The following is a 115,031-nucleotide window of genomic DNA, read 5'->3' on the forward strand; positions in this document are numbered from 1 at the left end:
GCTGCAAAAGGTCACTTGTAAGGTGTCATTACAAAACTTATAATCTACTGAGTATGATCATCCAATTTGTATAAATGTATCATTCTTGTATCTGAAACTAGAAATATGAAATATAACTCCGAGGTCCTATTGTAATTATGCAAAGTGTGGGACATTAATGGTGGCTTCGAATCTTAATGGTTCCCATTAAACAGGACAATTGGTTGTAAATGGCTCTGTTTACTTGTAAGTCTTCCTGTATACATGTGTGCTGGCAAGTGGGTAATGAAGTCTTACAGTGACATGTGATCATGTCACCTGAACTGGAATCCATCTTTAACCTGGTGCTTTTCCATTTAGAAGGAGGGGTGGGAACCAAGAGAGGGACAAAGGATTCCCGTCTTGTGCAAAAGATATATAAGGGGGTGGAACAGAACAAAGGGGGCTGCAGTCATGAGAAATCCCCTAGCTACCACCTGAGCTGGAACAAGGACTGTACCAGGGGAAAGGATTGGGCCCAGACTAGAAAGGAGTCTAGTCTGTGAAATAAACTTATTGGAACATCTCTGAGGGTGAGGTTTCATCTGTAATTAGTTTACTGTATTAGGTTTAGACTTGCGTGTTTTTGTTTTATTTTGCTTGGTAATTTACTTTGTTTTGTCTGTTATTACTTGGAACCACTTAAATTCTACTTTTTATACTTAATAAAATCACTTTTTGCGTATTAATTAACCCAGAGCAAGTATTAATACCTGGGGGAGCAAACAGCTGTGCATATCTCTCTATCAGTGTTATAGAGGGCGAACGATTTATGAGTTTACCCTGTATAAGCTTTATACAGAGTAAAATGGATTTATTTGGGGTTTGGACCCCATTGGAACTGGGTATCTGGGTGCTGGAAACAGGAGCACTTCTTAAGCTGTTTTCAGTTAAGCCAGCAGCTTTTGGGGGACATGGTTCTGTGTTTGCAGCAGGCTAGCGTGTCTGGCTTAACAAGACAGGGTACTGAAGTCCCAAGCTGCCAGGGAAAATGGGCTCAGAGGTAGTCTCAGCACATCGGGTGGCAGTCCCAAGGGGTCTCTGTGACCCAACTCGTCACAGGTGTAGTCAGCCCAGCAGTGGCAGATAGCAGGGTTAGGTAACAGCGTAACCGGTACAGTCGCTGATGGGTATAGTCAGGCTAATGAAGTAAACGCTCTAGCCGAGGGATTGGCTCCTATGCTACGTGACTGTACAGTACCTAGTGCAATGGAGGCCTTAATCCTTGTGTGGGGCTCCTAGATGCGGCTATAATAATGATCAATGAAAGCGGCTGTGCTGCACGAGGATCTGATAGGGCTTGGTTTGATATTCACTATCTTGGGCACTAGAGGGCACCAGAACCATTAATTCTACTGAAACTATGCACAAGATTAAGGCAGGGGTGGGTAAACTTTTTGGGCCAAGGGCCACATCTGGCTGGGGAAATTGTATGCAGGGCTGGGGCAGGGGGTTGGGGTGCGGGAGGGAGTGCAGGATGTGGGAGGGGGTGCGGTGTGCAGGAAGGGGCTCAGGGCAAGGGATTGGGGCAGAGGAGGAGTGCGGGGTGCAGGAGGGGGCTCAGGGCAGGGGGTTGGGCTGCAGGAGGGGTGCGGAGTGCAGGAGGGGGCTCAGGGCAGGGGGTTGGGGGGTGGGGTGCAGGAGGGGTTTGGGCTCTGGCCTGGCGCCACTTACCTAAAGCGGCTCCGGGGTGGCAGCGGCGCACACCAGGGCCAGGGCAGGCTCCCTGCACGCCTGCCCTGGCCCTGGCCCCGGCCCCACGCCGCTCCAGGAAGCGCTGCAGCCTCTGGAGGAGGAGTGGGGGGCAGAGGGCTCCGCATGCGCTGCCCTTGCCGCGCCTCCAGGTACCTCCCCCGAAGCTCCCATTGGCCACGGTTTCCCATTCCCGGCCAATGGGAGCTGCGGGGGGCGGTGCCTGGAGGCAAGGACAACGCACAGAGCCCTCTGCCCCGCCACCCGGGGGCCACAGGGACATGGAGCGGGCCGCTTCTGAGAGCGGCGCGGGGCCCACGGCGCCATGGGGGGCAATCCCGCAGGCCGGTTCCAAAACCCTGACAGGCCGGATGCGGCCCGCAGGCCGTAGTTTGCCCACCCCGATTTATACCTACCCTTTGTTTCCTATTTTTTAACCAATTACCGATCCATGAGAGCACCTTCCCTCTTATCCCGTGGCAGCTTACTTTCCGTAAGAGCCTTTGGTGAGGGACCTTTTCAAAGGCTTTCTGAAAATCTAAGTACACTATATCCACAGGATCCCGTTGGGCAACATGCTTGTTGACCCCCTCAAAGAATTCTAGTAGATTGGTGAGGCATGATTTCCCTTTACTAAAACCATGTTGACTCTTCCTCAACAAATTATGTTCATCTATATGTCTGACAATATTGTTCTTTATTATAGTTTCAACCAGTTTGCCCGGTACTGAAGTCAGGCTTACAGGCCTGTAATTGCCAGGATCACCTCTGGAACCCTTTTTAAAAATTGGCCTCACATTAGCTATCCTATGAATGAAATACTTCAGATACTAAGGGTTGTGTGTTGGGTAACCAGCCATTTCCAGAACAAAACACTATGCAGATAGTTGGCAGTGTCTGATTTTTGCAAGCTAGGTGCCCATGAGAAGTATGCATTTACTCTCAGGCACGTTTTACTACCTTGGGTATCATGTTACACTGGGCTGCTCCGGCTCATAGGTTAAGCACTTCATAGGCTATTTAGTCTAAGTAGAAGAAAAGAAATCCAAAGCAGCACACGCCCACAGATATCTGGTGTTGACATTTTCCCTGCCAAACTAGCTGTTTAGAGCTTTTTAAATTTAAAGGGAGGCAACCTCTATCATGGTGCTGAATTTGGGAAGTTGCATTTATTACCATCACTACAAACAAGTGTCACAAAGATCATTAAATAGCAACAAAGAAAAATGCCGGCTAGATAAGGTTATTGAACGATTGCACATGTTTTTCCACTACACCCTTCACTCCTGAGGAGAGAGAAATCATAAAAGCAGAAGATGTTTAAAGACGGTGCGAATCCTAGTTCCTCATGACAGAATGTTGCACCTTTCACTGCTTCTCATCTGGGGTAAATAAAATAAATAAATAAATAAAATAAATTAATGGAGATATCCTATCTCCTAGAACTGGAAGGGACCTTGAAAGGTCACTGAGTCCAGCCCCCTGCCTTCACTAGCAGGACCAAGTACTGATTTTGCCCCAGATCCCTAAAGTGGCCCCCTCAAGGATTGAACTCACAACCCTAGGTTTAGCAGGCCAATGCTCAAACCACTGAGCTATCCCTCCCCCCTGCTAACAGGGAGTTTTGCAAGGGAGTTCTCCAGGTGAAGGAGGAGCAAATACAGGACCCTTGGGGTAAGTGACTGTCTGTAGTGTGTGTTTGTTTGTGTTTGGGGGTTACTTGCTGTGTGCTGAGCTTGTGTTTGTCAGTCTGTTTGTTTGGTTGTTTGAAGGACCGTGTGCTGTGGCTGGCAGTTGGAAGCTGTGAGCTTCAAAGGAAGGTCTGAAGGCTAGAAGCCTCTGGTAATTGGCTGAGCCTTAATCAGTGGGCGGGGCATTCACCCAGGCCAGGGCTTTATAAAGATTTTCTTCAGAGGTGTGCAGTGCTCAGGGTGCAAGGCTCAGTCTATCATTATCACAGCTTTATTGCAAAGAGCCAGCATCCGATAAGGGCTGCTCCACGGTAATCTATGAAGCTTCTACTGGCTTTTTCAGTTTCACTTTCCAGGCTCAGTAACAGCTTCCAACAGACAAGCCAGAGACGGAAGGATGTAAAGGGAGGGGGGCACCCGAACCTAAGAGAAGTGGCGAGGTGCTGACAAAGGGATCAAGAGCTTTCCTTTGCTAGGTCACCCATTCAAATGCAGCCCTGGCCTGCCACCAGTATTGACTGAAAGTTTAGAAAAACTGGATGAGCACAAATCCATGGGGCCGGATGCGCTGCATCCGAGGGTGCTAAAGGAGTTGGCGGATGTGATTGCGGAGCCATTGGCAATCATCTTTGAAAACTCATGGCGATCGGGGGAGGTCCCGGATGACTGGAAAAAGGCTAATGTAGTGCCCATCTTTAAAAAAGGGAAGAAGGAGGATCTGGGGAACTACAGGCCAGTCAGCCTCACCTCAGTCCCTGGAAAAATCATGGAGCAGGTCCTCAAGGAATCAATTATGAAACACTTAGAGGAGAGGAAAGTGATCAGGAACAGTCAGCATGGATTCACCAAGAGCAAGTCACGCCTGACTAACCTAATTGCCTTCTATGAGGAGATAACTGGCTCTGTGGATGAGGGGAAAGCAGTGGATGTGTTATTCCTTGACTTTAGCAAAGCTTTTGATACGGTCTCCCACAGTATTCTTGCCGCCAAGTTAAAGAAGTATGGGCTGGATGAATGGACTGTAAGGTGGATAGAAAGCTGGCTAGATCGTCAGGCTCAACGGGTAGTGATCAATGGCTCCATGTCTAGTTGGCAGCCGGTTTCAAGCGGAGTGCCCCAAGGGTCGGTCCTGGGGCCGGTTTTGTTTAATATCTTTATTAATGATCTGGAGGATGGTGTGGACTGCACTCTCAGCAAGTTTGCAGATGACACTAAACTGGGAGGCGTGGTAGATACGCTGGAGGGTAGGGATCGGATACAGAGGGACCTAGACAAATTGGAGGATTGGGCCAAAAGAAACCTGATGAGGTTCAACAAGGACAAGTGCAGAGTCCTGCACTTAGGACGGAAGAATCCTATGCACTGCTACAGACTAGGGACCGAATGGCTAGGCAGCAGTTCTGTAGAAAAGGACCTAGGGGTCACAGTGGATGAGAAGCTGGATATGAGTTAACAGTGTGCCCTTGTTGCCAAGAAGGCTAACGGCATTTTGGGCTGTATAAGTAGGGGCATTGCCAGCAGATCGAGGGATGTGATCGTTCCCCTTTATACGACATTGGTGAGGCCTCATCTGGAGTACTGTGTCCAGTTTTGGGCCCCACACTACAAGAAGGATGTGGAAATATTGGAAAGAGCCCAGTGGAGGGTAACAAAAATGATTAGGGGTCTGGAGCACATGACTTATGAGGAGAGGCTGAGGGAACTGGGATTGTTTAGTCTCCAGAAGAGAAGAATGAGGGGGGGATTTGATAGCTGCTTTCAACTACCTGAGGGGGGGGTTCCAAAGAGGATGGAGCTTGGCTGTTCTCAGTGGTGGCAGATGACCGAACAAGGAGCAATGGTCTCAAGTTGCAGTGGGGGAGGTCTAGGTTGGATATTAGGAAACACTATTTCACTAGGAGGGTGGTGAAGCACTGGAATGCTTTACCTAGGGAGGTGGTGGAATCTCCTTCCTTGGAGGTTTTTAAGGCCCGGCTTGACAAAGCCCTGACTGGGATGATTTAGTTGGGAATTGGTCCTGCTTTGAGCAGGGGGTTGGACTAGATGACCTCCTGAGGTCCCTTCCAACCCTGATATTCTATGATTCTAAAGTGGGATGGACCATCTTTGTGTTCAGTGTTTGTGTGTCTCGCCCAATGGGGTCCTGCACCATGACTAGGGCATACACCAGTCTGCATTAGAGATTCCATTGAGAAAGCAGCTATAATCCACAGCACAAAAGCCATCTTCACCCCTAGCCTTGCTGACCATCTGTCAGTAGAGTGACTGGGTCAAAACAACTGAAGTCCCTTGTGACACCTAGACATGCCCCTTCCAGGTCAGATTTATGGTGCATTAGCAGGGGCAGAGTGCACAAGTTGCTTGCCCAGCCACTCTCCATGCTGTACCCATTCTAGGGCTAGGAGCCTTCAGCCTCCAAGGTTGTTCCAGCCTGGTACCATGTGGGTTGTCGAGCATTCTGAAGTTACTGGATGCTTTGGTAATGGAAGGATGGGCTGAGTGTATTCCCCTGTACCAGAAGAGGACCCAGACTTCCCAGAGCACCCTTCCCTTTGGAATTCAGATTAAAATTCTCCCTAATATTTTACTGGGCTCGGGAAATGGACATTAACTGCAGGCCCATGCAGCCGTCAAGGGAAGGTAGGTGTATCTGTGGTGCACCAACACGGTACACGCCACGTTGCGAATACCACAGAGTGGGACCACGTCTTGTCCCCGCAGCAGAGATGACTAGACAATAATTCAGACACAAGGCACTACCGGGGCACATGACTTACAAGGAGAGGCTGAGGGAACTGGGGTTATTTAATCTGCAGAAGAGAAGAGTGAGGGGGGATTTGATAGCAGCCTTCAACTACCTGAAGGGGGGTTCCAAAGAGGATGGAGCACGGCTGTTCTCAGGGGTGGCAGATGACAGAACAAGGAGCAATGGTCTCAAGTTGCAGTGGGAGAGGTCTAGGTTGGATATTAGGAAACACTATTTCACTAGGAGGGTGGTGAAGCACTGGAATGGGTTGCCTAGGGAGGTGGTGGAATCTCCATCCTTAGAGGTTTTTAAGGCCCCGCTTGACAAAGCCCTGGCTGGGATGATTTAGTTGGGGATTGGTCCTGCTTTGAACAGGGGATTGGACTAGATGACCTCCTGCGGTCTCTTCCAACCCTAATCTTCTATGATTCTCTGATTCTATGGGGCCAGCAGGCGGATGCAGCACACAGCAGGGCAGGAGCCCCTTACACAGATGAATCCACCACATGCTGAAAAGCTTGTAACGCAGATGGGCTTCCCAGAGGCCATGTGTTTTGAGGATTTCTCCATTTAACATATGCAGAGGGTGTCTGGAAAGGCTGCTGCTAGTAGCAAGTGTTAAGACACAATCACATCCTCAATAGACCCCAGGCACCCCAGGTTAGCCTTTATGCTCCCCTGCCCCCCTTAACTTCCTGAACATAGAAAGGACAGCAACCTGTCCACAGCGAGGATGGCCCACCAGGTAAGGAGATTGAGTTGTGCTGATGCACACTCCAGAGTAGACAGCCTGCAGTGGACCGGACAGAAATGAAGTGGCTGAGAAGAGTTAGCGCAGGGGTGGGCAAACTTTTTGGGCTGAGGGCCACATCTGGGTGGGGAAATTGTATGCAGGGCTGGGGCAGGGGGTTGGGGTGTGGGAGGGAGTGTGGGGTGTGGGAGGGGGTGCAGTGTGCTTGGGGTGGCCCTTGCCCTGAGCCCCTTCCTGCACACTGCACCCCCTCCTACACTCCCTCCTGCACCCCAACCCCCTGCCCCGGCCCTGCATACAGCTGCTCATTCAAGTTCTCTGTCGATTGTGTTTGGGCCTCTGCATTCTACACACACCCCTACCCAAAACAACACTCAGTAAATCTCCAGGGCGGGCTCATATATACCCTTTGTTTTAGGTAGGGGCCTGTCCTTACACTTGTGTTACTTGAAGGGTGCATTCATACCTCCCAATTTCAAGGAAGTTTTAGCTCCACCTAGAACAAGGTTGCTCAACTTGCTCATAAAAACATGAAGGCCCCTTGACCTTGGAAGGGGCGTCTCCACTTGGTCCATTCACCAACCAGCCACACTGCACAGCTCAGCTTTGTGGATTGGGGATGGGGGGCTGGCCTAGTGAGGGGATTGGGGGTTATAAGCTGGGTAGGGGGGTGGAAAGTTTCGCTGACACAGCCTAGTCATTGCTGTGATCTCCCTCCAGCGGGTTTGGCAAGATTCCATCTACTCGTTAGTGCTGGGGAGCCTGGAGCATGCAGCTGGGGCTGGAGATGCGGCTGCCGCACCGGGACCTAGCGCCCTGGTGTCCCCCTGTCCCATCGGCTCTAAATCTCCCGCTCCCTCCCACCAACCCAATGGCCATCAATAATTGATAGCCCGATTCTGTCAGCTTCCTCCCCAGCTGTAACGTGAGCCGGCGTTGGCTGTCGCAGCCCCTGTGCTGGGACACCTGAGCTGGGGTGAAGTCATTGGGACGGGGGGAGCTGGACTGGGCGGGGGTCTGATCGAAGGAAGATGTGTTGCTTGCCAATGTAATCCCGCAGACTGCATATAAAGAAACGGCGAGGGCCGAGCGTGGCGTCTCGGCCAGGGGAGAGCTGCCCACAGAGACTGCACAGGGCCCTGGAGGCATAGAGCCATTGCAGAAGAATGGCCACCTTTGTTCCGGTAAGAAACCCAGCTACAGCCTAGGGAGGATCAGCTCCACGGCTCAGCCCCCAGCAGTGGGATGGGTCCCAGCTGCCAGGCACAGGAGGCTACGGCACTGCGGGTATAGGGCTAGTCTCCCTTCTCCTGGCTCTCTGCTGTCTCCAGAGGGCACCTGAGAACAGGGATGGGGGTGGTTCTGATTGCTGTCTCCTAGCTGGCATGTGTTACGCCAGTAGACTTAAAAGGGAGTGACTGGGACGTGCCTCCACTACACCCTGATGAGAAGGATCTTTCCAGAAAACGGCAGCATTTTCCCTTTGTGTCAATGCAACACAAGCTGCAGGGTGACTATGACTCAGGCCCAATACAGCATGGGTAAAGCAGGCAAGTAGGAGCCAGAACGCCTGGGTCCCACTCCCATCTCTGCCCAACTTATGATGCAACCTGCACTGCTCTCGGCCTCAGGCCTGGCTGGAAAATGGAGCTAATGCAATGGAGAGAGGTGTGGCATTGAGCTGGGGGCTCCAAAGGGAGTTACGCACCAACTTCCATTGAATTCCACTGGGCTTTGGGCACCTCCCTCACTCCAGCCACTTTGGAAGCCCCCAGCTGTCACTTGTGAATGGCTGAGAAGCCCTTGACCAGAAGGTGCCATAGGAGGGGACTGGGTTATTCCAGACCAAAAGGAGTCGCTGGTTAGAGCCAGACCCGTGGGCCTGCTGTGAGCATAAAGCCACCTCGGGGGAATGGGGCACACCATTCCAATTGATGTTAACAAGAACCGGACGTCCAAAGCCCCTCGGTGGGTTGGGAATCGCAGCCTTTCTTCCTCCCCTCCCTTGGATAGAGGCCACACCCTTTGAACACCTGATTCATCTATGAGTGCTGTTATTGAAGTAACCCACCTTTCTGCGTCTCAACACTGAGATGGTCATGCCCAGCCCCACCTGCCTTCCAGACTCCACTGCCCAGCACTGAATATACTTCCGAGCATAAGTTAGGCCTGTAGAGGTAAAGGACTAGCCCCTGGGCTGGGCAGCTTCTGCACAACTGGAGCAGAGGCGTGGGGCTGGCTGAAGGGTTTTGTGACCGAAGAAAGGGTGGCAGGGGGAGGGCTGAGCAGATTGGCGCTGGGAAAGTCCCTCCATGTGGGCTATAGGCTCCCTTTCCTTTGTCAGCCTGTGCACCCTTTGTTTTTCCTTTCATGCCTTCAATAAGATTCAGGTGCAAGGAGCATATCAGGCCAGAAGAGAAAGGGGTAGGCTGCAGAAGAGGGAACTGTCACTAGCCCTGTCTCATCTTCCCACACTGTCCAGGAGGAGGACTTTCTGCATCCTTACTTGGGGCTCGAGCAGTCAGTTTGAGACTAGTAACGCCCCCTGGGAGCAGGGATTGATCCTGGGACCTCTTTCTTTAAGAATCATAGAATCACAGGACTGGAAGGAACCTCGAGAGGTCATCTAGTCCAGTCCCCTACACTCATGGCAGGACTAAGTATTATCTAGACCATCCCTGGCAGGTGTTTGTCCAACCTGTTCTTAAAAATCTCCAATGATGGAGATTCCACAACCTCCCCAGGCAATTTATTCCAGTGCTTAACCACCCTGACAGTTAGGAAGTTTTTCCTAATGTCCAGTCTAAACCGTCCTTGCTACAATTTAAGCCCATTGCTTCTTGTCCTATCCTCAGAGGTTAAGAAGAACAAATTTTCTCCCTCCTCCTTGTAACAACCTTTTATCTACTTGAAAACTGTTATCATGTCCCCCTTCAGTCTTCTCTTCTCCAGACTAAACAAACCTACTTTTTTCAATCTTCCCTCATAGGTCATGTTTTCTAGACCTTTAATCATTTTTGTTGCTCTTCTCTGGACTTTCCCCAATTTGTCCACATCTTTTCTGAAATGTGGCGCCCAGAACTGGACACAATACTCCAGTTGAGGCCTAATCAGCATGGAGTACAGCGGAAGAATTACTTTTCATGTCTTGCTTACAACACTCCTGCTAATACATCCCAGAACGATGTTTGCTTTTTTTGCAACAGCGTTCCACTGTTGACTCATATTTAGCTTGTGATCCACTATGACCCCCAGATCCCTTTCCACAGTACTCCTTCCTAGACAGTCACTTCCATTTTGTATGTGTGCAATTGATTGTTCCTTCCTAAGTGGAGTACTTTGCATTTCTCCTTATTGAATTTCATCCTATTTACTTCAGGCCATTTCTCCAGTTTGTCCAGATCATTTTGAATTTTAATCCTATCTTCCAAAGCACTTGCAACCCCGCCCAGCTTGGTATCGTCCGCAAACGTTATAAGTGTACTCTATGCCATTATCTAAATTATTAATGAAGATACTGAACAGAACTGGATCCAGAACTGATCCCTGCAGGACCACACTCATTATGCCCTTCCAGCATGACTCTGAGCCACTCTCTGGGAACGATTTTCCAACCAGTTATGCACCCACCTTATAGTAGCTCCATCTAGGTTGCATTTCCCTAGTTTGTTTATGAGAAGGTCATGCGGGACGGTATCAAAAGCTTTACTTAAGTCAAGATATACCACTTCCCCCCTGTCCACAAGGTTGGTTTGACAAGATTTGTTCTTGACAAATCCATGCTGACTATTACTTATCACCTTATTATCTTCTAAATGTTTGCAAATTGATTGCTTAGTGATTTGCTCCATTATCTTTCTGGGTACAGAAGTTAAGCTGACTGGTCTCTAATTCCCCAGGTTGTCCTTATTTCCCTTTTTATAGTTGGCACTATAATTGCCCTTTTCCAGTCTTCTGGAATCTCTCCCGTCTTTCATGGCTTTTCAAAGATAATCGCTAATGGCTCAGATATCTCCTCAGTCAGCTCCTTCAGTATTCTAGGATGTATTTCATCAGGCCCTGGTTACTTGAAGACATCTAACTTGTCTAAGTAATTTTTAACTTGTTCTTTCCCTATTTTAGCCTCTGATCCTACCTCATTTTCACTGGCATTCACTATGTTAGACGTCCAATCACCACCAACCTTCGTGGTGAAAACCGAAACACTGAAGTCATTAAGCACCTCTGCCATTTCCACATTTTCTGTAATTGTTTCCCCCCCCTCATTGAGTAATGGGCCTAATCTGTCCTTGGTCTTCCTCTTGCTTCTAATGTATTTGTAGAATGTTTTCTTGTTACCCTTCATGTCTCTAGCTAGTTTGATCTTGTTTTGTGCGTTGGCCTTTCTAATTTTGTCCCAACATACTTGTGTTATTTGTTTATATTCATCCTTTGTAATTTGACCTAATTTCCACTTTTTGTAGGACTTTTTTTTGATTTTTAGATCATTGAAGATCTCCTGATTAAGCCAGGGTTGTCTCTTGCCAGACTTCCTATTTTTCCTATGCAGTGAGATAGTTTGCTCTTGTGCCCTTAATAATGTCTCTTTGAAAAACTGCCAATTGTTTTTCAATTGTTTTTCCCCTTAGACTTGCTTCTCATGGGATCTTACCTACCAACTCCCTGAGCTTGCTAAAGTCTGCCGTCTTGAAATCCATTGTCTTTATTGTGCTGTTCTCCCGCCTACCATTTCTTAGAATCATGAACTCTACCATTTTATGACCACTTTCACCCAAGTTGCCTTCCACTTTCAAATTCTCAATCAGTTCCTCCCTATTTGTCAAAATCAAATCTAAAACAGCCTCCCCCCAGTAGCTTTCTCCACCTTCTGAAATAGAAAATGGTCTCCAATACATTCCCAGGACTTGTTGGATAATCTATGCCCTGCTGTGTTATTTTCCCAACAGATCTCTGGGGTGTTGAATTCCCCCATCACCAGCAAGTCCTGTGCTTTGGATGATTTTGTTAGGTGTTTAAAAAAAGCCTCATCCACCTCTTCTTCCAGGTTAGGTGGTCTGTAGCAGACCTCTACCATGACATCACCCTTACTTTTTACCCCTTTTATCCTTACCCAGAGACTTTCAACAAGTCTGTCTCCTATTTCCATCTCAACCTCAGTCCAAGTGTATACATTTTTAATATATAAGGCAACACCTCCTCCTCTTTTTCCCTGCCTGTCCTTCCTGAGCAAGCTGTACCCTTCTATACCAATATTCCAGTCATGCGTATTATCCCACCAACTCTCTGTGATGCCAACTATGTCATAGTTGTGTTATTTACTAGCATTTTGAGTTCTTCCTGCTTATTCCCCATACTTCTTGCATTAGTGTACAGACATTTAAGATACTGATTTGATTCCCTCCCCACCAGTTCTGTCTTGTCTCTCACTTATCCCTGCTATAACAGCCCATGCTCCCCCCACATTCCGACCCTTCTCCCAGATGATGAGCCTCCCCCACCAGAGCTAGATCACCATGCTCATGGATTCTGAAACCACTGGGTGGTTCAGGGTATGTCTACACTGCATGGGTGAGTCACATGATCTTGGGCCATGTCCCTGGTACTCAGCTATTGTAGGCACGTCAAGCTCAGCATCGTATCAGGCAGTGGTGATTAAACCCTGCTCCCAGCACGGTTTGATCCTGGTTGGCTGGCAGCACTCTGAATACAGCTTGCCATGGGCTATGCCGCCCACTCAGCACACGTCAGCTCCCTCGAGCACGCACAATCCTGTTCAGACACAGTAACGTTCTGTGACAGAGACATGGCTGCCATGGGCTTGGGGCTGAGGCCTGCCCCCTGCTGGGCCTGTCTGTCAATTACAGCTTGCTCCTTGGCCTGGGGAAAAAGACCCATGGGCAACCTGGAGAACCTTCGGATCTCCCTTTTCACCCCTTCTTCCTGCAAAGAGAAAAACCAGGCACTAGCTGAATGGGGCAGCAGATCCCACTGTGCCCAGAGTGCAAGCTAGGGTGGGTTGATTTAAATCACCAAGCAGAAAGCCTCGATTTAAATCGTCCATTTTAATCAACTTTTCCATTTGCACTTCAGTTATTTTCTACAGAAAGGTGCATTCTCATTGATTGATATAGCCATTAAAACAACTTGATTTACAACTAAGATTTGGTACATCTTTTGGCTAGCTAGGAGGGTGCACTATAACTGTACACATTTATTTAAGCAATTATATAGCTTAATATTTTCTGATTTTCATTAACTGAACATTCTTGGTATGCTAGGAAATGACAAATGAGATATTCCTTATTTACTCACTAACGAACGTTTTGCTCATGATTTGTGTGAAGCTGCATTAGAATGGTAACTGGAATTTAATTAAATACACAAAACAGCATATACGATATGTTTTTATTAAACAAAACAACCTAAAATGTTGGGGATACGTACACTTCTCTGACAAAACACGTTTCACGTTTACAACTAAATAATTTATTAAACAGAGGGTTTAACTGTAGTCAGAGATTTAAACTGATTATTTCAGGTCAGCCTGGGAACATTTTTAGATATGCCTAAGTGAAAGTGACTGGAGCTTAAATTCCTACCTGCCTAAGTCTCTTGAAAATGAGACAATAATCTCCTACATTACTCAGGCTGTCCTTCAAACTTTTAAAACTAGTAGATCTCATCCCTTCCCTCTTTGTTTTTATTCCATGACTGGAAGAGAAAGACGAGATCCCCAACTTTTTCAACTGCCAACCAATTTCTCAGCTTTAACCGAATTAGTTCAAATGAAGAAAATATTCTTTCTGTGCCTGCAGAAGAAGCTACTGCTGTCAAAAGATGGTTTAGCCCTTCAACAAGCTCTGGCTCCAGCTAGTGCCTTCCACCACTGACTTTCTTTAGAACATCACCAGCCTGCCAGAAGCTGGGAGTGGATGACAGCAGATGGCTCACTCAATAATTGCCCTGTTCTGTACATTCCCTCTGAAGCATCTGGCACCAGCCACTGTCACAAGACAGGATACTGGGCTAGATGGACCATTGGTCTGACTCAGTATGGCCCTGCCTATGTTCTTATCAGCAAACATGTACTACTTGACTGATCCTTCCCCACCCTGAAATTTATTGATGGCCTGATTGACAGGTGATTATTAGATGTCCATTTCATAGCAGCATCTTCTTCAGCAGTTAGGCATCTAGAATATTGGCAAGAAAATGAGGTGGAGAAAGTGCTTGATCCATCTGCTTCTTTACTGCCTGCAATTTGACTTTGTTGGTGGGTCTTTCTTTCTTCAAGTTCTCCTGAAGCACCTTCCGAATTTCAAGGGCATAAGCCAAGCAGCAGTGGTCCGTCTGCAGTTTGTCCGAGGCTATGGAACTAGGGCTCAAGATATTTAGCATGTCGTCTACATTTCTCTTTAGTCCGATGTGGTCTATTTTGGCTGCGATTGTTTCATTGTTTCTTCAAAAATTGTCATCAGCATAGGCCAATTCTTAATAAACAGCTCCGAAGATGCCATCGTTCATCATGGGGGAGAATTGGTTTGGACCATCCAGCTCTCTTCAGGGAAGCTGAAGCAAAGTGGTTGTTAGATGGATTTTGCAATTTCAACAACATTTTCCTTTATTCTTGGAGTTGTACTTAAGTCTTGGGCTAAAACATATGTCAAATGAGCCCAGCGCCCATATGTTATAAGTTTCAGATGCCCTTCATTATCTTCTTCTAGATTTCTTCTCATCTTTGTTCCATTTGCTGTACTGTGACAAAGTTACACATCTGACACTTGAATTTTTGTTCATACCCTATTAGAGTTTTTACTGCTACTTCTTTTAAGTATTCTGCTATATGGGCATTTCCTGATATATCAATTGTTTTTGTAAGATACAACCCCATCTTCTGTTGTCACACCAGCACATATTACTGGATCACTGTGTACATTGCTCCACCCATCAAGACTCAAAATTAATGAATTTTCTGTCAATGTTTTTTGCACACTGTTTAATTTCCTTCTCATATATTGTACCAGCAACCTCCCAGCAATGTCTGCTCTGCTGGGTGGAGTGTAGTCTGGTTATAATGAGAACCATGTCCATGAAATGTTTGCTCTGAACAAGACAAAAGGGAGAATTAGTTGTTTAAATGAACCGAGCAATCTTTTCATCTGTGAGTCTAGCTGGAATTGGTTGGTTCGGATTACAAACTCATCCCTGGTTTTATTGGACGATGAAGAAAGTCTTTTTATTATCCAGGTAATTTACCATCTGACGTATGTTTAGTTGCAGCACTGCGGGTGGGACCAGCCCATCACTCTGAAGTTGTAGGAATTGCAGATGATGGATGTTCATGGATCCTTATGTCTAAGCTGGCCACTGAAACAAAATAGTAAAAAAAGTCATTCTCTCACTGAGTATTACTCAGTGCGCTGCTTGAAAATAATGAGATTATAAGACTGATGAGAGATCCCTTCTATTCTTCCACTGTTTAAATGATATAATTTATTCTAAACCCAGTTTTAGAGGAAAATAATTAATACATCATAAGGGTTATCTACAACTATTTAAAACCTTTTCGCTAGCAATATACCAAACAGCTTGACTTTTTTTAAATGTTAAAATTCATAAATGCCTAATAAAGCTTTACTTTTAAATTGGAAATCTACATGTAGGAGATCTGATTATATTAAGCAATAAAAAATAATTTCAGAAGTCCAGCAGGAAGAGTAAAAAATGTAATGGATAAATACAGGAACTCCTCACTTAACGTTGTAGTTATGTTCCTGAAAAATGCGACTTTAAGTGAAACGATGTTAAGCGAATCCAATTTCCCCATAAGAATTAATGTAAATGAGGGGGTTAGGTTCCAGGGAAATTTTTTCACCAGACAAAAGACTATATAATGAACACACACACACACACACACACACACACACACACACACACACACACACACACACACACACACACACACAGAGTAATGATGATTCTGAAGCTTGGTTGAGGTGGAGGAGACAGAGGGTGGGATATTTCCCAGGGAATGCCTTACTGCTAAATGATGAACTAGCAATCAGCTGAGCCCTCAAGGGTTAACTCTCACAACACTCTGCAAGGCAGCAGGAAAGGAGGGAGGGCAGACAGAGACACACTCCCTGTGTGTGAGAGAAAAAATGCGCATTTCCCCTTTAAGTAGCTGACCCCAGGCTTAAGTACACTGCCTTGTTAATTAAATCAGCTTGCTGAGACCTGAGATCGCAGCTACTGCCTAGAAGCCCCCTTCCTCCATCGTGTGTCCCCCCTGCTCTATGGAAGATAGGGGTAGGCGGGGTGCAGGAGCAGGGGGGAGACACCCTGACAGTAGCCCCCTTTTCCCCCCTCCCCCCGCACAGCAAGCAGGAGTCTCTGGGAGCAGCTCCAAGGCAGAGGGCAGGAGCAGCACATGGCAGTGGGGGGAGGGACAGCTGCTGCACAGGGAACTTAGGGGAGTGGGGAGCTGATAGGGGGGCTGCTGGTCCACCCTGGTTCCAACCACCCACCAGCTAGCTGCAACGGGCTGCTCTTCCTGCAAGCAGTGGACAAAACAGGTGGCTGCCAAACGACGTTAGAAGGGAGCATTTCACAGCTTTAAACAAGCATGTTCCCTAATTGATCAGCAACTTAACATTGAAACAACGTTAACTGGGATGACTTTAAGTGAGGAGTTCCTGTACTCCCACAGCAAACTAGCCTGCCAATTATATTTTGTACACAAAAGGTTCAAAATTCATGAGCAATCCTCCCAAACCACAAATTGACGCCAATCAGCGACGTGATCATTTACTCGCATGGAAAGCCATGGTGGGCCGTCTGTAAGAATAGTGCCAAAATAAGATTATTAACAAACTGAGCCAGATTATTCAGACATGCCCACATCACCATCTGTGAAGTCATTGCCTTCGGAGGTGCATTGTTCAGAATGTTGTTTCATTCTGGCCACCAGGCCTTGGAACTCTTGGATGCCCTGTTTGCATTGGCCATGTGTTCCTTTTCGACCCAGGTGTACTGGCATTTCTTGAAAATATTCCTAACAAGGGTCTTTTTTATGACCTGCAGCCATGGCAGGGTTTTTCTGCCCAGTCCCAGGTGATGAAATCAATACTAGAGGCTGAGCTCTGAAGAATGTTGTTCCTTCTTCCCAGTCTCCTGCTTTGACTCCAGTGTAGTGCCTTTCTCCCTGCACACGCTGCTCCATCTCCCTTGTTACATAACTCCCCTCCCCCTCCTCTGATGACGGGCAGCGCGAAGGCTGCGGGTTGCACTACAGAGCTGTGCACAGCAACCCTGACCAGGGGGTGGAGAGGGAATGGCAGCCCCAGGTGCCAACAGCAGGGCCAGCCACCCCAAGCAGGAGACCACTGGGAACAATTCCCTTGGGGCCGGTAACGGCCCAGGATGCAGCACACGGCTGCTTGGTGTTAATGCTTTTCATTCAACTTGCTCAAGCCTGAACCGATGTTCCAGCAGCTGGAAGGGGCTGTTCACACAGCTTCTCACCTGGCAAGCCACGCCCTGGCCGATCGGCCTAGGTATAACCCGAGGTACGAACGCTGGGCTATATCCCACCTGGCGCTCCCACTAGCTCAACTCCACCTGCACTGGTGCAAGCTTGGCCTCTGAAGGAGCATTCACTGGGGCCAACGACCACCCTTGCAAACTGGGGAGTCTGGCTGCTTGCGCCTGCAATGGGCGATTTCCCTGGATTTCCCAAACAGCGGCACGTTCCCTGCCCCCTGTGCCTTGCACCACAGGAAGGCAAACCACAGCCCAGACACCCATGAGCTAAATCAACTTCCCCCCCATGGCATCATCCCCACTTCATGGCTGGGGGAACCAAAGCATAGAGCAGGGACATACCCCGAGGTCCCCAAGGGGAAATACAACCCCAGGAGCCTGACCCCAGTGCTCAGGGCATCCTCCACAGAGCGCTGGGGGGATGGAGTTGGGAGTGTCTTGGCCTGGCCACACTGCACCATGGCACAGTGCTGCTGCTTGCCCCAGCGCTGGCAGATGCAGCCCCGCTAGCATAGCTGGCCGCAGGCTGGCACAGACCCCAAGTGGCATAGCTGGCAGCAGGCTGGCACGGACCCCAGGTGGCATAGCTGGCAGCAGGCTGGCGCTGATCCCAGGTCTCTCCTCCTCTTGCCTGCAGTATGCCTCCTGCTCTGGGAACAAGCAAGCAGTGCAGCTGCTGGGAAGGAACAGCTACTTCTCTCTCTTTGCCAACCCCCCGTGTTTGATCAGCCAGCGCCAGCGGCTGGCATGCCCGGCCCCGGAGATGACCCTGCGCCAGATCAGCCAGCTCATCCGGGTCTTGAGGCAGCTGAGACTGCGGGACGCTAAAGAGGCCCAGCTCCCCCCCACTCCGAGGTAAGCAGGAAGGGTGATTGGGGGGCACTGTGGATCCTGGCAGCAGCAAGTTCTCCGCCCCTGCATGGCAGGCGAAGGGGCCAGTTAACAGCCCTCGCTCTGCACTAGCCGAGCCAGGACAGCAGGGAGTGATGTGGTGCAAATACCTTTGGGGCACAGCATTGGGGGTGCCATGGATTGTGCATTCGGGCGGGATTCTGCTCTGACTCAGAGTGTGCAGCGGCAGTCGCTGCATGGACCCTGGGGGGTTGACACCAGAACAGCTGTGAGCAGGCTGCAGCCCAGGCCTTTCCCCTGACTGGAGCCAAACCCCAACTAGGCAGGGTACCTGGAGTGGGACAGATGGGTGCCCACAAGAGCACCCCTCTGGGGCTCTCCCAGCTGCTCTGGAGCCTTGCCCTGGAGCCAGCCCCGCCTGGCAGGACCCTTAGTGAGCTGGCCGGCGCATTTTGGGGCACCTCTTCTAGCCCAGCAGGCGGGCAAAGGGGATTGTGAGAGTGCAGGAGAGACACCACAAGGGGGCAAGTGTGGAGAGGCTGGGTAGCAGCAGGCTGGCAGCACAGGAGTCTGCCCCAGAGGGGATGGCGTACGTTTGACCCTACTGTCCTCTCCCCCTCTCAGCAGAAGCCGCTCCGCCAGCGTCTCCACGGCATCCCAGCAGTCCCGGGGCTGGGCTAACCCCTGCCTGTGTTGCTTCCAGAGACGGCGCAGCTGCAGCCCACCCTGCGTGGGCTGAGGGGAAGGAGCCAGTCGACAGGACAACCTGAATGTCTCTGCACTGGCCTGGAGGAGAGGAACCCCTGTCCCGCAGAACCCCCAGCACTCCCATAGTCCCATTCCTGGGGCTGCAGCCTCGCAGTGTTGCCAATCCAGATCAGGGACTGGGGGGATCTGGCCTCTAGCTGGCTGCAATGACCCTCCCCAGGGGCTGGGCCAGTTCTAGATGGGGGTGACCCAGCCCCCCAGACACAGGGGTTGGCGTAGCCATGTCCCCCTTGGGAGCCTGGCAGCAGCAGAGCAATGACATGCCCAGCAAGGGCCCCACTTAGCTATAGACATGGGGCTCTCCAGCTGGCCCAGCCACAGGGTGTGTCCTTCCTTGGGCCAATCACCCTGCCCCACGGCCACTCTCTGGCAGAATGGGGTCTCCACAGGCATCGCCCGCCCCCACTGCCATGCTGGCACAGGGACATCCCTCTGAAAATGGAATTCCCCCCCGATCCCCACCCTGGGGGAGGTTCTTGATTTGGCATCACCGGCTGGTGCTGGGCAGGCATTGCTGAGTCACCCCCATCACCTGCAGCCTGGGAGCCCCATGCCCGTAGCTTTGTCACCAGAGCACAATTCCCCCAGTGTGGCTGGATTCTGGCCTTGGGTTAGCAGGAGTCCTCCCCCCGGAGCCATCTCAGCTTCCCTACGCTGACCCATGGCCCTGCCCTGCCTGTGGCTGCTGCACTCAAGGGCTGGGCTCCGGTGATTTATAAAACAAGGCCTTGCATTCCTGCCGTGAGGCAGGGTCTCTTCTCCGAGAGCCCAAGGGCGGCCAGTGCAGAAGGAGCGCAGGGCAAACTGATGCTGCTGCTCCCTCCCACTGATTACCCCTGCAAATAAAGGGGACACTGCTACGCTGTGGGCGTGGCCTGTGCTTACCGCGGAGCGGACGTTCACCTGGTGCGGGCACGGTGCAGCAGCTAAACTGCATGGATAGGACACAGGCGGGAGGCAGAGGAGTGCTGAACACTCGTTAGCTGGTGACCCTGTCTAACCAGCGGCCTAATTACACTGACCTAGTGCAGGGAGAAGGGCTAGTTTCTACCAATGCCCACAGCTCCGCAAGTGCTCCCCTAATTCACCCCCCGTACTCCTCTGCAATCCCCAGCCCTGATCTCCCCCCAGCTCTGCCAATGCCCCCTGCTCCTGCCCTGCAGTCCCCTAGCTATTCCAACCCTGTTCCCCACCCCCAGCTCTGCCCTCTGCTCCCCCTGAGGAGCCATTCCATCCCTGTTCTCCCCCTACACTGCTCACCAGTGACCGCTGCTCCTGCCCTGCAGGCTCCTTGGTTATCCCAGCCCAGCCATTCCCCCTCAGGCCTGCCCTACAAAGCCCTGGCTCCCCAGCAGCAGGATGACACCGCACAGTGGCCTAGGGAGATGCTCACACGAGGGCTGGCAGAGACGTGCCCGTTCAGTTGCTGCAGCGGGTAACTCACTGCATGTCCCAGCTTTTCGCTCACTTCACTACTCTCACAGCGACCAAACTCGGCTGCCCTCTTGGTTACTGCAAAGGAAGGTGCACGTGCCGAGTTTGATTTGTGCCCACTGGACCCAGGACCCGTGCACACACACTGACCATGCACTCCGAGTGAACAAACTCTGGCCCAGATCCCTGGCTCTGTCACTGACTGCAATCTTGGGCAAGCCACCCAGGCAGAGATTTTCAAAAAAGCCTAAGGGAATTAGGTGCCCAACTCCCTTGGACTCCTTTGAAAATCTCAGCCTTACTCATACCATGCCTCAGTTTCCCCATGTGTAAATATGGAACAAAATTGAAAGACTTGTGAGGGGGTGCAAAGGCAAATTCGTGAAGGTCATAAAGAGCTTTGAGATCAGCAGCCAGATGGGGCAGAGCCGGGCCATGGGCGGAGTGACGTAGGAACAGCTGGCAGTCGTATGTGAACAAGCGACTGAGGAGGCTGGGTGGGAAAATCCCTGGTACCCAGCGAACATGTGGGGGCAGGAGTGGGAAGGCCAATAGGCTGCATGAAGAGTCTTGTAAATAACATGGTCACGATGAGAGCCTGATGGTACCAACCCAGTTTCCCTTTCCCCCGCCAGCTGTCTGCCTCTGGCGTACTCTTCCACCAGGGCCTGCCTCTGGCGTTGGGGCCCTGACCTCACAGAGAAGAGCTGCTAACTAAACCAAGCTCTGGCAGAGCCTGGCGTAAAGCTCCCAGGGGGGCAGGTCCTGCAGGGTGGATGTGGCGCTGGAGCTATTTGAACAGGGTGCTCTCCACAGCTGTTAATCAAACACTGACCTCCCACACGTGGCATGGCTGCCCCCCCAGGCAGGCATGTACACATTGGGATTCCCCATAGGAGGAGGTGCCAGCATAAGCCACACTATGGGATGGCAGGAGAAAAGGACAAGGCCCAAAGGCTCAGGGGCCAAAGGGAAGTGGACACAGAACCCTGGAGATTCATGTGCTCAGGGCTGAGGTGACTGCCAGATGTAGGATCAGGAAGAGAATTCCTACCCCCCCCCCCCAACTCCCTGCCACCTTCCTTTGTGGGGTTCCAGGACCACCCCCCAGGATCAGGCAGGTGTGGGATCCTACCCGGACAAGTACAGCTATCCTCAGCTGCTGGCAGGTCCCTAGAACGATGCTATATGGGAGATCACAGTTCTGGGTGCCCCAAGGACACCAACCCAGCCCTCTGGCCAGGGCTCCAGCTGGATTCTGGCCATGCTGTTCCTTGGCCAGGTAGAGGGGTCACTGCCGCATCGCTCTTTGGGGGCGGGGCTCGGTACATTGCAAGTTGCTGCAGGCCCAGCCGAACAGACTGGGAGCCCAACACTTTGAATCAAAGAGCACAGCAGGATTCAAACTGCCCTGGATCCCCTCAATCAGTGCTATGCCCCAGAGTCCCTTGGAGGGTCCCCTGCAGTGTGCCAGACTCCCCCCCTCCCAGGAGCCCCACTCTTCCTCCGCCTCCTAGCCTGAGCCTCTGGCCCTCCTGCTTCATACCCCGAGCTCTGCCCTACGAGTCAGGCCCCGAGCAGAGACACGTTTGCTGTTCAGGAACTGACACAGCCAGAAAAGTATTTGCAGTGACCCCAAACACAGCAGGGGACACAGGCCGGGAAGACCTTGGGCTAGCACAGTCCATTAGGGCCAAGCCAGCACAGTGGGATTGCAGCTTCGGCTCTGTTGCTCTGAGCTGGAAGGAGTCTCAGGAGAGAGAGAGAGAGCTTCCGCCAGAAGTCCTTCGTTCTTGAGCTGCTCTCTGCTCAACCTCAGTCGTTGTTTCCAAGGTGTCAATGGTTTGGGGCATTGGGGCTTTCTATTGTCTCTTCAGGGGTCTGCATAGATACAGCAAGTTTCTGACAGTTCCTTACTGGTCCTATTGGCTGCGGCCCAGACAGCAAGGGAACACCCACCCCTCATGTCCTGTGCTGCCCCAAGAGCAGACTCAATACCTTTCCCTCCACTAGGCAGCCATGCAAAGTGCAGAGGGAAACTGAGGCACACACCAGCATCATAAAAATATTACAGTGGATTCCCACTTGGTTCCGGGGCATATCCAGCTCCAGGGAGAAGGACTGAAAAAACCCAAGGATTACACAAGGGCTCTAAAGCGCCCTGCTGCAGGGCCCAAGCCAAACTCTGGCCATTGAGGGGCAGGTCATCCTGGAACTGGTCCTGTGGGGTTCTTGTACCTCCCTCTGAAGCAGCTGGAGCTGGCCACTGGGCTAGCTGGGCCTTGGGTCGGACTTTGGCTAGTACGCACTCTGCACCTGACATAGCCGGAAAGCTTTCATTCTGGGCAGAGGCAAGGCTGAGCCCTGGGCTCCCCTCCCGGGAGAGGCTGGTTTCTAAGGCAGTAACTTGACCTCGGGCTCATGAGGTTTATGCTGGTACCCAGTCTGCACAGAAGAGCTCAGGGTATTGGCATGTACCATGGATGCACTAACACTATCTAGAAATTCCTTGTCCTTGTGCCCCTCAGCAAAGCCCCCAGAAGAACATACACCCCATGCCCGCACAGACACACAGGGAATGCCCTGTGCTGGCTAGTGTCCGCTGCTGTAAAGCCACAGGGCCAAGCAGGCAAGGTGGTTCGGAGAGACGGGTGAGTGACTGCTAGGGACTGGACTGGGCCCGAATCTCACCTGCACTCGTGGTCCAAGATACATGGGGATCAGAGTCTGCAGCTCATGTATTAACCCCCTGGGCCACTCTGTGCCCTTCAGAAGGAATGCAACAGTCATCTCCAACAGAAACTAACGAGGTTTATTAGCATTACTGGATGCTGCTGGCCACAGTCCCAGATGCCTTTTAATGGGACAGTAATTCCAATGAGTCAGCTTCCCTTCAGTGCAGACCCCGCATAGCATGGGCCAGCTTACCTGGAAAGAGTCCATTTGTCAACCCTGCTTCTGCACCCAGCCCCAGTGAGCAACAGGTACTTGGTGCCTCGCGCCCAGGCCAGGGGGAACTGTCCTCTCAAGCCAACGCTGCAGCTAACGTTGCAGAAGGATCTTGTATTTCGGAGGCTCGCATCCTGCTCTCTGCTCTCTTGAGAGGGTGTGCGTTGGGCTCTGTTACTGAATCTCCCTGCTGTGTGCGCCTGCAGACAACGACAGCCCAAATGAGAAACAGCCTGTCTGCACAGCACCCTGCAGGAATCTCAGAGCACGGGCGGCTGCCACGCGTGCCCAGGAAGCATGGGATCTTAACAAGCCAAAGTGAGGAGGGCATTACAAGGTGAAGGGGCAAGTGACAAAACCCCACAGGTAGGTGTAAAAAAAGGTGACCTTAACAGAGGGCTAGTTGCTGGGGAGGAAGGAGAATGGAAAATTGCAATGGGGCTCAGGCAGTTTCACCAGCATGTTGTCTAACCCTGGGCACTGTCTACACTACAGCTTCCATTGTTGCCCAGCAATTCCTCTGGTGGAGCTGTACCGGTACAGAAAAGGTCCCACAAACTGCCCTAGTGTAGACAAAACCAAAGTAAGAGCCGTGTGGAGCCTGAGCCCTACAATCTGGAAGGCTCTATTCCAAGCACCTAATCTAGGGGCTCCCATGCTAGGTCTCTCATAGAATACCAGGCTTGGAAGGGACCTCAGGAGGTCATCTAGTCCAACCCCCTGCTCAAAGCAGGACCAATTCCCAGACAGATTTTTGCCCCAGATCCCTAAATGGCCCCCTCAAGGATTGAACTCACAACCCTGGGTTTAGCAGCCAATGCTCAAACCACTGAGCTATCCCTCCCACTAATACCCAGTTTCTTCTCTTTGCTACCAAAAATAGTCTCGCTTCCCCATAAACCCCCAACAGAAAAAACTCTGAGCAGCTGGGACCAGCCTCTCCAGGACATAGGAACATCAAGGACCCATATGAACCAGTCACCTTGGTGCCCACATGATCTTACTGCCTTCACCTTCAGCCTCCCAGCACCCCGCATCATCACCACCTGCTGCTCCTGTCCTATCTCAGATAGCTCCGCGGGTCAGGGATCTGCTCCAGGCAGGGCCATTTATGGCACGAGATTAGGAACAAGCAGTGCAGTCATCCCCCGCAGCTCCCTCAAGCACCTGGACTGCTGACCATGCTGTACAACACTGAGCTCCTCCCAACGACTCCCCAAGCCAAAGCAAGAGCATCCTACTGAAGGCCAGCAGGGCGGCCAGCGTCCCACGCACGGCCCGCTAGGAAGGGTCCTTTGAAACAACAAGCCAGGTGGATACAGACTGATGATTTTTCTGATTTTCGGGGGATTTTTTTATGTTATTTAAGTACGTTTTTTTCTTTTTAAAAATAAACCTGTTTCAAATGAAATCTGAATTTAATATAAAACATGTTAAAGCCTAAACTTATTACAACCCTGAAAAACATTTAAATAAAAAAGAAATATGCTGAATCCACGAGCCTCTCTCAAAAACACGGGAGTTAAAGGCTGCTTTTCTGAATAAAGAACAAATCCAGGGTGGTGATGGGGGAAACTGGAGGCCAGCGGTGTTTGTGGGTTTCATTAAATTCCAGTTGCCATCCTAATGCAGCTTGACACAATCTATGACCAAACAGCTGATTATCTAGTAAATAAGCAGTATCTCATTCACCATTTTCTAATGTGCTAAAGATGTACAATAAGAATATGAAAATATTAATCTAGATCATTGCTTAAATAAATGTGTATAGTTATACTGAGCCCTCCTAGGTAGCAAAAAAATGTACCAAAGCCAGTGCAAAGCTCTAGTTAATTGTAAAATCCAGACGTTGTAATGGTTATGTCAACCAATGAGAAAGCACCTCTCTTTAGAAAATAACTGAAGTACAAATAGAAAAGCTGATTAACATCAGTGATTTAAATGGCCTTGATTTCCAGTCAATCCACCCCGCAACAAGTGCTCTAGGCCCAGATCCAATTCAGCTGCTCTTCTCCAGAGTACAAGGGGCTCTGTGGCACAGGCAAGGCTCAGGCTCAAGTCACTGGAGTTCATGAAAGATGCAGGAGGCGGGTATGTAGCTGCATGCTCCTGTGACATAGTTACAGGGCAGGCCAGTAACCGGAGACCATCAGCGTGACTCCGGTTACAGATCTTTTCGAAGGCACTACAGAACAGCCTAAGCCACGGCCTCACTGCTCAGCCCTGCTCTTCCACCTGAGCTGCTGGGACGGGGCTTAAATTTGGTTGCATCGATTGTGGGGTGAAACTTCATCAAGTGCCCCAATCACTGAGGTGCTGACAGTTGCTGGAATTGATGACAGAGGCCTTGTGCTTGGGCAACAATCAGTCACCTCTCCAATGAAGGGGAAATGTACTCTCCATCTACCACACCCAGGGCGGGGACGACGAGAAGGGGATTGCAATCTAGTGGACACAGACTTCTGCCCATTTGCCCCTAGCTTGACCCCTTCTGTCCCATCCCCTCCAACCCATCCCTGTCCTCATCCTGTATCTTCCCCACCCCGGCTCCTTGTTCCAGTCCCAATCCCCACTCCTCAAGCTTCTCATCCCAGTCCCAGTCTCCCTATCTGATCTCAGTCTCCCTCCCGCCACTGGCTCCCTGTCCCAGTCCCCCCACTCCTAGCTCCTCATCCAATCTGTCTCCTCCCCGCTGGCCTCCAGTTTCCCCCACGCCAATGTTCCCCATCCTCATCCAATCTCAGTGTCCTCATATACTCAACTCCTTCTTCCGGTCTCTATTATCCAGTGCCAGATCTCTCCCTGCACCTGCATACTCCTCAGATCTGCCTCCCCTCCTCTCACCTCACAGGCTCCCAATCTCCTTGCCCAGCCAGTCCCAGTCTTCCCCAGCCCAACTCCCGGTTTCCCTGTTCTACCCAGGCCTCCAGTCTCAGTCCCCCCTCAGGCTCTTTGTCCCAATTTACTCCACTGTCTTCTCGATCCAATTCCTGACCTCTCTGCATTAGGTTCAGGCAGCTTCCTCCTCCATGCTGCCTGGTTCCTTCCGGGGGAGCGCTGAAAGCAAAGGGGAGCATGGAGCACAGAAGGGAGACAGGCTCCTTGCTCTCAGTTCTTGTGCCCAGACCTGGACCAAACACGGCCTACAGCAGCCAGGAACCACAATGGAGGGAAAGTCCTGCTCAGCGTGGATGGCCTCTTCAGAGATTTTAGCTGTTAAGAACTAGCAAATCTCTAACTTGTGCAAATTGCAATTGTTTCAGTTTTATAACTTGGCCAGATTTGGATGGATTTTCATGGGGATGGCAAGAGGCACATCCCAGACACAAAGGTCACCCTCCTGCCGAATGCGAAGTCCCTGCTCCAGAGCATGGAGGCACGAGAGCATCTGAAAGAAAAGGTCACCAAAATAGGGAAAACAACCTATCCCCCCTAGTCTTGCTCTCCGAAATGGTCAAAATGTTTTGGCTGACATTTTCCAAAAGAATTCTGCCGGAGGCAGACACCCAGCATGGAAAATTCCAGCTCAAATTATAGTTTGGCAAAGTTATAAGCAACCGGGATGGGTCTTCTCCTGGAAAGTGTCAGGCCACTGTAACAGGTGAGGCTACCAGCCCTGCCTGTAACAAACAGTCTGGAGAAGGTAGTTCAGGAATGTCTGTTCTCCCTGTCTCATAAAACAAGGCCCAGGGGACAGTGGATTAAATTAAAAGGCAACAAAATTCAGAATGGAGAAAAGGAAATATTATTTCACACAAGCACACATAGTTGGATGGTGAAACTGAATTGTGAGCATGAAATCAGCAAGATTCCGAAAGGGAATGGCTATTTATAGGGATAACAAGACCAGCCAGAGTGATCATACGTATGCTAACAAAGGTGGGAAAGGATGTTAAGCTTCATGCTTCAGGGCTTAATCCAACCTCCCTAGAGAGAGCAGGATGAGACCTAATGTGGGGGCAGATTATCCCACATCTGCTACTGCTGGGTTCTTACACCTTCCTCTGAAACACCAGCCTCTCTTGGAGACAGGACACTGCACTAAATATCTGGCCCTTGGCTCTGATCCAGTCTGGCAGTTCCTGTGTTCCGCCTGCAGCTGCATTGGCTCCGCAGCGCTAAAACAGATGGGGCCAGGTGTGTGGAGTCTCTGTTATGGGAATACGCAGGAATATAATCCCTCTCCCCACACAGGCTCAGTGGGGCTAGCCGGAGTCAGCACTGCCAGCCTGGGCACAGACATTGGCAGGGCAGGAGAAGTGAGGCATTCATTAATGATCTGGAAGATGGCATGGACTGCACCCTCAGAAAGTTTGCAGATGACACTGAACTGGGAGGAGTGGTAGAAACACTGGAGGGTAGGGATAGGATACAGAGGGACCTAGACAAATTGAGGACTGGGCCAAAAGAAATCTGATGAGGTTCAACAAGGACAAGTGCAGAGTCCTGCACTTAGGACGGAAGAATCCCATGCACTGCTACAGACTAGGGACCGAATGGCTAGGCAGCAGTTCTGTAGAAAAGGACCTAGGGGTTATAGTGGACGAGAAGCTGGATATGAGTCAACAGTGTGTCCTTGTTGCCAAGAAGGCTAACAGCATTTTGGGCTGTATAAGTAGTGGCACTGCCAGCAGATCAAGGGACGTGATCATTCCCCTCTATTCGGCATTGGTGAGGCCTCATCTGGAGCAGTGTGTCCAGTTTTGGGCCCCACACTACCAGAAGGATGTGGAAAAATTGGAAAGAGTCCAGCGGAGGGCAACAAAAATGATTAGGGGGCTGGAGCACATGACTTATGAGGAGAGGCCGAGGGAACTAGGATTGTTTAGTCTGCAGAAGAGAAGAATGAGGGGGGATTTGATAGTTGCTTTCAACTACCTGAAAGGGGGTTCCAAAGAGGATGGACCTAGACTGTTCTCAGTGGTGCCAGATGACAGAACAAGGAGTAATGGTCTCAAGTTGCAGTGGGGGACATTTAGGTTGGATATTAGGAAAAACTTTTTCACTAGGAGGGTGGTGAAGCACTGGAATGGGTTACCTAGGGAGGTGGTGGAATCTCCATCCTTAAAGGTTTTTAAGGTCAGGCTTGACAAAGCCCTGGCTGGGATGATTTAGCTGGGGATTGGTCCTGCTTTGAGCAGGGGGTTGGACTAGATGACCTCCTGAGGTCCCTTCCAACCCTGATATTCTATGATTCTACCAGAATTACTTTTCGGCGCACAGCCAGGAGACAGACACTGGCTGAGTCTCCCTTTGCCTGAGTGGAAGGGCTCCGTCAGCGCCCCTTCCCTCTCCATAGACATGGCAGGGATCTCTTTCGGTCCCCAGGCTCCTCTAGGATTTCACTGCAGCCTCTGAAACAATTGGAGAGGCACAGCCAGCGGCCTCTCTCTGAGCTGTGGCTATCTGAGCTGCCATCCTCAGTTACAGCAGCACGTCGGTGACAACAACACTGCCAGATGACAGCAGCGTTAGAGGACTAGGAGATAAACTCAGCTGGCTCTCCCTTCTAGCTGGGCATACAGCCCCCGTGCTCTGAGCCTGGCTAGGCAGCAGTGGCCCCAAAGAACCAGCACTGTCATTTCTGGAACATTTCCCTAGAGATCCCAAGCATGCCCTCCAAGAGGCCGTTAGCAGCACCTCATTGATTCCCTCTCACCAGGAGCTGGGTGACTCAGCATGAGGCCAAGGGACGGCCCTGACTGCAGACATCAGTGGCCAAGTCAGGGAGCCAACAGACTGGATCTGCAGGCGCTGAGACAGCCAGTTCTCCTCTGGGAGCCTTAACGCCGCAATCTGAGTGCCCTGGTGATGCCACGAGGCAGAAGTGGCAAACCCGAGCCAGGGCACAATCCCACCCTGGGCTCCCTGGGTGCAGAGTGCTGCCTTCTCAGAGTGTTCTCCCCGCCAGCTACCACACAGCTGCGGTTAGCAAGCTTCCTGCATTTCCTTAGCAGGCCTCTTGTCCCTCACTCTGCCTCGATACATTCCTGAGCGAGAGCTAAGCAGGAAATTATCTCCTGTCTCCAGGACTCCCTGACAAGCTGGTCCCCCGCAGGGATGGACATGCTGCAGCTGAGCCCAAGGAAAGCCTAGCCAGCAAGTCAGCGACCCATACTGGGACTGGCATGAAAGAACTTGCTGCATGGCTACCAGCTGGTGGGTCCTGTGCTCACCATGGACAGAGCTATGTTTGAAAACATAGATGAACCTCACCAGACCAGCCTTGACCCCCTCTAGACAAGCCTGAACTGGGCGGCCAATGCACAGTGACGTGTTCGAAGCAACCTTTACTAGAGGGCGGGGAGAGCCTGACCTTAGGCATGGCCCCAGTCCCCCGAGCCTGCCAGCTGGGGTCACAACCAGTCTAGTAGGGCGCCATTTGGGAGGGAGGGGGTCTCAAACACAGCTCCATCTACAGCATCTTAATGTAGCTGGGTCTGCTCAGAGGACACCTTTAAGTGAAGCAGAGTGGCTGAGTGCTCACCAATAGCCACTAGCCAGATGGGGCCCAGAGTGGATGGTCTCTATAAGGAAGCTCCGCTGAGGAGCAGCTTGCCCTCTGGATAACAGCAGGAGGCTTCTAAACCATCATCCACCAGACTAAGATGTTGTTCCAGGGCCCCACAAGCAGGAGTTCTCTCCACTTTTCCACACACACTTAACCCTGAAGGAGTCATGAGCCCTGGTATTACAAGGTCAATGGCACGCAAAAGGTCTGCTTCTGACATCAGCAGTAGCTTCAACACTCCCTTGGATGTGGTTGGGCCCTGGTGGGCACCAGGCGTCCCACTGCAGATGGAATCTCTCCGCGGCAGCAGGCAGAATTCCAGCCGCTGCTACGATGCTGTTTATTGAGGGGCTAATGCCAAGGCTCCGCAGGTGCACGGAGCAGGAAGCCCAGAGAATGGCTAGGAAGTAGCATAGAGAACAAAGCAGCATGCGCAGAGCATTGACCCAAGTGGAGAAGGCTCTAGGTCTGAGCTGCAGCTTTTATTCTGGGTGAAGATGGGAGGGGAGTGCTGGGATGTCCCATGCCCTGGGAACAGAGCCATTGGCTGTTCACTGTCTATGCAATGCAGCTAGGTCTGCATTACTGTGTGAGCGAGGACGGCGCAGCCTGCCCCGGGGAGGGAGAAGGAGCATGCTTAGTTTTCTAGGGAAGCTGCTTCTGCAGCTTAGGAATTAGTGATGGGCGATCAGACCCAAGGCTCAGTCCTTTCAAGGCAGGCAGCATCTCACCTGAGCTGTGCCACTGGGGGGACATCTGGTTTCTTCGCCCTGCTGGAGGGAATGACATGCATTCTGGCTTGGTGGCGCTGCAAGTGATGCTTGTGGCGGAAGGCGTAGCCACAGGAGGGGCATTCAAACTGGCCTGGAGTGACGTGGGCTTGCAGATGCGCTCTCAGCAGCACCTCACTCTGCAGGCAAAAGGCAGATGTGATGCATTAGGACAAAAGCAGCCGCAGCAGCCATCGCTTCTTAGCTCCCGAGTAAAGAGGAGCTGTGTCCTCACTCCGAACGGCAGGGGCAGGGCGCCAGCACCTGGGCTGATCAATAGGGGACGGACACTGCCTTCAAACTGAAGAGACCCAGGGGTCTCTCCTTGGGCAGGACAAGGTGATGGATTTGGAGCTTTTCACCTCCAGGTGGCTAGTGTGAATCCAGCTAAGACGAGCCACCACTGTCCTCTTAGCGGCTGGTGGCCTGTGTGAACTGAGTGCTGGGCCCACACGACCCAAACCAGCACCCAATAGGCTGGGCAGCCCAGATACAGAGGCCTAGGACAGACGGAGCTGAACTTCCATCTGTCCACTAAAAGCCGTAACTCTACATCAGAGCTGGAGCACGGTGGCGGGGGAAGAGCAATCCTGGGGAGGTTGGCACTGCTACGGGCCATGCCATCCCTGTTCTATAGGCAGAGGGCTTCAGTCTCCAGAGATGCTAGGAGGCGAGGCCCCAAATATCCCAGGATAATTCCCTATTGCCGTGAGAAAGGGGCTCTTTCCTTGCCATTAGTTGGACTAGGAGCTGCTGGCTGTGTCAGGCTGCATTTATCTGGTTACTAGCCTGCACCCCCAAAGACCCAGGAGTTTGGCTTGCACTGCCCAGGTTGTCCGAGGCTCTGAATGTGAGGCAGCTGGGATGCAGCCAGCGCTCAGCCTGCCGGGGAGTCCCTTACCTCTGCTGCCCTCGGTCTTCACCAGAGAAGAAGTAGGATTAGCATGGTCCCAGCTAGAGCGAAAACCATCCTAACTGCAAATACCCTCGAACTCATTCAACAACAGCTCCTTTCAGGGCTGCAAGCGTTTACCCAACACCTACTAGCTGGAGGTGCGCAGAGAGGAGGGCTGGGTAACGTGCTGAGGAGAAGCCCAGGCCCCCCACTCCCCCAAACCATAGCTGCAGGAAAGGCAGAGGGAGCTAGAATTTCTAGCAGGGTGTTGGACATCCATATCCGCCAAACCAGAATCTCTCCCTCCATCATCAGCTGCTGGGAGAAGGACGGAGCTTCCTGTCTTGTCTACCCCAATCCAGAGTCTCCTGGCTGCCACTGAAGGGGAGTTCCAAGCCCTGCCTGTTTGAGCCTCCGCTCCCCGCAGCCTGTCTCTCTCTCTCTCGGAAGCCACGTCCTTTGGAGCAGGACAGGTGAGTGCCTGGATTGGCAGTGGCTGTGAGAACCGCGGGGTGCACCACCCACTTCTGCTACCCCAGAGCACCTGGGTGTGCAGCTTTAGCTTTCTGCCTGAGCCAGGCCAAGTGTTCCCAGCCCAGTGCTGGTTCTGAAGGGCTAAGATGCTCTACAGCAGCTCCATCCTTCAGCCCTTTGCTCCTGCCCTCCCAGAACGGGGTACTGTCAGCTCTGGGAGGGAAGGGAGGAAGGAGACAGTGACCCACACCATCCAGCCCTCTACTGGATGCAGGGGGTATGAGCAGTGCTCCGCAAGGTGCTTAGTTCTGGGCTTTGTCCGGAGCCTGCTTCTGTGACACAGAGGGATGGGGATAAGCACAGAGGGAGCTCACTATGCCAGGTGGATGAGATCAGGGAGCTCCCAGGCAAGAGTGATAGTGCCCCATGAGGCACAAATGGGTGAAAGTAGGTGAGAAATGCAGCCTGTCTGGGCCACAAGCCATCCACGTTGCCAGCAATGGTCCCAGAACACCTCAGCTAGCAGGAAAGCGCCTCAGAGTGGGCAGCTGTGGACCTGGGGAGACCTCAAGATGCAGCAGGGTTGGAGATTCCCCTCCCAACCCCCGTGGATATAAAGGAGGTTTGGAGTGGCCATCAGCAATGGAAAAGTGAGACCATATGGCCTCGGGCCTCCACTCGCTGCCTGGAGCTTCCCTGCTGTTCCCCAAATGGCTGCAAGGGAGCAGCAACACCCCTCCCCCCCCCGTCACAGGGACTGGGTGGGGATCTACGCCCTTACCTTAAACCTCCAGCCACAGTGTGGGAAGCTGCAGCCGTAGGGCCGCTCCGCATCATGCACCCTCATGTGTTTGTTGAGTGTGGACCGGTCCGGGTAGGCACAGTGGCAGACCCCGCAGGTCACCGTCCCCTGGCGGTGCTCCTGCCGGTGCAGCCATGCCACCGCGCTGACCACCGACTGGAAGCTGCACTGCTGGCACTGGTGGTGTCGCCGATGGGAGGCTGCCCACTGCCTGCCACAGAAGGGGCTGCAGCTGGCTTGGTGGGTGCTGGTGTGAAGCTGGAGTATGTGCTTTCTAGTAAAGCCCTTCTTGCAAACTGGGCAAACAAACTTCTTCCCATGGGGTCTTTCCAGAGGCCTCCCAGATTCGTGCTTCTGGGAGCCACTTCTGCGCCCCACGGATTTCACATACACCTCGTATTCAGCCACACTCATGACTCTCTCCAACCCCTGCAACGCCACCTGGGGCAGCGGCAGGCCTTCAGTGCCAGGATGCATGGCATGCACGTGGCCAACAAGCCCCTCCTTGGAGTAATACTTCTGGGCACAGTGCAGGCACTTTAAGACCATCCGGCCATAATCAAACGCTCTCCCCTTGACAGTCTCTGTGGTCAGGATGAAATGAACGTCCATGCCCGGATCAGCTGGCTCGGTGTCTGGGATCTCAGGGCCTGGCACCGTTTCAGGGCCAGCAGGCAAGGCTGGGCTGGCAGAGGTGCTGCCCCATGTGCTGGGGTCCCACGTCTGCAGCTGGTGAAGGGTTCGATAGTGGTAGAGCAGGACGGTGTGGGAGGAGAAGGCTCTCGCACACAGCTCACAGCTGTAGACAATGCCACCCTGCACATCTGGGGGAGAGGGGAGAGAGTCAGACACACTAAAGGGGAAGCACTAAGCAGGCTCATGGGGGTGTCTGAATAGAGGGTGTCTCAGCCCCAGGGCAGCCAAGGCTTCAGCAGGGATTTGCCCGCCTATGGCTAACCTACGCATGCGGAAAAGGCAATTTGGACTCCAGGGGATCAATTGTGCAGGGGTTCCCAAGCTGGGCTGGTTACGAAGCGGCTACTTGGATGATGCAGCAGAGGCGGCAGCCCAGCGAGGACTCAGCTGGTGTCACGGGAACACACGGCCCAAGGAGAGTCAGGGAAGGGTTGGAAAATGGAGGGTTATGGGCAATGTTCCTTCTGTGCTTCCCCTGCTCAGAGGCAGGTACTGCACCTGCTCTGTTCACGGCAGCCAAGTGCTGCCATCTAATCCGCCCTCGTTAGCCTTTGCAGTCAAGGTCATGAACTATTTCACTCTGAATCAATTTAAGAGGCAGGCACTTTCCACTTTAGTGATCAATGGCTCCATGTCTAGTTGGCAGCCGGTATCAAGCGGAGTGCCCCAAGGTTCAGTCCTGGGGCCGGTTTTGTTCAATATCTTTATTAATGATCTGGAGGATGGCGTGGACTGCACCCTCAGCAAGTTTGCAGATGACACTAAACTGGGAGGCGTGGTAGATACGCTGGAGGGTAGGGATAGGATACAGAGGGACCTAGACAAATTAGAGGATTGGGCCAAAAGAAATCTGATGAGGTTCAACAAGGACAAGTGCAGAGTCCTGCACTTAGGACGGAAGAATCCCATGCACTGCTACAGACTAGGGACCAAATGGCTAGGCAGCAGTTCTGCATAAAAGGACCTAGGGGTTACAGTGGACGAGAAGCTGGATATGAGTCAACAGTGTGCCCTTGTTGCCAAGAAGGCTAACGGCATTTTGGGCTGTATAAGTAGTGGCATTGCCAGCAGATCGAGGGACGTGATCATTCCCCTCTATTCCGCATTGGTGAGGCCTCATCTGGAGCAGTGTGTCCAGTTTTGGGCCCCACACTACCAGAAGGATGTGGAAAAACTGGAAAGAGTCCAGCGGAGGGCAACAAAAATGATTAGGGGGCTGGAGCACATGACTTATGAGGATAGGCCGAGGGAACTAGGATTGTGTAGTCTGCAGAAGAGAAGAATGAGGGGGGATCTGATAGCTGCTTTCAACTACCTGAAAGGGGGTTCCAAAGAGGATGGATCTAGACTGTTCTCAGTAGTAGCAGATGACAGAACAAGGAGTAATGGTCTCAAGTTGCAGTGGGGGAGGTTTAGGTTGGATATTAGGAAAAACTTTTTCACTAGGAGGGTGGTGAAGCACTGGAATGGGTTACCCAGGGAGGTGGTGGAATCTCCTTCCTTAGATGTTTTTAAGGGTTGGGGGGAGGGATAGCTCAGTGGTTTGAGCATTGGCCTGCTAAACCCAGGGTTGTGAGTTCAATCCTTGAGGAGGCCATTTAGTGATCTGGGGCAAAAATCTGTCTGGGGATTGGTCCTGCTTTGAGCAGGGGGTTGGACTAGATGACCTCCTGAGGTCTCTTCCAACCCTGATATTCTATGATTCCAGGGGAGAGGAGTATGCAGGAACCCAGGGGGGGTTGAACTAACACCCCCTGACTGTGCAGCAGCCCCTCCCCCAGCAGTAGAGCCCAGTCTTCATTACTAGCGATGCAGCATGAGAAGAAAAAAGCCCAGAGTGACTCTCAGCTCTGGGACTGAGCATGCAGGGCTGATAGTGCATGTGCTCTGAACTGAGTGAACAACATCTGGCTCCACACTACAGAGTGGGAAGACATAAGACTTAACTAACGACATAAGCATCTACACTGAAATTTCATTCCCGACGATGTAACTCCCCCGCTACACTGACTTAGTAACTCCCCCTCCACTAGAGGTGTAGAGTCAATGTTGATGTAGTTAGGTCAGTGCAGACATTGCGTTGCTTTCATCGACTGTTGCTGACTTTCAGAAGCCATCCCACACTGCCATCCCACACTGCCCCACACTGACAGTACAATTGGTACAAGCATGCCTGGTGGGGACGCGCACTGCTAACACCAGGAGCAAAGCAGAGACACACACAAGCCATGTAATAACTGTGGCGGCAGTATGCTGATGTAAGTTAAATTAGATCAACTCAGTTTCAGTGTAGACGTGCCTGACTTACGGTGGGTCTTGTGCAGAATGAAGGGCTTTATCTCTGAGAACTGGCGCAGACATGTCCCGCACACCAAGATATCATGCTCCAAGCTCCTGCCCAGGCCTGCACATGAGAGGAGGCAAAGCAGAAGGACCCTTACATCTGGGCAGGGAAACTGCTAGAGAGAGCCTGCTCCTGCAATAGCCATGTTACTTGGAAGAGACTGCCAGACATGGATGGGTAACAGAGGTTTCCCTGCCTCCTCCCCATGGCTGTGAGGAGCCACTAGTAGCTATAAAGCACTAGATGCATTCCTAAGCAGTACTGCCCTCCACTGCCCCAAGAACCAACAGGGCTGGAAAATAAAAGTCCCAGGCTTTTCCCCCCTGTGCTGCAACTGACTTCTTTGTACACGGAAAGTTACCAATACCAGTTACGGGTCCCCTCAGCCAGACCACTGATTTTTCACTGGCCCTTTGGTCTCTCCTGTGATCTCAAATGCTCTCCCTGCAGCAATGAGAAGGAAGAAGCCACCTGATTGGAACATAGAGTCAGGATCCAAGCCCTGAGGTGGGGGAGGGAGGGAACCAGTACAGAACGGTCTGTAGCCATCCCCCTGAATGTGGATTAGAACCCAGGATTCCTGAGTCTCAACATTCTTCTACTGTCAGCTGAACGAGGCAGGGGTTCTAGGGAAAAGCTAGCATGTGATCATGTCATTAAAGACCACATCTTAACTCATGCACACAAGGAGGCTGAACTAAGTTTGCACAGGCAACCTGAATTCTGGCATATCCAGATTTCTAAGTGCTTGACTCTGCAACCTTAATGAACTCTTAAGGGGGGCGGGGGGAGGGGATTAAATGTATTCTGTTTACAGTAACAGTGCTCTTTTGGTGACAGAATGTCGGTGCATGGAAGAGAGGACCTCATGGATGAATATTACTCTGGGTGCTGGCTCATTGCAATACTGGCATTCTATACCCTAAGTCAGGGGTGGGCAAACTACAGCCCGGGGGCCGCATCCGGCCCTTCAGATGTTTTAATCAGCCCCTCGAGCTCCTGCCGGTGAGCGGAGTCCGGGCTTGCCCCGCTCCGCGCATGCCGTGGCTCCACGCAGCTCCCACTGGCCGGCAACCATGGCCAATAGAAGCTGCAGGGGTGGCGCCTATGGACGGGGCAGCACACAGCGCCTCCTGGCTGCGCCTCCACGTAAGAGCCGGAGGTGGGACATGCCACTGCTTCTGGGAGCTGCTTGAGGTAAGCACCGCCCGGAGCCTGCACCTCTGACACCTTCCTGTGCCCCAACCCCCTGCCCCAGCCCTGATCCCTGTCCCGCCCTCCGAACCCCTTGGTCCCAGCCTCCTCCTACACCCCAGAGCCTGCACCCCCAGCTGGAGCCCTCATCCCCCCACCTGCACCCCACCCCCCTGCCCCAGCCCAGAGCCCCCTCCCACACCCCGAACTCCTCTTTTCTGACCCCACCCCAGAGCCCACCCCCCAATTTCGTGAGTATTCATGGCCTAACATATAATTTCCATACCCAGATGTGGCCCTCGGGCCAAAAAGTTTGCCCACCCCTGCCCTAAGTGTACAGAACTCAGCCTGGCAATTGCCTCTCCTGCTGGGCTAGGTATTGGGAATGCCACCCCTGCAACAGCTGGTGACGTGCCGCAACTTACCGCTCCGCTGAGCCTGCTTGGACATCACCAATTATCCTTCTTCAGGCAAATCCCGGTGCTGCTACTCATCAAAGCCTGCGGCGTAAAAAGCACAAAATGAGGCCCAACTTTAAAGGCACATATCATCATAGGAGACAGTTTGATAAATAGGACTCATGTAGGTAAACAGCAGCACCAGTCAAAGTACAGGGTAGGTACTGTGCATGTGTCCCCCACACAGCTGGACTAATACACTGCAATTCTGATCTGCAGTGTCCTCTGCAATTTTATTCCTGGGTCTCCACCCACAGCTATACTAAGAACACCTCAGTTCTGATCTAGAGCAAACCTCCATCAAAAAAATGGACCCCACTCGAGTCTAGAGAAGAATAAATCATTCACATTTCCTTTTTAAAAAGTCAACTTTGCATTAAGCAAGGCTAAGACCACAATAAAGAAAGCCACAGCTCATGCTTCAGGGCAGAAGACTGTTGCCCACGGGCATCGGGAAGCAATTCCACCCAACATACAGAATTGCACAGCTAGCCAGTATGGGTTCCTTTCATCCTTCCTTTGAAACATCATGCAGCAGCCAAGGCAGGATGCTGACTGGATGGACCCGAGGTCTGATTCAGTACAGCAACAACTTTGGATTTGTACAGTGCTCATGCTCAGAGCCCCCAGAGCACCTTGATAAAAGTCAAACTAAATTGCTGGAAAGGCAAGCTGGCCCATTACTCAGTGGATCCAGGAACTGCTGCGAGGTACACCTCTATCTCAATACAACGTTGTCCTCAGGAGCCAAAAAATCTTACCGCGTTATAGGTGAAACTGTGTTATATTGACCTTGCTTTGATCCACCGGAGTGTGCAGCCCCGCCCCCCCGGAGCACTGCTTTACTGCGTTATATCTGAATTTGTGTTATATCGGGTCACATTATATTGAGGTAGCAGTGTATGTATTGATGGATCTTTCATTTTGTACAGTGCTAAGTTATTGTGGTGATGGGTATTTTAGTACACCCTGACCCAACAGCCTTAACTAATAATCCCCCTTCTCCTGCCCACACACAAACTAACACAGAAATAAAAGCGGCTTCAACTTGGCCTGGAGGACTGCTAAAACTAGGGGAGAGCACTCGGGTTTATGACAGTGAAGGCCCTGTCTTGTTGAGATTATAGTCTGGGATGGGCAGAAGTTCCACCCACACTGATCTCAAGTGCTGACTGGAGATAGGACCAGACTTCCTAAGAGACTGGCTGCTGTCCTAACCTATCAACAGTAAAGCTCTGAAGATTGCTAGTGTAAATATCCCTATCTGAAGCCAATGCAGACTGCAGGATGTGGGATTCACCAACCCCTCCATTTTTAGAGTTACCATGGCAAGGTCTACACCCAGAAGGAAGGGTCACGGCCACAGAGTTTTTCAGGAATGAAAAAAAACCTCTTTTGACCACCACTGGGACACATCTACATTCAGCTCCTGGAGAAAAGTGATCACCCTTATCAGCTCCTAGCTATGACCACATCCACCTAAATCGCTCAGAGCAAAATCAACAAGGGAAAAGCCACCAACCAGGTGAGATCCTCCAGGCATGAGACAAATGCTGTGTAGAAACGTGACAAGCTAAGTAGTTTTCTGACCCACTAGCTGTTTACCAGAAGCCTCTTTTCCAAGAGCACCAACCTGGACTGTCTCTGAACACAATGCTCTGCTGACATCTTGTGGCACTCAGCTTTATACTGTGCTTAGGAGTCTAGCCTGGAACACCCAATTCTCCTAAACTTTCTTTTTATGTTGTAGGTCTAGGGATCAGCCTCTTTGGGTTAAAGAAGGGGGCTTGACTTTTCAGCTGGAGAGCTCAAAACAGTTGATAAAGGTGGATACACAGCTGCATTTTTATACAGGGAAACTGAGGCACAGAAAGGCAAACAGAGGACCAGATAGTTTAGGGGGGGGGGAAGGAAGCTGTGGAACTACCAACCACATGATTTGACTCAGGCCTGGAGAGCTTAACAGGAGGAGGATGAGCTGTGATTAACCTGTAGAACTACCCCACCACATGATTTGACCCAGGAGCCCAGTGAGGGGTTGAGAGCTGGGTAATCATTTGAACGACCACACGTTTTGACCCAGGGGCATGGAGAATTTAGCAGAGGAGAATGGGGAGTGGTTAACCTGTGGAACTACCTGCCACATGATTTGACCAAGGGACCAACCCCCTAGGTTGGTAGGTCTGTTTACATAGGCCCTACCTAAATACCCTGTTTATACAGCAACGAAAGAAACAAGGGGCTGTAACACTAGGAGGGGTGTATTCAAGGGCAACCCCAAGAGGGCACTGAGAATTCAGTGGGATGCTGCATCTGGCGCTGAGTATTTATTTGAGAAGCAAAAACAACTATTCTAATAAAACTTCTGTGCCATTTCCTGCTTAAAAAAAAAAAAAAAAAAAGTCACACAGAAAGTCAGTGACAGAATAAGGAAGAAATCACAGACACGTGACTCTGTCCTGTCCTGCATCCTTAAAAACAGCAGAGCGGGAAATTATTTCAGCTGAGCAGCTGCCCTGACTTCCAAGAGAGCTGTGGGTGCACAGCACCCAGAGATCCCAGCAGCCGTGGTTTCAGGACAGGTAATACTGGTAGCATCCCGACAAAGTGTGGCCCAGATTCACGAAAGCACTGTAATGAACAACCTACTGAAGTCAGCGAGACTTCGCGGGGGGGCTCACAGGAACCAGAACAGCCCCCCCCTAGTCCTCACGTACAGCCAGTACAGGCCGGGAGGTGCCCCGAGGCGGAGTTACCAGGACCGGGACCCGTCCATTCTGCAGTAGCTGATGTTTGGTTACAGGCGGACAGGGCGGCAGATCTCAGCCGCCCCCGAACGCCGGCCAGGGCCGTACCGGGCTCAGACAGCCCTGCTTGGAGAGAACGGTTCTCGCTGCCCCGGCGCGGCCCATCGCGCCCTGACTCGCTGTCGCCAGCTCAGGAGGCTGCGCTGTTCCTTAGAGCCCCGGCGGCTCCTGGAGTCCGGCCCCTGGGGGAGCCGCTCACTCAGGCCGCGCTGAAAGAACGAGACCGGGACGTTTCCAGCCAGTCTGGCTATTGAGGTGAAGGCGGGGCGGGGCGAGGCGGTGGGGAAGGGGACAAGGAAGGGCGGCCGAGCACACAGCAGAGGAGAGGGCGCGGCGCAGCGCGGCGTGCTCCCTCTGACGGGCCCGGGCCCAACCGCTCTCCCTGGGTAGCCCGCGGCCACCTACCGCCTACGCCGGCCGAGCGCTCTTTATCCCCTCCATGCTAGTCAACCTGGAGAGCAGGCACTTCCGGTTCACACAGAGCTTCTTCCGGGTCATGTCTGAGCCGGGATCCGCCCGAAACGGGCCGGGGGCGAAGGGCTGCCCGGCGCATGCGCTGCGGACCGCGCGGCCGGGGTTTGCGCACAAGAGCATCCCTCGGGCCGGGTAGGGAAGGCTGTGCCTCCCCAAACAGCCTGGCCCCAACTTCCCGCCCTCAGAATCCCCGAGCCATCCCACCCCCCCCCGCTCCTTGTCCCCTAACTGCCCCCTCCTGGGATCCCACCCCCCATCCAACCCCCGCTGCTCCGTCCCCTGACTGCCCCGACCCCTATCCACAGACCCCCCCCCCGAATCCCACACCTATCCAACCCCCATGCTCCCCATCCCCTGACCGCCCCCCCATCCAACCACTCCCTGTCCCCTGACTGCCCCCAGAACCTCCTGCCCCTTATCCAACCCCCTGCCCCCTTACCATGCCGCTCAGAGTGGCAGGAGCTCGCAGCTGCGCGGCCCGGGCAGAGCCAGCCATGCTGCCCAGAGCACTGGTGGCGCGTTTCACTGAGGCTGCGGGGGAGAGGGAAGAGCAGTGGAGGCTAGCCTCCCCGGCCGGGAGCTCAGCAGCCGGGCAGGACGGTCCCGCGGGCCGCATGTGGCCCGTAGTTTGCTCACCTCTGGCCTAGGGCTAAAAGAAGCAACACTTCACTGCCTCCTTAGAAAGTCAGCTAGCAGGGCCTGGAGCCTGCCATGCACATCTGAACCTGATACAAGGGAGCAGTCCCTGGACCCTGGCCCGGCAGCGAGGACCAGAGGATACAGATAGATACATCGAAACAAAACAATGGGGAAATGAATTTACTAGCTCCCAACTTTTAAAAAAATAATTTAATCTGTACTGAAAATACATGATCAGTTTCCTCCATTCCAAGATTTCCAAGGCCTGATTTCAGACACAAGGTGTTTCAGAGAGGCAGAAACATGTTCCTACCCGCCCTGTGGGTGCAGAAGGAATCCTGTGCCACGATCAAGGCTGGGTCTAGGCATGTCAGACTGACACAGAAAGCTAAGCATCAGATTCAGGCTGCATACCTGATTTACATGACTGCACAGACATTGACAGCATCTGCACCAGGAAGGCATCAGCTAGGGACCTCCTCATTTGCACAGGAAGCTGATAAGTTTATATGTGAAAATGCATATGCAGTTGAGAAAAAAAATCAGGCCTTGAGTGTCTCATCTCTGCACATCTCACAATTTCATAGGAGACACACAACCCCCACTCCACAAAATCACTGCCATGCTGCTCTCTGCAAGCCTAGTCTCTCAACCAAGTTAACTGACCTATTCACACAGTGAACCCACCCATCACAGCAGATCCCAGACCGCCAGTGGCAGAAACATCATTCCATGGAGACTGAGAGTTGATCCAAGACCCAGATAAGCAGCAGTCCTTTGTCCAGTCAACAGGCTGTGTCACTGACAAGGGGTTAAAGTGAATCGTTCCACCCAGTCAGAACAAAAAAAAAAAAAAAGCCCCTCCCCCCCCCCGAGTAATATGTTTTAAATCTCTAGAAAGAAACAAGTGATTCTAGTGCACTGGGCTGGGGGAGGGGGCTTTTTATACCATCTACAGTTATTGACCAACTGAATAGGAAACTAGGAAATGATCTTTTAAAAGGTAGCTTGATCCTTTTGTTTTGTGTGATTAACAGAATTTTATTAGACCAAGAAATGGCAGTTCAGAAAAACATTTAAAAAAATCTCCCCTGGCTCCAAAGGCCCATTGTCTATTTGCTCTTCGAAGACTGAGTTAAGCTTGGAACTCCTCTCCTGTCTGGAAACTAATTTCACCTTAACTTAACTAAGAGGATTGTCTTTGTCATGTGACTTGATCTCTTGACCGGTCGTCTTCCTGCCAGGAGGCCCTTGGAAAAACACTCCAAAGGAACTTTCACACATTCCTTTCAGCCTCATGGAGACGAGCCACCAGTCATGTATCCTTTATAGCAGAGCCTGATTTTCCCAGAACGGCATCCATTACCAGCAATGGCACAGAGAGTTTGGCCACTTCTACCTGGAGCCACCTGGGAAGCTGTTGGAAGACTGGAAGCATTTGGTAATACCAGTGCAATGCACAGCAAGTAAACCCTGCTTCAGGCGCCGTAGGCATCCTCTGTAGATACTGTGGAGAGAAGCTGACTGACCGTGGTTTAGGAATAAGTATTGAAGTATTAGATCCCGTACTAGGGATGCTCTCTGCTCTCGCTGACTGTGCTCAGAATGTGCTCTCAAGCAGGCAGTGGCACCCGCAGCCGGTGGGGCACACTTCCTGGGTGCGAAACCACTCCATCATGTGACTGGTGTGTCCTCCATGTCCGCAGGTCAGACAGAAATTGGAGGAGCCTCGCACTGCCACGTGGCAGATGGCACACTGGAAAGTGAAGCCCTTGCAGATGGTGCACTGGGTGCCCCGCACCTCGCTGCGGCAGTGACTGCAGTACACCCCAAACTCTGGCAGTGGGGGAGAGGGAAAAGAAATGGAGAGCAAAACAGTTACTGCAGGCTCCTATAGTCCTGGAGACCGCAGTTCTCTATTCATCCCCAGGGCAGGTATAGCAGAGTCTCCCCCCTCTCCCCCGAGCTCTGCTGACCTGCCTCAGACCTGACCTAGGGAGCCCACCTCCCTGAGTAAGAGCAGAGTTCTTCTCATGGGCCTGTTACATTCCTTTGCTCCTCTCCTGAGGCTATCCAGTTAGGCTGAGACATCAAAGCATGAGGTGCTGGACTGAGACCAATTAACACAACCCGTCTGAACAGCATCAGGAGAAGGGAACAGCTTTTAGCCATGACTAACCTGGGCTGGACAGAGGTGCTATGGAGGTGAACTCCTCCAGCTGCCCTTTTCTCTCTCTCTACATTTCGGTAGAGTTTTGTCTTTAGCATCCATCTCCTCCGTGAGAAACAAACAGGCACAAGCCAAGCCCAGCATGTCAACGGGAGCAAAGATGACCTCTAGTGTGAGGCTGCTGTTTACCTGGAGAAGAGCAGCCACGATCCAGGCTGCTCTGCTCTTCCAGACCAACAACACCTTGACGGGGCAAAGTGAGCTTCCTCACAGCTGCTGCTAATGCTGCTTCCCTGTTCGACATTACGCCCACCCAGAAGTGCAGTGTGCCTTCCTCTTGCTAGGCCTGCTGGAGAACTGCAATGGGCAGCCACAGGGCTTGGGGGAATGTCTTGCCCACCCATTTTCTGTCTGGGTTTCCTAAAGCCAGAAACCAGGTTTTTGTAATTCTACCCACTAGACATTGTGAGAACCTCTCAATCCATGGTCAGTGATTGGGTTGGCTCCCCATACTACCCCAGAGGAGGAATAGCCTCCAGCACTGTCAAGAGGCCATCACTACACAGTGGTAAACACACTTCCAGCTAGTAATGTCCCTCCGTCCCACATACAAAGTCACTTGGCCAAGATCTAAAGATCTCATCTCCACTCTGAACTGCCAACAGGGGGCTGAGTACTTACCAAGCAATTTGCTGCCACAGCCAGTCTCTTGATTGGCTGAATGGATACATCTTAGATCATCATGTCTGCTGAATATTTATCCCCAAACCCTTCAGGCAGGGGTAGCTGGAAGAGGCAGAATTACACACTCACCGATTCCCTTGTGCGGGTCGGGAGGACAGGAAACGAACTTCAGAACCTCAGCCCGTTTCTCTCGCAGACCCCAGCGATAAAGGATTTCCCCGTAGCATTTCTTGAAGTCATCAAACTGCTGAGTGTTGGCAGGGTCCAGGAGCCTGGAGGAGGGACCCACACAGCCAGTCACTTGATCTGTTCACTCACCGCAGCTCTGGCTGCAATTCTTAACCCAGCCAGCAGCAATGCCATGCGTCCGACGAAGTGGGCAGTCACCCACGAAAGCTTATGCTCCAATACATCTGTTAGTCTTAAAGGTGCCACAGGACCCTCGGTTGCTTTTTACAGATCCAGACTAACACGGCTACCCCTCTGATTCTTAGGTAGCTACAGGAGCAACATATTATTTTCCCAGTCTCTCAGACAAAGTGTTATAATTTTTGAATGGCAATGTCACAGTGAGCCTGAGTGGACCACATCTGTCATCAGAACTAGGGTGTGTGGGGGAGGGTCAGGTTCTCTTCCGGGGCCCTCACTGCAGCTGATTTATGGAAAGATTTCACAGGCAGTCAGCCAATCACTGAGCAGAATTGGTTTGTGTGATTAATGTGCACAAGCCTTGTCAAGTAGTGTCAGGCTAAGCAGTGTTAGGCCTAAAACTTCCGGAAGTTGTAAGAAGCGAGTACAGTAGAATCCTGCAAGCATAAGCATAATCTATCTAGGAAGCTTCATAGACTGAAAAGGAAACTTTGTAAATATAGATACAGGCTTGTGGTTACTATGCTCTGTAACCAGACACCTCTTTAAGCTGATTCGAGCATTTTTGAGTCTAGCAAATTGACCACAATTAACCGCATAGAGAAGAGATGAGCTGGGCACAGGTGCACAGTTCATTAGTTCAAAACAACCGCAAATGCCACCCTGGAATATTTGGCCACCTTGATTAGTTGACTTGTTTTGAAGCACGGCCAGCAAATACCGTATAAATAAGATGCAGAGGCGCATGTGTGTGTGTTTTGACCTAAAAGAAATCGCTCTTTGTCAGGCTCACATGCACCCCCTGAACCAAAGGGACTTGCGCTTCACTGACTATCTGTGCCTGGCCAGCGCAGGAAATGGTCAACTGAAGGTAATGTATCATCTTTGGACGAAGGCAGGGTAAGATTTTAAAAAGGTCTGGTTATGCTCGACCTGGTTAATCTTAAGTCTGTATTAATACTATAGGTTAAGTCTAAGTTGTTTAAAAATAGTAATAGTCAATAGTTAATCAATATATAGTAACTGTATATGTTTTGTGCCTTTCTGGAAACAGGTACAGCATTGGTAAAGTTAGTAGGTTATAAATCAGGGGGTCTCAAACTCAGATGACCCCGAGGGCCGCATGAGGACTAGTGCATTGGCCCGAGGGCCGCATCACTGAACCCCCCCCTGCTGCCTCTGGCCCAGCCCCCACTCCACCCCTTCCAATTAGGCCCCGCCCCTGCCCCACCTCTTCCCACCCCTTCCCTGCCCCATTCCAATCCCTTCCCTGAAGTCCCCACCCCAACGCTGCCCCCAGGGGGTGCAGAAAGGGTGCAGGGTGCAGCGGGGGCTGAGGGCAGGGAGTTGGGGTGCAGGGTGCTCAGGGCAGGGAGTTGGTGCGGCAGGGGGTCGGGGTGCAGGGTGCAGCAGGTGGCTCAGGGCAGGGAGTGCAGGAGGGGTGCGGGATGCGGCAGGGGGCTCAGGGCAGGGAGTTGGGTGCAGGAGGGTGCTCCAGGCTAGGATCAAGGGGTTTGGAGAGTGGGAGGGGGATCAGGACTGGGGCAGGGAGTTGGGGGTGCAGGATGTGGCAGGGGGCTCAGGGCTGGGAGTTGGGGTGTGGGATGTGGCAGGGGGCTCAGGGCAGGGAGTTGGGGTGCAGGCGGGGTGTGGAATGTTGCAGGGGGCTCAGGTCAGGGAGTTGGGGGTGCAGGAGGGGTTCAGGGTGTGAGCTCCAGCCTGGTGCCGCTTACCTACAGTGGCTCCGGGGTGGCAGCGGCGCTCACTGGGGCCAGGGCAGGCTCCCTGCCTACCTTGGCCCCGGCTCCATGCTGCTCCGTTCCAGGAAGCAGCTGGAACCATGTCCCTGCAGCCCCTGGGGGAGGGGGAGTGGCTCAGGCTTCCCTGCTTGTGCGGCAGCCGCTCTTCTAGGTACCTCCCACGAAGCTCCCATTGGCCGTGGTTCCCTGTTTCCGGCCAATGGGAGCTGTGGGGGGCGGTGCCTGGCAGGAGGCAATGCCGGAGCCCTCTGCCTCCTTCCCCCCTCCCCCCCGGCCCGAAGGGGCGTGCTGCCGGCTGCTTCAGAGAGCAGCGCGGCGCTTGCAGCATCAGGAGGCAATCCCACGGGTAGGCAGAGGGGGGGGGGCGCGGGGAGCTTGGCGGGCCACACACAAGAGCCCTGCGGGCCGCATGCGCGGGCCGCGTGTTTGAGACCCCCTGTTATAAATCATAGTAGTTTTGCAAGTCGCTGTGCCTGTCTCCAGTATAAGTTACCATCAAGTTTATCATAAAAGTCAGTAAAAGTTTATAAGTTGTTAAATAAGTTAATAGGTAGGTTAAAATTAGTAAACTATAGTTGATTAATGTATCGGTATTGCATATGAATTTGTGTTGGTTGGGGATGGTTACAGTACACGTAAAGTCATTAGGCACATTCTGTCTCTGTTGCCTTTATAGTCATAAGTCATTAAAAACCTTTCTTGAGGAATAATTAGTTGTTTAGTTTCTCTTTTGCGGACACTACTCAATCTCATTACATCTGTGTTGGGTGGTGGGAAGTAGCGATCACCCAGAGCCCCAGTAGGGCCCTGACGTGAGCCCCCCTAAGCCTCTGATGTGTGCCTCCTCCTTCCATTAATCTCCACAGTTTGGAGCATTAAGCTTTCAGGGCCACTAACTGAGTGAAAGTTTGGGCTAAGGGCTTGCCTACTCTCCCTTGATTAGCTGTAACGCCACCACGGAACAGCTAGCTAGACAGCCTTCCAGCTGATTCTGAGAACTGCCCAGAAACTGCACAAACGGGAGTTGCTGAGTGCTACCTTTTGTTCTTGTCATGTTGATCTCTCTCGCGCTCCCGGTGGTCAGCGTACGTCAGGTTTCCGTAGCGGAGGTCGTCAGGCGAAGACTCGCACCAGGGGGTGAATGCGTGCTCTGTCTCTTTGCTTGCTGCAAAAGTCAAAAGATGGTTAGTGTGCCCCGAGATGCAGTGACGAGTGGGCTATGAATGGGGCAATGTGATGTGCGAAAGGTTCAGGGAGGAGATGTGAAAGTTAGATGGAAGCATGTGAGGCTATGTGCTCTCCCCCCCGCCCCTTCCACCCTTGAATGTGTTAGTATTGTCTTCTACACAAGTAGTTCTCAACCAGGGGTCCAGGGTGCCCCTGGGGGGCCATGAGCAAGTTTCAGGGGTCCACCAAGCAGGACCAGTGTTAGACTCACTGGGGCCCAGGGCAGAAAACTGAAGCCCCACTGCATGGGGCTGAAGTCCAGGGCCCTGAGCCCCGCCACCTGGGGCTGAAGCAGAAGCCTGAGCAACTTAGCTTCACGGTGCCCCCTGTGATGTGGGACCCCGGGCAATTGCCCTGCTTGCTACCCCTTAACACCAGCCCTGGCTTTTATATGCAGAAAACCAGTTGTTGTGGCACAGGTGGGCCGTGAAGTTTTATAGCATGTTGGGAGGGGCCTCAGAAAAAAAAAAAAGTCTGAGAATCCCTGGTCTACACCATTACAAAGACTCCTACATCGTAGGGAGCCAAGAGCCAACCCCTTCATTTGCCATCAGCCTCTTGAGATCGTCCCTCCAGCTCCCCAGCAGAGGGGCCAGGCAATGACTGCATGGGGAGAAGGCTCCCAGGACGCAGAAAATCTGGATTCAGAAGGCTGCACCTGGTCTTCCGCCCCATATGAAAACACGCAGATTGCTCCACAGGAGACTTGCACAGCTCGGTGCTGGTAGGAAAGTTAGCGTCAGTACAGTTCCATTCCCAGTGGCTGGGAGCGTGCTGGTGTCAGGGCTTCCACACCTTGGGCTGGGGGAGGGGAGGATTCTTGTTCCTCTGTGAGGATGCTGGTATGAAAAGGGGCCTCACAGGGGAAATCTTTCAGAGAAGTGCATGACCCCTGGGTGCAGGGAGAAGAGTGGCAACCAACATTAGTGGGGTTGTCCTTGCTTCTGCTCCCTTCCCTGTTCCAAAGATAGCTGCAAACTGCACTGAGTGATTACAGGTTTGCTGTTGCTTGGGCCCAATATTGTGCTCAGCCAGGTAGGCCACTGTGAGACAAACATCATGCAAATGGCATTACACTGGACCCTGGGGACACAAGACAGCCCTGAATTCCGACTTTTCTGAAAAGCATTAACTTGGTGGGAAATGCCTGTAGGATCCCAAGTATTTGGGTCACTTGTAAGAGCTGCCACTGACACTCCAGCCTTCCCAACTGCCACTATTCTAGCTAGACCATCACAAAGTAAAGGAGTGAGCGCCTCTCCCGCAACTCTGGAGTAGAGAGAAAACAGGAAGTCCCTGGTCAAAGCCCCTCCAGCAAATATCTGAAGTGTCCTAACTCGCAATGGCTGCGGTGCACAGAATGACTGGCCTCAAACTGGACAAGTGCTCTGGCAGCAATGATCCTACATCACCCCACGTGACCAGCACAGCAACAAGACAGTGTCACCTGGAGCGTCTGCCAAGCCAGGAGAGGAGCAAAATATCACCGGCCACAGCCACCTACTTATCTTGGGACACAAATACCCGGGGAAATAGAAGGGATGGGACGGGCATTTGGAATCAAGTCCTTGAAAGCTGAATGGGGTTTGGGGAAAGCTTGCTCTATTAGACGAAGCAAGCTGCCTCGGTTCCCTGTAGTCCAAGATCAGAGAGACATGTTGTCTAGTAACAGGGTCATCCTGAGTGGTCTGTCCCACCACCCATCTGCCATGGGGAGAGAGACTGCCATAGACACAGCTGGTTTTGGCTCCGGTGTGAGCTCCCACCCAGCGGGCTGACAGTGAACTGGAGTCCTTGTGCACATCAGGGTGAAGTTTGCAGGGAGACTCATTCCACCAGTGAAGAAACATCAACATTAAACCATTAACAAGGGCAGATGGCACATGGCTCATTTCCAGCCATGGTACCTGACCCACCAACAAACCATGGAAATTTGCTCTTTGCTTCTCAGCTCCACAACCACTTACAATTCTTTACCACCATCACCACCACAGATAGCCATTTAATGCCGAGGGGGCTTATGCGAATAAAGTCATTTCCTCTATCTGTCCATTCCGCTGCCTCTCCATACCTATGTTCCAGCCTCCAGCGTTGAGTCCAGGGTCTGACATGCTGGAACAGGAGCCTGAAGACGTAAAGCTAGGCTGTTGGGTGGAAACAAGAGGGAGTTGTGTCACACACGAACCAAAGCTATTCCAGACTTTCAAGAAAAGCAGTTGGAAAGAAATGACTGTGCATACGTATCGGCTGTGGGAGAGCACGTTGGAGGAGCGCTGAGGGAAGGGTCCCGAGGAACTCACGCACCCCTGCAGCCTGGACTGCGCCTCAAACACACTGCAGAGCATGGCCAGGGTCTGAACATCATGGAGCTGACAGTAGTGAGCCAGCCTGAGGGAGGAGGAAAAGGGAGAGAGCAGGAGCTGAGGCAGAGTTCACCAGCCAAAGGGAACACTCACAGCAGGCCAGGGGTTGGGGGACCCTATGGAACTAACTATGCCCTGCTGCTCAGAGGATGTGTGGGTTCTGGGGGGATAGACTCTCCTTTTCATTACTTTACAAATAAATAGATAAAAGAGCTTCCAGTTGGATAGACAATCAAGGCCTCAAGACAATCAAGAGATGGTGCCTCTCTGCATGGGGGTATCTAATCCCTTACTGCGGGGTGTTTAAGGACCCCATCCACACTGGGAATGCCCAAGGATCCTGGGGTCTGCACAGCTCCAAAGAGCAGTTCTGCAGGAGCAAGGTTAAATTGAGCCATGAGACTCGCTGTCTGATCATTTTGGTGAAGATACTCAGACTTCTCAGGCTCCTGGGGCCATTCCCAGCCCAGATCCCAACCCCAGCTTATAGGCCAGAGCAATGGGGATTAGACCAAAGTTTGATTCCTAAAGAGATTTAGTTGATAGGGAGGGTTGGGGATGGATTTAATATAGAGCAGCCTGCAACACTGGCAGGAGATGGGGCTTTCTGGAAATAGAAGACCCAAAGTGTGCACTCTGCACTCTACATGCAGGAGAATTAATGGGTGATGAATGCGGGTTTGAGGTGAATTTTATCTATTTTGACATGCGGAGATTGTGCCATGTCCTACGAATACACTGGTACCCAAGACAGAGATAACAGATTTGGCCACTGTCAAGAGGCCAAATGAGGTGAATTAGTAGGGATAACTATTCATGGCAAGGCAAACAGTGAACCAAGATCTCTGCTTATTATAGTTTGACTGATGTAGTTATCTTCCACTTCCTTTCTCCCTCCTCCTGTTTGCCTCATCCACCTGTTGTGTCAGGTGATAACGTAGACTGCAAGCTCTTTTGGGGCAGGGACTATCTTTTGACTGTGTATCTGTACCGTGCCTAGCACAGCAGGGCCCTGCTTTCTGATCGGCATCCACAGGTTTTGCTGCAATACAAAGAACAGACGCTTCCTCCTCGCCAAACATAAGAGCAGCCCCACCAAAGGGAGTTCTCTTCACCGTCTTGGTGAAGGGCAGGCATAGGTTGGAGACTGGCACTGATTAGAGGATGGCTATAGGAATGGACTGTCCCTCTTTCCCATCCCTGCCTCACACCAGGGCAGAACTAGGGCAGAGTCCATGTAGCAGGTTTGGCAGAGCTGTCAGCAAAGCAACTCAAAGCAGGTTCTAAGCTTCGGAACAGATTAGCATTGGCTATCAACTCTTCCTATCCGAACAGATTCAGATCAATGTCAAGAGGTAGGTAATGTGTTGTGCAAGAGGGCTGAGTGTGAATCAGGCCTTAATGGAGGTAGCTACCAGAAGACTCTCTGGATGACAGGAAATAGTTTGCACTTGGAGCAACAGCAGGGAATTTGATTGTTAAACTGGCAGCCAAATCAAGACAGGCGAGGGAAAGAATCCTGGATAAAAGCGGCAGTTCCCTCTTACATCAGGCCTCCTCCATGCTAGTCAATCCAGATGTCTTGGAGCACCACATACTGTACCATAAACATCACATCAGAGCAGGAGAAGCTAATCTTAGCTCAGCCAAAGGGCAGGGGGTCACTTGACGAGTGCCAGGGCTGCCTCCTATTTGCAATAAACAGATTTGTGGCTTCCCTCTTTTGTCCTATGAACGTGCATCTCATGATGGAGCTGGACAGTCTCCCCCCATATTAAAGGTGAGGGCAGTCACACGAAGTGCTAGAGAACTCCACGACCAGAGGCTATGCACTGATTATCCCTGCATAAGCCTTTAGGCAGGATCTTCTAGCTCAAAGTCGCTGGGCTTAGCAAGCAGCTCCTCTCATCTAAGTCTGAAACAAGACCCTACAACTTGCAGCTGTGAACAGCTCTGCTCCAGAGACTACCCCTGCTCCTGCTTTGAGCTTTTGGAGACCTACAGGGACTCCAGGAGCTGACGTCCAAATGGATGTTGGGCCCAGGGTGTCTCCAAATCCGGGTCAGACTTCGGTCCAAGACAGAGATCCGTGGCTACCGTAGCCAGTGACCACACCTGGACAGACACAAGAGAAACAGCATGAAAGACAACTAGAAACAGAAATTCACCTGCACTGAGGGCTCTGACCCCGCATTGCAATCACGCATGCAAGGTTCAATAATGGCAGAATTCTTTCAGGTATAGGTACAGCTGATTTTCTAGAGGCCCCAGAATCAGCCAAGCCCTGATGGTTTTGGAGTTGGGCTCCATAATAATGGAGAATCAATCAGTCATATCAACCAACTAGCTACCTCTTAGCTGCAGGAAAGCAGTGTTAGCTGTTGGGGAGGGATCCCCACGGACAGACCAGACCTGGGGTCCATCTAGTGTATTAGCCTGTCTGTGACAGCGGCCAGCACCAAATGCTTCAGTGCAATATGCAAGAAGCTCCCTAGGGGACAATTATGGAATAAATGGCTGATAGAAGGCGTTTCTTCTTAACCCCCCCTCATTTTGAGGTTGGCTTATCCCAGGAAGTGGGAGGTTTTCTTTATCAGTAAGTGTCTAATCTGATTTTTAAAATCTGATGACACTCTTGACCTCTGTGACACTGTGTCAATGAGTTCCACAGGTGAACTATAACATATACACACACATGACCTTTGATCGGTTTTAAATTTGCTGCCTTTCAGTTTTATTGAATGCTTCTTGTTCTTTTATTATGCATGAGGAGCACCTGATTTACCATCTGTATACCTACCCCATTCATTATTTTGTATACCTCTATCACATCCCCTCTGGTTCGTCTCCCTTCTAAACTAAACAGTCCCAGACTTTTTCAGTCTCTCTCCACATAGACACCTCTCTAGGACGCAATCACTCTTATCACCAGTCTTTAACCCCTCACTAGGTTTTCTGCTATATCCTTGTGAGGTGGGGTGACCAGAACTGCACACAGTATTCTAGCTGAGGGTGAACCACTGATTACAGAATGTCACAGAAAAGGAGGAGGGCAGGGAGGGAGGTGTTAGAAAGGCAGCGGCAGCTAAGATACAGGACATGAGAGCTGAGAACACAGAGTGCAAAGAAACACAGACAGTGAATTTCAGGAACGTGGCAGCACTGTGGGACCAGGAGAGATTGGAAAGGAGGGGAACTGAAGTACAGAAGCAAAGCATGCCCTGAGCGAAGCAGCAGACCACAGGGGCCAGGGGAAAGCTGGGTAATTTGTACAAAGCAGGCTCATAAGGGGACATTGAGAAATTGTCATGCTGCAGCTCAGGGCTCCAGGTTTCAGCTGAGGAGCAGGACATTTCTGTAATGTTGCAGTGCAGGTGGAGGAATGAAATGGGAAAGTGGTGTAAACACTGCAGCAATCAGCTGGTAAACCCTTCTAGGAATTAGCCTTTCCTATGACGTGCTATTGGATCCTTTTAATATTTACATAAAGTGAATCAGAAAGTGTTTGTGGTTTATATTTAAGGAACACCATTTAGGTTTTTAAAACTTTTTTTTTAAAAAAGCTGAAAATTAATTGAAACATTTGTATGAACTTAAAGAGAATCAAATGAAATAATGTAGCTGTTTAAAGGTATAACATTTTGCTGCAGGGTTTGCAACACAAACTTCAGACCATCCTGCTAAAGTAGGAGAATCAGAAAATAACAGAGTACAAACAAAATGAAACGGAAACTAGTCTGTTTTCACTGCCCCAGTGGAATCCAATGCAATGTAAGCAGCATGATGGAGAAAAGGAAAATGTCTCAATACCCAAAACAGTATTAGATTGTAAGGTCTTTGGGGCACAGGCTGTCCGCCTTTTGTATTCGGTTCCAGCACAGAACAGCCATAATCGTCCCTATTATTACGAACCCCACAGGTAGAAGAAAGAGAGAGTTCCTCTTGCCAAAATGATTACAGTGGCTGCAGTGATTTTGATGCATGCCCATTCCAGTCACTGACAAAGTAGCATGCCCTGTGTCTAGCTTGGCCTATGAGAAATTCTCAGAGCACTTAGTCATCTCAGCTGGTTTGGAAAAGGGTATGAAACAAACCATTTGCTGGTCTGGCCAGGGATTTCTCAATGAGAGGTTACAAAGTGTCAGTGCTTCTGCCCCAGTTACCAGGGCGGACTCGTTGTAACCCTTCCAGATGGTCTCTGGAGTGACTGCTGCACCCCAGTGACCCAGCCATGCCCTTGAAATCCAGGATCATGGCATGAGAATGACAAGGCAAGAGTAATGTGTTCGCTAAGGCGTCCCATTCAGCTGCTGTGCTCTAGATAAAGGGCAAGCCCAATACCTGGACGAGATCCCTACGTCCAACTGCCAGGGCTGAGGAGGCATTCTTCTGGCAGGTCTCCTGAATGTTACTGACGTTCAGACTGAAAAAGAAAGAGAGGGCTCATCTCTGACACGCTAATTTACCAAGGGAGGGTTGGTTATGGTTCACACCACTGGACAGAACTCCCTAATCACACTGCAGGGTCAGACCGATCAGCATTTCCTCCGTAGTCATTAAGAGACACCTGACTGCATACCATCCAGCTGCCCTACCAGACAGTCCACTGCATAATGTCCCATTCCAATCCAACAGCGAATAGCAGGATCTGCTCTGACAGTCATCTTGAGATGGTCCACCACCAAAGAGTTATTACCATGGTGACATACTGGTGCAATGTGAAGCTGAGATTTGTTCTTGTACCCAGAAGCTGATAGCCATCTGGGGCTGCCCCATTTACAAATTATTGTTACCATTCAGTCTACCAGTTAGTTAATTTTATAGCCAGCACTAGACTTTGAGGGAGAGCCAGGTGTGATATTGGGCGGGATGACATGCCACCACTGACTAGCCTCCAACAGCATTGAGGGATTGGGGGGGCAGTATGTGGACCTCACAGTTACTTGGCAGATCTCCCACTCACTGGCGGCAACATAGCTCCCCCAAACACCCCCATGATTTTCTCCTTCATCTGCTTCCATTCCTATCAGGGAGTATTGGGAAAAAGGCTGCATAAGACCTTACAAATAAATGCCCCCCCCACCCCCCTTAAGACCACCTGCAAACATGAAACAATTGGCCAATGGCTGGGTTATTTTTACTTCTTTATGATGGATAGAAAAGGCAGGGAAGGGATTTTGTGGCTTTTTTCCTTTTTAAAAACCCATGACATTCACGGACTGTCTTGCCTCAAAGGCCCTCTGCTGACGAGAACACCAGTGGAATGACAATAGCACTAGAATGGAAATGAAAGTTGAGCAATTGAAAGAAGAGCTTTCCCATCTGTTTTTTTGTTTGCTTTAGAACTTCAATGACTAATTAGCACATTGGAGAAAAGTTGTCTTTAATAAAGCTTCAGCACCTCCATCCTTTTGATTAAGAGGAAAGCACTCACAATACAGATGCACAATACAGATGCACAGCCCTGAAATTAATACGTGCACACACACACACACACACACACACACACACAAAGTTGAAAAAACCTTTTTGAGAGCAAGAAAGAGGAAGAGTGTGTTTGAGTGTATATGCACGCATAGATAGAGACTTCCAGGCCTCATCATCCATCGTAATGAAACAAAAAGGGGCAAAAGCCCATTCCAAAACCAACCCTTTGGCGTTCTCCTTTAACATGCACCCCTGTGAAAAGGGCCCATGCTCACAATGTTTGTTTCAAATGATGAAGTCCTCCAACAGCTATATATACAATCTTCAGCTGCTAGGGCTGGAGCTGGTGTGTAGACCTACAATCAAATATGTTCCTACGTATTTCCTTCACCACACATCCCTTCCAGAGGTTTTTGGGAAAGAAGCCATCTCTCCTAGGTAGACAGGGACACCATGGGAATGATGCAAGAGGTGAAGAATGGGTGCTCAGTGGAACAAGATGTTGATTGATTTTGACACTGCAGAGCACAGCAGTGGCATTGAGGGTCGCCTTAGTTTGCGGCTAGAGTTAGGCAGGGCCAGCTCCAGGTTTTTTGCCGCCCCAAGCAAAAAAAGCCAGAGTGTCGCCGCCAAAGCAAAAACCGCAGTGCCGCCCCTTGAAAAGAGCCACCCCAAGCACATGCTTGGGATGCTGGTGCCTAGAGCCGGCCTTGGAGATAAGGCTGTGTACTCACATGTACTGCTCCCCTAGCGATTTGTGCACAGGAAGCAGGCAGGAGATATCCTGTATGATGACTTTGCCAGCAGCTTTAATAGGTCGGTTGTTGGCATCTGTCCCCTCACGCTTGCTTTTCCATCTCCTTGATTTCTGCAGAATAGATGGCAACAAGTTACTGAGGGAGGAAGACAGCAGCTGTTATCAGGGCAGGAACAATGCATGAGCATCAGGAGTAATGCAAGCATCACCCACCCACCCTCCAAAGGTGTTACCCCCGAAGAACATTAATGACGACATGCCCAGGAGAACAAGTGTCTCTGTCTCTAGGAAGTGAAAAGCAGGCAAGTCAGCAAGCTCAAGGGCAAACACACACGCTTGAGAGGGATTTTACAAATTATAGGGGGGTAGGCAGTAAAAACAAATCAATACCCAGCAAGCCAATAATATGCAGAAAGGCTGACAGAAGGACCAGAAAAATATCTTTATTGGTTCTGGGTCTGACCCCACTGCACACAGGACTACCACTGACTTCAGCAAGAGCTCTGAGCAGAGGTGTGTGGGAGGAGGTCCTGTATTTGCTGCTAGCTTCAGACCGGAGTCACAGGGAGAAGTTGACATGCCCATGTTGTCTCTTCCAACTAGTTCTAATGGGTCCTTTGTGTGTCACTGTCTAGGACCAGGGTGGGACTGAATTGGATTCCAGTGCCTCCTTGTCTACAGCATTTGCCAATGCTTCTGTTTGAGAACAAGAAGAGCTGGCTGCCTGATGGCAACACTCAATCAAAGGAGCCCGGGAATTTCCTACAGCAGTAGGCAGTTGCCACTCTAACCAGCTAATTTCCAGCTGTACCCAAACCACTGCTGTGGGAGGCTGGTGAGGAGACAGAGCGAGGAAGCCAAGCATTCCCCCCAAATGGCCATAGAGTTTTCACCTTTATGCCAAGATGCATAAAACTACTTAGGCCACCCACATCAATTATTTTAGATGGCCAGTTTCCTGGCCTCTTCCAGCTCCTCAGCTTGTTAGCCCACCACTTGAGGGAGGGGAGTGAGTGCATGCAGTGGCCCAACCAGCCTAAGGGACTGGAACAATGTCTTGCAGGAGGCACTGGCTGCTACACAGGGCTAAGGTGAACAAAGTACATCCTGCGATGTTCTCGGATTGTGCCTTTGCTTCCTGGCAAATCCGATATGGGCAACAGGTCTCTTGGTGAACAGAGTGAAATAGCAAGGGTCTGCTGAATGCGCACTGACTGCACAGGAACAGACTGGGCAGGCGTAATAATTACACACACAGGCACTTGATTTTTAAAGGTCATTTAAAATTAATTCCTCCCTTACTGACTCTGGGTTTTGCCATGCAGCAGCTGAGGCCATCACTAGAACCTGCCACACAGAACCAAGAAGGAATACATGCTCCTTACCTGATTGATATAGCACAGGTGAGACAGAGCCCTGAGGGTCTGGACCTGGGCTCTGGCAGGTAAGTGAAGGAGAGACTTGTTTTAAAAAGAGAGTCTAGGATGGGATTTAAGGTCAGGGTGACATAGGAACAAATATCCCATTAACTTTCAATGAGGCGGACATGGGTGCTTTTCAAAGCCCCACCCATACTTCTGTAGCCTGCACAGGTATGATCTGATATTCAGAGGCATTGAGCATTTACATCAAAGGGGGCTGTAGGTGCTGCTCAGCACCTCTGAAAATCCAGCTACAAGGGCTCTGCCCTCACGTCCAGCTGTGCAAACCCCAGAGAATTGGAGCAGAAGTTTTGATATTCGACAGCATTGTGTATTTGTTCCTAAAAGCATCAGAATTAATCTCTGAGTGGGATCATACTGTAGGGTGTGGGCCAGTGTCCTCTCTGATACGCAGGGCTTGCCTTCAGTCCGCTAGTTCCTTGAACTGCTCCCTGAAACTAATCAATAATATGTTGTGGGCCAGACGCTGCTCTCATTGGAGTCAATGGGAAATGCCCATAGACTTCCCAGAGCAGGCTGGATCTGTTGGAGGATACCCACAGAAGTATCAATGTTTTACAGCAGGTAGCCGTTAGTGTGTGTATGGGAGAGGGGAGGAAACTGAGAAAGTGCTTTGTGCTATAGCATGCTATGCACAGCGAGAGTGGCAGGTGCACTTTGAAGGGCCAGCATGCTTCCCCACTCTGTGCCCCATGCAGCGTTGGCCAGGAAACTCCGTTCCTTTGTGTCAGAAGGGAGCAGAGTGACATTTGAACTCAGGTTTGCAGGTGCAGGGCCCGTTCTCTGCAGGTGTAATGCCACTGACTCCGGCCGAAGTATGCCAGCAGAATGCTCTGGAGAGCAGTGCGCCACCTAGTGGCCACCTGTTTACTAGCTGGCCCCAGCAGGGGAGAGGATTCCGTTTGCTCCTCAGCACCCACAGATGGACAATTCACCCACACACACACACACACACACACACACACACACACACATTCTGAAAGCAGATTCAAACCCCCCTGCCTTTAGAGGGGCATTTTGGAGACTCAGAACATGGACAAAACACAGCATTTTCCACAAGTAAACAAGTAACTTTGGGGGGGAAGGGGAGGATGAGGAAGGAAGAATGGAATATTCCACGAATGGATCATTTACACTGCTAGGCGTCAACAGGGCACCAGGCAAAACAATGACGACATTAACTGATTACTGGGCCTGGCAATCAAATCTTCCCCCTTCCCGTGGATGAGGGCTGTCTACATACTCGCAAAATTTGGACCCAGGATTGGTCACTGGCCTAGCTTCACTAGTGGGGGTTACAAAAAAAACCATACACCCTGCCTACGCTACAGATTCTGCCACTGCTACCCCCCACCCCAAAGCTGCGCCTGTGGAGATCCACGCAGCCCCATTTTTGTGAGATTGGTCCAATTAAAAGTCCTGTTTGCTTCAATCAACCAGTGGCAGTAGGACAGAAAGCCAAGGAACCAGCAGGAGATGTCAGCCTTGGCGTGGGCGGCCAAACATGAGCCATATCAACCTTCACCTTTAATAGGGAGGTGAAGACCATGGAGACAGCAGGTCCCAGGTGACGTTTCACCTTGGTCCAAATGATTTCTGGCAAACCACAAGAGTAGTCCTCAGTTGGGCAAAGTTTGGACACTTTTGAGGCAGGGTTACCCGAGGCCAGAAGTGTCCTGTGTTTGAGTCTGTCGTTCCACAGGGGCTTGGGGAAAAGACACACAAGGTTCCATCTCCCCTTTTGCTCAACTTGTTTCCCAGGGAGAATTTTCCTCTGTGGTTTAAAGACACCCCTCTTCCCTCAGCATTCAAGAGGCATAGGAAATGTGCTTCTCCCTGGGGCTCTGCCACTGCCTGATGGCACCCCACCGCCTTCATGACACGCCAGCCAGCAATTGGCTGCTTGGGTTTAAAGCGGCTGGGAACATAATAGGTGGCGCTCAACTGTCAATTAATGAGCCTGCCCCCATTGTACTTGAAACTGCAAGTGGAAAATGTGGGTCATTTGTCCCCAACCTTTCTAGCTCTACCTTCGTGCAATCTAGAATCCAAGCCAGTGGGAACTGCATCTCCTCAGCTGCTTCAGAGAGCCAGAGAGGAGAGGCAGGAGAGAAAGGAAATAGCCAGTGACAGTGAATTGAGATTCTTCAGCTCCTCTGAGCATCAGGAGGAAGGAACCAAGAGTGTTCAGACAGTCACGGGGAGGGGGATGGCTGTGGGGAACAGCCCTGAGAAATGACTGCACAGCTAGCCTGAGGGCACCATTTGCTGCAATCTGAGGTGATGATGGCAGTAAATGGGTTCAATGCGGAAACAGACAGCCCAAGAATGAGCCACCCACTGCTTGTAGCAACTACAATTATCCTTGCATAATCAGCAGAGAGGGTTACAAAATCCTGCATGCTCCTCTTGGAACGGGGATTCTTAGCTACTGAACATTCATGTCTCCCCTCAGAATCCTCCTGACACAGGCAGTGTTTTAGGTAGCCCCATGAAATGTAGGGGCATGTGAGAGAGAGGTTCAAGGGTTACATTTATTTTAATGGAGTAGAGGGATAGAAAGGGGGGAGAATGCAGACGATGCCAAGGATTAAGTTCACCGACTCCAGATCAGGTTCAAGCTGCTTCTCATGAAATCCCCAGTGGGGCGCAGTGTGTTTGTCAAGGCTTTCTTGCTGAAAAGTCCTCCTGGTATTTTGAACAACAAACCCCAGTTAACTCCAATTACAGGTGTCCGAACCCTGCCTGACCACCACACTGCCAGGGTTTTTAGAACAAGGTTCTCTGCAACATTAAGATTTGCTGTTTGCAGCATCTGCCCTGGTAGCCAGTCCCAGCAGCTTCCAAGGAAGGGGCAAGAAATCCCAAGTGGGCAATTACGGAAGAACCTGTCCATTTGGGGACTATTTCTTCCTGACCCTCATCAATTAGTGGCTGGTTCCTGCCCTGAAGCAGGAGGGTTTGGTGCCTCTCATTTAATCGGTGGATAGTCTCATTATCCTAATAAGCTCTCAGTCTCAATGATCTCTGGTGGCAAGAAAGGTCACACGATAGTTATGTAGTGCATAAAAGTATTTTCTTTTATCAGTTTTACATTTGCTTATGGGGTTTCACTGACTGTCCCCAGCTCTTGGTTATGAAACAAAGTAATTCACTTTTTCCATATGGGGCATTGTTTTGTATCCTTCCATCATCATGTTGTCTCCTCTCTAAAACTAAACATATATGGAATTCCCCTCATGGCTCTAACTATTTTAGCTGCCTGTCTTCAAAAACCCCTTCAATTTCTTCTGTATCTTTTTTGAGGCAGGGTGACTGGCACGGAACACAATTTTCCAGGTGACGGCATGCTATTGATTTATACAATCATTACATGACATCCTTCCTGTACCAATACTGGTGCACAGTGTAGAATCTAGTCTCTGCTATTCCGCTCGGTCATGGTCTTCTGTATGGTGGTAAAATTGACTGGTCTGCTCTCCCTAGGGTGCCCGCGTTTCCTCATACCAGCTGCTTTCCACTTAACAGCTTCCCAGGGGAGTTTGTCTCTTGGCATCCAAAGTACATGCCCCAAATACAACCAGGGCTTTCTTCTAATTCTAGTGGAAATGAGATGATGGTGAGTAATTTCTCAGATTTCTACGTTGGTGATGAAGTCTTTCCAACCAACGCTCAGAATTTTTAAAGAGACACTTATTTTCGAAGGTGTCTACTTTTCTGTTTATCATTTTGGTAGACTGATTTCTAGAATGCCTTAATAGTATGGATAGCGTTATTCTTTACGCATCCAGACATTGCGACTGCTGCATATTGAGCAGAGGTTTCCATTGCATTGTCCTCAGTGACGCCCAGGTCTGCTTCCTGAGTGATTATATTTCACTCCGCACTCCTCAGTTCAGAGGATTCCTTTCCGTGAGCATTACTTTGATTCTCTCATCATAAAATTCCTTCCACCTGTTGTTGTGCTGAACAGGCACCTAGCTTGGTTAGGTCCCTCTGTAGTTCCTCACTCAATTAGGTTCCTCTTCTCCTGTCCTGACTCATCTAAACAATGATGGGTTATCCACACATTTTGACACCTCACTACTCACTCCCTTTTCCAGATCATTGATAAATAAATTCAACACTGGCCTGAGGATAGAACTTTGGAGCATCTCACTAAAACTTCTGCCATGTTGAAAACTGGTCATTTTTCCCTAGCTCAGTTTTCTGTCTTAGTTGCTGATCCATGGCAAAACTTTATTTCTCACCCTTTCAGAACATTGGTTTCCTTAATAGACTCTTGCAAAAGACTCTGTCAAAGGCTTTTTGAAAGTCCAAATGAATTATGTCTTTCTATTCTCTTTCAGACACTATTTTGGTGACACATTCATAGAGTTGTAGTAGATTACGGAGGTACAATTTTCCTTTACAAAAGCCATGCTGGTCTGTCACTATCATATCATGTTCTTCTAGGTGTACCATAATTAGTTTTAACTAGAGCTCAACCAGGTACCCGGTACTGAACTACGGATTACTGCTGTCATTCCCAAAATAATCCCTACTGCTTTTTTAAAGATAGATAGAAAACTGGCTAGATTTCAGGCTCAACGGGTAGTGATCAACGGCTCAATGTCTAGTTGGCAGCCGGTATCAAGCGGACTGCCCCACGGTCCGCGGGTCAGTCCTGGGGCCAGTTTTGGTCAACATCTTTATTAATGATCTGGATGATGGGATGAATTGCACCCTCAGCAAATTCGCAGATGACACTAAGCTGGGGGGAGAGGTAGATACGCTGGAGGGTAGGGATAGGGGCCAGAGGGACCTAGACAAATTGGAGGATTGGGCCAAAAGAAATCTGATGAGGTTCAACAAGGACAAGTGCAGAGTCCTGCACTTAGGAAGGAAGAATCCCATGCACCGCTACAGGCTGGGGACTGACTGGCTAAGCAGCAGTTCTGCAGAAAAGGACCTGGGGATTACAGTGGAAGAGAAGCTGGATATGAGTCTGAAGTGTGCCCTTGCTGCCAAGAAGGCCAACGGCATTTTGGGCTGTATGAGTAGGGGCATTGCCAGCAGATCGAGGGACATGATCATTCTCCTCTATTCGGCATTGATGAGGCCTCATCTGGAGTCCAGTTTTGGGCCCCACACTACCAGAAGGATGTGGAAAAATTGGAAAGAGTCCAGTGGAGGGCAACAAAAATGATTAGGGGGCTGGAGCACATGACTTATGAGGAGAAGCTGAGGGAACTGGGATTGTTTAGTCTGCAGAAGAGAAGAACGAGGGGGCATTTGATAGCTGCTTTCAACTACCTGAAAGGGGGTTCCAAAGAGGATGGACCTAGACTGTTCTCAGTGGTAGCAGATGACAGAACAAGGAGTAATGGTCTCAAGTTGCAGTGGGGGAGGTTTAGGTTGGATATTAGGAAAAACTTTTTCACTAGGAGGGTGGTGAAGCACTGGAATGGGTTACCTAGGGAGGTGGTGGATTCTCCATCTTTAGAGGTTTTTAAGGCCCAGCTTGACAAAGCCCTGGCTGCGAGGATTTAGTTGGGAATTGGTCCTGCTTTGAACAGGGGGTGGGACTAGATGACCTCCTGAGGTCTCTCCCAACCCTGATATTCTATGATTCTATGACCGAAGGGTAGCAAATCTACTGAATTAAAAACCAGCAGCTGATTTTCATGAGATGGTAGGTGTTTTAACCACTTCCTTTTTAAGTGAATTTTTCTTCCAATATGGTTGGATGATGCTGCGAAGTCCAGGAGACTTGCTGCTCTTTAGCAATTTGTTCCGGCACCTCTTTGAAATCTCCATCTGTGACCCCTTGTCTTTATCAGAAAAGGGGAGGCCTGGGACAGGTGTGACCCCTCCTCCTCGGTTGTTTCGACTGATTGTCAGGGCCTGTGGAAGACTGGTACCAGTGACTGGGATGTGGGCGGTCTGGCCTGGTGATCACTGCAGTGTTCAAGAACCAGAGGCCAATGGGTATGTCGGAGTCAGGTGTCAGAGCTGAAAGCTGGAGGCAGGGTCAGACAGGAAACAGGTGCACCAGTGCTCAGTCAGAAACCAGAGAGCCATAGCCGTCGGAGCCAGAGCAGTCAGTCACCAGTGCGACAGGATTCAGGGACTGGAGCAAGGGGCTGGAAATAGGGAGGGTCAAAGTCAGGAACTGGGGACGAGGCCGGAGTCAGGTGGCAGGGTCTGTAGCAGCAAGCCAGGATCCATCCTGTTGCACAGACAACTTCCTGTGTCTCTTTCTAGATTAAATAGCGTACTCATGAGCTCCTCCCGTCAGGTCCCTCTGGGCAGTAACTTTAGTGGAGGGCTCCCAATTCTCCAGTCAGTAGTAGAGCTGTTAGGTGGTGGTGTGGATCCAGCAGTGGCCTGAGCGCCCATGGGCCTGGGTTCAGGACTCACAGATCCTCTTACACTGGTGCAAAGAAATCATTTAGCTTTTCTTCAATGTCCTTAGCCTCCTTAATTGCTCCCTTTACTTCTTGAAAGTAAAGTACATCCTTTTTTTTACTATGTTATTAGCCTCTCTGATCTCCCTCAGCAGCCTTTTCGTGATCCGAATGCTGGGTCACACAAGCCCACTATTATACTCTTACGATTTGGGATCTGTGTCCCTACAGATGCTACTGCCCATTCGGAAGTGTTACCACATTTGATTCTCTGGACTCTTTTAGGTACAGTGTATAGTGCAACTCCCCTACTCCATGACCCCATCTCCCACTTCCTGGCACTGGGTCTAATAACGGAACAGCCTGTTGTTCAGGTTATCCTAGGTCAGGCAGGGAGTGCTTTATTCTTGGGGAGAAGACAGGGTAAGGGAAGGAGAGCATTAGCACAATGCACAGTACCGGGAAGTCGTTAATTGCTTGTATGGACCAACGCCGCCGGGCAGAGCGAAGAGACATCTGCGCGTGAAAACGTTACACCCCAGAGGAGAAAGGAAGAAAGGCACCGAGAAAATTAAAAGAAAAAGAAAAGAATAAATAACTAAAATCCAAAAAAGCCTAGACCAAGGGAGCAAGGGGCATTGTGGCCTGTAGTTTGTTACTCCATGGCATTCCCCAAAGGGCCATTTCAAAACGAGGTCCAATCGGAAGCATCCCCCATTCCTTCTGCACAGTGTGACATTAGCCATAGGCTCTGCAGGGAGGGGGCTGCTGTCTCTCAGCCCGTCACTGGCTCCTTTGGAGGACCTCAGTACTCTCCAGGCATTAATGAGCTAAGCCTCCCACCGAGGTGGAGGAATATTATTGTAGCCGGCACAAAGAGGTGTAGTGACTTGCTCAGGGTCACACAGCAAGGCAGTAGCGCAATCGAGGACAGAATCAAGATCTCTTGAGTCCCAGCCCCCGTTCTAGCCACTAGACAATGCTTCCTCTCTAGGGTGCTGGAAGCACAGAGCTAAGCACTAGACTGATCACATGACATTTAACATAGCTGGTGCCTGCCATGGCCCCAGAACCCACAACGCTGTGGCAGACCGCTGGTGTGCTACATGGAGAGCAGTCATGGGTGGTGAAAGGGCAGCTTTCCTGTGTGTTCACAGGACCACGAAGGCAGACCAAGAATGCTGCGGGGAAGGCAGCCCACATGAAGATCTCACAAAGGGTTTCCAGCATGCGAGGAGGGATAGCTCAGTGGTTTGAGTATTGGCCTGCTAAACCCAGGGTTGTGAGTTCAATCCTTGAGGGGGCCACTTAGGGATCTGGGGCAAAAATCAGTACTTGGTCCTGCTAGTGAAGGCAGGGGGCTGGACTCGATGACCTTTCAAGGTCCCTTCCAGTTCTAGGAGATAGGATATCTCCATTAATTTATTTTATTTATTGTATAGGCCTTGACACTAAAGAAGAGGCCATTGCTAACAGAGCCCATGAACTTGTGGCTCAGCTGACTCCATAGCAGGGCCGTGCCCAAGCTGAGCAGAGAGCCAGGCTGTTTGCCTTTGGGCTGGAGGTACTAGGCCAGGTGAGGAGCTCTCTCGCAGGCTCCTCAGACACCCAGCTGCTCACATTGCTCCTCCCTTGGATCCTGCAGGAACGTCGGCCATTGGAACCTGGCACAGTGTTTATGGTAAAATCCCAAAACGGGGATCTTACAATGGGCTAAAGATCCCCTTTTACTTTCAATCGAATGGATGGACCAATGACAGGAGCTGCAATTAGAGATGCTGAGAAAAGAACGGCAGACCCAGAAGCTCTGCACTGATTTGATTTCATTGACACCTAATTTACTACAATGCCCTTGTGGGAGCTGCCAAATGGTCCGGTTTCTTTATGGCTGTGTTCTCTCTCCTTTGGGCCAGCAAGGCTGGGGCGGGCAAGAGGAGGTAACTAGGAGTAACGGTGAAAGACAAATTTAGTCCATCAGGAAAAGCTCCCTGGGTGTGAGATGTTATAGGCTGTGCACTAACCCCCATTTAATAGTGAAATGAACCAAAGGACAGGTGAACAGACGGTAAGGAGCAGTCCTGCCCCAGACCCAGGGACTATGGGGGCAGATCGGAGCCGGTCAGATTTTCCTTTTCCCCAACTCTCTATTTTTCCTTCCTTTTTGCATTTGAGTTGGATCAGCATAATCTTGGTCACGTTCACTGACGCGTGTTATGCAGTCAAAATACGCCTTTATAAAAAAATATTCAACACAGACTGTTTCCAGTAGCCTTAAGGATGAACTGTATGCTTCCTGAATAAATACAAAACCTTGATCTGGATTCAAAACCACTTTGAGTACAAATGGGTTGGAGTCAAAAGGGGAGACCTTGCTCATCTGTGCTGTCTGCAATAGCATGCCAAGCCATTTTCAGCTGATAAAGGACAGTCAGAGCTGTCAACCATGGTCTGAGCCTCTGGTACAACCTGCCCCTGCGTCTCATTGCTGTGACATTTCTTCCATCACCATCATCCCCACACAAAGAACTTTAATAGCAACGATGCAGTAAACTGCATTGCCATGAGAGAGTTGTTCATATTCAGCTTGTTGCATGGCTAAGCAGGACAGAGTCATGCTGGGAGGATTCAGAGAAAGGCTTACCAGGAGAACTACCCTTCCTTCGGTTGCGGGCACCTCCAACAATCTTCACAAGAGGAGGAGGACGGGCCGAGCAGTGAGAAATTAAATATAGTTGAGACAAGCAGAGAAAGAGAAGATTCCCCTACTCTGCCTCACTCAAAGAACTGTTCTATTGAAGGCACCATTGGACGGTCTCATTTATAGTGCCTCAAAGTAGTACTGAGTCTGGCATATGCCCTTGCTGTATGGATCTTGTGGCAGCGTATGGGCAGCAGCGCTATTAGGGATGATTCCCTCTTGGACTGAGATCTCAGTCTTTGGGCTTGTAATGTTCAGATCTGCCAGCCAGGTAGTGTGGATTCTGAAGCTTTGATACCAGCATGTGAGTGCAAAGTAACAAGACCATGGACATCAGAGAAATCAGGAAAATCCATCCACTGTCCTATTACCATGGAGGGGATGCCATGTTTCTCTCATGGAACGGATTTGGGCAAGAAACTGATGGTGTTAGTTCCTGAGCCAGGAAAGGAGGCAGTGCTCTGTACATGAGCCTGGAGAGAACTCCCAAACGCTGCTTTCTTTTCTTGAAATTACTTAAGCTCCGACCTCAGAGAAAATCATGAGGCCGGAGCCCATCCAAGTCAACAGAGCTGTGCAGTTCTTTGCAGGATCAGGACCTTGAATTGTAAACAATTCAGGGCAGGCCCTGCCTTTTACTATATGTTTACACAGTGCTGGGTGCTATGAGTCCCAGAGGCTTTTGGGTACTAGCATTATACAAACGAAACAATAGGAAGTTACAACTCTCCATTGACACTAACCATATTGCTGAAACCCTGTTGGCTGGTGGGACTTCTACTAGAAACCCAACTTTTCCTGGTTAATAATTGAGAGTCACTTTTTTAGGGATTGAGGGTGGAGGGTAGGGGTGGCACATTAATTCTCAGAGACCCATTTTCAATTTTCATTTGGAGATCTCAGTAGCTTAACTGCCTCTCCAGGAACATTAGAGTATATTTTCTGTCTGGCAATGTATAGATTTCATTCATTTGTTGATTCCAGCCATCCCTTTGGTAGTGACTGCTATGGATATGGCTGCAGAGGTGTTTGCAGTTTAAAACATCTGGTTATCTTTCTGAAGTATTCATTTTTTTGGCTTTTGAGGTTAAACTTTATAAATATGGCACAAATCAGCCTAAAGAATTTAGGAGACTGTCTCATTTTCAAGAGACTAGGGGAAGACTAGGAATGTAGGACTAGGACTAGGTCACTTTCTCTTAGGCATATCTAAAAATGTTCCCAGGCTGACCTGAAATAATCAGTTTAATTCGCTGACTACAGTTAAACCCTCTGTTTAATAAATCATTTAGTTGTAAACGTGAAACGTGTTTTAATGGTTATATCAACCAATGAGGAAGCACCTTTCTTCAGAAAATAACCAAACTACAAAGGGAAAAGTTGGTTAAAATCAATTATTTAAATTCAGGCTTTCCACTTGGTGATTTAAATTGATGGTTTAAATGGCCCATTTACATTTGTATTAAAACCAATCAATCCTCCAGAGCAAGGAGTTGACAAGATCCAGATTTTTATTTTTTCTAACCCTAAAAATCTTGGAAATTAAATGATAAAAAAAAAAAAAAACCCAAACCATTAATGTAACATGAAGGCTGTGAGATCAAACTCTGAAGTCAGGAAATCTCATTCCATGACTCCTCTGACTCACTCAGAAAAGTGTCTGACTTTTTCACCTGCAACGACATTGTGCGCGGTTCTTACTTTCTTGCCCTGCTCTTAGAGTAGCCTGGACAAAGGAAAGCCTGCAGGGCTGGGAAGGGAGGACATGAGAGTCTATCTGTGTTTCACCCAACACAACAACACACACATGCTTGGTCATGTAGGTTTTTCCTGGACATATTAGGGTCGTGTCGCCATAAGTCTATGGGCTGGAGAGGCAGGTCCCATAAAAATCACACCCAGATGCTTATGTGCATATTTTTAGACTAGCCTGGCATGTTAGCAAGGTGTGTGTCAGGGACAAGCACACTGCAGAGGACAGAGAGGGGCAGCTCTTCAAATAGACTCATGTGAAGGCAGGGACAGGGTGGAATGCTAATGATCAGGCAGCACCACGGCAGTGCCCATTGAAAGGAAGTTTGAGGGGAATATGGGCAGAACCGCTACTCTAAGAGAGCCTACTGGGGGCGATATGGAGGCAGAGCTTTTGACGAGGAGAGGTCCCACTAGAGGCTCCGCCCATGGCTGACCGTTCTGCTGCCTATCAGTTGAGCATAATGCAGACCCAAATTGGCGATTGCCGGACATTCTGTCCGTGAGGAAATACACATTAAAGCAGGCTGCTGGAAAATCAGTTCCTCTTTTGCTGCCCTGCCAGGACCAGAGGCCAGGGCTCTAACTCTCCATGCCAATGCTGAGGAAAACTCAGGCTCTTAGGCAGCCAATGGCTGGCATCTCTTTGCCCTGCTTTAGGCATCTGGGAAGCCATCCATTGCTGCAGGAGAAACTCCATACCTGAGCACAGGCCTTGGGCCGTTTACTTTGGAAGTCTGGAATTTTAAGGCATTCTGTGAATAAGCTTATACAGTTCTTTGAGTTCTTTGTTTCAAGCATGTCAGCTCACCCTGGAACACACTGCAAGGCTGGTTACTCACACAACAACACTTGCACAACAGGCACCTCCGGGCCTGCCACCAAATTGCTCTTTTAGGACTTCTTGCAGCCTCACTTATTCAGCCCTTCTTCCCGCAATGTAACAGGACACAATGGTGAAAAAACAGGTCACTATCCCCAAAAGGTTTGCTGAGTCAGGACTAGCCCACTCTGCAATGGTAACAGGTGCTTTACTTAACCTACCCAGCTGGGCCAGGGACGTCTTGTCACGGTCTGTGTGTACAGCAGCTAGCCAAATGGGCCACCATTGCCAACTGGGGCATCTAGATGCGACCACCGACAACCCATCTAGAAGTGGAGGCAGCTCCTCCTGGAGTTTCTCAATGAGCCAGTGCCAGAGGCCTGGTTCTTTACCCTGGAGTATGTCAGGGAAAGCAGACACAGGCCAACTGGTTACGGAGATCCTTGCTCCGGAGGCTCTAGAACAGTCCCCATTTGTTCTGCAGCCTCCACAGACATTGCTAGTAGGAGCTCTGCGTTCAGCAGCACAGGGAGCGCCTTAGTTACGCTAGGCCTACCTACAGCAAGGGAATCAGTCCAACGAACAGCAAGTTCAGAGGGAAGCTGAAATAAATGGGCCAGTCAAAACAGAGGAGCAATCAATGAACAGAGAAACAACACAAAGGAGCCAAGCCATGGTGACTTTTTACCGGAGCGGCTCATAAGGGAATGCTTCCCTGGTAGAACGAAGAAGCTCTGCGGACACTAATGTATGTGGTTAAGGGCAGTGATGCTAATGGGCTAGAGAGAAGGAAGGCAAGTTGTTACAGGCATTGGGAAAGGTTTTCCCTTACCCTCTCCTTGTAGTAGAAGGAGCTGATGGAGACCTGCTCCTTCTCACTGCGGGTGGGACTCCCACTGTACAAGCGCAGATTGCCTGGGGTCTCCGTACGGATCTTCATCGGTGTGATCAGGCCGCTGTGATAGGCCGATAAAGCCGACAGAGATCTGCCCAAGAAGAGAACAAGCTTTCAGTAACTTACCCTTGGCAAACCACCACGAGAGTTCCAGCTAGAGCATGTCACTAGCCTGGCACCACTGTTATTTCTGGCATGTATTAACACGGGAAAGCTCAGCTGAAGCAAGCGGCCAGCATCTCTGAGTTCTTATACTTCCTGAGACCAAGGCACTAGCGACAGGACTTACTGAAAGCCAGTGGCTCAGCAGCTGCTGTCCTCCCAGTCTCTAGCCCTTAGCTCTAGTCACTGGCAAATCCATTCACCGGTGTAATCTAGGGGGATTTTACAGGCTTTGCTCAAGTGCATGACTTTGTGCTCACCTGGGAGTAGGTTCTGTAGGAGAGACTGCACGGTGCATTGTCATGGGTCTTGTGAAATATACCAGGTAACCTGTGGAGACAGGACATAAAACCCCATTCAGAGCAGATAGGATTTGAACATTCGCAGCCCTTTCCCCTGCCCTAAGGGGTAGCTTTCACAGTGATGCCTGTGGATTTAAGGCACACAAACCCCACCAACAGTAATGAGGCATGTGGCGGGATGCCCACAAACCAGCCCAGCCACTTTCCCCTCGTCTGTAAACCCCATCCAGACAATCTGATTTTTCTCAAGCCAAATCTACTTCCCTGAACCCATCAAAATAAAGAGCCCAGCTATGTCAGAGCTTTTCAATCCGTCAACTCCTAAGAGCTGGCTCCAAGGAGAGGAGAGGGAGAAGGCGAAGCCCTGTCCTTGAGCTGTAACTCTGCACTGTCATTTGTCAAGCACTTGGATACCCCAGTGAGGAGTGTGGTATAAATAACTAGACAGAGAGGAGCTGCTCTCACTGTTCAGACTTGCAGTGTAGGCCCAGCACAAGATGAAGAGAGAGATGGTACATGTGAAGTACGTGCAAGTCTACGCCCACTTGGTAGTGCCCCCGACAACCTTCTGCAGCCCAGTACACCCTGCCCGCCAGCACGGCACAGCTGGCTTAGCAGATCCAACCTGCCTGGATTAACCTGCTTCACTTTGTCCTGTGAAACGAGTGTGGCTGTGTTACATGGGTTTTATTACCCCCGCCACACAAGATTTTCAAACCGGAATGCAGGCAGGGCCCTGGAGAGTTGCTCTTGCATCTGAAGCAACTTTTCAGAATTCCAGAGCTTAAACAGGCCCTAATCTGCTGCTTGAGAAGGTCATTACCTGGCACACACCCTCCTGGAAAGCTGGTTATTAATGACCGTGCCCTCACTTCCCGACGAGGAGTGAGGGGTTACTGGGCAGCAGGAGTTACTAACAGACAGGCTCCCAGCTGGCATGCTGGGAGCTTACTGCTGGGAACGAAGGTACCAGTGTGCAAGGGTTCAACCCGGGGGAGGGGAAGGGCAGCTCTCCCACCAGCCCCAGTCACAGGAGCTAGGTGACAAGTAGGTCAGGGAGCCAAAACACACGCAGCAGTTTGCCGTGGGGAGGAGCCAGGGTGCTGTGCCACAGATGGGGCAGGGGAGGCATGCAGATGCCCACCTGCTGCTGGAGAGGGGGTTGTGTTCATGCCCAAGACATGGCCAGAACCCCCCTATCCCTGACAGGTAGCAGCACCTCCAGACCAGCAGGTGGCTCTAGATATTTTCCGCTCTTTGTCTCCCAGTTTCACATACCAAAGACCACCCACAACATGGCCCAAGAGCAGCTGCGAACTAGTGCGATTCCTACAGAACTCTGACAGCACTCTAATCTCGCCCCCTATCGGCTGGGGGGCCAGCGACAAAAGCCTGCCTTTGCTCCAGGCGAGTGCCCACTGTCCGGGGGGGATCTCCAGCAGGCAGATCAGCTATTTGATCCCTTGGTGGATGGTTCTAAACCAGACGTCAGACCAACCTGCACCACAGAACCTGGCTCCAGAGGTCCGTGGAAATGGGATGTTGGAATCCTGGTAGGAGCCGTAGGCATTAGATACTCGGGCGAAGGTGGGCAACGGTGGTGTTACGGTGTTTGTCAGAGCATAGGGGTTGCTGGAGGTGCTGTCCTCCTGGTTCTGAAACAGAAGTTACCCAAGATCATGCTGCGAGTCTTGGAGGAAAGCTCTCCTCACAGACCTGTGACTCGGCAGCAGCCCAGTGAACCGCAACACAGGCTGGCTCCATGGCAACCTCTTGTCCTGCAAGCCCGAAGAGGCCAAGCACATGGAGTGGTTTCTGCTCTGCGGTGGGTGTGTTCACTGCTTGGACTCCTTCCCCTGCTCAGCTCACAGAGCCTCTGAAGAGTTGCTGACCCACCTTCCTTTGGTTTCATGGCTGCCTTGAGCAAGGAAGTGGAGGTTAAGAGCTCAAAAACCCAACGGTCTCAGAGGCACAGAGGGTTTGGCCTTCAGACTCTGGACTCCGTTATAGCAACATGTAACAGACAGGGGAGCTTGGCTTAGCTACATGTCCCATGCACCATGCTGCCACACAACTCAACATGACCAATGTCTCTTTAAGGGGGACCACCACTGGAACAGCAGGTGTGCCGCAGGTCAGGCCTGAGGGGCACCGGCAGAGCTGGGTGTTGGGAGGGCAGGAATGGAACCGAGCGCTGTGTGTATGGGGTGGAGGCTGAGGCAGGGATGGGATAGCAGGGCTGCTGCAGATGAGGACTGATATAATTTGTTCTAGATGGTGCTGTCTGGCCCAAGCCGCATCGGACACCAAGAAATAAATAAAACCCAAACCTGCGGAAACCCAGGAAGAAACCCCCAAGCTTCCCTAGGGACTAAAACCTGCTCCCAGCATTGCAATGCAGACAAACCAGGGGCCTCAGACAAATGTGCCCTGGCCGAGCCAAGGGGGGACAGCACCTGGCACAGGGCCAGCCTGCCTGTAATGACGTCCCTAGAGAATGTGAGGACATGGGCTCTGCAGAGCGCATGCTTAGCTCAAACCCAACTCACTAGCTTTGTTTAAAGAAAAAACCTGTAGGTTCCTTGAAGAAGGGTGGAAGGATCTTTCAGTCAGAGCCCAGCCTGCACCACTGACCCCATGTCCTGAAGCCATCAGCCCAAACAAGAGTTAATATTTCAGCTCTCTATAGCTTCTCCTGCATGGCAATTTCCCAGAGCCAGCTCTCCCTCCGCAACCAGTACTCCTCTGCCAGGCCCCCCAGTGACACCTATTGGAAGGAGAGTAGCTGTAAGTTCCCCCGCAGCTAGACCTCCTCCACACTTCCCTGCAGCGACCTGTGCTGGCACAGGCTGGGAGTACAAAGCCAGGAGACACCTCAAACTTCTGAACTCAGGGAGCAAATACTCAGGGTCTGATTTTGAGAACTGCGTACATTCAATCACATGCTCAATTTGCCCTCCCCCCCCACCCCATTTACCAAACATCTACACAGGCCACGTCTCAGAAGTCACCAATGGCACACGGGGTGTCTGACAAGGCTGGGAGCTCTGCAAAGGCAGAAGGTGTAGGGAGAGGAGGAAAGCAGGAAAAGCGTGCAATCCTTCCTACCACAACGGACTCCAGGTAGGAGACCAGCTGACGCAGGCAAGGCTCCAGGCAGCTCTGGTTCCGCTTCACCTTCTGCAGGGAAGTGTCGTTCAAAATCTGGAACAGGCACAAGATGCAGCTTGGGTCATCTTACCCATGACCACACCTCCCCACTAGCTCTTCATCTGCAAAGCAGCTGGGCTGCCAGAGTCCATACCGTGAGTCTGGAGGCCCAGGAACACCTCCTGGAGCCCTCAATACAGGCAAACTGACCCGCGCTCTGCTTTGAGAAGGACTGTCATGTTAAGGCACAGCACTGGCTATTAGATCACTGGAATCTGTTACTGGCTCTGCCACGGATGTACTGTGTAGCCTTGGCTAAGTCACAGCTATTCTGTGCTTATTTCCCTGTCCATAAAGCAAGGGGGGGATATTAACCCACCGCCCAGTGGTGACAAAGATTACATCAGCTCATGCTGCAGACCCCTGCAATAAAGGTGCTACAGAAACACACCGTGCTATTCATTGGGAAGGAAGCCTTTTGGGGCAGAGTTTCTTTTTGTTCTGGGTTTGTACAGTGCCTAATGCAGTGGGATCCGGCTTCATCGGCAACCTTTGGCACGCGGCCCGTCAGGGAAATCCGCTGGCGGGCCGGGCCGGTTTGTTTACCTGCAGCATCCGCAGCTTTGGCCGATCGCGGCTCCCACTGGCTGCGGTTCGCCATTCCAGGCCAATGAGGGCTGCAGGAAGCGGCAGCCAGCACATCCCTCGGCCCGCACCGCTTCCCGCAGCCCCTATTGTCCTGGAACGGCGAACCGCGGCCAGTGGGAGCTGCGAGCGGCCAAACCTGCGGATGCTGCAGGTAAACAAACCATCCCAGCCAGCGGATTTCCCTGAGGGGCCGCGTGCCAAAGGTTGCCAATCCCTGTGCTATAATAAATGAACATGGCTGGGAGGCTTAGGTTCAACTCCTAGTTCTGCTGCAGATCCACTGCCTCCTAGGGGTGTGCGAGGATAAGTCCAGTAAGGCAGTGAGGTGCTCAGATACTACACTGATGGGGGACAGAGAAGTACTTAAAACAGACAGACGTTAACAAGCCCGGGAATCCTTTAAATCTTACTGCTCTCAGCCTACCCTTTGATAATAACCGCTCGTCCCTAGTTTGCCCCCTCCACTCAGCAAACATGGATTATTCCCCTAGTGAGGCTTCAAACACTGGCAGCAGAGCACACTGCCATGGGCCAACAGCATCCCTGGTGTATGCCCAATGAAGTCAATGAATACACTTGCACCAGGGCTGCATCTGGATCACTGTTTTTCCTCTAGGTCCTACGTAAAGTGGTACTTTTATCTAGTACCTGGCCCTCCTCACTTTGTCACAAAGATCTGGGAGATCTAGGCCAAGGTTGGCATGTTTAAGATCTGCTTCCTTTTGGTACTGGGCCCCCTCTACTTCTCCTCCTCTCCCAGATTCCAGGCAGGACAGTGACCCCTGGGACGCAGACCTCTGCTCCTTACAGCAGCACCAGGGGGAAGGCAGCTCTCGCTTCTGGAAAAAGAATTTCAGCAGCTGGAAGCCAAGTGCGGACCCCGCATAAGCAGCCAGCCTTGGAGCAGGGAGAAGACGAGGGATTAGTAGGGGCCCTACAAAAATTATCCAGAAAACTCAGCTCAACCCTACATTTTAAAAAAGGGCAGCGGGTAAAAAACGAGCCCAGCTGAGCTTTAGAAGGGCTTAATGAGGAAGCAGCGGCCAAAGTGATCGGTAGCAATATCCCAGCTAAGCCCTATAATCTCTGGGTAGCTGGGATGGAGGGCATTTTTCTGGGCTGTTATTGTAGCAGCAGGGTGTGGGGTGTATCTGTTTGAGAGCCTGGGGAAGCCCTCCTGTTGGTTTCCTCGGGTCATACACACACCGCGATGAAATCCGGCAGCACGTATGTTGTGTTGGTGCAAGTTACACACCAGGTGAAAACGGACCTGAACTACTCATGTGAAACGGTCAAGAAAACTCAACCCAGGAGGCCTAAAATACATCTGCAAGTCACATTCAGCCCTCAGTGTCCCCTTCCTGGACTTGAGCAGTCGAACATATCACTGCATCTGGGCTCCACATACCAGATGCAGAGTGCACCTCCCCTCTCCCCCCCGCGCACGCACACATCCCTACCTTCAGCAGCTTTGCCTTCATTGTGGAGCTGATAGTGGTAGTGGGGGCAAACTGGAAGGAGGGTGCAGCATTATTGGGATACTGCACAGGGAACATCACCCGCATCTTGACTCTCTGGTTGCCACAGTGCACAGACACTGTGCAGCTGCGATTCACAGCGTCCATCTGCGAAAGGAAAAGCAACCACTTCTGATGCAGACCTCCCAGGGCCTTTAGCCATATGGTGGCTGAAATCCGCCACAAGGGGCTGGTCCCTCTGCAGAGGTCCCGCCAGGCTGCAATGCACACTGTGCACAGGGGCTGCTAACACGGAGATAGCAGAAACTCCAGACACAAATGGGGGATTGGCTCAGCACTTCCCAGCTTTGCACCGAGACAGCCCACTCTGCGGTGGAAGCTGCAGGCAGGAATTGGGAGTATCCATTCTAAATATGGCCTTCTCAGTCCATCCCATGTCACTGGGCAGCTCCTCGTTTAGTGGGTTAACCCTATGCACCTCCTCCGGAGAGCCTGGCCCTTTGGCTCCAAGAGAGCAACAGCAGCACCTGCCAGACAAATCCTGTAACCACCACCTACCAAGTCAGCTGCTCCAGAGCTCTCCCCTAAGCCACACAGCTGTCTCCCCTCCTGGCAGGCACCATATACAAACAGGAGCTTGCTGTGTAAGGGAGAGTCCAATCCCTAAGAGGCAGCGTGGCCCAATGGCTAGGGCACAGAGCTGGACTTGACTCCTGGGCTCTACTCCTGATTCTGCCACTGTCCTGATATGAGACCTGAAGCAAGTCACTCTGTGCCTCGGTTTCCCCTCCGGCCCTTTGTCTTGTCTATTAAGATGATAAACTCTTTGGGATGAGGGCTGTCTTTCATTAGGTGCACACATACAGCACCTTGCACAATGGGGCCCTGATTTCTGTTGGAGCCTCCGGGCTCCACTATAATGCAAGTAATGATGATGCTGGGCTCTGGGGCTCATCCAGTTCAGTGCACCTGGCCTGCTAGGTAGGAGAGAGGGACCCCAAGGCTCTCCCTGGCTGCTTCCAGAACCACCAACTGGGGGGTGGGAGAGGTGGGGCAGAAGGAGCTCCAGGGCTCCCCGCCTTCCTCCTCATTAGGGACCCCCAATCATAGGTTTTAAACTTGAGCTCAGGCCGGCACTCGTGCCTCACGCTTACAAAACATCACGAGGGGCAACACTGACTCCCAGCAAAAGAATGAGCTCCCAGCGCACTTCCAGGGCTTCAGCCATTCGGAATCACCCCATCACCCCACCTGGGATCCAACGTCAGCACTGGCGAACTTCTTACAGCGACTTCCTTCCAGGCAGAGATTTCCCCAGTCTGCCACTTAACAGCTACAGCGAGACCATAGCTGTGGCCTGGGAAATACCTCCCCACCCCTCTGCCACCCTGTGCATCTGTGGCCTAGAAATACCTGCACCTCCCACCCCCTGTACCGTGACCTGGGATTATCCTACCATTGGCCTGGGGAACGTCCTGCATCCATAGCCCAACGTAAGTGTTGTTTAAAGCAATCAGCCTCATAGTGCTCGGAGAGGGTCCCCAGCACAAGACACTGGGCGATCCAGTCCTGCCCGCGTCCCCTGCTGTCAGCAGGAGGAAATTTTCCCTCTACCTCCACATTGACGTTTCGGATCTGCACGTTGATCAGGGAAAACTCCTGCTGCAGGGTCTGCGGCAACCCCAGCTGGTCTGATTTTCTTCCCACCAGGAGGTCGTTCTGGAAGTCTTCCTTTAAAGCTGGCAGGAGAAACGGAAAACAAACAGGCTGAGGCAGAATGTGAAAGAAAAGCTTCAGGGGACCTGCCATCTCCCAGTGCGCAAGGTGCCCACGGCAACAGGCACACACCCATCAAAAAGCATGTGACCATGAGTACCACTCAGCTGTCTGGGAGCTGGGTCCAGCCCTTGGGCCAGACGGACAACACTCTCTGAAGCCAGTGGGAAGGACCGCAGGCTGGATGGGGCCCTGGAGAGCCCATCCTTTGCAAAACATGGCCAGCTGCCCGCTACTTTCCAGGTGGAGTTTAAGGCTTGGTTTTAATCTACAAAGGCCTAACTTGCTTGGGCCCTGCCTACTCAAGAGAGACCCTCTCACATGATATTAGCAGAACTGTAGCTCCTGGCTCCTAGCAAGGGCTCTGCGCTTTGGTATTCACCCCTGCACCTGCTCCAAGAGAGACCAAGTCTGATGGCTTTAGGACACACTGTAAAGTGTGCACATCTAAACGCATACATCTAGCAGCCAGCTCTACTGCTCACGTGGCCTGTCCGACAGCTAAAGCATGCAAATAGGAGGAAGATTCCCTTCTCCTGAGCTGGGGCCTCCTGCCTCTCCATGTTTACACAGGGATGGCGCTAGCTTGGCCACCATTCTGAGATAGCCACTCCCCACAGCAGGCAGCCACAGAGAGCAGGCTCTGTCCATTAGAAAGGAGACAGACTCTTACACCTCACTCATTCTCCCAGCAGGAGGGTGGGCTATACGCCTGTAAGCACTCTAGGTAGTTTTTCCTGAAGGCCAGTAATAGCCTTGCAAGGCCAGAAGACATTTAAACGACTGAGGTGACACAATGGGAAATCAGGAATCGTGGGCAAGGCAAAACTCAGTGAGAGTTTCAGAGGCTTTGGCGATATATTATTGTACCTCTTCCCGTGGCCTTTCCTGACCATTATGGTTGTCTGGGTTGGGTCGACTGTACACTTAGTCAGCACCGCATCAAGGGTAGGTACCACATGATGGCCAGACCTTGATTGTGGAATGACCTTCACAAGAGATCTGCTGTGGTCTCTGCCAGAGGCTGTTTTTAGGGCATGAGGCAAGTCCTAGTTAATTCTGCTGGCCTATTCTTGTCCCTGGTATTTTTTTCATCTATTCCCCCTTTCATTTCCCATGCTGGGAACTGCTCCCTTTGTGGGAGGTTTCCATGAGAATTCTTGGATTAGCCTCTGGACCAGATATTTTTGGCTGTTGTATTTGGCTGGGTGGGTCTCTTAGCTGTTAATTAGTATTTGGGATTTTATTATAGTGCTTAGATGCCTTGCAATAGGGGCCTGAGAAATGGATTCAACAAAGGCCAGTGGCTCTCAAGGAAGAAGGTGATCATTTCCTGAACAGAAGACACTCCTCTAATCCTCTAACACATCACCACTGCGGTTCCCTGGCATGGGAAGTTTGGGAGGGGAGATGACTTCTCTTCCGCCTCCCCGTTGGTCTAGTGTCTAATCCTCAGGAGCCTGCATAGTCATCTGGATTCCTAAGGACCTCGAATTGTCAAACAGACTGTGGACATTGTTTTATATTGAGGGAGGAGGGCTTGGGTCTTATTTACAGAGCATTGTTCTCCTCAAGCATCCCAAAACGCTGTACAAATGTTAACATATGGATTGCTTCGTCCACTGCTGAAATGCAGCTGCGTCGGGGTGAACAGCAGCAAGTGTTTAACTGCACACATCAACGCTTCACAACAGTTTTAGGCTGGGAAGGGCCAAACAGAACAGCCAGGACTCGCATGTTCTTTGATCCTGTGGCCACAGCATTTACTGCAGAATCTACTCTCTGCTTAAAACAAAAAAATTCAGCCCTCATGGCTGCAAAGGAAAGCTTAAAAACTTGAATCAAATGGAAACTGATGCAGCAATTTTGACAGGGTGAACGTATCCCATGCCCAGCTGGGCAGCAGAAGGGTTAACTCTTAGTTGCAGGGAGAGACAAGAGAGCACATAAAAGTGCATGAGCTGCCAGGTCAGGAGGAGAGAGCCATGGCCATAGCTCGTTAAGGGTGCTCTAGACTAGGACAAGAGGTGCTGTATTTCATAGAATCATAGAACTGGAAGGGACCTCGAGAGGTCATCTAGCAGTCCCCTGCACTCGTGGCAGGACTAAGTATTATCTATTCTAGACCAACCCTGACAGGTGTTTGTCCAATCTGCTCTTAAAAATCTCCAGTGATGGAGATTCCACAACCTCCCTAGGCAATTTATTCCAGTGCTTAACCACTGACAGTTAGGAAGTTTTTCCTAATGTCCAACCTAAACCTCCCTTGCTGCAATTTAACCCCATTGCTTCTTGTCCTATCCTCAGAGGTTAAGAACAACAATTTTTCTCCCTCCTCCTTGTAACAATCTTTTATGTACTTGAAAACTGTTATCATATCCCCCTTCAGTCTTCTCTTCTCCAGACTAAACAAACCCAATTTTTTCAATCTTCCCTCATAGGTCATGTTTTCTAGACTTTTAATCATTTTTGTTGCTCTTCTCTGGACTCTCTCCAATTTGTTCACATCTTTCCTGAAATGTGGTGCCCAGAACTGGACACAATACTCCAGCTGAGGCCTAATCAGCGTGGAGTAGAGCGGAAGAATTACTTCTTGTGTCTTGCTTACAATACTCCTGCTAATACATTTTGCATGGGTTAGCTGGCTGAGGTGAGACATGGGGACAGGCGTTTGCATTTGCCCTTTTGCTAGCTTGCCCAGAAGGGTTTTGGTCTTTGCAAAAGGAGAATCAGGCCTGCTGCTTTGGGACCCTGCTGAATTGGAGCCCCTGCCATTTTCCCTACCTGCAAGGAAACAGAACCGGTTATTTAATGCCCATTGCAGGGGCTCTAGACTGCCTGCCTAGGAGGAGGGGAGCTCCAAAAGGAGTTACATCTCTCATCCAGGCCCGTGTTGCCCCTCATCTCAACTGCTGCAACCTCCTCCACTCTGGCCTTGGCAAACCCTACCCTGCCCTCACTTATATCCTTCAAAACGCTGCTGCGCAGGTCTTTTCCCTAGCCTGTCACTTTGGTCACGTCACCCCCTCCTTTAGCGTCCCTCCACTGGCTGCCCCTTCTCTGCTGAAAACACCAATTCCTTGTCTTCACTTGCAGGGCTTGTCACGGTCTAAACCCATCCTAGCACCACCACTTATATCCTGCTGAGACATTGACGCCTGCCTCAGCTGCTCATTTGTTCCATATGCAGAAAAATGCCATTGTGCCCTCTCGTGCTGCCCCTTGGGAATAGGAGACACTCCCAGCAAACATCCACAAGCCACCTAATTCACCTCCTTCAGATCCCTTCTTAGAATGCCCCTTGGATAGCATACCTACAAAAACACTGACAATGGGTAGCCTGTCGGTGTGCCGAGCCACTGCCCATCATGCTGACCAACTTCCTTGGATTCCCCATCTGTCTGCATCCACCTGCTGTCTCTGGTCTTACACTTCAATTGTAGGCTCCATGGGGCAGGAACCACCTTTCTAGGTCTGCCTTTGCCCAGGGCCTGGCATGATGGGGCCATGATCCATGCCCAAGACCCCGAGGCGATACCACCATACAAATCAATGCTACTAACAATAGAGACAAGGAACCGGTTTGCTTTTGGGGATATTTTTTCCTTTCACAGGTGGATGACCCCTTCTTGCCAGGGTCGTGGCAGCCACCCTCCCACAAGGACGGTTAAGCAGGCATGCGTCTGTCTCTTAGTCAGAGCACGAACGACCACTGGCTTAGAGATGACCTCCAAAAGGTTTCCGTTTCAAATAGCAAAAGAACTTCTCTCACCGTCCTCGTCTGCATGCCCGGAGCTATGCTGGGGTTCAGAGTCCTGGGTGTGGAGGGTCTTATCCGGCTCAGGCAGGAGGGCAATCCCATCAATGAGTTCGTCAACCCCGTCCAAGATATCATTAGCGCACAGCTGAAAAGAACAAGCACACCCACATGCTGCGTCACAGGGATCAAACAAAGGCAGCCCAAAATACATGAGGAATGATACAGCAGCTCATCTCTCCAGGGAGCTTAAATTAACCAGGTGGGCGTGTGTGCAACAGCCACATCTCAAAGACCCTGGCACTGCTTTCCTGCCGGCGCCCTGCAATGAAAGACATGGCTTTTCATCAGAGAAGAGGCCTGGCCTTTGTCACCCAGCCTGCTCGACCACATTTCCCCCCGTCACTTGCAAACGTGGCTCTGTGTGCATGCCCATGTAGCAAGCAGGGGGATAGATTAACGAGTGGTTAGCCAAGTTTTATTCTAAAATAAAGGAGATTTGACTTTTCTAATACCATCCCATGACAAACTGATCAGTACGAGCTAGAATATCATGTGCCATGACTTGCTTTGCTTTTTAAAGCCAGTACTAGGACTTCTGCATTTTTGCCATTGTTATTTACACTATGGTCAGGACTAGCAGCCCCAAATTAAGGGCCACAACCCAACTGGGCTGGGCAACGCCCAGACAAATAGCCAACAGGCCCAGAGAACTCTCTGCCTGGATTTACAAGACACAGGAGAGAGTGGACAGACAAATGTGGGGAAGGACACAGTAATGACCGAACAAGCGTGCTGCCATGGCAACTACCAGACTTACTCATGGGCATCTCCGTGGGATACAAACAACAGGTCTGGACATAGGAGAAAACTAACAGAAATCATGCAAAACTGCCTGCTAACGAGTGATGGGACACAGTATGATCTGGCTAGAGGCGATGGGTCGAAGAGCCACTACCCTCGCAAGTCGGAAAGCAAGAGAGGCCAGCTGGGACCAAGGTCCCCGTCAGAGCTTTGCACCTAGTATTCCAAGCCAGAAGAGGGTGCACATAGCCTCAGCCTTGACTCCCTAGGAGGGTTGGGTTCCTGCAGCACTGAGCCATCTGTGCCCAGGTGTGCGGGGGACTGCAGAGGCAATGCCTGCTGGAGAGTTTTAGATTCTGCAGTTAGCTTGGGGTAGTTGGTAACCCTTCCCATTGATACTGGACAACACCACTTCATAGTGCACCTGCTGTTACAGCAGGACTCAGCCTTGCTGTTCCTGTGAAGCCTTCGAGGTTCTGTATGTCCAGTGGGAAACCTCCTGCCTAGCAAACATTTGTCTGGAGCACAGTGCAGCCTGCTGTACATTACAGGTCAGAGTTAGGCTCCGTCTACACTACACACCATACGGATAGCCATACGCTGCAGTGAGAAAGCACACCACATCCACACTGGTGTACAGCTCCACATGTGAGTGAAAGGCTCCAGCTGCAGGGAAAGGTTTCCCCGCGGCTGGAGTCTTTCCCTGAAGGAGGGAAAGAGCTCCAGCACAGGGGAGCTATCAGAGCTTTCCCCCCGTGCCAGCATCTTTCCCCACAGTGGGGAAGGGCCCCGGGAGAGGCATGCAGCATTCAGACATGTGTAGGCCTCCTAGCATGGGTATAAACAGTAGTGTAGATGGTGAGTAGAGCACCAAGTGCGGTATGTACTCAGCCCGGTATGTGTGTACTGGTCTAAGCTGTGCCTCACTGTCTACTCTGCTATCTATACCTGTGCTGGGGGACTGTGCGTGTACACTCCACGCCGCTGAAAGAAGGGTGCAGTGTAGACACATCCTGGGGGGGCTGAGCTGTGAGTGAGAAGGCTGGATGGCACCTAGAGACCTTGTGCCTGAGCTTGTGCCGTCAGTCGCACTTCATACAAGTAAACGATGGTAAATTTAGCACTTCAGAATGCTGTCCCCAGTCCAACGCCAAAAGCGCTTTGCATACCCTCTGCAGCTGGGAGTCAACCCGCCACATCCGCAGCGTCTGGTCACGAGACCACGTGACCAGCTGGTAGTCCTTGGAGCCTAAAAGAAGAGAAAATAATTTCTAGCAGTAACAGAAAACAGACTTAACTATATTTATGATATAAGTGGACTGAACCAAGTAGCTAGGTCCAGTAGATAGGACGCTGGAGTGGGAGTCAGAATTCCTGGGTTCTGTTCCTGCCTTTGATATTGTACAAGGTCACATAGCAAGTCAAGTCACTGTGCCACTCTGTGCCTCATCTGTAAAATGGGGATAAGAATGCTGCTGGAGTTACAGAGGAGAAAACTGCAAAGCAGGTAAAAATACATTTTGCAGTGAAAGTTTTCACATGGGAAATGAATCAGATCTACTAGGAGGCACTTACTTTTAACGTGTCACATTGCTGCAAGTAACAACGTAAAAGTGAATTGCAAAGCAGAAAAAAAAAAGAAAAAAAAAAAGGTTTTCACCTGTAACATCTCCTTTATGATGCAGAGAGCACGACAGTTTTTCTACATTTGGAATATCAAATCCTGGCTCCCACCCTCTCCCCCCATGGATTTTGGGAATCTCTGGAGGACCTGAGGCTGTAATGCTACAGAGGTCCCAGCTCTCAATTGGCTGACACAAACATATGAGGGACTGCCCTACACACAGCACGGATTTCACTTAAACTAGTTTCAAAACAGTTTAGTTAAACCGGTGTAACTTTGTGTGTGGATGCACTTCAATAGGTTTAAAACTGGCTTGTGCTGGTTTAGCTTGTACCTGTAAATTTACCAATGTAATTAAACTGAGAAAGACCAGGTTTAAACCTACATAAGAGTGTCCACTAAACAACACCTTTAGTTAAGCCTTTGTCTGCAGCCCCAGCCTCTGTGAGGTTACAAGGGCATGCAGACACAGTAAGAAGTTAATAATATTCAAACATATAACACCACCCCTTGCATAGCTCTTCAGTAGATCTCCAAGTGTGTTACCAAGGAGGTCAGTGTCATTATCCACATTGTACAGAAAGGGAAACCGAGGCACGGAGAGGGATGTGACTTGCCCAGCAGGCCAGTGGCAGACCTAGGGATAAGAACCCAGGTTTCCTGAGTCCCAGGACAGTATTCTAGTCACTAGGCCACAGGGCTTACTGGTCAACATGTAGGTTCAACGGGAAGAGAACAGCCAAACACCCATCCCTCTGAGCAAAACCAAAGGAAGAAGTTTCCTAAGTGCCATTACAAAAATTCCATTAAATGATTGGGAGGGGGGTCTGGGGACCTGCTCTGGAGAAGAAATTAGTCCTGGTTAAATCTGTGTAGATAGGTGGTTTGCACCAGTGCTGCCAGCCTCATCACTGAGCAGGGTAAACGAAATGGTGTGACAGATATAAAGTCCATGCCCTGCACCCAAAGAGGGCAGTGGTACCATAAGACCCTGGGTGTGAATCAAGGACCAGGGGCCTGTGGTTACAGCAAGAGAGGAGTTACAGCAGTGGAGCTGTGCAGGTTAAAGCCCTGTGTGTGCTCTCATTGCTCTGTTTGGTTATCTGACCTTTTTGGGGAGGTTTCTATATTTGAAAATGACTGACTAGGGTCTGAAAATTGGCAGGTGGGTTCCTTTCCCCAGGCTCCACCTCCCTTAGCTGGTGTATTGAGTACGTGGGTACTACTGAAAATGCAGCTTTTATTGCATGTGATGCTCCTGATATTTGTGGACTTGCTTTTTCCGTGCAAGAAACGGTGAAGCTTGGAGGGGTTCACTCACAGTTTTGATTTTTTCCTTCACTTTATGCAACACTCTTATTGTTGTACAATTTATTCTGAAAAATCCATTTAAAAACAGACCGACGGGATAGTGGGAAATGAGAGAGTCACTGTTGACCCGCTCTGCACTCATATCGATTGGCTCCGTTAGCCTGGAAATGGTTTTTTGGCCTCATGCAACAGGACACGTACCAATAAACTACGCTCTGTGTGGCCTGGAAGGCAGATAGAGGCTAATTCAAGTAGTGGCAAGAGTAGAAAGGCAATTGCTTGAGTACGGCAGCCGCAAGGCAGACTCCAGCCGCCGCCATGCACCAACGGCAGCTGCATGAGATCAGCAGTCACAGTCCTGCGCCCACCTTCTTTCTGCTTTCTCCACTGGAACTCCAGCACCACATCGTCGTGTCCCACGAAGGTGTGAACCGGCGTGTTCAGGTCAAAGGTGTTCCAAAGGAGAAGGCTGTTCTCTCGCCGCAGCTGGGGAACCATCACGGTCACCAGCCCATTGCTGAAAGGCTGGGGGAGAGAAGCACACCCAGAGAGGGGCTGCTCAGCTGCACAACGGTTAGCCTGACAGCTCTCACTTCCCCCATATCGCCCTGATTGTACTTTCCAACACCTTCCCATTCATACTGGCACAAGGGCACGTCCTGGCACTGCCACGGGCTGACTTCAAGGAGGACTGTTGGGGCTCAGGAGCCAATCCTACAATGAGGAGCTTTCAAAGGGGGTTACCATGCAAGAGGACTCAACATGCCCTGAAAGGAGAGGGATGCACCGTGCTTGAAAGAGGCATTCACCACAGCTCATTTAAAACTAGCCATTTCCTTCTGCTTCTTACTAACTCCACCTAGCACCAGTGCCAGGGATTTTAGCACTCCCTCTTCACCCACCATTCCTGCTGCTCTTTGCTGTTTGGCTCAGCCTGTACAAGCAACCTGGACGGGTGAGTGTTGCTCTTTGGGTCTTGTACACTAGCAGTTATTTGGGGTCCTGACGCTGCAATGGAGCACTGAATTACAACTATGTATTGCGCATACACACCAGGCATGGTACAGGGCCGAAGGGAGGGAGAGGTGATGAAAGGCTCATTCTGGTGTCTGGGGAAGACAGTGAGTACAACCTGATGCTGAATGGCTAGGTGTCAAAGGCTGTGTGCAAAAAAAAAAACCCTGCAGCAACGAGTCTCAGAGCCCGGGTCAACTGACTTGGGTTTGCGCTACTGGGCTAACAGCAGCAGTGTAGACATTCCCGCTCAGGCTGGAGTCCAGGCTCCGAGACCTCCTCCCTTGCTGGGTTTGAGCCTGGGCTCCAACCCAAGCGTGAACTTCTATGCAGCTATTTTTAGCCCCCCTACCGTGAGCCCGAGTCAGTTGACCTGGGCTCTGTGACTCACTGCCGTGGTTTTTATGTTTTGAGTGTAGACATACCCAAAGCTGAGGAACAACTTGTGCTTTAAATGCCTTGGAGCTCACACCACAAAGACAGCATGTTAGTGCATTCTTAGCTACACAAAAACTGCGACAGCCCATTAAAATACATGGGCATTGTTAAAAAGCCCTCATAGAAGAGACTCAAGTGATAAAATCCCTTAGTAGAGATTGTGAAAGAGGCATGGACAGGCTGCTATAGTGCCACTCTTAGCGCGTTGTCTCCATCTGTGCAATGTAAGCTAGTGACAGAGCAGAGAGAGGGTATAAGGAACTGCTGAGCCAAAGCTGCAGGGCCTTCTTTAGGTTTTAGACACCAGCTTCAAGCCCCATGTATGTGGGTCTCCACTACAGTCCTCTGGGAAAGATCCAAGTTTCACATTATTAGGCACCTCCTCCCATAAGCCTGGTTCTCACGGAAGATGCTTTCTCCCACTCGTACTGATAGTGCTGTAACTGAGGTTTTTAAGTCAGACTAATAAAAGCCAATGGCAAAAAACAGTGCTAATGATTCCCAGGGAGGGCCCCTTCAGCAATGCCTCGCTAGGTAATTTCCCTTGGCCGTCCCAGGCTCTAGCAAGGCTATGGGGCAGAGGGACAGGTGTTCACACTCACCGTGTATCTCGCCTTCCAGACTGGAACCTGGCAGGGGAGTATATTGAGATACTTCCGAGGCTGACGGTAATCCCAGAACTTCAACAGAACAGAAAACAAGCCAGTGAGCTTCGCTCTCGGGGGGGATTTTCTGTGCAACTCAGCTCCGACAAAGCGCCAGACACACGCCAGGTGCTCCACAGTGTCGTTAGAGACATCCTTGCACTAATGGAGCTGAGTTGCCCCCAAGGGGGGGCTATCAGCTTCAGACACAGTGACTCGGGGCGACACGCGTGCACTGACCCTCACAAGACTTGCCGTAACGGGTAATGTCTAATACCAGATCTAGTTCCCACTGAAGTCAATGGACAGATACCCAGTGATTTCAATGGCAGCTGGGTCAGGCCCATAGGATGGCACTGGTACATTCCCTCCAAGAGCCCTGGGCACTTACCCTGACAGAGTTGTCCTGGCTGGAAGTGGCCAGGATGTACTCGTTGTCCGGATGCCAATCCAGGCCATGGATTTTAGAGAGATGCGCTGCCAAGTACTCCACTGCAGTGCTGGGTTTCTGCAATCAGAGGCTTTTTAGTTCTCACCATGCTAGTTCTTAGGAGCAAGAAATCTGGCCCAATCCTGCCGGTAAAGAAGGCGCTTCCCCCCCACACACACACATACTCAGTAGAGGTCACCAGCCAGAGAGAAAGATAAACAATGGCTTGTAGGCTACAGAAAAGTTACTGTGAAGTGCAGTGGTAAAGTTCCATAGGAGTCAAATACATCAGTGCACTGGGTAAGGGGGCGCTTTATATTTGATGCAACTAGTATCCATTAAGAAGCCAAAAGCAAGGTACTAAGGGGTATGTTTTCAGAGAGAGGGAGGCCAATTATACAGTCCTCCTTCAATCTCAGACTCCACTGGCACCACGTTCACCTTAAACTGATCATTCAGAGGGGTGGAAAACAAAGAAGTAAGGAGAAATAATGTGGGACTGGCATGGCGCCTTGATCCCACATAAGGGAACATGCAGAGGCCACTCAAAAGACTAACGGGAACTCACCCGCTTGTCCCAGATACGGACATCCCCATCATGGCTGGTTGCTAAACAGTTGGCGTTTTTCTTGTTCCATTTGACCTGGGAGGCTCCAGCTGCAGAAGGAGCGGAGTAGAAAAGGGTCAGCGAACAACATCTACAAATAGCTTAAAAGTCAGGTGGGCCAACAAGACAGGAAGTGGATGTGAAATGTAGGGCAGATCCACAGCATCTCAGACCACTTGTGGTCTGCACAGGACATACAATTAAGAGGTGTAGCGGGGTGGTCACCCGCTCCTGCCCTGAGGGGTTTAAAGACAGCTCTGGGAGAGGGCTGTTGCAGGGGAAAGAAGCTACTAGACTGATTGGGGAAGCAGCCGCAGCTGGGCCACGCCCCAATCAGACCTCAGCTGGCCCTATATAAGAGGCTGGGAGCCAGGAGCTCATCAGTCTCTCTCTAGCTGTAGAGGGAGACGGACCTGGCTGCAGGGACCTGAGCAGAGTACCTGAGTGGAGCAGGGCTGGAGAATGGCAGAGGAGCTGGGGAGCTCCAACCTGGAAAGCCCCAGGCTGCGGCCTAGCAGAAGGCCAAACAGGTACTGGGGTTGCAGGGGACAGCCCAAGGCTAGGCAGAGGCAGCAGGTCCAAATCCAACCTTGCCTGCAATGGGTGGCTTATACTGCAGTCTACCCCAGGGAGCAGGGGCTAGTTGGTGACTGGCAGTAGCCTACGACTGAGGAGAGGTGGGGATAGGGGGTGGGGGTTCCCTGAGGTGGGGAGACCCCAAGACTGAGGGGTTACTGCCAGGGGGCAGCACCCCAGATAACGGGGCACTGGAGTCCAGGGAGGGATGCGGGGGCCCAGCGGCAGTGGGACACCGGCCTGCAGAAGGCGGTCCAAGGCTGGAGAGCTAATTCCCAATGACCAGCAGGAGGCGCCGCAGGGGTGAGTCCCGCACTGTTACAAGAGGAGAGACGTCTCAGGAGCGAGCGTGAAAGACCATGGTGAGACATTTCATGGGAAGGCAGCAGCAAAGTTAAAGGGCAGCTCTCCTTCGGAAAGAGGCTAACTCCGGCTTTGGGGGCTCCATGCATGTGTCTCAAGGAGCTCAGATCCAATGTGCTCCATTTACAAGTCAAAAGATGGTTTTTCGAACCTCCAGCCACTATTAGCTCGTCACAGGGAGCAAGTGCCTCTATGGGGGAGCTACAAGCTCTGCATCTCTCACCACTTTAGCGCCAACCCTCTCCCTCTGCCGGCTCCCTGGTGCCCTGTGATTAACTCAGCCCCCCCCCCCCCCCTCTCACCCGCATCAGTAATGCACTATAGAGATTTTAACATTACTCGCCTATCACTAACATCCAGGACTTTAATCTTGCTGAGGTTGGAGTGAAGGCTGAGCATTCGTGTGTGACCAAGGAGCTAGATATGTGCGCTGCAAGTGGCTCATTGTTGGAAGTGAAGGGGAGTTCATCATGGAGGTGGGGAGTCCAAGGGTATCTGAGTGTCAGGAGATGAGCTAAGGTTGTGGTGGATGTTCGTGTTGGCCTATCTAGAGAACTCTTGGATTGTTAGAGACTGACAGGAAATGCACTTCAGAAGCCTTAACTCTGAGGTAAAATTTGTGCATGGGATCCTCAGAGAAGCCAAGGCTCAAGACAAGTTTTGGGGCTCTACGTTCTCCAAGGTAAGGACAGGTCAGAGACAATGCATTTTGCTAAGGGATAGGGACAACAGATGCAGCGTACGGCTCCACTGTGTTTCTCAGCTCCGCCAATACTTAGGAACTCAGTCAGCTGCAAAGCCTGCTGCTCAGCAAATGTTCACAGACACAGAGGATGTGTCAGCTCTAGGAAGAAAGCTGTTGCAGCAGACACACACAGGTCTGCTGTGTCAGGGCTCCGGCATACAAAGCCCATGCTTGATGGATGAAAATGGTTTGCTCACCTCAAATCATAAGAGACATAAAAAATAAGGGTCAAATAAGATGGTAACTAGACTAAGGGGCAGATCTTTCCTTCTGCAGCCCACCTCCCTGTCCCCGTCTATAAATATATGGCTCTCTTGAGATCTGGCCAAAGATAGGGGACCACAACTTAAACAGACTTTTTTTAGTTCATAAGAACAGCCATACTGGGTCAGACCAATGGTCCATCTAGCCCAGTATCTTGTCATCTGACAGTGGCTGGTGCCAGATACTTCAGAGGGAATGAACAGAAGAGGGCAATTATCAAGTGATGCATTCCCTGTTGTCCAGTCCCAGCACCTGGCAGTCGGAGGCTTAGGGACATCCAGAGCCTGACTAACAGCCATTGTTGGACCTATCCTCCACAAACATATCTACTTCTTTTTAGAATTTAGTTATGCTTTTGACCTTCACAACATCCCCTGGCAACGAGTTCCACAGATTGACTATGCGTTGTCTGGAGAAGTACTTCCTTTTAGCAGGTTTAAACCTGCTGCCTATTAATTTCATTAGGTGACCCCTGGTTCTTGAGTTACGTGAAAGGGTAAACAACACCTCCTTATTTGCTTTCTCCACACCATTCATTATTTTATAGAACTCTATCATACCCCCCCCCTTAGTTGTCTCTTTTCCAAGCTGAACAGTCCCAGTCTTTTTAATCTCTCCTCGTATGGAAGCTGTTCCATACCCCCATCATGTGTATTGTCCTTTTCTGTATCTTTTCCAATTCTAATATGCCTTTTTTCAGATGGGGCAACCAGAACTGAATGCTTATTCAAGGTGTGGGTGTACTATGGCTTTATATAATGGCATTATGATATTTTCCGTCTTATCTTTTCCTTTCCTAATGGTTCCTAACATTCCGTTAGCTTTTTTGACTGCCGCTGCACATTGAGTGGATGTTTTCAGAGAACTATCCACAATGACTCCAAGATCTCTTTCTTGAGTGGTAACCGCTAATTCAGACCCCATCATTTTGTATGTATAGTTGGGATTATGTTTTCCAACGTGCATTACTTTTCACAATCTCCCTTCTGGTTCCCAGTTTTTAATAGAAAAATAATGAGCTAGCGTTGACATGGAAGGTTCAGATGTTAAGGGAGTTATATAAAGCTACTTGAGGTTCTCTTCTCCCTGATTTAGTTTGAAACTCCTTTCAAAATTATTAGAAAACAACCCGTCCAACTTCTACCCTCCAGCTTCCAAACAGAGACATAAAACAGGAGACTGCTGTGGATGAAGAGGTCCTCTGCATTTCTGTAGCACTGCGAATTCATGGGCTGTGAGTAAGGCTGCTGCTGGTACAGATCCTAAAGGGCCATTAGCAAGGCTGATTCTCTCTCTCTCTCACACTCACACACACACGGAGATTAGTGGGGCAGAAGAAACAGCAACCCATAAGGACACTTTCACGTTTGCTCATCTGTGCTCTATCTTCCTCTGTCTCCATTCTAGCGTTGTCCATGTGCAGTAACTCATTCACAGAACCTATTAGGTCTTCCCCTTAAGGGTGATGGGTGGAGATTAACATTGTTGGGGTCCCTGACAAGAGCCTGTCCAGCAAAAGGAGTGTTAGCCGATCGCTTTGACGAGAGCGTGATGTGTAACCCAAAGGAGGACACCCATGGCATCCTTTCAGATCCCCAGCTGGTTTAAGATGCTGGAGGGAAGCATGATACTGCATGTTAGTGTACCCAGCCCAGAACCCCTCTCTCAGTAACTGGACTGAGGGTGGGAAGTCAGCAGCATTCCAGTGACACCCCTAGGATACACTTTAGTTTCTCAACTGGTTCAGTCAAGTATAAGAGGACAGAAAAATTGTGCTAGGAAAGAGAGGCATGGTTTAGAGAGAACAGACACGTGTAGCAGGGTGATGAGGAAGGAACAAGGCTCTGTACGTCTGAATCACACAAATGCCACACAGCTTAGCACCCCACTTTCAGAGCAGCTGTCCTAGCACCACCACAGGGTCCTGTACCCAAGGATCTCGAAGAGCTTTCCAACTATTCATTCAGTCTCCCAAGCCCACCTAGAGGGGAGTAAGTATTATGGGGAGGAGGCGGCGACTGGGATAAAGTCAGTGGCAGAGGCAGGACTAGAACTCCGCTCTCGTGCTTTAGCTCCTCCCCTTTTGTCATAGTCAGCCATTGCTACAAGACAAAGTCCCTAGCAAGCCTGCCAGCATGAGACATGCACATGAATGGCTCTCTCAGCACAGGAACAAATGAGCATAGCGCCTCCTGCATATGGAGCAGGTGTGTGCTTGAGGCATAATCACAGCCAAAGCGAGAGAAGGCCCAGACCCTTCCCTCTTATCACCCTCGCCCTCTGTGCTTTCAACCACTCTGCATAGCTCATTTACCTGCTAAAGCCAGTCCTCCTCCTTCGTCCAGCCAGCCATCTCTACGACGCCCTCCCCTGCCCCCAGCTGGCTGCCACGCCACTCCCGCACTGCACCGCAGGTGCTCCTTCAGGCTGCCTCGCAGCTGCTCAATGCGTGCAGGCCAACCAGCCAGCCTCCTGCCCACTCACTCAATACTGCTCCGCCCCAAACCGCTGCGACTCTTGGCCCTAGTGGTGATTCTGGCACTGGAAAATGGCAGCGTGCAACCCAAGGAGGCCTCTCCTCTTCATACACCTCAATTTTGCTCTAAACAGCATCTCTGAAAAGAGCCTTTGGACCTTCAAGGAACAGTCACTGCCCAGGGTGCTGCTGTGTGGGACAGTCACCTACGCTAGTGTTTTCATGCCTCGGGTCTGAATGCAAAAGAAAACCCGAGTGAGCAGGGAGGATGGAATAGCAGAGGCATATGACAATGCAGGCAGAGGTTATGCCTATAACAGGAACAAGTACTTACCAACTGCAGAGAGCGAGACTATAGGTTTCCTGGTGTCCCTGAAACACAACATTACCAGTATGAGTCCCTCATCTCTCCTGAGATGGGACAACCCCTTCTCCCCTGGGAGGTCCTTTCTAATGGAAAATTGAACTTATTACTGGCTCCTGGATCTTATTTATCTCTGAGGGGTGGTTGTTGTTTTTTAACCAGGAGGCAGATGTGACACAAACTTGTCTGAGCTCAAACAAGTCTAATGGAAGGGGGCACCAGCCAGAGAAGGATCATGATTTTAACCTGTGGTTTAACATGTAAAGCATTAAGATTAAATATAATACTTAGTCCTGCCTTGAGTGCAGGGGACTGGACTAGATGACCTCTCAAGGTCCCTTCCAGTTCTATGAGTCTAAGACTATAGGCAGAACTAAGGGGGGAGGGATAGCTCAGTGGTTTGAGCATTGGCCTGCTAAACCCAGGGTTGTGAGTTCAATCCTTGAGGGGGCCACTGAGGGATCTGGGGCAAAATCAGTACTTAGTCCTGCTAGTGCAGGCAGGGGGCTGGACTTGATGACCTTTCAAGGTCCCTTCCAGTTCTAGGAGATAGATTTAATTTATTTATAACTGGGAGCTTTTTAGCAGTCTTTGTGATAGGGTGGGGGAGAAAAACTATGCTCCCTCTGGCATGTGGCTATTGTGGGAGATAAAGGGACATCTAGTGCCATTCTTATGCGTTACCGGTGGACGTTACAACATAACATTTCCAAAGAAGATTCAGCAGTATACGAAGAAGCTACAGTAAAATTAGACAACCTGCCAACAATTTATCAAAGCCTTTGATGATCCCAATTCACAGCAAATCATAGCCCCAGAGTAAAGACAACTTATCTGTCTCCAGGCTATAATAATAAAATTAGGAGGAATTAATAAAGCTGGGCAGTCCCGATGGGCCAGATGCTGAGCTGATGTAAGTCAATGCAGCACTGTGACAACTCACAGCAGCGGACACTCCGACCTTAGGACTTTAACTCACTCTTAGATGGAACTGGTCAAGTAATGCTTCACTCTAATGAAATACTTTAAATAAAAACAAAACAAAAAAAAATTTAAGTGTTTTTTTGCAATTTTTCAGGCTGTTGAAAAACTGAAGGTTTTTGACAATAATAGAGTTTTTTCTTTCCCCCACAAGGGGGAAAAAAGGCAGTTTTCTATTAAAAAAGTGGTGATGGAAAGATGGGGGGGGGGGGGGGGGAAATCAATCAGTGCCTCTTCCTGTTCAGTATGAGACCATGACATAACTTTATAGAACAGCACAACTGTGCAGATTCTGAATCTGCGTGAAGGACTGGGAGCCGTTGAGATTAAGGGAATTGGTTCTGGCTTCTGCAAGCACAGCTGAAAGAGTACGAGAGCACTTTTCCCTCCAAGCTGCCAGTCACCGAAAAGAGAAGCCCCGTAATCTTCCCACAGCGTAAGAGTGGAGGCTCTTGTTCTTACTTGATATCCCAAACGTAGATATACGTGTCAACAGAACTAGTGACCAGCAGATCTGGCTCGAACACGGCCCAGTCTAAATCACTGCAAATCCAAAACCAAAGGAGAACACAGTTGTCAGTTACGCACATATCACACTATTGGCATTCTCTTCTCAGCAGTTTATAAAGCAACCCTCCACACCTTTCCGTAACAAACCCATGGCATTTGCATTGAGATTTCCTAAAGACTTCATGAATAAAAGCAGGACCTACCTTATTTCTTTAAGTAAACGATCCTCGCCACACTCTGCCTTATAGCTACTACTTCTGCCCACAGCCCCACAAAGAGAGGGGATATTTTAGCAGCAAACCCCAGATTGCCAGGCATTTCTTAGCCCCAGCCCTCCATTTTGCCAGGCGCATCACAGCTGTATGTGCGACACAAACACAGCCCTCAATCAGAGAGGGCTGGCAACTTTCCGAAGGGCTGCAATTAATCTTCACAATCCACATGCAAAAGAGAAATGCTTTCTTCACCCCGTCCCCAACACAGAATGAAAGCATTAGTCCTGTGACAATCCCAGGTCCGCCCGCTGGCATGCATCAGACTCCAGAGCTTCCCCGTGTACTAGTGCATTAAGGACAGCCTGTGCCTACTTCCCTATATCTGGCGTCAGTCCAAGTCACAGGTGGGATTCAGTTTAATAGCCCCACTGCTGTCTGTTTCCCTGATGGTGGCTGCTGTTCTTTAGGAGAACTGCCATGGGAAAATGTAATGACACCGAAGCCACCAGAGGCTGATCTGAACCAGATGTGCATGCTGCAGCCATGGAAGGGTGGTCTGTCTTTAAATCAGACATCTTCTCCCAGTGGGGTGGTGGCAGCACGGGCTAAGGAAGTGGCTAAAAATAGTCTGAATTTCTCCAAGCAAAGGGGCTGTGATAACTATACTTCAATGTACACCAGCTATGAAGATTTTCCTCACAGTACCTCAGAGTGATGCTGACTTCCTCATTATCATACCTGATCACACGCGTGTGCCCTTGCAGGGATGTGCCAACTTCCCCGTTACCATCTTTCCATTTATACAGGTCAACTCGCTGGTTGCTCTGAAATTAAATGGATAAAATGAGGTGGTGAAAGGCCCCTGGAGCAGTACAGGGCTCCGGATCTGTCAGGTTCGGGGTCCCTGCGATTGGAACGGTATCAGTTACTGGTGAGTCAAACCCTTCATGGCAGAGGCTTTGCTCAGACTGAGAGGGGAATGAAGATGAACCCATTCCTGACTGGCAGATAAAGCTTTTGAAACTCTCTTCAAGGCCTAAATCTTGCTTCAATTCACTCAAAATTAGAGGTGAATAAGAATGGAGACAAAATCCCAAGGTCAAATGTTTTCCTAAGTGTCCTTTTCTGGGCTCTGTACCCAGAGTGTGGCATTCAAACTACCAGCAGCCACGAGTCAGCCTGCAGGAATTCCTTTGCATTTTTTCAGATTTACCCTGGAGTTTTAAATGACAGGTGGATGACAGGTCCCCCAACACCCATTCATGCCACTGCCAAACAGGAAGGAGTGACTGCTACAGTAGGAGCATTTCAGGGAGCTCCCTACTCCTTCTGGCTTGGGAATGAAGGCCCTAGCTCACATTGCTATTTGGAGACCCACAAGGACGACCCTGGTGTATCTATGGTAAGTATCTCCCTGGAACTGTTACTTAGATTGGAAGCTCTTTGGGGAAGGGAGTGTATTTTTGTTTTGTGTTTGTACAGTGCCTAGCACAACTGGGTCTTGGTCCATGACTAGGGCTCCAAGGCACTACCGTAATACATCTAATAAATAATAGTGTGGTTCCAAGACTCATTCCTGTTACAGCACAGTGACCGCTCTGCTAGAGTTAAGAGCAGTTTTCTGTTTAAAGCTTGACTCCAAGTACTCTAAAATCTGAACAGTGAATCGGATTGCCTTGAAATTCAGTGTGCCTCAGGGGCTGTGGGGTTTTGTTAGTGATCAAAATTTGGCCCCATTTGGCCAAGGGGTTCCCAAAATAAAGCTCCTGGAAAAAACAGCTTTTCTTAGAGCTGACAGATTCTGGCAACCTTCCTTTTACTCACAGACAGAGATAAAACCAGGGCTCAGCTCATCACACCAGGATCTCCACAGCACCCCCAGCTCTTTGGGGGAAATTAAATTAAATGCTATTTCAAAAAGGGCTCATTGAAAGCCTCCTGCGCTTGTTCTTGCGTCTAACTGATTACACTGAGCATGCACGGACAAAGGAGTTAACAGAATTGTTAGCTTCAATGTTTCCCAGCAGCTGGATAGTGCAAGTGGATAAGCAGCAGTCCATTGAACATGACCCAAGCTCAACTCTGTACTGTCCGGTTTTCAGAAGTTTGAGCTTCACTGAACCTGACATTCTGGAGAACATTAATTGTGTTAAAGTTTTTGCCATTTAATTATCTTCATTATCTGCTTGTTTTAACAGTACAGACACCTGATGGAAACAATAATAGTGCAGAGTACAGGCAGCTTACATTTATGCAGCACTATTCATTCCAAAGCTCTGTATTTACAGATGGATAACACACTTCCCCATCATTAAAACGCAACCCTCCAGCTCTGTGATGGAATGTGGCAGCTGTTTAACAGTGACAGCAATGCTGTACATGGGCTTAGAACAGGGAGACTCCCACAGCCAGTTGAAAGCGTCAGGGGATTTGGGGGAGATGGAGTACCAGTACCACAATGAAATTTGGTCAGGGCACCACCTCATCTCTTTGTAGGATGTGTCAGCAGGTGTCTCAGGACCTCAGTGGCACACGTCAGCCGGAAGGTGGCATCTCCGGTAGCACAGCCCCTGGTTCCAGAGAGCGACAGCTGCACACTCCATGAGTGCTTCCCAGCAACCACTCCTCAGGGCAAGCATGAGCAATGGCTTCAGAAGGGTCTGTTCACCCCCCTTGGAGGAATGTTTGTGACTATCCTGAAGGCAGGGGAATAACAGGGTCCCAGGACAGAAGGGCATGAACTTTCCCAGGCCAGACTCTAGTCAGAGCCAGGCACAGGGAGAGAATGTGTGTGTGGATTCCTATGGGAAGAAACCAAAAAATAAGAACTCCTCCTCCAGCAACCCTGGGATGGATTTCCTCTCTGCCTGCACTATCTGCAGTCATTTACAGCATGCAAATGAAATGTGAATCGCTCCCAAGTCAGTGGTGGTGTTTCACAGCCCCTGCGCACAGCCATAAAGGGCCACCGAAGGTGCAGTTCACTAGAGAGTGCTGACCCACTGTCTCCAAAGAAACTTGAAAACCATTGAAGACTTCAGAAGTGTCTTGAGAACACTGCACAGACTTCAAGGGAAAGGACTCTAGCATTCCTGCCTCCAAATTAGATAGGGTAAGTTTTAGCCTATGGAGAGCCTTCTTCCACACTGCCACTGGAACGTCAGCCAACAACAACAAGGGGAAAAAAGGACGGTCCTCTGGCCTGGAGATGGGGATGCCACCACATGATCCCTAATGCAAACTCCTTCCCTGACCTGCTTCAGCAGCGAGGATACCTATAAACCTATTATGATGACACTGGTGCAAACTACAGCTTATTATGGGGGAACAAAAGGATGCTCTTTGAGTCTCGAAGACGCTGGGTTCGAACTTTAGCACTGCTCTTCTGAAGGCAAGGCTGCCTGGAGGGACCCCCTGGTTCACTGTGAGTTAGCAAAGCTCACGCTGCTTAGTTACAGCATTCCCAGGAAGTTGGCTTGCTGCTGGAACCAGCATTGCGAGGACACTGGATTCCTTTGTCAGCCTGCATTTGAAGAGAAGCCTCTTCCTTGGCTTGCAACTAACATTGCTTTTGGGCTGCCAGGTATTATTGCCTGTGATCATCACAGGCTGTCAGTATCAAAAAGCAGTAGTAAAGGGCACCTTTTTGTAAGCCATTTAGGAAGAGCCAGCTGCCTGAAGGCACTGATAAGACGCCTGTCATTTGTCTCATGGGTCAGAGCAACAAACGTAGGAGGATTCCTCCGCGTCTCCATTTTTTATTTTAAAACCACCTTTACTTTCAATGTGAAAGTCACCTCAGGACAAAACATGGAAAAACCTTCCAACTAAGAGTTTGTTCAGAGAAATAAATAAATAACCCCTGGGCTCTCCAAGGTGGATCATTTAGACTATGCCAGGAAATGGATCAGGCCAACACAGCCACCATCTTGAGAGCTGAATGGGAAAACGTCTGTTCAGAGCCTGTGACCAATCAACCAGTGGGTCTCTGCAAAGCGGCAGAAGACAGGCTTAGCAGGGGCTCAGCACACTCCCTCTATCACTGCAGGACCTGGTTTGTGCAGACCGTAAGGATCAGGGCTGGAAATCGAAGCTAGGGTGCATGTGGATCTCCATGCCAGCCCTCTTTAGATACAGTTTTACATTATTGCTTTTTAGTCCATGTGCCACCTTATTAACTTCTTTATATCAAAACCATTCATTCCTTGCTAACTAGGTCCTTTGCCCATTTGCAAACCCCAACTCTTTTTTCACCCTCCTGTGTTTGTTATGGAGGTGAGCCAATATTGATCAGCTTTATTTACAGGCTGGGTCAAGAACCACATCCCATCAGCAATGCCAAGTACAGAGCAAGAAATTTAACACACTTGTAAGTCATGTAACAAAATGGAGGGGTTAAAAAATGCAGAGCCCATCATTCCCTATTGGATAATGATAATTTGTGGGCCCAATATATTTGAGAAGGTTCTTTAGAAAAGACAAGTAAGAGCTGTCTAGAATCACCATTCACAGACCCATAACTAAGAACTACCACCTTGCCAGCAATAAACCAAACATAAGCCCTGATCTTGCAATATGATTTGCACAGGTAGGCATACAGACACTACTCTTGTGCCTGCACAGAGCCCTGCCAGGGGTGCTGGAACAGAGGGGGTCAGGAGGCATGGCCCCATCACTTTTGAGAGTGGCATAAAGGTGAGTGATGGGGGAAGGGACAGCAGGGGGCTGGGCCACAGTTCGGGAGCCAGTGACCCCCCCTGCTTCTGCTGCTCCTGAGCCCCACTAGCCTTGTAGAGGCAAAGGTTCCACCTGTGTGGATCCAACTGCAGAACTAGGGCATTCATGGAGATGTAAGTGTTTAAAGAGAGTGAGCTCACCGAAGCTGCAAAGTAGTGTGCATAGCTGTCATGTGGATTCCACTGCACGGCCCCAATATCCCATTTGCTCTGACGGGAGATCTTGCGGTGACCTTCCGTCGGCACGTCCAGGTTAACTATGTAGAGGAAACGGCGACTGCAAGGCACATACACACAAAGAGCCTGCATTATCACGACTGGCCTGAAACCAAGCTGAGCTAATAATCTGCCTACCATGCAAAAAAAAAAAAAAAAAAAAAAAAAAAGAGAGAAGCATTTGATAAAGCAGAAATAAAAGTTACTCCTGCAAACGCTGAATTCCCTCAATCCCCTTTTGTTAAGTGTGTGAAGTCAAAAGTGTAGAAAGGATCAGACTGGAGACACTGATAAGTTAGAGAGGATCCAAAGAGAGACAGAAAATATAAGAGGATAACAGGACTGTTAAAGTTACTTCTACAAAAGGCTGGCGCTGGAATGTTCTGAATTACTTATTACTGACCACACAAGGGTCAGAAGTATAGTGAGCAGGCAGCTGTTCTGGGTGCTCTGACAGCACTGCCAAGAGGAGGAACAGGAAGACAGCTGGGTTTCCTTTGCAAACCAAGCCTTTTAAAATCATCTCAGGCTACATTCTCAGAAGCGTAAGGCTGCTGAGCCTCTCTTACGTGGGGGAGACAGACATGTGCAGGGTTTTCAAAGGGTGCTGAGCATGCTGGCAGACAGAGGCTTGGGAATGGGCTCAACTGTGGGCGTGGCACACACAGCAGATTTTCAAAATTGCAGGGTTGCCCCCTAAGCGGTTATAAACCCAGGCAAGCTAGCTGTGTTACTGACATGTGCAAATCAAAACATGCAGGTGGGAATGGTATCCAGTTAGACCTACACTGACTGCCCGGCCTGCTGTTCCTGTTCAAATCAGACACTGCTGTGGACAAAGTGGCACTGAGGGATGTGACTGCAAGGAGGAGACAGGCAGGCTTGGGGATGGGTATCCAAAGACTTTGTCTTTTTGCTCTAAAGAGGTAGAGACAGGAGCAGTAGAGGGAGGAACGACCATTGAGCACAACCATGGAGTCAGCCAGACAGCTGCAGCCACATCTTTCATTTTGAAAAGAACATGCTAATGGCTCGTAATGTGCCATTAGCATATGGCAATTAGTTATTAGCTCACAGTAATGTGAAAGATGGGAGCAAAGCACATGCAGCCCGAGTGGTTTAAACACCAGCCACTCAGGAGGCTTCAGAGTCACAGTGCTAAAGGGAGCAGGTGCCTTGAAAGCCTAATATCTATGGCACCTGCTAACATGCCATACCAATCTAGAGGGTTTCTTCCAACACCCGGAACTGCAAGACCATGCATGCATTCTGCAGGGTTATGCCCTCACACATCACTAGAGGACCATGATGGTAGCTGCTCCCCATCCTTGTCCTGTCCTCCTCTGGGCCTGGTGTAACCTGCCTAGTCCCTCCATATCTTGGTGATGGTGCTCCAGTGCGTAAGCACAGTGGTTTGCACTTTTCAAATATGTAATTCATTTGTTGGAGGCCTGACCTTGTGGTGCACACTCAGGGGAATGTCAGAGCCCAAGGGTTGCTCAGCCTAGGTCCTAATTTATAAGAGAGACACGTCTCTCTTGGGGGGAGGGATAGCTCAGTGGTTTGAGCATTGGCCTGCTAAACCCAGGGTTGTGAGTTCAATCCTTGAGGAGGCCACTTAGGGATCTGGGGCAAAATCAGTACTTGGTCCTGCTAGTGAAGGCAGGGGGCTGGACTCGATGACCTTTCAAGGTCCCTTCCAGTTCTAGGAGATGGGATCCATTTAAAAATAAATAAATAAATAAAAAAACGTCTACTCTTCTCTCATGTTTCCCTTCAGGATCCAGAGACAGAGAAGGCAAGGGCCAATGTACATAGGGGTCAGGTGCTCTCAGACCACTCCCTTCAGTTCCTCACACATACCTTGCCACACAAGGAAGTGATACACCAGGGTCCTATACAAAAGGAAATGGGGGGTAGGGAGTGGAGTCGGGGAGATGGGCTTTGGAAAGCTACGGTAGGATAAACTGGGGCATTAATTTTGTAGCTGACCATACTGCATGGATTTACCTGGCAGGGGAATTGACAGTAAAATGCAGAATCTCCCACCCACTTGCATAATTTAAGAGCCTATGAATCAATTTATGATTCTAAAGAAAACCATCAGTGATCTGTACTTCAAATAGAATTCCAGATGGCCATACTAGTTAAGTGACACTCCAAAGACTCCACTGGTGTCATCAGGAAAGCATCCACTGCAGAAACAGCAGCAGTGTTTGAGTTAATGTTTCTGTCTTTTACCTCTCTATCACGTTGGAAACGTGACCCAGAAAGCTCTGAACAGAATTCAGTTTCACCCTCCTCAACATTACATGAGCTTTTCAATCAAGATCAGCCTGAAGGCCACTGATTTGACTTCTGAAAGTGATTTCCACAAATTTCTCACCCAGAGAGCACCGCATGCTGTCCAAGACAATCCACTGACATAGCAGTTGCCTGTCAAAGAGAAAAAAACTAAATTACACCCATCAGTTTAAGTTTCCAGTCAAACAAAACTATGTGCAAGATTGAAATCCTGAAGGAAAGCCTGCCCACTTATCTTCAAGAAGGCCCAAGCTGGTAGGGTGGAAGCAAAGCTTGATTGACATCAGAGATAGAAGAATTATCTTCCCCCACAAATCACAGAATCTGGGATGGGGAGCTGATCTGAAGGTTGAAGGTAGTGTGATGATGTTGTCTCTTTAGTGTAGGTTGAAGAATAGATATGACACACACAGCTGCAAGCACTGAGAGCCTACTTCATTTCCCTTAACTCTGCTACCACAGATGAAACCTTTTCATCACTGTTCTATAATGATTATTATTAATGTGGTTCTATTCCCGTTGTGAAGTAGCTTTTAAAAACATCTTAACCCTGCTTTTATTCCAGAGACCTCTTTTACAATCCTGCACATGTGTAAAGTGTGACCACTTCTGTAGGCCAGACATGCACAAATGGAAGATGGCGAAGATATATCAGAGTCTTATTTATGTTGGACTTTCCTATTGATGGAAACTAAGAGACCCCCAAAGTCCCTCCAGGAGATTGAGACAGAACAGACTGGCAGATAAGATTCTGCAGGAAGAGAAAACTAGGAAGGTTTTGAAAAATTGACATCTATGTGCTAACGGTGCGTGGGAAGCTTTATCTGGAAAGCCAAGGGCCTAAGCCATCAATTTACATATAATTAAATGTAATTAAAAAAAAAATCTAGCTCTCATGGTTGCAAAGATAAGCTTCTGAATATGACCTGACTATAAAGCAACGTAGTGCCATCAGCCTAAGTCTGCAGACAGCTAGGTAGCTTCAGTACTTTTACTGCTGATCAGAGCTTTGCCAAGCAGTAGCAGCGTGAAATTAACAAGACTCTGGTCAGCTTCACAGCTACTAACTGGGCAGCAGAAAAAAGAATAAATATATATGTCGGTTTTACTCTATTGCCTGGCTGGCAAAACCTATGAGCAGGGTAGTGCTGGCTGCCCTCCCTACATTTTTTAGTGTTGGTATTGTTTTGTTCTGGCTAGTAGGGGGTCTCATACATGTCTCCAAACCCTGAAGCTAAGAATTTAAAACTACTCCCTTATTTAGGACCCTAAATAGTAAGGGCTAAAGCTATCCTCCTGGACTCCAGTTAAGAACTGCAAACAGAATTACTAGTATAAAGTGCGTTATTACATTTACAGCAACATAACAAAGGGAAGGAGGATTTGCCACGATATTTCTGTCACAGTTCAGGGCAACTGTACCTGTATTCCCCCGAGTGGTCCCTCAAGGGCACCCACTCTAAGTTCCCAGCTCCTCAGCCGTCACCTCTCTTGGGTAGAGATCTGCATTACTTTCCCTTCTTTAAAGGCTGCACAATTTTCTGCCTACACTCTGATATTCCCAGCAAGCCAGTCTGCCTAAAAGGCCAGCATCTGTGCTTTGCTTTCTCTCCAGAGGCTATGCCCTGTGGATAGCCTGCAGTTATAAGTTACCACACAGCTCTTTATAAGCAAGCATCTTTATTCTTCAGGTGAAAGCATTACAGAGAAAACATATTAAAAGACTAAAAGAACCTACTTACAAGCTAAAAAGCTCATCAGAGGTCACCCCCAACTCCAACAAGGGCTCTGGTAGGTGTCTGTCCTTCAAACCTCACAACTGGTTTTTTTCCCCCCATGGTTACAGGTTCATAACTGGCACAGATTCAGAATCAAGAACCACCATGAATAGTTTGATCTTGGCCTCATGTAACAGGTAATCAGCAGACAGTGGCCTGCCCCTCAGGGCCTAGCTTCAAAAGGCTGAGTTTTCGCATAATCAGAGGTGAGGAATTTGCATTCACCGACCCCTAGATCAGGGGTGGGCAAAATACGGCCCGTGAGCCGTTTTGAGCCGGCCCGCAAACCGCCCTGCTCCGGCCAGGCCACTGGGTCGGGGGCCGCACCGCACGGCTTGGCCGTGCTCCAGCCCGGATGCAGGTTGTAATTAATGCTCCTGCTGGGGTGCATAGCCCTGCTTCTGCTCCTACACGCTCCAATGGGAGCTACAGGGGTGGTGCCTGTGGATGGGGCAGCGTGCAGAGCCGCCTGGCCATGCCTCTGTGTAGGAGGCAGAGAAGGGACATGCCTCTGCTTCCAGGAGCTGCTTGAAGTAAGTGCTGCTCGGAGCCTGCACCCCCTGAACCTCTCCCCATGCCCCAACCCCCTGCCCCAGCCCTGATCCCCCTCCCACTCTCCAACCCCCTAGATCCCAGCCAGGAGCACCCTCCTGCACCCCAAACTCCTCATACCCAGCCCCACCCCAGAGCCCGCTCCCGCACCCCAACCCCAATTTTGTGAGCATTCATGGCCCGCCATACAATTTCTTCTATTCCCCAATGTGGCCCTAGGGCCAAAAAGTCTGCCCTAGATATTCCCCAGGAAATCCACTTGACACTTTTGTTACAAAAGCCCATTCTTGTCTGACACATTGTTCTAGACAGACCTAACTTTTCAAAGGACTCACAGCTGTCACATCTCCCCCCTCAAGCGGTTACATACAATCCCAACCCACAATAACATATGAACCATTCATTTAATACAATGGACTCCAAAGATACTTAAACTTAATTAGTAAGGTCTCCCTAGGATATAGCAGGAAATTGCCATCTCTATCACAATAGTTAGAATAGCTCCTTTTATGAAAAATGAAGAGGAAAATAGCTGAAGCCATTATTGACATAAGCACTTTTAGTCTGATGAAGAACTAGTCAACTGTCGGGTATTTAATACAGCTAGAGTGGAGCAACTTTATGCTCTTGGTACTTTGTCCATCTTTCCCAGGAGATGGGAGAAAGCCAATAATTCAAAGTTCAAGTCATCTTATACAAAGGTTTTTAAAATAGGTTTAGTCAGCTGTTCCTGTTTTAAAAAGCACTTTGCAATTTTGTAACCGTTCATGTATGGTTGTAATTAATGCTTTATGTATCGGTATACTGCAGTTGTAGACAGTAAGTGTTGTTAGGACAAATGTCAATGCCATAAAACTTAATTACTGACGAGAACAGGACGAAGCACCAGTATACAGTCTCACATGCGGGGCGACCGTTCTGTCAGTGTCACAAATGAGGTCACCTGGTAGCAAGATGGCTGCTCCAGCATTACAGGCTCAAATCTGGGTGTAAAAATTTCACTGTCAAATTCATTGCAGAGGTTTTGCATGCCAAGAAGTGCTTCTTCACAACATGACCTTTCAGAATGCAGCTCTGAGCAAAACTAAGACAGATTGCCTCTAGACTAAATTCTCAGGTTACCTGTAATTGCTGCAATTAGCGTTAACACTTATTTGGATAGGTATGTTCAAACTGTTGCATGTTTGAAAGGAATGCTGAGTCACTAGCACAGGCAGTATCCCCAACCCTCCCAAACATCTACATTAGGCAATTAATTTTGGTTTACTGCTCTTCTACCTTCAGAAAGCACCTTCTCATACCCCAGAATGCTATCTGCTTTTGGGTGTACCGTAACTATTGCTTTCCACTTTGCAGGAAGCAGACAGACTTGATTTTCCATGGTTGCACTATCTTTAGATTGTAAGCTCTTGGAGGGCAGAGACCAGTTACTTGTTTAGCATAGCTCACTGTCTTGCACACTGACAGCTAATCAGACATAAGCTTATTTTAACCCACCTTTGGGCTGCGCTGACAGCTTGCCAAGAACCTATGGGCCACATCCATTTTGATCGAAGAGCACAGATTACAACCTCCTTCAATTTCAGTGAGGAGATGTAACCTGTAGACACTCCAGGTTTTAATCAGCCATTCGGCCTTCTGCTAAGAGATACAGTATTGAAGACTGGGGCCTGGAGTTTCCACAAGTAATGTTTTGGTATTAAACATTAGGTTGGCTGCATTGAGGAGCATTATGGGCTGTAAGTGCTGAGTGTTATTTGTCTGTAGGCTGCTCTTTAGCCATCTGTGTAATGTTCATGTTACAGAGGCAGTATGGATAGAACATGGGTGAGATGCAGGCTGTCAATGGTCTGAAGGCTGAACCCAGAAAATCACTTCACCTCTGTGAAACTCGGCTTCCCCAGCTGTAAAATGGGGATAATGATACTGAGGTTTGCCTTTGTAAAACACTTGGAGATCTACTGCTAAGAAATGCTTTGTAAGAGCTAGGGAGTATTCGTGTTTTACCATATGCTGCAAGCAGAGCTCTCAATTAGCCCTCTCCACACAGACCCAAACCCAAACATATGAGTGTGTTCAGTGTTAGTGAAAGGTGCTAGCCTACCAGCTCTGGGAACTGAAGTCCTCTACTTCTAGAACAGGCAGTGCCAGTTCCTAAATCCACCAGTGGGCCTTGCAGCTGACCTGCAAGAAACAGCTCTAGGAGAAAGGAAGTAGGTTCAGCCTCCATAGTCTTTTAAATCCTCAGCTTCTCTATTAAGATTGACAATTGTCATGTTGAAATCTAACTGCAAGGAAGAGGACTGAGACCCCCGACATTTCACATAAACTGTCAAGTGGTAAGATTTGATCTCTCCTGATCTGGACCAGATCTGAACAAGTGAGCTAGAGGTGAACGTCTTCATCTCATTATCAATTCTCTGGAAGCAATTCTTCACCGTGGTGTCATGTTCATTTCTCAAAACTTGATCTCTTTAATATTTTGATTAGAGGAAGAGATGGAGGAATGTAAGACGTAAAACGAAGAAGGCTGTAGGCTGGATTCATTACAGTGAAAACATATTAACTCAACACATTTGTTCCTAAAGAAGTAGTGTGACAGAGATGGTAATTTCCTGCAATATCCTGCACAACCCTGACTGAATTAAGTTGGTCTGTCATTGCGTCCAGGGACTGCATGTAATTCCATGGGGGAGAGGTATCACAGTTCTAACAGGAGCTAAGAACAGGGAGGCTGGTTAGGCAAATTCACTCCGGCTGTAACACCTCCAGAGCAGTATCACCACTTGGGGAGGCTTGCATATAAAGGTTCAAACTGGATTCTCCATGGACCAACAGACAAAGAAAGGACTTCTGGTTAAACAGCCGGAGTTAAAACAGACTCAGGGCCTTCTTTCTGATCCTACAAATGGACAGGACCATCTGTCTAAGTGGGGAAGGGGCAGTCCTTTCTTGAAAGGGTTGCCTTGTTCTGAGCAAAAAGGGTTATGAATTTGAAACCACAGAAATAATCCCTGGTGGGGTTTAAAGGACTGTTTACTGGCCAGACCCCTTGTTGGAATTGGGGTGCTCTCTGGTATGCTTATTGGCATGTGTAGTATAGGCTCTTTTATTGTGTTAATATGTTTTCTCTGTAATCCTTTTACCGTAAGAGTAAATGTGCTTGCTTAGAAAGAGCTGTGTGGTAACTTAACTGTGGTAATTACACTGTTTTCTGTCTCTGAGACGAAGAGTAAAGCAGGCCCTGCTTAGGCAGCCTGGCTCTACTGGGGAATTCACAGTGTAGGCTGCCTGGAAATACCCAGCTCAGGAGAGAGAGAGGCACGAGTCTCCACCCAAAAGAGGTGACTGCTGGGGAGCTAGAGGTTAAAAGTGGGAACTCTTGCTGGACCACAAAGGGAGAATACAGGTGCAGTGCCCTGAACTGTAACAGACAGAGCTACTGTGTTCAACTGCTGTTGCAATTGCTCGTGCTTCTTCTAAGCACGTTTCCTTATTTAGTATATTTTAAAACATCTAAATTTGGATGCACTTGTAAGAGGGTTTCACTGTAAGCAGCAGCTTCCAAAATATAAGCTTGCCTTATTGTTTTCTTGAAAAGAGGTCCCCCAATTTTCTTCCAATCAAACCCAACTGAACGATGTAGATTAGAAATAAACCACCATAGAAAATAATGTAAATGTTGTTTTCCCCAGCAACCCAAGCAGTAACAAAAACAATATATCAGCACGTTAGACATGGGTCTGTTCCCCAAATGTTTTAAATGGGTCATGGTTATATGAACAAGATATAATTTGCACATCAGATTTTAGAGGATTAAGCTGGACAAAAATACTAGAACTCCTGGTATAGTCACTTTAATAAGAGGAATAAATATATGATCAGCAATTGAGCAAAAACAATAAAAAAGTTATTCTCAATTGATTGTTTACGTGCATGCACTGTATGCATTCAGCAAAACATGGGATGCTTAGCACCAAACTTCAGTTTAAAATGTTCATTTTCTTGGCAACAGAGGTTATGATTTTTTAAAAATATGTTGCTTAGCAGGCCCAGAGCTGTCTTGGCTGTTCAGATATTTGATAGTCACTACACTTTCACACAAGGATTTCAAGGAAATGAAGCTAAGAGGATTTCCTACCATGATTATTGCCAGAGATCTTTCTACTATTTTATTAAAGGAACCTTAAATGCAATAGACAGGCAGGAGAGGAAAGCAGCCAGATTTCTACATATCAACTTGGTCATTCATTTCCATTCACCATGAATCTCTTTTACAGATTGCAGCCATGCTTAAATCCCCATCACCTTGCAAGGGTTGTAGCTGTGATGGTCACTAACACTGAAACCAGCAGCAAATGTCCAGATTGCCAAAATCCATTTCAGGAGAAAGAAACAGAAAATACTTTGACGGAGTCAGTCACTCACTCGGCAGTTAAGTAAAGGGGATAGGCAGGCGAGTCTAGAGTTAAAAAATAAACCTAGGGTAAGCATGTTGTAAAAGGGGAAAATGACACAAGTATGTGTTTTCTGGTAGTTTGGAAGAAAACATAAAACCAAGGCCTTGAACACATAGTCATAAATGATTCCAGGGCATTTCTCAAAAAAAATAGGATTAATTCTGGGATCTTGCCTAAATCCTGGATTAAAGAGACACCAACAAATTTAAAAATATATGTTGTAAACAAAGTAACATAGCTAAAAGTACCTGGGGAACCCAATTTACTGTTCACATTTTTATTCAACTTTACTTTAATAAGAACTGGTTTTGAAAAAGTTAAAGGGATAATCAACTTTAAAAGCTAGATGAGGTAATAGCTTTTATTGGACCAACTTTTGTTGGTGAGAGAGAGCTCTTGAAAAGCCCTGTGTAGTTTGAAAGTTTGCCTCTCTCACCAACAGAAGTTGGTCCAGTAAAAAAAAATATTACCTCACCCACCTTGTCTCTCTAGGAAGCAACATTGCAGAAAAGGAGCTGGAGATTATAGTGGATCACAAACTAAATGAGAGTCAACAATGTAACACTGCTACAAACAAAGTGATTGTTCTGGGATGTATTAGCAGAAGTGTTGTAAACAAGACACAAGTAGCAATTACTCCATTCTAGGCAGCCCTGATAAGGGCTCAACTGGAGTATTGTGTTCAGCTGTGGACACCACACTTCGAGAAAGATGTGGACAAATCAGAGAATGTCCAGAGGAGAGCTAGAAAAATGTTTAAAGGTCTAGAAACATGACCTACGAGGAAAGATTGAAAAAACTGGGTTTGTTAGTTTGGAATAGAGATGACTGAGCAGGGACATGACGACTGCCTTCAACTATATAAAAGGTTGATCTAAAGAGGAGGGTGAGAAATTGTTCTCTTTAGCCACTGAGGATGGAACAAGAAGTAATGGGCTTGAATTGCAGCACGGGAGATTTAGTTAAACATTAGGAAAAAGTTCTTAACTGTCAAGGTAGTTAAACGCTGGACCAAATTAACTAGAGAGGCTGTGGAATCTCAGTCATTGGACATTTTTAAGAACAGATTGGACAAAACTGTCAGCTATGTCTAGATTTATTTGGTCCTGCCTCAGTGCAGGGGGCTGGACTTGATTACCTCATGTGGTCCCTTCCATTCCTGCATTTCTATTATTTCTATGAGCTAGTCTATACTAGAAGTGCTACAACGGCACTGATGGAGCTGTGCCATTGTAGCATGTCTGATGAAGATGCTCTAAGACAATGGGAGAGAGCTCTCCCATCCACTTAATTACTCCTCCTTTGCAAGAAGGGGTAGCTCTGGTTTTGTCTACACTGGCACTTTTGTCATTAAAACTTTTGTTGCTCAGGGGTGCGAAAAAACACACCCCTGACAACAAAAGTGTTAACGACAAAAAGCGTCAATTCGGACAGCGCTTCAGTGGTGGGAGACACTCTCCCGTCGATGAAGCTACCGCCCCTGGTTGGGGGTGGTTTTATTTTATCGCCAGGAGAGCTCTCTCCCAGCGACAAAGAGTGGCTACGTTACAGCCATGCCCTTGTAAGGTATGCAGTTTAGACATAGCCTATGTCAGCAGGAGAGCTTCTCCGGCCGACAAAGTGCTGTCTACACCGGGGGGCGCAGGGGGTGGCTTATTCACACGCCTGAGTGACGTAAGTTATGCCGAAGTAAGTGGCAGTGTAGACAAGGTCTATGGCAGCATGCCTTCAAGTTCACAGTGTCCCAGCAGCTTCAACTGGACAGAGCTCTTCACTACCTGCCCTACATTTTGTGCATCACTGTGGCTGTTAAATAGCTACCCAGTACCCTGCCCACCCCTGCAGAAACAACTGAGCCCTTCCCTGTCCCTGAGGGGCTGCATTGGCCAGCGCTGGCAGGAGCAACGTCGCCATCAAGCGCTGCTAGGTGGCGCCCCAGACGTGGCTGCATCTCAGCGCTGGACGAAGGACCCCTGTAGAAACAGCAGCCCGCCCGACCCGGAGGGAGCTGGGAGAGGCGCCCGTCCCGGTGCGAGGGCTGCACAGCGCGGGGGGGGGGGGGGGGGGCACAGACTGGGCGATCCATCCCACCCCTGGCAGGGCCCGTGTGCTGGGGGCAGTTCCCCCAGGCAGGTTCCCCGCTCGGCCGATGGGAGGCGAGAGGAGCGGGCCCCTGCCCCCGGAAAAAAGCAGGGAGTTCCCCACACAGACCAGACGGCGGGCGTGGGGGTGGGGGGACGTGGCGCATGCGCTCTCCCCCAGGCTGCGGGGGCTCGTTACCTGCGAGTCCCGGAACTCCACCACCACATTCTCGCTGCTCCAGCGCGCCGCCATCTTGGGCCGCCCTGAGCGACACAGCTGAGGGGAGTAGGATTGGAGACGCAACTACGCACGCACCCGGCGGGAAGCGCAAGGACTGCTGGGAGATGTAGTCCCGGTGCCGTAGGGCCGGGCTGGGAGAAGCGTTCGGGCAGCCGGGCTCCTCCCTCCCAGCCTGTGGGGCCTGGGCGCTCATGGGAGGGAGCGCTCACGTGATCCCATGACTCCAGGAGTTGGGGCTTTAAGAAAAAACACCGACTATTGGGGGAGACACACTCAGAGTCCAAGTTGTCACTCCTCTCTAGCTGTCTGTGTAATTATCCTCCCCCAGCCCTGTACTCCCTTGCTAAGCTCATGGAAGGAGCAGCAAGGAAGTTTTCTTTATTTATGTAAACATTTTCCTCTTTAGTTATTATTTTGCCATTGGTTAAGAAGATATTGGCTGGTAAGTTAGGCCCTCAATTTAAGTACGGTAAAAAATATTAAAATAAAAAATATTTACAAAAGCTGGTATTTACAAAATTGCTTTAATGGAATTAAAAATAAAAATAGTTTTGTGTTTGGATTTCAACATTACCTTACAATGGTCCCAATCCTGTGAACACTTGTGCGCATGCTTCATTTTGCTTAAATTAGTAGTCCCACTAAAATTAAAAAAACTGCTCACAGCCCTGATCTTGTAAATGTCTATGTGTGTGTGCTTAACTTTACTACCATGAGTATGTCCATTGAGGTTAATGGAATTACTCATACAGTAGAACCTCAGAGTTACAAACACTAGAGTTATGAACTGAGCAGTCAACCACACACCTCATTTGGAACCGGAAGTACATGATCAGGCAGCAGCACAGACAACAACAACAAAAAAGCAAATACAGTACAGTACTGTGTTAAACTTAAGTTAAAAAAAATTGTGACAAGGGAAGGAAACTGTTTCTGTGCTTGTTTAATTTAAATTAATATGGCTAAAAGCTGCATTTCTCTTCTGCAAATAAATAAATAATAAAAAAAAAAATTCATGGAGATATCCTATCTCCTAGAACTGGAAGGGACTTGACAGGTCATTGAGTCCAGCCCCCTGCCTTCACTAGCAGGACCAAGTACTGATTTTGCCCCAGATCCCTAAGTGGCCCCCTCAAGGATTGAACTCACAACCCTGGGTTTAGCAGGCCAATGCTCAAACCACTGAGTGATCTCTCCCCCCTTGAAGTTTCAAAGCTGTTTAAATGTTCAGTTGTAAACTTTTGAAAGAACAACCATAACATTTTGTTCAGAGTTACAAACAGCTTCCATTCCTGAGGTGTTCGTAACTTGGAGATTCTACTGCAATAGTAAAGTTAAGCATGTGTTTAAATGTTTGCAGGATTAGGGCCAATGTTTGCAACTGCAATGCTGAAGATTTCTGCTAGTATATGAGAACTTGAAAGTGAAACTAACTAGGAAATAACTTTAAATAAAATTGAGTAGTTTATTTTCATAGTGGAAGCCAAGTAAAATGCAAAAACTAAGCAATAAATATAAATAGTTAAAAGTAAATAAGTTTGTAACAATTATTTGGTGTTAATATTCTAAAATGGTCCTACTAGTGCTAATTTGGGAATTTTTCAATATAGCCCTGTTGCACTTAAGGAATCTGAGAAAGTTAAAACTATTTCAGTCAGTCATACCATATCAAATCACCAAGTCACTGTTTTTTGGGTTTTTTTTCTGGTTGTGCGTCACAATCTGAGGCCCCAAATTCTGCAATGAGAGATATATAGAGAGTAGACCTCTACATCCACATGGCACCGTACTGACAATTGCACAGTCAGGGACAAAGGGAGGACATGACAATACTTGAATGGTGTAAGTGACAGGAAGGGAGAGGAATTATTTCAAAGAACATAAGACCTAAGAGTAATAATGGTATGAATTCAAATGGAAACTTTCTGGCTGACTATCAAGAAAAACTTCCTTACAGTAAAATCTATTAGAATCTCCAGCAGAGTGGAGGAAGTGCACAAGGACAGGACATTTTTACAATGGTCTGGATGCATTATGACCTGACACAGGGTGCTCTGTGTGTGCATGATACAAAATACAGTCTCTGCTCCAAAAATCTGCAAAGTTATGCATGTGTATGTGCATAAATGTATTCACACCAACAGTTCTAACGAAAAGCAACAAAGAGTCCTGTGGCACCTTATAGACTAACAGACGTATTGGAACATAAGCTTTCGTGGGTGAATACCCACTTCGTCAGACGCATATCTAATTAAGTCAACGAACCAGGCCACTCACGAGTAAAGCCACTAATTTGTTTGTGCTTCAGCTTCCCAACTTTAACATTGAGATATTAATCTTTCCTTTGTCCTGTTTGAATGTTGTAAGCATTTTGGGACAGAAACTGTCTTGTATTATGTGTCTGTACAGTGCCTAGCACAATGGATCCCTATCTCTGCCAAGGGAACTAGGCATTACTGTGAAATTAATAATAAACTGAAATCTATGATGCAACCTTAACTATGGTCCCACGACTGTTCCACCATAATAGCACACTTAGCACACTGTCAGCGCTTCACACATCATTATAATTAGCAGCAGAGGCTTGCGGCTTTTCCAGCACATAACACTGTCCATCCTCAGCACACAGCGATGAGTCTACGCTCCCCTTTGTTGGTGGCACTGATGTGGTGATTCGAAGCGTGAGCCCTAGGGGGAACTTTCAGGTAGGGTCTGGAAGCAGGGGCATTTCCCAGCTGCAGGGGAAGGTGAAGTGGCGGGACCTCCTGCCACCTGTTGAGGGTGAGAAGCCCTGGTGGGCCAGCCTCTATTCCACCCTGGTCCCGAGGCCCGCTGGGGATATCAGCTGGCGGCTCCTTCATGGGGCCGTGAGCACGGGAGTGTACTTGGCGCGGTTTACCCGTCCCAGACACCTGTCCTTTCTGCGGCGTGAGGGAGACCCTGGCTCACGTTTTCTTAGAGTGTGCCAGGTTGTAGCCCCTACACCGGCTCCTCACCGACATTATGTTGCGTTTTTGGTTACACTTTTCCCCTCACCTTCTCATTTATGCACTCCCTATCCGTGACCCCGCAAAGTCACGGGACCTCCTGGTCAACTTCCTCTTGGCCCTGGCTAAACAGGCCATCTATAAAACCAGGGAGAGGAGGTTGGCCGATGGAGGTTCCTGTGACTGTGGGGCCTGTTTCAGATCCTCTGTCCTTTCACGTATCCGGGCAGAGTTCCTCTGGGCGGCATCCACTGGCTCCCTTGACACCTTTGAGGAGCAGTGGGCGCTGTTCGGGGTTCTCTGCTCGGTGTCCCCGTCAGGTTCCCTTCTTTTGACCCTTTGACCGCACTCCTGTCCCTGTTTTTACATTAGTTGTCCCCCGTAATCATTTGGGTTTTAGGCCCTGTGGGTCCTCCCCTTAGGCTGGGGGAGGGATCCTTTAGCAGTGGGTGGGCTTTGCCCGTCCACTTCCCGGAACCCAATATGTGCAGGGGAAGGTGGGGCCTCGCCTCCCTGAGAGCGCATCTCTAATCCCCACCTAACTCCGCGGTCTGCCCCCGCCACCTCTCCTGCCGCCCGCCCCTGGGCCGAGGGAACCGAGCCGGCGGTGCGGGGGCTGGCAGTGAAGGGGTTAATGCAGACTGCGGGGGCGGAGCGAACCGTGGCGCATGCGTCCTGGCAGCTTCTATTGTCTCCGCTGGCCCCAGCAGCGAGGTATTGCTGGAGAGAACGGCCCGGGGCGGAGGCGAGCGGGCTGCTAGGACGAGGGGCTGG

The 115,031-nt window shown here is 49.9% G+C and overlaps 2 protein-coding genes across 4 annotated transcripts; both read right to left on the minus strand.

Annotated features, from left to right (window-relative positions):
- Positions 1-14,046: 14,046 nt before the first annotated feature.
- On the minus strand, positions 14,047-40,851 carry LOC135888867 (zinc finger protein 84-like). Of its 2 annotated transcripts, XR_010561901.1 has the most exons (7): positions 40,800-40,851; positions 37,555-37,629; positions 35,900-35,995; positions 32,875-33,719; positions 30,686-30,864; positions 23,423-23,643; positions 14,047-15,265 (listed from the first exon to the last, which is right to left on the minus strand). XR_010561901.1 is itself a non-coding variant. In XM_065416662.1 (6 exons), exons 2-6 carry the CDS (start codon positions 37,577-37,579, stop codon positions 23,520-23,522), a joined length of 1,269 nt encoding a protein of 422 aa, XP_065272734.1. In that variant the 5' UTR covers positions 37,580-37,629; positions 40,800-40,851; the 3' UTR covers positions 23,289-23,519. The 2 variants fall into 2 exon arrangements, 1 of the variants encoding a protein (XP_065272734.1); XM_065416662.1 differs by lacking the exon at positions 14,047-15,265 and having other exon boundaries at positions 23,289-23,643.
- A 1,688-nt stretch (positions 40,852-42,539) lies between these two features.
- WDR59 (WD repeat domain 59) lies at positions 42,540-111,298 on the minus strand. 2 transcript variants are annotated; one of them, XM_065416499.1, is made up of 27 exons: positions 111,229-111,298; positions 102,241-102,290; positions 99,780-99,915; positions 95,641-95,726; positions 94,640-94,720; positions 93,167-93,204; positions 88,370-88,458; positions 87,763-87,879; positions 87,330-87,407; positions 85,644-85,800; positions 83,510-83,589; positions 81,552-81,684; positions 77,618-77,742; positions 75,986-76,150; positions 73,836-73,931; positions 72,226-72,382; positions 70,686-70,755; positions 70,201-70,354; positions 64,555-64,611; positions 56,242-56,375; positions 54,422-54,503; positions 52,083-52,195; positions 49,958-50,105; positions 49,789-49,861; positions 47,529-47,655; positions 44,491-44,633; positions 42,540-43,343 (listed from the first exon to the last, which is right to left on the minus strand). In XM_065416499.1, exons 1-27 carry the CDS (start codon positions 111,280-111,282, stop codon positions 43,108-43,110), a joined length of 2,979 nt encoding a protein of 992 aa, XP_065272571.1. In that variant the 5' UTR covers positions 111,283-111,298; the 3' UTR covers positions 42,540-43,107. The 2 variants fall into 2 exon arrangements, with proteins under 2 accessions (XP_065272571.1, XP_065272572.1); XM_065416500.1 differs by lacking the exon at positions 64,555-64,611.
- Positions 111,299-115,031: the final 3,733 nt, after the last annotated feature.

This window comes from Emys orbicularis, chromosome 14, assembly GCF_028017835.1.
Source record: "Emys orbicularis isolate rEmyOrb1 chromosome 14, rEmyOrb1.hap1, whole genome shotgun sequence".
Taxonomy (NCBI): Eukaryota; Metazoa; Chordata; order Testudines; family Emydidae; genus Emys; species Emys orbicularis.

Coding starts and splice junctions, on each gene's coding strand:
- LOC135888867 (XM_065416662.1), bottom strand. CDS start 37,579: ATGTCCAAGCAGGCTCAGCGGAGCG. Junction 33,720..35,899: donor CATTCTGCACAAGACCCACC/GTAAGTCAGGCA, acceptor CCTCTCCCCCAG/ATGTGCAGGGTGGCATTGTC. Junction 30,865..32,874: donor ACTGTGGCTGGAGGTTTAAG/GTAAGGGCGTAG, acceptor TTTTGCCTGCAG/AGTGAGGTGCTGCTGAGAGC.
- WDR59 (XM_065416499.1), bottom strand. CDS start 111,282: ATGGCGGCGCGCTGGAGCAGCGAGAATGTGGTGGTGGAGTTCCGGGAC. Junction 83,590..85,643: donor GTGGAGAAAGCAGAAAGAAG/GTGGGCGCAGGA, acceptor CTCTTCTTTTAG/GCTCCAAGGACTACCAGCTG. Junction 70,756..72,225: donor AGCCAGGTTCTGTGGTGCAG/GTTGGTCTGACG, acceptor CTGTCTCCACAG/GTTACCTGGTATATTTCACA.